The sequence below is a fragment of the Pinus tabuliformis genome, chromosome 3_1 (genome assembly GCF_031772625.1).
Source record: "Pinus tabuliformis cultivar Carrire ecotype Pingquan chromosome 3_1, CPIR1, whole genome shotgun sequence".
NCBI classification, from domain to species: Eukaryota; Viridiplantae; Streptophyta; class Pinopsida; order Pinales; family Pinaceae; genus Pinus; species Pinus tabuliformis.
This window is the reverse complement of record NC_142301.1, coordinates 82,375,881-82,520,059: the sequence shown is the minus strand read 5'-3', so window position 1 is coordinate 82,520,059 and position 144,179 is coordinate 82,375,881.

Here is a 144,179-nt window from a genome sequence, read left to right as displayed (position 1 = left end):
TTTATTCATTTAGATTGTTCATAGTTATATACATGAGGGAGTGACTCTTTTTTTTCACCTCCCGATGACTCTTCCTTTTCCATTATTTATTATTTACATTATTTACAAATGTTCACCTAATCTCCATGATGAGGTGTCAACATCCTGCCCCTAATCTGAAAGGTTGTTGGTGAGTCCAAGCATCATTCTGAATCTTCCAATATTTTCTCTTCCAAGCACTTTGGTGAAGATGTCTGCAATCTGCTCATTAGTGGAACAATGACATAGATGGATTTTCTTGGCCTCAACATGATCTCGAATCATATGGTATTTTGTATTGATGTCCTTTTTTTGATCATGGAACTTTGGGTTTTTGGCCAAATTTATTGCAGAGGTGTTGTCAATCATGAGTGGAATTGAATGTACCTATTTTACTAGAAAATCTTCCAAACTTTTCCTGAGCCACACAATTTATTTTGTTACCTCACCTGATGCCACATATTCTGCCTCTGTTGTGGAATCTGTTGGAACTAATTTTTTGTGCGATCTCTGCGAGATAGCTCCTGATCCAAGAGTCATAGCATAACAAAAAGTAGATACCCCAGTTTCTTTATCTTCACCGAAGTCTGAATCATAGTATCCAATCAAGATAAAGTCACCCGCCTATGTATACTTGATTCCAAAGTCTTGAGTTCCCTTAAAGTACTTTAAAACTCTTTTTTTCAACATGCGAATGTTCCTCACAAGGCTTTTCCATAAACCTACAGAGGATTCCAACAATAAACAAAATGTTTGGTCTGGTAGTAGTCAGGTAGTTGAGACTTCCTACAAGTTTTCTATACTTTGTTGCATCCTCTTTTTTTCCTTCAATCGATGTGAGCTTTAAGTTTTTTTCCATTGGAATAGTTAGAGGATTGCACTCAGCCATGCCAAACCTTTTCAACAGATCTCCAATGTACTTATTTTAAGAAAGCAATATAGATTTCAGATGTTTATTTACTTCAATACCAAGATAGTAATGAACATAGCCAGAATCATTCATTTCAAAATATTTCCTCAATTCCTTCTTTATGGATGCAATGGAGCTCTCATTGTTCCCTATCATCAAAAGATCAACTACATACACCACAAGATATACAACGATTTTGCCAATATTCTTCAAAAACAAAGTTGAATAATCAAGATTATAATGTTTGAAGTTGAGTTTTAGAAGATGCTCAGTTAACTTTTCATACCAGGCTCATGGTGCTTGCTTGAGGCCATACAAGGATTTCACAAGTTTTCATACTTTATGTTCATGTACTTTCACAACAAATTCTTCAAAATGGGACATAAAAACATTCTCTTTTAGATATCAATTCAAGAAAGCAGGTTTTACATCCATTTGATGGACTTTCCAATTTTTTTGAGTTTCTAAGGCAAAGATAATCTGGATGGTAGCCCATTTTTTTGTGGGGGAGAAATTCTCCTCATAATCGACCCCTTCCTTCTGTGAAAAACATTTTTCCACAAGCCCGACTTTGTGTTTGTCAAGTGAGCCATCATATTTATACTTGTTCTTGTAGACCCACTTGCAACCAATTGGTTTGGTTCCTAATGGAGGATCAACCAACTTCCAAGTGCCATTCTTTATCAAGGCATCATACTCCTTCTGCATCGCTTCTTTCCATTGATCATGAGAAGCAACTTCCTTGAAGCAATTTGGTTCAAAATCCGTAGATAAATTTAGTTCACAATCATAAGAAACATCCATATCAACATGTGAATTAGAATCATCTACATCACCTCCATTTTTCCTGGTCGAGTTTTTTGTTGCTATCTTTCCAACTTCATCAGGATGGACACTTTCAAGTGTCTTTGTCAACCACTTTAGGGGACCTTTATGATATGGTCCAGGCTATTGATTTGATTGAGTTGGGACTGAATTAAGATTGAGTCTCCCAATTTTTTCAATCACATCACTCAAAGTATCATCATTGGTTGGAGTTTCATGTTGGGGTGAGAGTGATTCAGAAGAAGATTCCACAGATTGATCTGGTATAGGAATACCCACTTCAAGATGTGGAATCTAATTATCAAATGCTTAAAATGATTATGCATTCATGAATCTATCCAGGTGATTGAGTTGCCACTCAACAACAGTGTCAACTTTGGAAGATTCAATAAAGAATACATCTCTAGATACAACAAACTTTTTATTAACTTCATCATAGAGATGATATGCTTTGGAGGTATTTGAATACCCCAAGAAGATACACTTATGACTCCTTGCACCAAGTTTTTTCTATGTACCTTTGGCATCAAGGCATAATAGTTTGAATCAAAGACCCTGAGATGCTTTACCGAAGGAATGTGTCCATACTACATTTCATAAGGAGCCTTGTTTATAATAGCATTATATGGAGATCTATACTTTACATATACAACACATAGAACTGCATCAGCCCAAAACATCAATTTTACATTCTTGAAAAACATCATGGAACGTACCATATTTAAGATTGTCCTATTCATTCTTTGAGCTACTCCATTCCATTTGGGATTATAAGGCACAATTGTTTGATGTTCGATCCCATGTTGGCGGAGATAGTTTTCAAATTGATTTGCATTGTATTCTTTTCCATTATCAGTGTGGATAGAGCCAATATGATATTGTGCATCATTTTCAATCCATGTATGAAAGTTCTTGAATGTTTGAAAAGAATCAGACTTTTTCTTCAATAAATAAACCCCACACATTCTGGTGTAGTCATCAATAAATGTAACCATATATTTATTTCCATTTGCAGAAGGAACAAGCATTGGACCACATAAATCTGAATGAATAAGTTCAATTTTTCTATGTGCCATGGAATGTGAATCATGAAAAGATTGTTTGCTATGCTTTCCTAGAATGCAAGCATCACATTACTTAAGTTTCCTAGGAATTGTAAGCAAACCAATAACACCATTTTTCTTCAACAAGTGAATGCTTTCATAGTTCAAGTGTCCAAATCTAGCATGCCATAATAGACTTGATGCAAATGTACCTTCATCATAATGAGAATTTTATGAGAAATTTTGTGCATGAGCAGAGGTACCTTGCAGCTTCAAAAGCCTTTCTTCTTCTATCCTCGTCATGACAAGTGAGTGATATTATTCTTTTTTGACCTCAACCTTGCCATCAAACATATGAATGGAGTGTCCTTGCTGGCAGAATTGGACCCAGGATGACAATTTTCTCCTCAGTTGTGGGAGATATAAAACATGATGCAGAAGAAATTCTGGAAGACCAGGTAATTTGAGCCTAATTGTGCTTAGCCCTCATGGCTTGATTTTTTATTTGTTTTCAAAGTATACTACTCCATCAACATTGTTAGTAAATTATTCAAAAAAATATCTTCTAAAAGTCATGTTGCAAGTTTCTCCTGAATCAAGCAACCAATCATTTTTTCAAGAAGCAAGTGAAGCATTAAACAAGTCTTCATTTACTCCAATTTTACAATGTGTTGATGGTTTTGGACTGGCCAACATGTCAAGGGATCTCCCCGGTAAGCAGTCCCAATTATATGTCAGTCTGTTTGGTGTAGGATTCCAAGCAGTGGGTAATACAGTAATGCCTTGACCGCGATTTCACAAAGAGGAAAGTAAGATAACTATGTTGTTAGCAAGGGTGTGACAACTGCAGCGAGCCAAGGAAGGTGCATGAGAGGTTCTAACACACGGGTGTTGAGATGAGTGCACCCCTTAGAAACCTATGATAGCACGCAGTTAAGAAGGGAACAAATGAGCAGAGATGCATCACAACATGGAAGGGAAGTTAGCTAGCAATCCAAATTGATGGTTAAACCAACAACACATTTTAGAAATATTCATACATACATACACAGATAGCTATACATGCATGTGTAAGTAAACAAATACATATATCATTTAGAGTAAACTAGGTAGCATAGAATACAATAAAACATATGCATGAAACGTGTTGGCTCTTATTACATTAAGTAGTGTAAGTTCCAGTAATACAATACACCCATGTCCAACCACTAGTTCTGATAGCGAAACGTTATAGCCACAACTGCCTACTCCTCCAAAGAGATGTACTAGCTTTGCACAATGGAGAAGCCAAGGCTTGTTACAGTACTATCCAAGATATCTCCAAGATAGTCTTATCAGAAGCTTGCCTGACCAAAAGCCTATACAATGAGTTATGAGGGACTATTTATATCAAAGGGTGAGGTGGCCCTTGACATTCCCCTTTGTGACAATTCAACTACCCTCATGACTCTTCATCTACTCTATGAATGTTAAATCCAACTTTCGAAACATGACTTACATTTGACAATACATTATAGTAGAATGTAAATGTACCCATGTGAGAGAAATGGCTTGAGCAAGCCATGCTAGAGAACACTATGACTTAGACAACCATGGAAGTCCAACTCCTCAACATCCTCACACTGAAAAATAGTAACATATTGATGCCAAGATCAATATTCGGCGATGGTGTCCATGTGCTCTAAGGTGACATCTTTCTAGAACTTAATTCTTGCCTCCATAGCATCCGGGTACACTGCTCAGGCTCCTTTTTCCAACTCGTCTATAAGCATGCACATCATTGTCTCCAATGCGGCTAGACCATCAACATACTTGTGCATGATGTCTGCACTGACGGGCAAGTCTAGGCTAGTGGCAATGCACATCAACGCATCGAAGCACGAGTCAAACTCTAGTCTGACCTATGCCTTTGTCTTCGCTTTGGTGAGAGTCCCAATAGATGGGATTACATGTGTGTGCACCACAACATCCATACTCTTGAATACACTTGCATAGGAAGCCTGTACACTAGTGATGAGCTACGAGAGCTCTTCATAGTTCCAGATTTGATTATGGATACGTGCCTTCATCTCGAAGGCATTGGCCTTCATCATATTAGGAAAGTGAAGTGGGGCTCCCTTGTATCTCATCATCCATGTTTGCATGTAATCAAAAAAAGCATGCAAGTTCATCAAGATACATGCTCTTCTAGCACATCAATGCTGCCATCCATTGAGATGGATGACTACCTTATGCACAGTGCCCAAATTGGAGTACAATGCTTGCATAACTATTTCAAGGGAAAATAATTCATCTAGTATTTCCTTCTTTAGTTTAGCTCATGCAGACACTGTCACCAACTCTCCTCCTTTCTTGGATGTTTGTAGTTCCTTAGCCATTCACTCATTATCAGCTATCAGAAGGTGAACACTTGAGCTAGTGGCTTCAGCATACACTCTCATTGCATTGGCCAAGGCCGCCAGATGTTTGCGCACGTCAGACACGATCACTCATTCTTCTACTTGCGCAGGAGATGTATGATAATTAGGAGTCGAAACTCTATGAGACTGCACATCTCTATGTTGAGACTTGTCAAATGAGATGATGTGCATCTCTCCTTCCAGCTGATCTCCAAGGATATCAGTGCCTCCTTGGTCCCTTGAGACTTTCTCATCATCTAGATGTAGTGAAGCGGGTAATTCGACCTCTTAGTGGTGAGGTATGAGGTCGATATCCTGTTCCAATTCTCGCTACTCAATGTCAGGAGCGAAGTCCTGCTCCTGTGATGGTTCACCCTATTTGCCTAATGCTAACTATTATGATGAATCCACTACCTGTATGGGCCTTGTTTCTTCTGTTTGCACATGTTGTGCCCCTTATTGTACTTGTTGTTGCTCCATTCCCTCTCCTATTTGCACAACTCTTGTTCCTTTCGGAGTTGATCCTTTAGCGCATGCAACTCCCTCTTTGTTTCCTCCATTCTTCTCTTCTCCATCTACCTTTGCGCAATTCGCTAGTCACGTTGTTGCCTCTTCGCCTCTATAGCCATAGCTTCTTTCTCTACTAGTGGATTTTCTCAAAATTTGCATCTTTTCTCTTCCTCCATGCAATCGACAATCTTCCTCTTGCCCTTATCCCGCATTGCTACGCTTGCCTCTACTTCTACTGCTGCTAGTTTTGTTGCTCTTTGGGATGTTGCTTCATGTTTCTCCACAACAAAGCCGACCTGTTCATTGGGTTTGGAGTAACTGTAGTAATATCTCCATGGGTCCTCCTCTAGCCAAAGAAATTCCCTATGGATCCAGTTGAACTGTACTCTCATGCGATGATCTTTCACAATACAATGTGGGTCATACGGACTGTAACTTTGGAGGTCAAATGGATACTTCTATATCTGTTTTTCTTTGACATCCGCTTGCTTGAAACTCTAGATCTCATATAACCCAATCTGCAATGGAAGAGCGGGCCAAGGTACCTTCTTCTTCCAATGCAGTCTAGATCTCAATCTTATCGAGATGTGATATGATACTTCCTACATGATGAGTATATACAAGGAAAAATTCAGTAGAACATGCGAAGGATTCTCCGCATAGAAAAATTCATATGAAGGTGTCAGATGGTGAGGCATACCAATCAGAAATGTCTACCAGTGCCTCCATTTCTGCCCTCGACATGCAGGGTGGATCCTATTTGAATATCATCTTGTAAAATGGATTGACAAAATGATCAGATAGCCATGTGATAACTCCTCTAAAGCTACATTAGAACAACAAATTACAATATGTGTTCACAACAGTCTCCGTTGGTTATAATTCCCACTCCAAGCCCGGTAACTCCTTTCGGGCACAAATTGCATCTAAGATGTAGGTATACATGTAGATCCCTGCTTGAATACTTCCAGGTGACTGTCGAGCCTTTGTTACCTATTCCTTCGGCTGATGAGCCAACATGTCAGACCAGTTACATGGTTTTCCTTCTCTGGCCAATTGGTCCAGCGCGATCACCCAACTTTGTGGGAAGGTTTCCATGCTTTCTTGGCCATAAATTCAACATGAAAATATGACCAAGTATTGAACGCCTTCCGCAGTATCTTCGTTTTGTAGATCTGGTTGGGTGTCATCCTAAATCTTGTGGCTCCTTTACCCAATTCTTCACAATGTCTCTGGAGTTGGCACTACTGGTGGGTATGCTGAAAGGAGTCTCCATGATGGTCACGGGCTTCGACATCTGATATATCTCATCATAATCCTATGTCCAAAAGGTTGCAAGCTTCGTCCCGCTAACATTTCTCAAAGTCATCATCTGGGGATCAGTGTGCGAGACGATCTATTGTATCAGGTCCACGCATGGGAACGCAGGGCATCTGCATGAAATTCGGTACAATTTGAATTGTGAATTTTCACATACACCTAGAATTCTTCAAGGTCTTCCCTAAAAGTGCTTGCAAATGCTTCATTGACCTCTTGCCATATAATCATGATGTCCTTATCTAGAAATAGCTTGGTATATTCATAGATTGGTAGACATGTGGACATCTCTTCAACTGCTACTCGAGTTGCACTTCCATCGATGTCCTTTGATACTAATCTCTTGGAGGGCATTGATCCTGTATTGCTAAGAGATGGATGAACACCTGCAGGATCTGGAGACAAAGCCACATGCATGGCAAGAAATCTGTCAGCAAAAACCAAAGAAAATTCATGGAATGACATAACACATACCTAGGTAATGGTAGGCAAAGATTGTGCAGTTTTGTTTGGGAGGTTGGGTGACTGGCTGCTAGAAATATGAAAAAGGTAGTCTTGGATATCTGGGAGGCAAGAATGGCTACTGGATTTGAGAATTGTACAATCCAGGCTGACTGCTGACTGCTGGAATTACGCAATGCGCAATTCCAACTAGCAATGACTGCCGGCTTAGTGACTGCATTGTGCAATTTTCTAGGCCAGAAGTCACTGTCCCTCAGAAATGTGTAAAGTAGTCCTGGAGGAGAGTTCCTGGGCAGAAATGTACATTTCAGGAGAGGAAGACAAAGACTTCCTTCTCTAGATTGCAAAATGTTGTCTTAGTGAGGCAGAGTCTGAGCCAAGGCTGGCCAGACTCGCAGGGGGGAAATTGAAAGAAAATGTGAAAGTGAATGCATGGTGACACTAATTGAAAGCAGAATTTATTGATTGTGCATGAAAAAGTTGAATGGAAGATTCAGAAAATAGAACAACATGCACGCGGGTGAAGCGAGTCGCCGAATCGGCGACCGTTCATTTCAAATAGTTTCATCCATGCGACAGTAGTGAGATGGCAACAAAAATTGAAATTGTGCTAGTACAAGCTAGTATGTATGTAGACAACAACAAGAATTCAAAGAAATCAAGAAAAAAAAAATCACACAAGAGAAAACACAAAAAGCGACAGAAATACTGAAAAAGCCAAGTCGATACCACTTACCTATGAATAGCTGACCCAGATGTGTCAAAGAGTTCTAGATGTGTTGTGGGATGTCAAAGATACAAGATAAATGTGAAAGAATGAGCTTTGATGCATTGAATAAATAAGTTTGAGCTCATGGAGTGCACGCCACAAAATCTACGAAAAAGCGACACTTGGAGGAAGGTTTCTAAAATGAACTTTGTATGTAACCTCCAGCTGCTAAAAATAGCTCCCTGAATCAAGGGATGCTTTTTGCATGTTGTCTCTTGCTATTCCAGGAAAAATAAAACCATCATTGCACGTCAAGTTTCCTTGGTCCTGTTAGCTTTGCTACGGTTTGCAACATTTGATGGATAAAGGTAGGTGTTTAGCAGTGCTAGTTTGGTTGTACAAGGCTAGGAACAGTTTTTCATGCTTTCTGATTCATTTTTTCCCTTTTCTCCTTATAACTCCCTCACCTTTGTTTCCTCCTTCCCCCTAAATTCTCCTCATTCCCCTTTAACCCCTTTTCCCCATCCCCGCACGTTATTTGTTTAAACTTTATAAACCCTGATAACTTTATAAACCCCATATTAACCTATTTTAATAAACCCGTGCGCATATACCATTGGTGTCACATCACCCCGAAACATGTGCGTTAAATCCTGTCCATCCAATCCTCCACCTCGAGATCTGATGTTGTACGCTTCCCTCGCTCCACGAAATCGCTCATCCATTAGCTAGCGGGAAAGTGGTTTCCCCCGCCGACCTACCTGCCACGCATCATCATATTACTGCATTGCACCGCCCTGTAGGAAAACCACCGCAACCCGATAAGAGGTGAGGGGAAACCGCCTACCCGCTATACCACTATCCCCCCGGCGATTATCATCCGCACAACTTTTGCCTGCAATGACAGTTGGATCTGCCCAACGGTGATCCGATGGCCCTCATTAACCCCGATCGTCCATCTCCTGATAGCCCTCTCAGATCAAACCTCTGTCATCCATTTCCCAGATCTAACGGCTCATATTCAATTGTGCCTCTCTGTCTTCTCATCACCTCCTGCCAACAGATCTCGGCCGTCCACCTGAGCCATCCAACGGTTAATATTCATTCGCAGGCCACCGTCCATTTTCCATGCATTTTTAGTGTTTTTGGGCCTGCCCTGTGCACGCGAAGGAGGAAGGAGGCCATGACTCAACAGTCTGCACATTGAATCCTCAGCTACCACATTCAAAGAGTAGCACGACTGAGGAAGCAAAGGACGATCCTCGAGCAATTCAACACCTTCAGTAGTTATGGGCATTTATTCATGAAACATTCCACCTGTTCGAGGAGTACAACAAAGTACCAGAGAATGTCAAATTTGTTAATTAAAACAATCAGAATGTATCAGAGGCCCATAATAGTTTGTAAATGTGGTTGGTGGTCAGTTATGACCCCTCCACGCATAGGTTAGCAGAGATTTTTGTGTTCAACCTCTAGATATACCAAGAAACAAGATGTAATGAAGGTTGATGAGTGTTATTCTGTTGTAAGCTTCAACTTCTGGAGACTGTAACTACTATGAGACCTGCAGCTTCTCGTCTTCATTTCCAACTAATACAAGCTTCTTTTGTTGTCAATTGCTCATTTTTCACTTCTTCTATGTTCCAGGTTGTGCTTGTCATGAAATTATTCATTTGTTGTTGATGTTTAGCATTGGAGGGGCTGTCATTCCACCTCTGTGTTAGAATTTAGCATGTATTATTGAATTTGTATGTAGGTTTCTTTTGTTTTAATGCCAGAGAGTTTTCATCCTGTATATGCATTAGGAAATAGATTTGCAGAACTCTTACTGGTTGCAACTGGCCATCACAGGGTCCTGTGCATCTGCTGGTGTGATTGGTATTATCCATCATCATATTTTCTTAAAGCTGTGAGTAATTGGTGGTATAAAGCCTTGTAGTCTGGGGGTGTTCACCCATGTCTGGGGTTAAGCATAGTAGAAGTGTTTATCTAGCTTGAATGTGTAGCATTTGTTTCATTCATCCACCATTTATCCAACATTTTGTTGAGTTTGTAATGTTCCCAAGCATCTCTGATATACAACCTAGGAGATTTTCTTGGGGTGATAACAGGTTCTGGGCGGAATTAGTTAACCCAACTATTGATGCATGAGGTTGCTCAACTGTTGGGAGAAAATGCACATTTCTAGATGGGAGCTGGGTTGGCTTCCTAGGATATTTGCACAATTTCTTGGCAGAGCAGATGACTGTTGCCCAGGATTGCGCAATTCTTTGGCTAACAAGCCCTACTGGGAAGAAGTGCACAATTTTCTGGGTGAAGACTGGCTGGTAGAATTGCGCAATTCTGGAGCCCAATAGGCTACCAGACACAATTGCGCAATTTCTGGAGGGAAGGCTGGTTTCTCTCTTGAATTGCACAATTTCTTTGGGGAGCTGCTCAACCAGCAGCTGGACCAAATCCGCATGAACATCTTGTGAGGGGAATGCATCAAGCTTTGATCGACAGGTTGTCTTTGTGCAAGAAATGCACTGAAGCTTGTGTACTTGATGAAGCAACACAAGGTGCTCTAAAAGGTTGGTAGGAAGGCTCCAAAATGAAGCTAAGGACAAATTTTGGATGGTGGTTTTAGCCCCTACAACACTTGGTGACACACTGGTAGAACTCAAGCTCTCTAAATGGATCTTGTTCATGAAAAGTAAGTCTAACACCTCTGGAAGTATTTTTCAGTTCTCAGTTCATCTTGGTTTCACACTAGCTTGATTGTAAGATGTAGCATCTTCCAGGATCTTGGTTGATTGACACACATTCCAAGACAAGTAAAGAAAGTTGTTTCGATTAGGGATGAGGGGTATATTTGAGTACAAGAAGTATAGTCGTCAGAGTCTTAGCTTCATCTCTAGTGTTGCTCCACTTCCAACAGGGCTAGACAATACCCTGACGGAGTCACATAGTAACACAAGCATGGCTTCGCTTCCAGCGAGCCTGGTCAGTACGCCGGCAGAGTTACTTGCATCACCTCTTTGCACAGGAAGCCTTTCTATTCTTTGGCCTTATTCATTTTCATCTTTTCAAACTTTTTTCACTTTTTCATTTTTTCATTTTCTTAACTATGCATAGACCTTATTCATTTCAGAGGTGAAAGAGGGATCCTGACTTATTGAGCGAAGAAAAGGTTGTTCCAGCAGAGAAATATTTTATTATGTCTTTGACGTGCCTGTTAAGGCTTTCCCCCTCACCTTACTCTACTTGATTGAGCTGACAAGGGGTAACCCAAAAACAACTGACTAGAGTAGGTGACACTATTTAGCACGCAAGTGTTGTGTTTCACCAAGGTTCACTTCAAATAGTACGTATTTTCCTTCAATGTATCACACACTAAAAATAACAAGTTCTTCACACATAAGAAAGATGCCATATAACCAAGTAGTGATATTTGCACAAGGCCTCTTGTACTTTACCCAACTTGTTTCAAGAGTCATACATGGTTTCATGCAAAAGTAACCTACGAACAAAAAAAGCAAACTAACAAAAAGCAAAGCAGAAGAAAAAGTAGAAGTGAGAGAAAATAAAGTAATGAAACAAGTGAGCAAACAAAAAAACAAACAAAGAAAGTAAGAAAAGAGGCATACAAGAAAACTAACTAAAAGTAAACACTACTCCTACTCTTAAACTAACATTGCATGGGCCTGATCACGTGAAGTGATATTTCCAATGCAACCACTCACACATTGGTTGACCCATGTTGCTGAAGCCTTGGTCCATGAGAAACCCATTTATGCAAACCATCTAGCAAGAAATATATAACAATGAAGACAACCACACTTCGTGTTTGAAAGTGCCTACAGGACATAAGTAAGTGGAAGTGCATGACAAGTAGTCCATGGACTTATCATGGTGTTGTGTGACATTGCATGGATCTTTAAAGCACATTGATTCAAATGGATCCAAGAAACACTCTCTATATCTTCATAAACTCGAAAATCATGCCAAAATCCTTTAAAGGATCGAAAATATCACAAAATGGATGCTTTTAGCACAACAGAGAAAACCTTTAGAATTGAGAAAAACACTATCGAGAGGCCCAAAACCCGTGAAAATAGATTAAATAGGGTCATCGACGCTTTAATACAATAAATCAGAGCCGTCGGATCTATCCGATCAACAACCCAGATCTGATCGGCAGATCACTATCAGCAAAGACCATAGGCAGGATATCGGTGCCTTGTTTACACATATTGCAACAGCGATTGGCAAAGTGAATTGGGACTGTCGATCAAGCCCGTAGATCGACGGCCCATATTAGATCGGTGGATCACTATCAGGGAATTAGAGGAGCGCTTTATAATGGCTCGAGGGTTATTGCGATAGGGATTGCGATATATCGCATTGCTGCATCGAATCAGAACTATGCAGTGGGGCGGGGCTAATACCCATCAGGGCAGTGATATGACGAACCTGATAATCTAATAGGTAGGATTGTATATATGTTGAAGTCTAGAAAACTATGTTTTCCTTTGTAAATCGCATTTCCGCAAACAAACGAAAAACCAAAGGGAAAAGCGCCGATGCGATGTTGCGGACCTGAAAGGGTTTATCAATGATATTAAAAAATATTTCAAGTCTGGAATGCGGCGATTTACGAAATTTTAGTGTAGTTTCGTATTAAACAAAATACATAGAGGCAAAGCCCTTCTGATATGTGATTTCCGATCTATGAACGGACCTGATAGAGAAATGAAACATATTTAAGGACTTTTAAAGTTCGATATATGAGTTTTTGGCGGATTTCTCCATTTCAAATACATTTTCCTGTTTTTCGATAAAGCGCAGCTGTCTTCAAAATTTCAGAGACCCAGGCACTTTGACATTGTGGATAGGCGGCCACCTCCCCTCCATACGTTAAATAATGATTGAGAAACGCTGGCAGGGGGATTCTAAGCATTCAGAATCTGGGGAGACTGAGAGCCGAGGATGTGAAATGAACAGGCAGTGCAGTTGGCTTTAAAAGCCACAGACAGAGAGAAAATAGGCATTCAGTATTAAAAAGAAAATATGAGACATAGTTTAGAGCAGATTGGGAGCTGTGTGGGAGTCTGTGTACTCAGAGGATGCTTGAGGGATTCAAGTGAAGATCTTGTGATTGTAATCTGTTTGTGTTTGAGGCTCAAATTGAGCTCACTGTTGTAAACAAAACTCTGCTTGAAGACATAATAGAGAGGCCACCACTGAAGGCTAGACCAGGAGATGTAGCCCAAGAGAATTGGGTGAACTCCTTATTAAATTTTTTTGTATGTGTTGCCTATTATGTTTTGTTGTACTGCTTCATTGCCTGTGCATTTCGCAATCTTATCGATCCATTACATAAAATTACATAGATAAATCCATGCACATAGGTTTGTAATACCTTATTAATTGTCTTAGATCCCATTTTCAGATCAAGTGGTATTAGAGCTTTAGGTTGCTAAGCTTAGACAAGCTTGTGTTGGACTGTTAGTGAATGATAACTAGATCAAAGCTTAAATTAGGAGAAGGAGAATTGATTGAAACTAACCTAGAAATTGGTAGAGTCTAACCTAAGAGGAAAATGACAGAAGAAAATTCTTTGGAATTAGACTCTTAGTTCATGGACAGTTTCATGGCCATGAGAGCCATAGTAAAGGAAATGTACAGAGAATTTAAGAAAGGTCGGATTGAAGATTCTTCTACTTCCAAACAAGACAAAGGAACAAAACAATCTGTTATAGATGGCTATTCTGAAGGAAAAGGGAAAGGAAAAGAAGTTCCTATGCCACACCTCATGATAGCCCTGAAAATAAAAAGAAGAAAGCATCTTTGATTAAATTAGATGTTAAATTTGATTTTCCAATATATGATGGAGAGTTAAATGCAGAGAAGGTGGATAACTGGATTAGGCAGATTAATGTGTATTGCAGGGTGCAAAGCATTGACTCAGATAGAAGTAAGATCCAACTGGCCAACCTACACCTTGGAGGAATTTCCTTGGTATGGTTGGAAGACATCACACAAGCTGACTTGAAGAAGCATGGAAAAACTCTTTCTATCTGGAGTGAATTTGTTTCTGCAATTAAAAACAATTCTATCCACTAGCTTATATGCAAGAAGCTATCATGAGTTGGAAAACTCTTCGCCAATTAAAAGGGAAAAGTGTAAAAAATTACACCCAAGAGTTTAGAAAGAGAGCCTTGATTCTAGGCATTTCCTTAGACTCACCTGAAACTTTGTTGAAGTATATATGTGGTCTACACAGTTATTTGAGACATACCATTCTCATGTTTAACCCTGCTAGCATAGACGAGGTATCTGTTCAGGCTACACATCAAGAGGCTAGAGGAAAGAATGTGGTTCGAGAGATTGGGGGATCATCAAAACCCACTGCAAGCAAAAACAAGGAAAAGAGGAAGCAGAAATGGAAAGAGAGGAAAGAAAATACTGTATAAAAGGCCAAACTTTCACGCACTCACTGCGAAAAGGATGGACATGATGATGAACATTGTTGGTCTTTGCATCCAGAGCTGAAACCAAAGAAGTTCAATGCCAAGAAGAAGAAGACTGTTGCTGCCATACAAAAAGGTTTGGGGTTAGACTCAGGTGATGAAACAACAATCGCAGCCATAGGTATAAAAGGTAAAAATTCTGAAGCATCTACTAGTAATTCTGCCCAAACTATTGATAGTGAAGGAAATGAGAGAAGAAGACATGAGCTTTTTCATATTATATTTATTTCCAAGAATCAAAAGATTGATACTTTGTTTGATAGTGGCTCACAATTAAATTTAATTTCTGAAGCAATTGTAAAGAAATTGGGACTGCTAACCACACCTCACAAGAAACCATATCCATTAGGTTGGGTATGTGATAAAGCATAACTACAAGTGACTAGACAATATAAAATTAGGTTTTCTTTTGGGTCAGCATTTGTGGATGAGGTTGAGTTAGATATTATTCCCTTGGATATATGTGGAATTGTTTTAGGAAGTCCTTAATTGTATGATAGCAAAGCCATATTCTATAGAGCTGAAAATAAATATCAACTTATTAAAGATGGGATATAATATATTGTAAGAGCTCACAAACTCAAAAATAATTATACTCTCATAAACTCAGGGTAGATGAAAAGGATTGTAAATTCATGCAAGCAATTTTTACAGATGGTTGTAAAGGAAAAGAAACCTAAAAAAACCAATGTATTTCAAGGTTGTGATGCTAAACAACACGCTGATTTAGAAAAGGTTGTTTCAGAATATGATATATAATTTCAAGAACCTAAAGGTCTTCCACCAAAAAGGGAAATTGTACATGATATTAATATGCAGCAAGACACTCCATTATCTAACATGAGAATGTACAGGTTATCCACTTTAGAGAATGCAGAAACCAAGAAGCAGGTATAGGAGCTGCTCGAGAAAGGGTTAATAAGACCAAGCACATCACCATGGAGATCTACAATCATGTTGGTGAGAAAGAAGGACGGTTTGTGGAGGATGTGCATTGATTACCGAGTATTGAATAAAATAATGATCAAAAATCGTTATCCCCTTCCTCCCATTGATGATCTATTGGATCAGCGGAAGGAAGCTGTTTACTTTTCGAAGTTGGAACTACGTAGTGGTTACCATCCGGTCAGAGTAGCAGAGCAAGATGCATGGAAGACTTCTTTCAAAACAAAGCAAGGGTTGTATGAGTGGCTAGTTATGCCTTTTGGCTTAACTAATGCTCCTGCCACTTTCATGAGAGTAATGAATGATGTACTCAGGCCTTTTATTGATGATTTTGTAATTGTATATTTGGATGACATTCTTGTATTCAATAAAACATGGGAAGAACATTTGCAACATGTAAAGTAGACTCTAGATGTTTTAAAAAATGAAAATCTCTATGTTAAATTATCAAAGTGTGAATTTGGTAAAACATCTTTGAATTATTTGGGTCATGTTGTAGGGGATGGTGAACTGAAGATAGATCCCTCTAAGGTTGCAGTCATTGTAAACTGGCCTAAGCCCAAGTTTGCTATTGAAGTTAGAAGCTTCCTAGGGGCAGCACAATATTGGATAAAGTTTATTGCTAACTTTTCCTTAATTGTAGCGCCTTTACATGCTTTGATAGGATTGAACAAGGTGTTTCAGTGGGGAGGCAAACAACAAAAAGCCTTTGACACCTTGAAAGAAAAAATTAGTACAATACCAGTACTAGCATTGCCAAATCTTCAACAACCATTTGAGATCAAAATAGATGCCATTGATTATTCCATGGGAGCAGTGTTGATGCAACATGGTAAACCCATATGCTACCATTCTGAGACTTTTAATTCTACAGTAGTTAATTATCCTACATATGATAAAGAATTATATGCATTATTCCAGAGTGTGAAAAAGTGGAAACATTACTTAATGTGCAAAGAAATAGTGATACACACTGATCATCAACCACTGCAGTACTTACACTCAAACTAAATTGCAACAATCAAGACACTATAGGTGGATGGGTTTCCTACAACAGTTTCACTTAGTCATCAGATATAAATACACAATAAAGTTGTAAATATGTTATCCAGACCAATTATAAATGCATTTACTATGCTTAAGAATAATTCAGTAATATATGAAAGCTACATTGAACAATATGCTCAAGATATAGACTTTAAAGATGTATATGTAGCTTTAATTAATGGAAAAAAGGTAGAGGAAGTGTATTACTATATTAAGGACCAACTCTTGTATCATTTGGGAAAGCTATGCATTCCATAAACAGAAAGAACTAATATAATTAGGGAAGCACATACTTCTCTGATATCGGGTCATTTTGGTGTAATCAAGACAATTGCACACCTACAAAGATACTGCTATTGGCCAAAAATGCATGAAACAGTTTCTAGATATGTAAGAGGGTGTACCATTTGTGCTAAAAGCAAGCCTAGCAATAGAAAAATAGGCTTGTATACTCCACTGCCAGTCCCTTCCCGTCCTTGGGAAAGTGTTTCCGTGGACTTTATTGGAGGACTGCCGAAATCTAGAAATGGTCATGACTATTTATATGTTATTGTGGACAAGTTTAGCAAAATGTGTAATACCTTGTAATAAGTAGATTATAGCTGAGCAAACAACGAAATTGTTCTTTCAGCATGTCTGGGTGCATTTTTGGTTACCCACTTCCATCGTATCTGCTCGAGACTCCCAATTTGTTGGGAAGTTTTGGTCAAGTCTGTGGGAATTAATGGACACCAAACTGAAGAAAAGCACAACCTTTCATCCACAAACAGATGGCCAAATAGAGGTAGTCAACAGGACAGTGATCCAGTTTCTCAGGGGTTATTTCAGCAAGCATCCCAAGCTTTGGGATGAACATTTATGTTATGTGCAACATGCTTACAATCGTGCTAAAAATTATTCTACACAGAGATCTCCTTTTGAGACCTGTTTTGGTTTTATACCAAGGTCTCCCTTGGATTTTGTCTTTGAAAAAGATATAGCAGTTGCTGGATACAGTGATGTGGATAAAGCAACCAGATTTTTTGAATAGATCCAAGAGATTCACGAGGCAATGCAGGAATAGCTAGAAAAGAGCCAAGCTAAATACAAGGCAAGGCATGATAAACACCGAGTGGAGCAGAGCTTCCAAGTTGGCGATCAAGTCTGGCTATATATCAACAAGGATAGAATTTAAGGTGAAGGAAAGAAGATGAAACCAATAAGGTATGAGCCTTTTAAGGTACCTGAGAAAATTGGTGAGAATGCTTTCTAACTTGATCTACCAGCATACATGCACATCTATTCAATAGTAAATGCAGAAAATTTAAGATTGTTTGAACCTTCATTAATTGAAGATCCTGAAGGGAAAAGTCAATTGCCTTCCATTGATTATATGTTGCTTGAATACCTCAATGGGCTACAAGAAGATGCAGTTCTGGACAGGAAGGTGAGAACAATGCACAGAGGAGATGTTGAGTACCTAAGGATTGGACTCAAAGGTTCAAAACGCAATAGAGCAAAATGGATAGAAATTGGAAAAGTGAGGCAGTTGTACCCTAACTTGATTTATGCTTGAAAACCAACATTTGGTGGTCCAAAAGCCTTTTCAGTGGGAAGGCATGATCCAAATGGATCCAAGAAACACTCTCTATATCTTCATAAACTCGAAAATCATGCCAAAATCCTTTAAAGGATCAAAAATATCGCAAAAGGGATGCTTTTAGCATGGCGGAGAAAACCTTCAGAATGGAGAAAAACACTATCGGGAGGCCCAAAACCCATGAAAACAAAGTAAACAGGGCTATCGGTGCTTTAATACAATATTAAATCAGAGCCATCTAATCTGGCCGATCAACATCCCAGATCTGATTAGCAGATCACTATCAGCGGAGACCATATGCAAGATATCATCGCTTTGTATACACATATTGCGATAGCGATTGGCAGAGTGAACCGGTACTGTTGATCAAGCGTGCAGATTGACGACCCGTATTAGATCGGTGAATCGCCATCGGGGGATTATAGGAGCACTTTACAATGGCCCGAGGGTTATTGAGATGAGCGATTTCGATATATCGCATCGTTGGATTGCATCAGAACTATGCAGTGGGGTGAGCCGATACCCATCAGGGCAGTGATATGACAGACTTGATAATCTAATAGGCAGGATTGTATATATGTTGATGTCTGGAAAACTATGTTTTCCTTTGTCAATCACATTTCCACGAACAAACAAAAACCAAAGGGAAAAGCATCGATGCGTTGTTTCAGACCCGAAGGGTTTTATCAACGATATTAAACAATACTTCAAGTCTGGAATGTGGGGATTTACAACATTTTAGTGTAGTCTCGTATTAAATGAAATACACAAAGGTGGAGCCCTTCTGATATGCGAATGTCGATCTATGAATGGACCCGATAGAGAAATGAAATATATTTAAGGACTTTTAAAGTCCAATATATGAATTTTTGGCAGATTTCTCCTTTCCAAATACATTTCCCTATGTTTTAATAGAGCGCGGTTGTCTTAAGAATTTCATAGACCCGAGCACTCTAGCGTTATGGATAGGTGGCCACCTCCTATCCATACATTAAACAATGATTGGAAAATGTTGTTAGGGGGATTCTAAGCGTTCAGAGGCTGGGGAGACTTAGAGCCGAGGATGTGAAATGAACAGGCAGCACAGTTGGCTTTAAAAGGCATAGACAAAGAAAAAACAGGCAGCCAGTATTAGAAAGCAAATGCGAGAAAGAGTTTAGAGTAGATTGAGAGCTGTGTAGGAGTCTATGTACTCAGACGATGCTTGAGGGATTCAAGTGAAGCTCTTGTGATTGTAATATGTTTGTGTGTGTGACTCAAATTGAGCTCACTGTTTTAAACAAAACTCAGCTTGAAGAAATATTAGAGACGCCACCACTGAAGGCTGGACTAGGAGATGTAGCCCAAGATAATTGGGTGAACTCCTTATTAAATTTGATGTGTATGTGTTGCCTATTATGTTTTTTTTATTACTTCATTATCTGTGCATTTCGCAATCTTATCGATCCATTGCATAAAATGACATAGACAAATCCATGCACATAGGTCTGTAATACCTTATTAATTGTCTTAGATCTCATTTTCAGATCACATATGCACACTCTTGACTGTGACATGCAAGCAAATAAAAGAAACAAATATAACTTGCGTCGTGTATTTGTGCTTGCAATGTAATATTCCCCTAATGCATGAGTAATAGGATCGTGCAGTTAGAGTGGAGGAAGCATGATCTGTGTCTGAGATTGATCTTCAATGCATACAGATAAGTGATGAGAAGCCTTGGGTGATTGAACAGTTTCCTGATTGGAAGTGAGACTAATCCCAAGAGAGCGAGGGCCTAACATAACCATCAGCTTGAGTTGAAGTGCCTCAACAGTCTTGGGTGTTTCAACTTCATCGTCAGATAGATCACCATAGACTGGTGGCTTCGGAAAATCAACTGTGATAGGATAATGATCATGATTGAATATAGGAGTAAATGGATCACGATTGTCACAATCAGAAAAATCAATGATTTCATCAGCATCCTCATGATCTGATAAATCAAATAGAGGGGTAGATGAGACACGGACAAATTCATCCTCTGCGTTTCTAGAAAAGGTAGATGAAAGATCAAGTGGATTTTCAATTAATACCTTATCCCCTCCATTGTTATATGGTGGGCTGACATCTGGCGTATCCTGTGAATGATCAACAATGGGTGCATTCGTAGATGAAGATACACATGAAAATCATGGATGGCAGGTTCACCAAAGATGTTAGGAAAGAATGGAGGAGGCTTAGATGAAAGGGAGTTATCCTTTGCTGAGTGTTGATGCTCAAGCTCCCACTCATATTCTTCATTAATGACAGTGCACGTTGGTTGTGCAACACCAACTCCATCAATGGCTTGTTCCACGTTGACAACAAGTGTAGAGTGCGAAATGGAAGAAACAAGACAATATCATCCAGAGGAACAGCTGATTGTGAAGATGAAGGTTATGGAACAAAATGCATATGACAACTCGATAGACTCACAACCAAATCTGTGTGAAAATTAAGCGAAGTGATGTTGGGAGGATGTGACACTTGAACAGGTGTGTGAGCTTGATCCTCAATGTCACTGTGCAATGGTGGAGTTGTTTAACGAGGGGATGGAAGACGGTAACTTGTGATAGTGACCGCATCTGTCTGGGATTGTGCAGCTCTATCACTGAAGAATATGGAGCAAGGCTTGATTTCAAACTTCTTCTTGGGTTGAGCAGATTTCTTAACAAATACTTGAATCGGTCCTAAAGATAGAAAAACTTCATCTAGCTCTTCAGAGCTTGAAACTACAAATCACAGAAGTGATTCCAAAAATCCATAGTTGATTCATGCGGAGCCTTTTGTTTTTGTAACAGTTTTTGGTCAAGATGGTCTAGATCAAAATGATAGAAAGTGTCTTCAATGGGATCACATAAGTGATCAAGTGAGTGCACACTATCAGCTGGTAGGCTACACAACCACCGGTGTGGAGATTTGTTAAGTTTGTATGCAAGCAGTAAGCTGGCCTATTCTTGAGAACATCCATCTTCTTCGTGAAGCATGGAAAGAAAGTCATGCAAGAACTCAGGCCAGGTCACTTCGCCTTCACATCATATGTGTAAGTGGTTACAAGAGATCAAAGAACTCCCTCGTGATGGTGACATCATTGTTGTTAGAAAAACATTGCGGAGGGAGAAGTGTGCAAGAATCCATGAAAGACATGCAAAGGTTCAAAATAGGATGAGAGGACACAACTTGTCATTTTCCCTCCTTCTAACACCAGAAATGTTGACGGTGTTGGACCTACCAACATCTCAGGGGTTCTCCCCTGTAAGAACTCCCAATTAGACCTCAGAAGGTTTGGTGTAGGAGTCTCGGCAATGGGTCATACGGTAATGCGTTGACCACAATTTTGCACAGAGGCAAGTAAGATAACTCTGTTGGTATCAAGGGTGTGACAACTGCAGCGAGACAAGGAAGGTTCGTGAGAGGTTCTAACACATGGTGGTTGAGATGAGTGCACCCCTTGGAAACCTGTGATAACACATAGTTATGAAGGAAACACATGAGCAGAGATGCATCACAACACGGAAGTCAAGTTAGCTAGCAATCCAAAGTGATGGTTAAACCAACAACACATTTTAGAAGTATTCATATATACATACACAGATAGCTACACATGCATGCGTAAGTAAACATATACATATATCATTTAAATTAAACTAAGTAGCATAGAATACAATACAGCATATGCATGAAACGTGTTGGCTCTTGTTATGTTAAAAATTGTAAGTTCCAATCATACAATACATCCATGTCCAACCACTAGCTCCCATAGCGGAACATTACAACCACTACTTCCTGCTCCTTCAAAGAGATGTACTAGCTTCGCATAGTGGAGAAGCCAAGGCTCATTACAATACTATCCAAGCTCTCTCCAAGATAGTCTTATCGGAAGCTTGGCTAACCAAAAGCCTATACAATGAATTATGAGGTATTGTTTATAGCCAAGGGTGGGGTGGCCCTTGACATTCCCCTTTGTGACAGTTCAACTACCCTCATCACTCTTCATCTACTCTATGACTATTACATCCAACTATCGACACTTAACTTACACTTAACAAGACATTACGTTATAATGCACATGTACCCATGTGACAGAAATGGCTTGAGCAAGCCATGCTAGACATCACTATGACTTAGACATCCAGGGAATTCCAACTCCTCAACGTCCTCGCGCGGATCAACAATAACATACTGATGCCAAGATCATTAGTCTGGGATGGTGTCCGTGTGCTCTAAGGTGACATCTTTTTGGAATCTGACTCTTGCCTCCATAACATCCTGGTACATTTCTCGAGCTCCTCTGTCCAACTCATCTATAAGCATGTGCATAATTGTCTTCAATGCATCTGGACCAGCAACATACTTGTGCATGATTTCTGCACTGACGGGAAAGTTTGGGCTGGTGGCAATGCGCATCAACTCGTCGAAGCACGAGTCAAGCTCTAGTCGAACCTATGCCTTTGTCTTCACCTGGGTGAGAGTCCCAATAGATGGGATCACATGTGCATGCACCACAACATCCATACTCTTGAATACGCATTCATGGGAATCCTGTGTATTAGTGATGACGTGCGGGAGCTCTTCATAGTTCTAGATCTGACTGTGGATACGTGCCTTCAACTCGACCGCATTGGCCTTCATCATCTTAGGCAAGTGAAGTGGGGTTCCCTTGTATCTCATCATCCATGTTTTCATGTAATCAATAGTAGCATGCAAGTTCATCGAGATACGTGCTCTTCTAGCACATTGCTATTGCCATCCATTGAGTTGGATGACTACCTTATGCATGGTGCCAAACTTGGAGTACAACGCTTGCATAACTATTTCAAAGGATAATACTTCATCTCGTATTGCCTTCTTCAGTTCAGCTCAGGCAGACCCTATCACCAACTCTCCTCCTTGCTTGGCTGTCTATACTTCCTTAGCCATTCGGTCATTCTCAGCTATCAGAAAGCGAACACTTGAGCTAGTGGCCTTGGTATACACTCTGGTTGCATCTACCAAGGATACTGGATGTTTGTGCACGTCAGATGTGATCACTTTGTTACTCAACTTGCACAAGAGATGTATGATCATCCAGAATCAACACTCTATGAGACTGCACAACTCTATGTTGAGACTCGTCGAATGATATGTTGTGCATCTCTCCTTCCAGCTGATCTCCAAGGATCTTTGTGCCTCCTTGGTCACTTGAGACTTTCTCATCATCTGGATGTGGTGAAGCGGGTAAGTTCACCTCTTGGTGGTGAGGCATGAGGTCGATGTCTTGTTCTAATTCTCGTTGCTCCATATCCATATCCCACTATTGAAATGCTTGCTCTATCTCATGAGAGAATTCTTGCTCCTGCGATGGTTCACCCTATGTGCTTGATGACAGCTGTTCTGATTAATCCACTACCTGTACCTGCCCCTTGCTATACCTGTTGTTTTTATGCTCCCCTCTCCTGTTTGTGTAACTCTTGTTCCTTCCAAAGTTTCTCATTCAGCTCATGCAACTCCCTCTATGTTTCCTCCATTCTTCTCTTCTCCCTTTGCATTTGCATGATTCGCTTGTCGCATTATTTCCTCTTCACCTATATAGCCACAACTACTTTCTCTACCATTGGATCTGCTCGGAACTTGCAGATTTTCTCTTCCTCCATGCAATCGATAATCTTCCTCTTGCCCTTATGGCACACTGGTATGCTTTCCTCTACTGGTGCTAGTACTGGTACTAGTGCTCTCTGGTCCGGGATGTTGCTTCATGTTTCTTCACTAACCACTCCACAACGAAGCCGAACTATTCAATGGGTTTAGATAAACTATAGCAATATCTCCATGGGTCCTCCTCATCCCAATGAAATGCTCCGTGGATCCAGTTGAGCTGTACTCTTGAGCAATGATCTTTCACAATACAATGTGGGTCATATGGATTGTAACTTCAGAGGTCGAATGGATGCTTCTTCATCTATTTTTCTTCGACATCTGCTTGCTTGAAACTCTGAATCTCGTATAACCCAATCCACAATGGAAGAGTGGTCCAAGGTTCCTTCTTCTTCTGATGCAGTCTAGCTATCAATCCTGCTGAGTTGTGATATGCTACTTACTACATGACGAGTATGTCCAAGGAAAACTTAGGTAGAACATGCGGTGGATTGTTCACGCTAAACATTCTTATGAAGGTGTTGAATGGTGAGGCATAACAATCAACAATGTCTATCAGTGCCTCCGTTTCTACCCTTGACATGCATGGTGGATCCTGTTCAAATATCATCTTGTAAACTGGGGTGACAAGATGATTGGATAGTTGTGTGATAACTCCTCTGAAGCTACATTCGGGCAACAACTTACAATATGTGTTCACAGTAGTCTCCATTGGTGACCATGGCCACTCCAAGCCCTAGAACTCCTGTCGGTCATAGATTGCATCTAAGATGTAGGGAGACATGTAGATCCCCACTTGCATACCTCCGGGTGACTGTTGAGCCTTCGTTACCTATTCCTCCAGCTGATGAGCCAACATGCCGGACTAGATACATGGTTTTCCTTCTTTAGCCAGTTGGTCTAGCGCGATCACAGAACTCTTTGGGAAGGTTTCCGTGCTTTCTTGTCCATAAAGTCAACATATAAATATGACCAAGTATTGATACACCTTTTGCAGTATCTTCGTCTTGTAGACCTGGTTGGGTGTCATCCTGAATATAGCCGACTCCTTTACGCAGTTCTTCAGAATGTCTCTGGAATTGGAACAACTGCTCGGTAAGCTGAAAGGAGTCTCCATGACAGTCACAGGCTCTGACATCTGATACATATCATCATAATCCTATGCCTAGAAGGTTGCGAGATTCGTCCCATTGACATTTCTCAAAGTCATTGTCTCGGGATCAGTGTGCGAGATGATCTAATGTACCATGTCCGTGAATGGGAATGCAGGGTATCTGCATGCAATCCGATACAAGCCAAACTTGTGAATGTTCACATACACCTGGCGGTCTTCGAGGTCTTCCCTAAAAGTGCCTGCAAATGCTTCATTGACCTCTTACCATTTCAACTTGATGTCGTCGTCTAGAAATAGCTTGGTATCTTCATAGATCAGTAGACATGCGAACACCTGTTCAACTGCTACTCTAGTTGCACTTCCATTGGTGTCCTTTAATCCTGTTCTCTTGGAGGCCATTGATCTTATACTACTAAGAGGCATGTGAACACCCAAAATATCTGGAGACAAAGTGACATGCATGGCAAGAAATCTATCAGGGAAAACCAAAGAAAATTGAAGGAATAACATAACACATACCTAGGGAATGGCAGGCAAATATTGCATAGTTTCTTCTGGGAGGTTGGGTTATTTGGGAGGCAAGACTGGCTATTGGATTTGCGCATTATGCAATCCATGCTGACTGATGACTATTGGAATTATGCAATGTGCAATTCCAATTGGCAATGATTGCAGGCTCAGTGACCGCATTGCACAATTTTCTGGGCCAGAAGTCATTGTCCCTCAAAATGCACAAGGAAGTCCCAGAGGACATTTCCTAGGTAGAAATGCGCATTTCTGGAGAGGAAGATAGAGCCTTCCTTCGATTGCGCAATGCTGTCTTGGTTAGGCAGAGTCCGGGCCAAGGTTGGTCAGACTCGCTGATGGGCAACTGAAATAAAATGTGAAAGTGAATGAATGGTGACACTCAGTGAAAGTAGAAGTGACTGATCGTGCATGCAAACATTGAATGAAAGATTCAGAAAACATAACAACATTCATGTGGGTGAAGTGAGTCACCAAATTGGTGACCGTTCATACAAAATAGTCTCATGCATGCGACAATAATGAGATAGAAATGAAAAATGAAATGGTGGTAGTACAAGCTAGTATGCATGTAAACAATAGAAAGCATTCAAATAAATCAAGAAAAGAACACTCACACAAGCGAAACCACAGAAAGTGACAGAAATGCTGAAAAAGACAAGTTGAGACCACTTACCCATGAATAGCTAAGTCGGATGTGTTGAAGAGTCTTGAATGTGTTGTGGGATGTCAGAGCTCCAAGATCGATGTGAAATAATGAACTCTAATGCAACGAATAAATAATTTCAAGCTCATGGCGCGCATGCCACAAATCTTGGAAAAAGTGACACTTGGAGGAAGGTTTTTAAAATGAACTTTGCATGTAACATCTAGCTATTAAAAATAGCTCCCTGAATCAAGGGATTCTTTTTGCATGTTGCCTTTTTCTATTCTAGGAAAAATCAAGCCATACATGCAAGTCAAATTTCCTTGATCCCGGGTGGAACTGGTCAACCCAACTACTCATGCATGAGGCTACTCAACTGTTGGGGGAAAATGCACATTTCTGGATGGGAGCTGGGCTGGCTATGCAGGAGATTTGCACAATTTCTAGGCAGAGCATCTAATTGCTGCCGAGGATTGCACAATTCCTGGACTAAGCAGTCTTGCTCAGAAGGATTGCGTACTTTTCTGGGTGAAGCCTCGCTGGAAATTGCAATTTTGGAGACCAACAGGCTGTTAGACATATTTGTAAAATTTCTAGAGGGAAGGTTGGTTTCTCTCTAGAATTGTGAAATTTCTTGGGGGAGTTGCACAGCCTACAGCTAGACCAAATCCGAATGAACAACCTATGAGGGGAATGCATCAAGCTTTGATTGATAGGCTGTCGTTGTGCAAGAAAAACACTGAAGCTTGCGTACTTGAGGAAGCAAGACAAGCTGTTGTGAAAGTATGATTGGGAAGCTCCAAAACGAACCTAAGAAAAAATTTTGGAGGGTGGTTGTAGCCGCTACAACACAATGTAACACAACATCGTGAGTGCATTCAAGTGATTTACCTTTCTCCTTGTCATTATTTTTACCTTTCGGTTGATTTCTTTCCTACTCAATTTTGTCCTAAGGCCACTTACATGTGGATGCATCATGTGATCCATCTATATTGCAACGTATGCAATGCAAATCAGACTTTTCTCCTTGAGAGTGTACGCCCACCCCTGCCCCTGAAATTTATTCTTCCTCTTCCTCTTACACCACCTCTTCCTCTGGAAGAATCTTGAGAAAGATTATTCTCTCCATGTGCAAGACACACAACCTCTTCAAAAGACTAAGGAGCTATCTTCTTCCCAAAATCTTTCCCTCTCTCAGCATATTTATTCACAAGGGAGTCAAGGGTAATTTCTTTGAGGTTTCCATTTGCTTGCAATGACTCAAGATAATTTCAATAAGTGGGATGAAGTGTCTTGACAAAAGCTCTCAGAGGAATGTCTAGTTCAACATTAGTGACTTTCATATCATGCATAATAGATTTTACTTTCGATGCAAGTGCAATAGGATCATCATTTCGTAATTCAAGGCTGAACAATTTAATCATGAGTTCAACAACTTCAAACGCAAAGTGTGAGTCATACAGTTCCCTCAATTTTTGTAAGGCTTCAAAAGCATTTGAAAATGGTGAAATATGGTGACTCACCTCTTCATTTATAGATGTTGCAATCAAGGCATAGGCCTTGCTGTTCCTATTTTCCCAAATGGAGAATTCCTTGTCTGAGGTAGGATTTTATGGTTCTTTGTCTCCTTCTCCAACACAAACTCATTTCCATCGTGCACTAAAAATGAGAGAGTGTTTGATCTTCTGCGACCATTCTGGATAATTCTCCCTCTCAGTGAGAACTATTCCCACAATAGATATCCATGAATATATCATAAAATCTATGGACTATAAAACAAATACTTCTGCTAAAAAATTTTACTCCTAATGGTAAAAAATTTAATTATGATATATGGCAAAGGTATATTTGAGGGAGGTGTTATTTGGGGGAAGGTGTATATGGGGTAGGGGGTTTATGACTGTCACATTGGGAGCGTATGGGGAAGGGTATGGTTAATGCATATGGAGAGCGGTATAGTGGTATAGTTATAGCGGTATAGAGGAGAGAGGATAGAGGTATAGTGGTATAGCTAAGTTCCCAGTGGTATAGCTATAGAGGTATAGAGGAGAGCGAAGAGCAGCATAGTGGTATAGAAATGTTCTCAGTGATATAGTGGTATATGGTGAGCGGTTATGGATTTCGCTGGATGTTACATGCCATTCGCAGTAACGGTCTGTTGAATGACAAATAGTATTGTGGTATGGGGAGAACTGTATGGTGTTATGGAATGGTGGTATACCACAATGATACCACAACTGCAACTCTACCGGTATGGCGCTATATAATGAAATTTCAAAGCTAGAAATGGCATTATGCAGACATCATTATTATGGAGACAATGTTAACATATGAGGTCTACATATGCCATGTTTTGGATAAGGAGGAGGGTCATTATATGGAGGCTAGTGTTGAAAAGTATATGGAGATGAGATGGAAAGCGTTGTATAAAAAATACTATGCAGAAAGAGATATAACAAAACTACGCTTCCGCTTCGGGCTACAAAAACCACATATGGGCTACGAAAACAATGTATGGAGACAAAAAGTGTTGTATAACCACAACGTTCTTACTACCACAATGTTTTGACTAGAATATGAAAAATGGAAAGCTTAGAAGCGTTGTATATGGAGTCCATTAGGAAGAAAATAATACAGAGCATATTCCGTAGTGTATATAAAAATGCTATGACAATTATAAAACATATACCATTTTGTTGTACCTATGGTATGCAGGCCTATTGGAGGGCACTTCTCATGGCTTCAGCTTGAACCAATATTCTTTCGCACTATTATGCACCACACTGCTGAACCACGAGGTTGAACGTAGTCAAAGGAGATTGAAGCTGCACTAGCGAGGGGAAGGCCAAGACTCTCACAGCCTTGATGTGGCCTGTTGCACACAGAGTAACAAGAATTACAAGGTGGTGGTTGCTTGGGTAGGTAAGGGAGCAACTTTGAGAATGTAATAGGGATCGGGAGTATTGCAACATTCAACTAAAATAATATGACAGACTGAAAAAATGGCAGAAGGGAGTTACAAGAGCAGGAGGAAACTAAAAAAGGGCTGGCTCTAATACCATGTCAGTCCAAGAGGTAACTCCTCAAATGAATTGTGTTTATTCATTTTGATTGTTCATAGTTATATACATGAGGAAGTGACTCTTGGGTTTCACCTCCTGATGACTCTTCCTTTTCCATTATTTATTATTTACATTATTTACAAATATTCACCCAATCCCCATGATTAGGTGTCAACATTCTTCATCTATGGTACCATTCAAAAATTCTGTTTTGACATCCATTTGATGTACCTTACATCCATGGATACTGCCATAGATATCAGAAATCAGATCATTGTGTACCTTGTTGTGGGAGAAAAGGTTTCTTCATAATCAATGCCTTCTTCCTTACAGAAGGCCCAGCCACGAATCTCGCCTTTAGTTTGTCAATGCTTCTATTTCCAGTATGCTTAATTTTATATAACCATTTAGAGGTTACCACTAATTTGTTATATGGTCTTGGGAAAATTTCCCAAACTCCATTCTTCATGATAGATTGATACTCCTCATTCATTGCATCTTTCCATTCTTGATGTTTGGATGCTTCTTTAAAGGTAGAAGGTTCTTTTTCAATGAGCTTTGAAATATATGATGCATAGCCTGAGTACCTATTTGGTTTCTTGCTCTCCTTGAAATTTTGATTTTCCATATGACCTTTCTCTTCTTAGAGAGTGGTTGTTAACCAGTTAGGTCTTTTCCTTCCTTCAGGGAGAGTGATTGGTTCACTGGGACCTTCTTCTTCTTGATGAGAGACTTCTCCTTCATTAGTAGATTCTTCCTAAAAAATAGGAAGATCCTCTTCATCTGAATCAGATGGGAGATCCTTGGATTTCTTGAAGGCAATGCTTTCATCAAATATTACATCTCTGCTTACTTCTATTTGATGTCCTTTCTTTATGTATATTTTGTAGGCTTTTGAGGAGTTTCTATATCCAACAAAGATTCATTTCTTGCTTGCAAGATCTAGCTTCTTCCTTTTGTCCTTAGGAATGTGAATGTATACTAGACACAAAAATATTCAAATATGATCAACATTAGGTTTCTTTCCTGTAAAGATACCTTCTGGAGTTACATTGCCAAGTGACATGTGAGGACTCCTATATATATGAGTCAACGATTATGTATGAAGCCGATAGGAGTGCCTTAGTTCTGGCCGACATATCAAGGAGATTTATTGTGTATTGTAGAGCAATTTTGCATGATAATAGTGACACTTCTCTTGGGGCTTAACCTTTGATCTTATGACTTTCATAACACTTACGATGAAACATAAAAAAAACTTAGAGATATCAAGAAGAATTCTTTGACCTATGCTAAACATATCTTGCTCATGAAACCCATGATGCAAGGAATAACAATTTTATTCATAATATTATAGAGACAAGTCATAATGAAAATCGAACCTAGTTAGTTTTCCTTCAACACATAATACCTACATATGAGTTATCTAGATAAAACAAGTTGATGCAACCATTGGACCAATGATAGAAGATGGAAGTGAATGACTCATATCAGGGAAACCCAAGACTATTATATTTTGTAGCTGCATATGTCAAATAATTATATATTGATAAAATATTCACCAAATAAATAGATATTTAAGTATCCTCACCCATGCTATTTGGATAGATCTATCGAGTGATGTAACTGCGAGTAATTTTTCCTCACAGGCTTTAACTCTCTATCATCTATTTCTCCTTAGCACGCTTCATGACATCTAAAATGCTAATTTTTCCTCACACCCTTCAACTCTCTATCATCTATTTCTCCTTAGCACGCTTCATGACATCTAAATGCTTTTCATCAACCCATTCGAACTAATTCCTAATATTTGAAATTACCTTCATCTCTATTATGGGACATATTGGAATGTTAGCTCACTAGATTATCACAGATCCATGCACCTCAAAAATTTCTTTGGTACATTTCTATCCTAATATAGATAGAATGTCAACTCATAGATACTCTTTTATATTAGTTAACATTACCAACTATTAAATTTTGGCATATTAAAATTTTAGAGCTTAAACACATTCATGAAACACATTACAAATTTTCTAATATGAGTTGTCTCAGTAGACACACAATTTCAAATCCTTATAGAAAGAAAATATTTCTTTAACTAAATTTTGTTCTCACGGATACGAGGATATGGAGTGTCCAGAGATCAAGATATTAGTTATCAGCGATTTTTTAATGCAATACTCTTAATAGAGTCTCATCCCCATCTAATATGTGAAACCTTGATAATGGAACCTTGAAATATGGGCGTTTCGAGAGATTGAGATAACTAGTGATGGGGTGTTCAAAGAGCGCTTCAAAGTTTCAAGAGACTAAGAAAAACAACTTTTTAATGAAAATATGTGACGTGTTTCTATCCTGACTCTAGCAAAAACGTTATGCAATACACTATTACTATACTTTGCTTGAGGTTCACCACATGATACAAACCCGATACCCTAAAGAGAAAGTCCTCCCCTGTTCGAAACATTTTTTACTTTTCACCCGACTCGAATATGAAAGGATAGGGAGTTTCTAGGGAGTTTTTCCTGATGGATCTACACCTTTCTGGGAACTGTCGAGGTTGTGGAAGCACGGATTTGCTGTTTTATCAGTTATATCGGATGGGTCGCCATTGTTATGGCCGAAAAAGAAGAGTACTCGTGAAAAATAGGAACGACAGGACCCCAAAGCTCTCCCCTATACAAAATGTCAACACATCTGAACTGGGTACATAATCTACAGGGCTTCTGATTGCACTGTACGTAGGCAAAGGCTGCCATGGCTGCAGACTAGGGTTTCGCTCCTCCCCTTAAATTTCACAATGAACTTTATTACATAAATCAATAGTTATGATTTCTTTTTTTAAATAAGATAATCATGCAAATACTAAATGCAATTTTCCAAGGCTATTTTTTTAAATTAATTATTTTTTGTCTTTTCTATATTTTTTTCTAAATACAATGTTCAGTTCTTTTATTTGACGGAGAAGAATCAATGGGTGGAAATTAACAAAAATAACGGAAGTTTCATCATAGCCATCAATTTAATTAAAATGTTATTGAATTTAATGCAGGCAGTAAACACATCACATATGAGTGAACACATTTCCCACATGCGATACCATAAACCATTTTGGACAATGTGCAGAAAAATAAAACGAAGAACCGTCCTGTCCTCTTGAAATATAATTCAATAACCGGATTTATACCATGTAATGCACTTTACAGATATTAACTAGTCATTATGAGTCACAGGATAAAGATGAATATCATAAACATAAATTCAGATTTCAGATTTCAATGGTTGCCGCACATTCTGCTCACAATATCATAACAATCCAAAATTGAAACAGGCAAAAGAAAATACAATAAGAGGTAACCTGAAAACATCCCTTTATTTACTATATTGCTAAACAAAGAGCAAGGAGTCTGTGTGCCTGATACAAAAACTGTCACTCATCCAGTAGACAAAACTTCCACAAAAACCATACCCAGAGTGTCATACAAAATAGCAATCGCCTGTCCAGGAAGATCCTTCACATCAAACCCAAACAGCGACCGCAGTACATCTCAATAAAATTGAGAGGCCAAGAATGGGACGAATGAGGCGAGAAGGGCAGCGAATAGGGAGGGAAGGAAGGAAATTGAAGCAGCACCTGCTTCCATTCTCGGACTAGGAGATGGTGCCGTCATCTCCGCTGCTTCCGCTCCCACCATTGTCATGATAGCGAGCCAGAGAGCTATAGAAGCGTAGTTCACTGCCCTTGCCGCCATTGTTGTTCAAATTCACAACACGGATACTGAAAATATCAAAACCCAAATGTGAATCTCAGACAAAGCAACCCAAATTCTAAACGAAATGCCCGAGATATGAGAACTATGATTATTATTAATTTTTTTTTTTTTTAACACTAGGACAATCGGTAACTGGTGAGAGTTATCCTGGGCAGGCCTAGGATCAAATCCAACTGGCTGCCACTATAGACCTAGGCTAGGTGCAGCAACCTGCAAGCCACACATAACAAGAACTTATGCCTCAACAAGAGCCGAGACATCCACTCTAGGGTCGCCTACTCTTCTAGCCAAGACACAACAGGCCATGTACTCAACGAGATTTGAACCTCCGTCTCGTGAGTTTCACCCAACAAGATATGACAACTATGATTGACCGTGGTGATTATTAATAGTCTAGGGTGCCTCCCACTAACGACGACCAAATCGCATGAACCCTAAAAAATAATATAAAAAAAAAATGGAGAAATATACGTTATGACCGTTCGGTAATATGTGGGTCTTGTGGTTAGTAATCGCTTGCCCGTCTTTCTTTATTTATTAGCGACCAAATACACCCACGCGACCAGCAAAACAATTTGACCACCGTATGGTAACGCTCTTCCACATCATATAAAGGAAGACCTCTTCCATCACGTCCCTGTGGGCCACGACTAGCCCATTTCATTTTTACTCTCCCCTAGTGTAACTTAAGATAATCTTTAAATAGTTTTAAATTATTTATGTATGAAATTAGTACATAGGGAAAACAAAGTGTATCTTCTAATTTTAAAGAGATGTTAATGTTAATTTTATTTATTCATTCCGATAATTAATATTAAAATCTTAAGAATTTAATATTAAAATACGAAGAGCGGATTCATTGTGTATCTTCTAATTTTAAAGAGATGTTAATGTTAATTTTATTTATTCATTCCGATAATTAATATTAAAATCTTATGAATTTAATATTAAAATACGAAGAGCGGATTCATTGTATTTATATAAAGTAAGAAAATTTGAAGGTTAGTTATATAAAGAAGCAAGTTTAAATACTTTAGAATATTTATAGGAGTACCAAAATTTGAGATTTATTTACCAACTAGTTATTGTGTTTTTTATTTTTTATTTAAATTAATTAACTAAAAAAATGTTGTATGAATTAGTACCATGTAAAATGAATTATAAAATATAGTATGAATTAGTACCATGTGAAACGAATTATAGTTTGGTAAACCATGGTATTTGTCAGTTGTATTAACAAAATTTATTTATATATTTAAAATCTCTATGGTAAAGTAGGGATAAATTTTCATGGTTAAATATTGTTACACACATATAAATTTTAATAATATTAATAATAATAAAAAATTATTGTTCATTAAATTAATTATTTTTAAAAGTAATTTTCTTTTGTGGGTTATGGTTTTATTGGGAGATCTATAGCTCTAAGAGTTTTAGTGGATTCTCTCACTAGATCGCCACATCAGCTCACTCTCCACGTCCACTCCCACCCCATGATCCAGATATCATTGTTTTTATCTCATTAGTCATAAATGGCCTGCAGTACAACAAGGCAAAGCCTTCTTGTTTTGTTAAGAAGCTAGAAGAAATTTGGAAGGTTGAAGTTTTTGTGCCACACTCAAGAGCACAAGCCCTGCAATTGGTTGAATGTGGTTTGGTACACCAATTCATGGAGATATGGCCCTCCTCACATTCTACGAGGTTCTGGGTTGAAAAAATTGTAAAATCATAATCAAGGGTTCTATCACTTCAACTCTATGCGGACAAGGATTTTTTACCTTCTTTTTAAAGAACAAGAATGAATGGGACCTAATATTTCAAAGCAAGCCTTAATTCATGGGACCACAATGGTTATATGTAGATCAATGGAGCCCATATTTTAACCTTGAAAGTGAGGTCCCATCTACCATCCTTATTTGGGTAAAACACTATAATTTTTAAGTATGGGGGATTTACGCAGTGCATTATATTAGATATCATTTTTGGGATTCAACTGCGTTAAGTAAGTCATTCAAACGTATGACCATTTCCATGAGAGGAAGTCGTAACTGGCTAATTTCTCATGATTTTTGAATAGTTCACTTAGCACTCATTGCATCGGGTGATGCTCACAGGGGTGAAGAAGTGGGATTGAAACTAGTGAAATGTGGAGAACGAATCACATAGCATCAATCATCACTTCCGGGGCTTGCACCCGGTAACCAGGACTTCCCAGGAGGTCACCCATCCCAGAACTCCTCTGGCTCAAGCGCGCTTAACTGTGGAGTTTTTCCCCACAATCAAGCCCACTTAGCTTGCTACCCCATTTGCAAAACCTTAGCAACCTCATGAACCATTCAAGAAGAGATCCCTTGACTCTTTTTGAATTTAAGTATGGGGGATTTACGCAGTGCATTATATTAGATATCATTTTTGGGATTCAACTGCGTTAAGTAAGTCATTCAAACGTATGACCATTTCCATGAGAGGAAGTCGTAACTGACTAATTTCTCATGATTTTTGAATAGTTCACTTAGCACTCATTGCATCGGGTGATGCTCACAGGGGTGAAGAAGTGGGATTGAAACTAGTGAAATGTGGAGAACGAATCACATAGCATCAATCATCACTTCCGGGGCTTGCACCCGGTAACCAGGACTTCCCAGGAGGTCACCCATCCCAGAATTCCTCTGGCTCAAGCGCGCTTAACTGGGGAGTTTTTCCCCACAATCAAGCCCACTTAGCTTGCTACCCCATTTGCAAAACCTTAGCAAGTATTGTGCCTCATGAACCATTCAAGAAGAGATCCCTTGACTCTTTTTGAATTTAAGTATGGGGGATTTACGCAGTGCATTATATTAGATATCATTTTTGGGATTCAACTGCGTTAAGTAAGTCATTCAAACGTATGACCATTTCCATGAGAGGAAGTCGTAACTGACTAATTTCTCATGATTTTTGAATAGTTCACTTAGCACTCATTGCATCGGGTGATGCTCACAGGGGTGAAGAAGTGGGATTGAAACTAGTGAAATGTGGAGAACGAATCACATAGCATCAATCATCACTTCCGGGGCTTGCACCCGGTAACCAGGACTTCCCAGGAGGTCACCCATCCCAGAACTCCTCTGGCTCAAGCGCGCTTAACTGCAAGCCCCGGAAGTGATGATTGATGCTATGTGATTCGTTCTCCACATTTCACTAGTTTCAATCCCACTTCTTCACCCCTGTGAGCATCACCCGATGCAATGAGTGCTAAGTGAACTATTCAAAAATCATGAGAAATTAGTCAGTTACGACTTCCTCTCATGGAAATGGTCATACATTTGAATGACTTACTTAACGCAGTTGAATCCCAAAAATGATATCCACTATAATTTTTCCCTACACTATTGGAATGATACAACCTTCAAAAATATCGATAATGCACTCGGGAAATATATTGATCAAGTCGAGCCACTAGAGGAAATCTTCTCTTGTGCAAGGATATGTGTGAAGGTAGATCTCGATCAATGATTCCTAGCAACAATAACCTTAAATATAGGTAGCTAGACACACATTCAAGAGGTTGATTGTGATCAACTTCATTTTAAATGCAAAGTTCACAATGAATATGGCCACTTCGCAAGAATTTGAAAAATGAATTAGGAAGAGCAACAAAAACAAGGGAACAAAGGAGAACAATGGAAACAACCTAAAGAGTAGAAGAGACAAAACTAAACAATAGAGCAATTTGTAAAAGAAGTGATATCAGAATGGGAACAAAGGGAAAGGACCAACTTCCCTTAAGTGATCCACTCTGCGTGGGGGGGAAGGATATAGTAAAGGCCAAAATGAGAAAAAGAACAACTTCAAGGTTCTAAATTCGGTGATTGAAGAATGGGAAATTCTGGAAACCAATGTACAAGAACATGTACAAAATTTCATACTAGTGTGTGAACTAAAGAAAAACGATGAATCCATTCCGACATTAGAAATGATCAAATACCAGAGTAGCAAATAGTGGAATATTCCTTAGAAGAGGAACAAATCCAATCCCCTAAAAGATCCAAATTGGGGCCTTCCTTTTTTAGATCGACCAGTGAGAATTGAGAGGTGGAGAAGGAAAAAGAATTAGAATGGATTCAAAAAAAGGCTAGTCGATGCACTAATAGAGAGGCGAGGAATGGAAAAATAGAGGAGGACAAGAAAATGGGAACACGAGAAATATTAGATCCAAAACTTAGGAGATATAGAAACACACAAAAGGAAGAAAATCGACCCCTCAACAAGAGGCTACTCATATAGTAAGTAAGTAATGAGGGTCCTCTCTTAGAATTGTAGGGGATTGAGGTTATTAAAAAAGATGGAGGAACCGAAATCTTTGATCAAGAAAGAGAGACCATTAATTCTCATGCTCTGAGACACAGAAATGGGGGATTAAGAGGTCCTCCAAAATAAAGACAAGACTTGGAGTTGTATCGGGATTCTTTATGTTAGTGCAAGAGGATTTTCAAGTGGGATATCCACTATGTGGTCTCATTCTTTGCTTAGACTGCAAGTATCTAATTCGACATATTTGGTGTTGATTTCAATCAACACCAAAGGAATCACATATGGAAGCATTGAAAAGAATATTTTGATACTTAAAGGGCATGCTCAATTTTGTGCTTTAAATCCATTAAAAATGTACATAAAGGTTGCTTGGGCAGGTAGCAGTGATGAGAGAAAAATAACTAGTGGGAGTGCATTTTTCCAAGCATACTTCCTTATGTCTTAGTCAAGCAAAAAACAATCATCAATTTATCTCTCTATAGTTGAAGCCGAATATATGGTAGAAGTGAATTGTTGCACAAGTTTGCTGGATGAAATAAGTTTTGCAAGACATCAAAGTGGAATATGACCAACCCACTATTATTTTTTGTGACAATAATAGTATAGTTAATATCTCAAAAAATCATGTCATGCATTAAATACAAGGGATATTCCAATCAAGTATCATTTCCTTAGAGAAAAAGTCATTGAGAAAAATGTTGAGATGGAATATATTGCCACCAAAGAACAAATTGTTGAGATATTTACCAAACCTTTGCCCTGAGAAACCTTTGAATATCTCAGGAAGATGTTATAAGTGATCTCCCATTTATCTTAGTAAAGGAAGCACAAAATCAAGGGTAGTGCCTATTTCTGTTGATTTCAAATGGGGAGAGAATATAGACATAGGGAGAAACTAACAAGTATGGAGAAAATGTTGAAAGAAGGTGTAGTTGTTAGAAGAAGTAGATCTCAAAGTATTTCCATTCACAAAAAAAGGGGAGATTGTTGAAAATGATATTTACTGACATCAAAGGTTGTCTAAATAAAAGAGAAATTTGCATAGTAAAATAGAATATTTTGAGACCTTTCCAATGATATATTGCATGCCTTCTACACATTTGTTTTGGAGTTTTGATGCCACATTTAAATCTTTGAATGCATTTTTACTTCAATTACCTAGATACCATGCGAGCATAATATATGTGGTTGGAAAATTTATTCTAAAACCTTTCCAATGATATATGACACTCTCTCTAACTCCTCATGTTTAGTGATAATGATTTTGTACATTCTTCCAGTTGCATAAGTTAACCCAACTAGTTGTTAAATCAGCCCAACTATTGGATAAATCAGCCCAGCCAGTGGACATATTCGAAAAAATATAGACCCCAAATGTAGTATAAATAAGCATAAGAAGAAGCATTTCTATCCACTCACTTAAGCCAATTAAGGTATTTCTAAGCAAGGGAAGGACTAATTTTTTGGTTCATACCTCATGAATGAGGTGAAGTGAAGTCGAGCTAAAGATATTTTTTGTGGGAAGGAATTTTGAGGGCATTTTGGGATGCGATTTTGGCACTCTTTAGGAAGGATTTTTTTCTTGGTTACAAGGCAAGGTGTAGAACTATTTTATGGGCCAAGTTTCAAGTTTGTTGTAGGCTAGGTTAGCCCTGTTGAAGGATAAAATTGAATCATGTTGAGGTTAAATTTCATGTTTGTCTTGGGGGTCAAATTCTAGTCTTTGCAGGTCAAGTCCTGGAGTTTTGAAGGCCAAGTTTTAGTGGATTGAAGTATGAGTTCATATCTAATTCGAAGATTTCTTTCTAGTGTTTTCAAGGGAAATTTCAAGTCTAGTTTGTGGCTAAATTTGTAGTCCTATTATATGCTAAGTTTTGGTCTAATTTTTGAGGTGTTCGAGCTCTGTTAGAAAACTATTGCAAGGATGGAGGTTGAGTCTGGTTGGCTTGGGTAGTGTTAAGGAAGTTGTTAGATGAAGTAATTGTTATGTTAAGGTGTTAATAGGACTGAACTCTATTATGGACAGATGTGTGGTACGAATTAGTGTAGATCCATATTAATCACAGATCTAGCAAGAACCGAGAGCGATCAAACATATTTTTGAGTGCAAAACCTGAATAAAAATTTGTACATCGATAAATTTTATCCCTTTAAATACTCACACACACACACACACACACACACACACACACACAAATATATATAATATGGATTCAATGTCATCAAAATTTACTTGGGCATAAAATAGTGAGAATGATTAAAATGTTTTAACGCTAAAAAATTATTTGTTTCCAATTTATTTATATAATGTATATATAGTTTTTTTTCAATTACTTTCAACTACTTTATTTCTCTATAAAGTTGATATAAGATTACATTATCGCATATGGAAATAGGAATATTTTATTTATGATTTAGAATGAGAGTGAAATATTTCTACCACTTCAGCTTAGTATGGCCATGACAGTTAGATTATTGATATTTTATAATAGTTTCAATTAAACAAACCAAACACATATATTATTATATTGATTTTTTAAAATAATATTTTGTTTTTATTTAAAAGGAACACGTGTCAACTCCAAGTTGAACATGAATGGAATTACTCATTTCCCTCATACTGAGTTGTAGAATCAACATAGATCCATCTTAAGTATGGATTATGGATCTGACATGAGCCGAGAGGGATCAAATTTCTTCACGTGCAAACCTTTTATAGTGCAAAATATAATGTGTAATTTTTTGTTGTTTAAATTGTATTTTTGAATGCTATATATAGGATATATAGGACTAAACTAAAATATTTTACATAACATGTGCATCAAACATTTTATCAGGGAAAATTAAAATAGTTTTTTATTATTAATATATTTTTAAGTATATGTCAAAACTAATTTGTATTACCCAAATGCGGGTGAATTAACTGTGCATTAATGCAAGGGAGATGGAATGACGGCGCTCGGCCCAGCCAACTGGTGGCCAGTGCACCATCCCAGGCTCGGCCTTGGCACCTGCATACTCAATTCAAGCGAGAGCAGGCTAGCATGCAGAAATTCATAAATTCTCGCTCTAGCCGAGAAATGCAGACAAATCAATTCATTATGGTGCCTATTAACCCCTTTTCTCACCCTCTATCCTACAGTGTTTGCCCGCTCCAAGCAGAAATCCCCTGCAATAGAACTGTTGTAGGAAAACGTTGGGCCCTGCTCTGTTGTCTGGCCTTCGGCAATGAATTCCATTATTCCCATTTCCAGTTCTTCCCTTTGAGCCATTCCCCAACACCCTCTGCTCATTCTCAGATTTCTTCCCAAGCCCTCAATTCTCTAAAGCCTCTCATCCAGCGCAGCGAGATGATTTGACATCATATGCGGAGTTACAAAGGAGGGGACAGTGGGGGCACCTCTCGCTCTCAGGCTGTGCACAATGAGGCTCCGCCTCTACCTCCTGCTTCTCCACCTCCTTCTCAGACCAGCTCTCTCCCTCCCAGTCCACCTAGACATCACTACCCTCACTTTGCTTTCCACTCAAACCATTTCAGGTTCCAGAGCAATCTGAACCCGCCCATTATATCGGCTAATGTCACCATTATCTTTTCTGAAGAAGAAAGCCAGCTTAGTTCTCCTGTGCGCTTCTCTGTGGACCAAACTCAAAACATTCGCAGAATGGAATTTTGTTCGGGCCCTGAGCAACCTCCGATGGATAAAGGCAGAGTTGCCTGCCATGTCTACCTAAATGTTGATGGTGATTCTAGAGGCTACACCCAGCGCCCAGGTGGCAGCGCTCGGGGAGCCACCACTTCGTCTTCCTTCGTGGGTAGCTCGAGCGGCACTCCTTCGGTTATGGGGATCCCAGGTGGCAATGCTCCTGATGCCATTGTTGGCTGCTCAAGCGACTTATCTCTGGTGACTAGTCCTCCAACTAGCAGGCCGGACGGTGATGCAGTGACAAAAGGCATGGTTTGGTATGGAAACAAATGTCCAATTGTCGAGGAGGCTCCAGACCAGGATTTCCCAATGTGATGACACGTGGCCTCCCAAAAGCCACCTCAGAGTTCTCATGCTAAATGGTCAGGTCTTGGTTTCTGTGGTTTTGTATCTAGTTCTATCTGGTCTTTCAACTGTTTCAGAATGGTGAATTCTCATGTCTTCATTCTGGTTTTGTTGTTGTTCTCCTGGTCTTTAATTTGGTTTTTTGAAATTCCAAACTGGTTTCCCCAAATCTGGGGCAGTTATGTTTTCCAGAAGGGACTTAGTTGCTCTATGTTGAGGCTACAGCCACATTGTAAATATTTTTTGCCTTCCTTTTAATAGAATTAGCTTTTACAGAGAAAAAAAAAAAAACTAATTTGTATTAAAATATTCTATTGATAACCCACATTGAATATTTTATTATATACAACATTAAAGTATTTTATTTTAACAATTTTTTTTTATAGATAGATTTATATGAAGTTGTCATCAACATAAATTAGTTAACATAGATCTTCAAATATTTTATTTAAATCTCTTGTTGAAATATTTTTGAAAGGTATAAGGTTTAAACATCTTACTCAAACTTCTAATTACTTTACAACATACTCATATTTATATAGTAGAAAATATTTTTGTACTCAGAACATAATTTATTTATTTTCTGAATGGACGGATCGATATACATAAGCATCCCCTCGTACTAGGTTGTAGAATGAGCCTACGAGCCTCTCGACTCAACAAGGAAATTGTGGACAAGTTTTTGTTTCTTTGGAGGTCGAGTCTGTTTGGCTAAGGAAATGTTAAGGGAATTGTTAGTTGAAGCAGTTGTGATGTTAAGGTGATGATAGGACCAAGCCCTTGTGGATAGAAGTGCGGTGAAGACAAAGTTTTCATAGAGAATTTCAAAATATTAAAAAAAATATATTGTATTTATTTCTTATGTAAATATTTGTGTTTAGTCATTTATGTGCATCCAATGTTTTAAAAGATAAAAATAATTAATAATAATGAGATATTAATTTACCCCTTCTAATATTTCCAAAAAGTTTTCTTTTCCGAAATAAAAATCAATAGATCTTAGTGATGGCAGGGTTCTGTGCGATTAGGGTTCCAGCAAGGTTTTCTGCCGCTATCGACGCTACCACAGTTTTGGTTGCTGCAGGAACGGACTGGGGACTGGCTGCGAGACCCTCTGCGCTTGAAGATTTCCTTAAGACGTGGCTTGGAATCCTTAACGGAAAGAAGCAACAGGTCTCGAACCTTATGAAACAAGTATTTGATTTTTTCTCCCCTTTCTCGGCATGTTTCGTAATCCTCAGGGCGACTCTGGACATCCCCCTTCACTGGCCGGGTTTTTATGCACTACATCTTTCGATCCACACACAGCCATTGGGTGTTTCGGCCTCCTTAACGGGTGATTTACCCTGGTCTTTTTGCCCTGGTCGCGGAAAGGGGAAAAAGAGTCGAATGCCAAATCCTCTGCCCCTTCTTGGATTTCAAGGGCGGCATGGAATGGATCTGCTCCCCCTTTATCACCATGATTGCAGTTCGGGCCTTTATCTAACAGATCTGGCTATCAATAATAAGATGCGCCTTCGTGTGAATATAGATCTTATGCCTCCCATCGCCTCAACGAGGGACGGCATCAAACGACCGATCTGGAAATCAACGATTAGAGGGACAGAGCTCCAAATAGCAGTAGTTTCAGGGGATAAAAAATCTAATCCAGGCCTGCAGGACCCAGAACAGGACCGCATTCAAATTTTCATCAGAATCCTGTCAGGAAAAACTATTTGTAAGAATTTCTGGACAGGAGCTTTGATAAAAAATATAAAGGATGAAATACAAGCAGATACAGGCATCCCATCAAATCTGCTAAGCTTGATACATGCAGGCAAAATCCTGCAGGATAATTTAACAATACAGCATTATGGTATTGGTCGAGACTCAACCATCACTGTAAGCACAAGGCTAAGAGGGGGAAGCTCTGGCCCAGGGCCTAAAGGCATAAATTCCTTTAAAGATGCTGTCAAAGGGAAGTCAAAATCACAGGACCCCACCACGACGCAGCAAAGGGGAAAGAACATGCAGCTGTTAATATACCTCCAGGGCAGTATATCGTGGATGAAGTACCAGAGAGCCCCTCCATTCCGATGGATATCCCAGAGGTAGAATGCATATTCTCAGATCTACAAAAAAAATCCGTTATTTGTAGATTTAACGGCTTCTGGCCTAGAACAGATGCTCTGTATCAATGGATTCATACGGCTTGGACAACAAACTGCCAGATCCACCTATGCTCGAAGGGTTTCTTCATAGTAATTTTTCGCGCTGAAGAAGAAAGGGAAAAATTTTTCACTGAAGGACCATGGTTCTGGGGCAGTGCGGGATTATTTCTCACCCCTTGGTTCCCGGAATTTGATCCAAATACCATGGTGGTATCAAGGATGTCGGTATGGGTAAGGATGCACAACCTTCCGATACATTTATGGCACTTCAAGACCTTATCAGTTATAGGGAATACTCTTGGAAAAATGTTAAAGATCGATACAGAAAGACACTTAAAAGGAATTTTTACCTTTGCTAGAATATGTGTAGAGGTAGATCTTAGCCAAGGGTTACCGGAAAGCATCATCCTGAATTTCAACAACACACAGTGGAAACAATCTCTGGATTATGAGAATACAGCATTCAGATGCAGGGGATGTCAACAAACAAGTCACCTGTTCAATGCATGTAAAAGTCTAAACAAGAGCAAGCCACAACAAAGGAAGCACAAAGGATGGCAGAACATAGACTCTGTCATGAAGAAGAGAACAGCGGGAAAAAAAGCCCCCCCAGTATCAGAAGACGAAGAAACAGAAGCAGAGGAGGAAGACACCACCATTGAGGAGGCTGAAATAGAGAACTAGAAGGAAAATATAACAGTCAACAAGGATTCACAGTCACACTCAAATCAGGCAGAGACCCAGCAAAATCAGGCAGAGATGACAAGCGTGGATCAAGGCATTGGAGGCATCAAACGGCATCATCACTCAGATACTTCAGATTCAGACAAAGAAACAGGACATCTAAATGTATCAACCGAGTTAGTCATTACCTCGACCGAGCCCACTGTGGGAGAGTGGCGCAAGGTTGAAAAGAAAAAGGGGAGGAAAACCTGATGCGTCCCTCCCCCCTCCCTCTTCTTTCTTTTTTTCTTATTCTTTGTGCACGTTAGTCCTAAAACGTTGCGTGGGGTGCGAAATCACTTAAGCCCTTGTGGCAGCTTACGGAATGCATTTATGCTTCTGGAAATGCTCAGCATATGCAATGTAACTTTTTATTTTTTCTTAATAAAAAGTTCGCTTTTTCTTCGGAAAAAAAAAAAAAAAAAAAAAAAAATCAATAGATCTTTAAAAATATATCCATGTGATTGACATGATGGGAAGTTACGTTCATTATAATAATGGCATCTAGATATTTTCTTAAAATCATAATGTATGGAAAAATAAAGATGGTAAAAATCATTAGACTTCAAGTCTATTAACAAATTTACTAATATTTTATGATGAAAATATTCACTTTTGTTTTGTATAAGTTATTAGCAAGCTAATAAATTTGATCAATATAATGAATATTATGTTTAAAAAGTGGCCATGATAGAATATGACTCCGTAATTTCGTTTTGGATTTTCCAAGAAGTTGGTATAATAATTATTAGACATAAACTAATGTCACATACGAAATGATTTGGTGAGGGTTATTGTAACTTTAGGAGAGTTAAAGTTACAATTGGTTGAAAAAGAAGTCAAATCAGGTTGGAACTATATTGAAAAATTTGATATACATCTAATAAATAAAAGATTTATCTTAAAAAAATATGCTTTTGCCATGAAAAAATCACTGACAAAGGACATCAAAAAACCAAGAGAAGCAAAGTTTGCAAGATGGCAGGCCCTATTTTCAAACTTTGATTTTGACATGGAGCACATAAAAGGTGCAATATATTGTATTCGTGATTTCCTTAGTAGAGAAAATCTCCAAGAGAAAACGCATCTTATGGTCATCATCACAGAATGGGATGTTCATCAAAATCATGAAACATTCCACCAAATACCAGACTCTATGAGATGGAAAGGCTATATAGATGTTTTGAAACCAACATGGTAGCTCAAAAGAACCCAAGTACTAAATGCCAATCTCCAAGCTCATAAATATCTACAGCACCTAGTTCCAGAAAATAAGATACATCCCAAGTCTAGTAGATGGATTCCTGACATGGTATTCACACATTACAACAAATTGGGAGAAACAACACAAGAAGCATTAAATCTTCATTTTAAAGATTTAATCGAACTCTAGCAGGAAGAAAATGATAGGCTAAATATATACCACAAATAGTTTTTGATAAAGTAAGCCAAAGATCCATTATTTAATTTATGATTGATGTGGCCCCATCACAACTGAGCCATCTATGATTTATCTGGATACAAAAACCTATGATGACATCTCTTTCGTAGAGATAAGCAAAGGTCAACTTATTACACATTACTCAAATTTGGGTCTATGTTTCTTAGCCAACTTCATCACCGCTCAGACTTGTTAAAAGAATGGTGGAAAATGTTCAGCCTTAACCAAATTGCCATGGGCCCTATTTATTTTGAATCTAGATACCAGATGGAGTGTGAAAAATGCGAAGGAAGACACTGATTTCATCTACCTTATACAGTTGTTTCTGATCTCAAAAAATATTCAGATAATGAAATCCTCCTAGATTTCATTGCCAAACATCATCAATATGAAGTAATGACAAAGATCAAACATCCAATTGTCTTAGGGAAACCCATGATTGTTTGGAGAATAGTTACTAAAGGATGGGAGGCTTGCTTATATCCCAAACAAAGACTCTCTAGTGAAAATATGTTGGGATATTAATCAATGTAATTATATTTGTTCCTCATGGGCCTTGCATGACAAAGGTATCCACTGTGTCAACAGTCTATAATGTCTAGTCATTTGATAATGAGTGTGACCGATATTGTGGGATTCTGATAAAATCTCCATTGTGTACATACTAAACCAGTATCATGGGATTCTGATAAACCTCTCCACTATGTAAATCATGGGATATTTTATGTCCCCACTCTATTCACTTTAAGGACGATTCCTTATCTAGAAAAATATGACCGTACAATTTAATGAGACTCGAAGCACTTCTCCAACTACTGGTGAGGTTTGACCCACATCTCAGCAAATCTAAGGTGAATATATAAGTGAGTTTCAAAGATCCCACTAAAAATGACTTTAGTCTCCTCAATATTCTTATAAATAAGGGAGAAAGAAGTCATTTAAGGCATCGAGAGTTGGATTTTAGGAGTCATTGAGTCAAGAATCATCCCTACTCTGAATCTGTGTCTTAAAGATGATCTTCTTGTATCACATATAAGTTCTTACGCTATGTGGAGTCATAGTTTGTAGTAAGTCTAAGAAGCCTGCGCATAAGGACCCATAATCCTGGTGAGCACCTAAAGTGGCCAAACTTTCATAGGAAAGAATCGAGTCTTGCTTGTTCTGAGTCTTCTGATTCATAAACAAAGCCTGTGAAAGGCCAGGAAGCCTTCAATTTCTAGCTTGTAACAATGTAAACTTTGAAATGGGAACTGATACTGTTACCCGTTTCGTAGAGATAGCAAAAAAGTGACCTGATTTTGAAAAGGGGTGATGCAGAATGAACATGTTTTTCTTAGAGCATAGTTTTTGGCACTTTAATTTTTTATGTACATTATGTTTTAGAATCGTTTTAGAATGGTAGTGATTTTCATGCTGATTTAAAAAAGTGAGTATTCTGCATCACCTCCTTTTTTTAAAAGACCTGTGTTTTGGCTTTAAATTTTCTAATGTATAAAATGTAAATAATTATTTTGTAAATTTGATCATTTTTGAAGTGGCCGTTTTCTTCACATTTTTTTGTTTTTAATTTTAATTTTAACTTTTTTTTTAGTGAGGTTTTTATTGTTTTGCATTTTTAAATTATGAGGTCGATATTTAGAATTTTTGATATTCTACATATTTATACATCCTTAATTAATTTTTCAATCCAGATGAAATAATTGTTTCTAAAAAACAATATTTTTTAACAATGGACATAAAAATAACCATTTTTAACATAAATATAACTAAAAAACTACACGTTTTGATAATTTTTTGGTAGAATTGACATGTCAAAGTCACAATTTTTATATCATAATTTTAACTAAAAATGGTTAAATAATAGCTTTTTTTAATGAATTTCATGTCAAAAAAATAATAATAATCACTTTTTTTTTCAAAAAATAATGATTAACTTAAAAATCAATGCGAAAATCACATATTACAAATATTGAACGTATAACAACCCTAATTGAGTGTTTATTCTTCTCATAAAATGTTAAACTCAAAACATTGCAAAACTTTATTTACAAGCATAACTTAAATTTAATCAACAATGTCACGTAATCCAAGCTCTTCGTCCTCTAGAGTTTCACCATTGTCTTCTTCCACAATATTTTCTGTTTCCTTTTGCTCACTTTCCTCTTCTAATGGGTCTTTGATGTCTGTGAATCTCCCAATGTATGTCTTTCCAAACATTCCATGTAATGGTGGTTGGGGTTCCTTTGCCTTTTTTGCCACACGTGATTCACTAAAGTCCCCTTTATTCAACCCAATTTCTTGCTTTGCATCTGGAAGAAATTGAAGAACATTAATTCTTTGTTGAATGAAATTGCATTGTACTGGATCTTTTTCAATTGCAATGCAATTTCTTCCTTTTTGAAGGCAACATGCTAGCATACCTAATTATCAAGCACAAAAGAAATAATGAACTAAATTACTACAATGACATTTTAATTAAAAAATAACATATTGAAATTCAATTCCATATAATAAAACTTACCTGAGCCAGAAAATAAATCCAGAACCCAATCTCCTTCATCTGAACAAATGTCTATAAGATAGTTAATCAATAATTGTGGTTTTTGATAAATGTTAACTATCTCTCATTTTTCTTTTGATTCCGGGAATCAACTAGCCAACAACCAGGCAGGCGGCTGGTGACTGGGTGATTTCCACCAGCCGGGCGGGCGGCTGGTGGCTGGTTCATTCCTGGAATCACCTAGCCACCAACAGTGTGGGTGGCTGGTGGCTGGGTGATTCCGGAAATCAACTAGCCGCCAGCCGGGCGGGCGGCTGGTGGCTGGTTGATTCCCTGAATCACCCAGCCACCAGCCGGGTGGCCGGCTTGTGGCTGGTTGATTCCGAGAATCAACCAGCCACCAGCCGGCTGCTGGTTGATTCCGGGAATCAACCAGCCACCCGCCCGGCTGGTGGATGGTTGATTCCCGGAATTAACCAGCCACCCGCCCGGCTGATGGTTGGTTGATTCCCGGAATCAACCAGCCACCAGCCACCTGGGAATCAACCACCCACCAGCCGCTCGCCTGGCTAGTGGCTGGCTGATTCCGGGAATCAACGAGCCACCAGCTGCCTACCCAGCTGGTGGCTGGGTGATTCCAAGAATCAACCAGCCACCAGCCGGGCGGCCAGATGGTGGTTGGTTGATTCCCGGAATCAATCGGCCACCAGCCGCCCGGCTGGTGGCTGGATGATTCCGGGAATCAACCAGCCACCAGCCAGGGAATCAACCAGCCACCGGCCGGGCAGCCAGCTGGGGGCTGGTTGATTCTCAAAATCAACCAGCCACCACCACCAGCTAGCCGCCCAACTGCTGGCTGGTTGAATCTCGGAATCAACCAGCCACCAGCCGGCCACCTGGCTAGTGGTTGGGTGATTTCGGGAATCAACCAGCCACCAGCCGGCCGCACCAGCCACCACCCCCCCGCCCGGCTGGTGGCTGGGTGATTCCAGGAATCAACCAGCCACTAGCTGGGTGGGCGGCTGGTGGCTGGTGGCAGGTTGATTCCATGAATCAACCAACCATCAGTCGGGTGGACGGCTGGTGGTTGGTTGATTTCCGAAATCAACCAGCCACCAGCCGGGCTTCCCGGAATCAACCAGCCACCAGTTGGGCAGCCAGCTGGTGGCTGGTTGATTCCCAGAATCAACCAACCACCAGCTGGCCACCCGGTTGGTGGCTGGGTGATTCCCAGAATCACCCGGCCACCAGCCGGGTGGCCGATTGGTGGCTGGTTGATTCCGGGAATCAACCAGCCACCAGCCGCCCGAATAGTTACTGGTTGATTCCTAGAATCACCCAGCCACCAGCCGGGCGAGCGGGTGGTGGAATCAACTAGCCGCCCGCCCGGCTAGTGTCTAGTTGATTCCGGGAATCTTCCAGCCACCAGTCGGGCGTCCGGCTAGTGGCTGGTTGGTTCCGGGAATGAACCAGCCACTAGCTGGCCGCCCGACTTGTGGTTGGTTGATTTCAGGAATTAACCAGCCACCAGCCACCCGGCTGGTGGCTCGTTGATTGGGTGGCTGGTGGCTCGTTGATTCCCGGAATCACCCAGCCACTAGCGGACGGGAATCAACTAGCCACCAGCCGAGCAGAGCCACCAATCGATCGGGCGGCTGGTTGATTCCTGGAATCAACCAGCCACCAGCCGGGCGGGGTGACTGGTTGATTCTGGGAACCAACCAGCCACCAGCCGCCTGCCCGGCTGGTGGCTGGTGATTCCGAGAATCAACCAGCCACCAGCCGCCCGCCCGACTAGTGGCTGAGTGATTCCGGGAATCAACTAGCCACCAGCCGCCCACCTGGCTGGTGGTTGGGTGGTTCTCGGAATCACCCAGCCACCAGCCAGGCGGGCTGCTAGGGTGGGGCAGCCCAGAATCTCCCAACCACCAGCTGGTCAGACGGGCGGGCCACCGGGGTGGTGCCACCCTAGGCTGCGCCACAGCGACGGCCCGCCCGCCCGCCCAGCTGGTGGCTGGGTGATTCTGGGAATCACCCAACCACCAGTCGCCTGCCTGGCTGGTGGTTGGGTGATTCTAGGAATCACCTAGCCACCAGGCAGGCGGGCGGGCGGGCTGCCGGGGTGGCGCAGCCTGGGCTGGTGCCACCCCAGTGGCCCGCTCGTCAGCCCTGCTGGTGGCTGGGTGATTCTGGGAATCGCCCAGCCACCAGTAGGGCAGGTCGCTGGTGGCTAGGTGATTCCCAGAATCACCCTGCCACGAGTCGGGCGGGCGCGGGCGGCTGCTGCCTTGGCGATTCCCGAAATCACCGAGCCACCAACCAGCCGAGTAGGCGGGGTGGCGCGAATCACCCAGCCACCAGCCGGGCGAGTGGGCGGGCCGCTGGGGTGGCCCGGCCTGGGCTGGTGTCACCCCAGTGGCACGCCCACCTGCCCGGCTAGTGGCTGGGAGATTCTGGGAATCACCCAACCGCCAGCTGAGCGGGCGGGCAAGGCGCTAAGGTGGCACAGCTTGGGCTGGTGCCACCCCGACGGCCCGCCTACCCACCCGGCTGGTGGCTTGGCGATTCCGAGAATTGCCCAAGCACCAGCTGCCCGCCTGGCTGGTGGATGGGAGATTCCGGGAATCACCCAGCCACTAGGCGGGCGGGCTGCCGGGGTGGCGTGGCCTGGGCTGGTGCCACACCGGCTGCCCGCCCGCCTGCCCGGCTGGTGGCTGGGCGATTTCGGGAATCACCCAGTCACCAGCCGTGCCACCCCGGCGGCCTGCCCGCCCGCCCAGCTAGTGGCTGGTCGATTCCCGGAATTGCCCAGCCACCAGCCGGGTGGGCAGGCTAGCCGCTGGGGTGGCGCAGTTGGGCTGGCGTCACCCCAGCAACCCGCCCGCCCACCCAGCTGGTGGCTGGGAAATTCCTGGAATCATTTTTCTTTTGTATCTAGCATGTTATGGTTGAAAACATGTTGAATTTATACTTAGGAAAGAAAAATGATATCCTACCAAGAACATTAATGTGTTTTTTTCCTCATAAACAACTTTGTTTGGCACATAAAAATTTGGTTTTACTATCATTTTTTAAAAAGTTTGATAATTGACCTTAAAAAAAAATGTCATTGTTCCAATATCATCACTTTCGTTTTGAAGCTATATTTTGCACGAAAATTTTGTAGTAAATTTCGTAGTCACTGCCATTTTTAAAACATGTTTAAAATTGACCCCTAAAAAATAAAATCATCTTTCCAGTATACACACTTTTCATTTTTAGCACTGTTTTTGATGTTTTTTCGGGGTTTTTTGGATAGAGTTCCCGTTTTGAGTTTATAGTTCCCGTTTCAAAGTTTACATTGTTTTGTATTGAGTTAGTATCACTGATAAATGCCTTAGCAGTCAATCTCTGATAAAATCTGAGACTCTCTGTTTGTAATCATCTGTTTTGAATTAATAAATAAGATGTTTTTAAATTCTGTTGTGTCAAAAATTGTGGTTGTGTGAGGTTCATATGAGATTCAGTGGAGGTTTGTTTAGGATCCTCAAGTTCAATTTTGCTCATATGGGTAGGAGGTCGTCGAAGAGCTCGTTTTGCATTGGATCTGCCTTAAGGTTCATGTACAAGTTTGTGTAAGAGTTCATGTAACAGAGTCATCAATTCTCATTGCAAGCTTCATTCTTCATCGGAGGAAGCCTCTGTGACCTATAGGTCAAATTGTTATCAGACACAGTAATGTCTAGTTTCCTGGGTAATTCTATAAACTCTTCTTTATCAAAAAACGTAAGAAGGAAGAAGATTTGTCTCTTTCTGAGAAATTCAAGAAAAAGAACCAAATACAGATGATATAGATATTCAAAATCTTTTTGATAAATATTCTTCTTCAATTATAGATAATGTTGAGTTAGAAATAATAGAAAACCATCCTTCATCACGCTGGAAGCTCCCTTCAATTAGTACATCCGATGTATATTATGATCTCTCAATGTTTCATCTAAAATCCATTACCCGAGTATCTGTAAAAGAATGTGTTAGCCAAGTACAAGAGAATATTGAGTCAATTCAGACAATCCCATTGTTAGATCCAAAAGAGCTACAAAAAGAGGCCCAAAAACATAATACCTCTTATATCCATCTTGGATGTATAAGAGTTGGGATTTCTACCTTAACCCATAGAGGGTTAAATACTTTTGTTTTGGCCACCATTCGAGATTTAACAGACAATAAATATACTGATTCCATCCTTGGAGGGATTGTTGCTCCTCTTTCAAATGGCCCTGTATGGTTCGATTGCTATCCAAATTTTTCAGTTTATGTTTTTGATGAGCACATCAAAGACATTCTACAGCTGCAGATCAAAATTTCTGGTTTTGACATGAAGAAGAAAAGAACTAATATTTCTATCCATACCAGAGGGTGTTTTCTTCATACCAACACACTCTATCCTACAGTCTTACACTCTCCCAGTCAAGATTCCAAGTCAAGTGTGGTAGTCCTTACAGATGCCCATAACCAAAAATAGAGCATCAAATGATCCAATGGGAAAAATCGAGTTTTCCTAAAAATTGGGTAGTAGATATCCCAAAGACCCCAAAATTTCAGAATATAGAAACTGCACAAATCAAAGAAGATTCTTCATCTACAGTCTTATCTTTTCCTATAAGATATGTTATTCCAAGAAGTCGATTAGAAAAAGTAGTAAAAGAATATAAAAACGTTCATCTCATTTCCTGTGAAGAATCTAAAGTAGAATCCTCTTCTGATTATACAAATATTATTCATATTGAGTTGTTTGAGCTAGCCCAAGTCTTGAATTTTTCTGATTTAGTAGTTAAATGCTCTACTTGTCAATATCTGGTCAATCTGAAATCTCTTGTACATATGACTATCCATCAGAACCATCCAGGTCTTGGGATTCCAAGGTGGGGGGCTCTATCAAATTAGATCTAATGTATGCCACTATTCCCACTTATGGAAGTGAAGAAAGGAGTTTGTGTAGAGAGTCCAAATTTGTAAAAACTGTGACCCCGGCTGAAGGTTCTAAAAATTCTCCAGTCTATGGAAAAGAAAGAGACCTCTCCTGCATGTTCCTAGAAGAAGATGAGACCATCTTAGAACAAATTCAAGTACATCTAATGATGCATTTAGATGACCAGCACACAGATAAAAACAAAGTATGGAATTATACTTTGATGAAGCGAATTCCAAAGAGGGAAATGGAGCAAGAGTACTATTGGTAAGTCCTAAGGGAAACTTGATACCTCTCTAATTCAAGCTAGAGTTCGAGGCAACCAACAATGTTCCAGAGTATGAAGCATTTCTCCTTGGACTAAAAACAACAAGGACTATGAATAGTGAATGCTTAATTGTGCATGGAGACTCCGAGATGATTGTAAAGTATATCCGAAATAAGTCCCAGGCTAAACACCCCAGGTTAAGGACTTACCAGAATAAAGTATGGGATTTAATTGATAACTTCTTCTTGGCCTTTGATAACCAATTTCTACCCACAGAAGGAAACAGAATGGTTGATTCCCTTACTGTAGCAACAAGAAATTTCAAATCTCCTCAAAATCTGCCTCTCAAGTATGAGGTGGAGGTCAGACATAGACCCTCTATACCTGATAATTTCAATCACTGGAAAGTATTTGAGGATGATGAGAAGATCAAACGATTTAAAGAAGTAGTTGGGGAGTTCATTAGCTCAACTATTGATCAAGGAGAGGAAAAAGAGGCAGATCAAGAACCAACTTCGTGGGAGGAAATAGTGGCTGGACAAAAAATTCTACAACTAGAAGGGAATACTATTCCTCGTGGGCTAGTCCCACTAGAAATATTATTTAATAAGAATGATGTAGCCCCCAAACTAATGGTCCCGGAGATGGATGAACAAGTACAAGATTGCAATATCGGCTCAGAAGATGAACCTCAGATGGTCACACTAGCAAAAGGAATCCCCACACAATATAAACACAAGTATTTAAATCTCGGGAAGATTAATCCACTCTTACTCCCCTCTATTGAAAAAGAAGTGTGGAAACTTCTACAGGCTAAAATCATAGTGCCTTTAAGGTACTGAGAGTGGCTGACTAACCTAGTCCCAGTCCGAAAAAAGAATGGAGAAATAAGGTTATGTGTATATTTGCATAACCTTAACAAGGCATATTTCAAAGTCAATTACCCACTGCCCAATATGGATTACATATTACAGAAGGCAGTTGGATCAGTTAGAATGTCCATGATGGACAGGTTCTCTGGTTACAACCAAGTGGCAGTCCACCCTGATGATCATAAGAAGACTGCTTTCACCACCACCTAGGGAACTTTCATGTATGCTCACATGCCTTTTGGTCTTATTAATGCAGGGGCGACCTTACAGAGAGCTATGGATATATATTTTGTAGGATAGAAAGACAAGTTCGTAGTGACATATTTGGATGATCATAGTATTCTCTAAGACCGATGAAGAGCACATCCCCCACTTGAAGCTCACCTTTGAGAAATGCAAGAGATATGGACTATCTTTGAATCCCAAGAAATCTCAGTTTTTCCTGAGTGAGGGGAAGCTACTAGGAAATATTGTATCAAGAGTGAAAATTGATCCAAGTGATTCAAAGTTATTAGTCACATTCTTCTAAATAGAAATAAGAAAGAAGTCCAAGTCTTTTTGGGGAGAATCAATTTCTTGAGAAGGTTCATACCCAACTATGCAGAAATAGTGAAGGGTATTACAGATATGCTTAAAAAGGAAAATGAAGTCAAATGGAGCCCTACCTCTCAAGATTCTTTTACCAGAATTAAAGAAGCTTTTGCTAAAGCATCAGTACTAGTCAACCCTGACTACTCAACACCTTTCTATATATTTTCTTTTGCTTCTCCACATACTATTGTTGCAGTTTTGCTACAGAAGAATAAAGATGGTTATGAGCAGCCCATCGCCTTCTTCAGCCAAGTCCTAAGGGATGTTGAGCTGAAATATAACATCTTGGAGAAACAAACATATGCACTAGTCAAAGCTTTAAAGGCATTTCGAGTGTATGTGATACAGTCAGAAATCACAACATTTGTCCCAATGATAGTGATCAAGAACATCCTTGCGCAAGGATATAATGAAGGAAAAGGGTTAGGTGGATAGAAAAGATACAAGAATATGAGTTAGACATAAAGCCTACTAAGCTCATAAAAGGCCAGGAGTATCAGAATCTAATTGCCAAGGTTTGGGAATAAACCTGATAATAGAGAAAAGTAGAACATAATTTCAGCAAAACGGGCTTAAAACATTAGAGCAAAAGATTTGTGCTAAATATGAGGGGTCACCCTGGAATAAGAATATCATCCATTATCTCTTTTTCCTTGGGAGACCACTAAGGTTGGACAAATCTAAATACAGGAATTTGAGACTACAAGCTCAAAAGTATATGATATCCAATGGTCAACTCTACTGGAAGGACCTGACAAGAGTTTTATTTTTATATTTGGTAGAAGGTGATACTCATAAAGTGGTTGAGGAATTCCACCAAGGAGTTTGTGGAGGTCACTACAACTGGAAGACCACAACTCACAAAATCCTCAAGGTAGGATTCTATTGGCCTACACTATTTGGAAATGTTCATTTACAATTCATGTCATGTCAGAAGTGCCAAGCCTTTACTAAGAGACAAAAACTTTCTCCCGTTCCCCTGATCCCAGTGCTTCTGGAATAACCCTTCAGACAGTGGGAACTAGACTTCATAGGAGAGATAGACCCACCTTCTAGTGGCCAACATAAGTGGATATTAATGACCAAAGATTATTTCACTAAGTGGGTAGAGGCCATCCTAGCCAGAAACGCTACAGATTCAGTGGTAAACAAGTTTATGGAGGAGAACATATTAGCCTGTTTTGGTTGTCCTATCAAAATTATTACTGAAAATGCCCAAGTATTCAAATCCTAGCTTCTCTCAGAAGTTCAATATCATCGTCGGGCACTCCACTACCTATTATCCTCAAGGAAACGGTTTAGTTGAGTCCTCAAACAAAACCGTGGTGAGAGTGTTGAAGAAGATCATCGACAAGAATCAAAGAAACAAGGACACCTAATTGAAGTTTTCCCTCTAGGCCAACTGAGTGACTCGCAAAAATTCCACTAAAAAATCACCTTTCGATCTAGTGTATGGTAAGGCTACAATCTTCCCAATCCAATTATCAATGCCAGTGGCTAAGTTACTACAAGAATCTAATGAGGAGCCAAGTGCTTTGACATGAAGGATAAACCAACTGGTTGAGCTTCATGAAAATGAGGAACAGGTGGGGACTAAATTGGCAAATTACTAACAGAAGATGAAATCCATGTTTGAAAAAATGGCCAAGGATCAACCTCTTCAACCAGGGGATTTAGTTCTCCGATGGGATATCCAGCAGGAGGAAAAGGGTAAACACAAAAAATTTGATTCACTTTGGTTTAGCCCTTTCAAAATTTCAGAAGAAAAATGAAATAATACATACCTACTCAAAAGTCTGGAAGGTGAATCATTGGAGATGCCAGTAAATGGTCAGTTCCTCAAACTCTATTTCCAAAGTTAAAGGTACCCATCTTGCACTCATTGTAAATACCGATGTGTACATTGTAATTATCATATGAAATTTCTAGATTTCTGTTTAAAATTTCACTTCCACAAAATTTTCACATGTTTAAAAAGACCCCATGCCCAAAAAGAGAAGGTCACAAATTGTAAGTTCTCAACACATTGCAATCCAATGCCCCTTCCCCAGGTGGAGCCAATGTTGTCAATCATTGTCAAATGTGTTTTCAGTTGTCCAAAATGAAAAATAGAAGTGAATTTGAAGCCATCTTCAAAGCCACAAAATCTCTGAGACCTAAATCAGTCCCTTTCCATTGGATAGTGCTCGGAATAAGCTTTCCAATGGTATATGGAACTCCTCAAATGGATCCCAGAATTAGAGGATTTGGCCTATTGAAAATGGGGGTTTTGACACCTTTGAAAGGAGGAAAGAATTGCAAATCGATGGTTGGAGGTCCTAGTAGCAACAAGGCAATTGAAGAAGGGGTATAACCAGTGATTAGCAATCACCGATATCATAAATCATAGGTCAGCGGGTCCAGGCAGCGACGAGGAAATTAGAGGTTTGGGGTAAAACTCGCAATCAACAGGTCTAGGCATATCAACGATCAGTGGGTCGAATGGACTACTATTGAGAAGTTTTGGGAGGAATACATTGATGGTGTTAAAACACCGGGAGGGATGAAAGTAATTTAACAAAGGTTTGCATCAAAAAACCAAGGGCAGACAGACCCTTTCTCTCTCCTCCAGGGTCCCACGTGGTAGAGCACTATTGGAGCTGATAAAGGCATGGTGGCCTTGACATCACCATGATGTGGAAATACGGATGACACGTGGCATGTTGATCTGGCATTTTCAGGGTCCTATGGGGGCATATCCGAGTGACATGTGTCACCACTCAAGAAGTGACACGCTGTAGTGATGACATCACCAATTGGCGATCAACAATCAGCTAAACAAGGCATCATTCCATAGTCTAACCTTCGGTTGTGATCATTCAATAAAGGGGTTGGCCCATAATCACATAAAGAACTGAAGAACCAAGGGCTAGGCACAGAAGGTGGTCATCAATCAGAAATCGAAGAAACCTGAGATCACATCACTCCAAGTTACATCCCCATGTGCAAGCCATTGATAAGAAACCTATGATATAAAGGTTGAGCCCGAGGTCATTTCCCTCATTCCTATGATGTGGAAACACTGCAGGCAGTTAAACAATAGGAGGCCAAAGGAGATCGATGGTCATAGTTTATAAAGCTTGTTCAACTTTAAAGACCCATATCTCTAAGCTCTGATATAGTTGTATTAACTATTTCACAGTGCATGTATGGCTGTGATAGTGTTCCACGGGAAGTTAAGGAGATGGTTGAGTTGGAAGCCGTGTTCAGAATCTATTGTGACTGTCATGGGTGATTGCTCCCTCTTCCTGTAAGAGAAGAACAAAAATTCTTAAGACCGAAAGCGATGGGGAATTCGACGAGAGAGAATGACGCCTAATGTAACAAAAGCTCGGTTGGATGAGAGGCCAACAAAGAGAGTGGCGTGGACATATTTCTACAGGATCATCATTTCAGTTCACTTGTTAATTCTATTTTGTTGTTTTTGATTTATATTGTTATTCTGTTTTATTTTCCAAGAAAAGTATCTTTCTGTTATAATAGTTTGAGGTGACAGAGCCAACATGCCGAAACTACTAGTCATGTAGGCAGCTGGAAACTCTAGCTTGAGATATTTTGTAATTTTCATGTTCTCCCTATACTTATAAAAGGAAGAAACACATAGAAAATGTTATGAATCTTAAAGATTAACTACATGGTATTTCTGAGACTGTACAACTTCAAGACCAAACAGTTATATATTGATCAAATATTCACCAAATAATTAGATATTTAAGTATGGTGACCCATGCTATTGGGATATTAGGAGATCGGGCCTCCCGTGTCATGAGATCTATCGAGTGATGTAGCTACCAGTAATTTTTCATCACACGCTTCAGCTCTCTATCATCTATTTCTCCTTAGGACACTTCATGGCAGCTAAAATTTTTTTCATCAACCCACTGGAACTAATTCCTAACATTTGAAATCAACTTCATCTCTATTATTCGACATATTGGAATGTTAGCACACTGGAATATCACGGATCCATGCACCTCAAAAATTTCTCTTGTACATTTCTATCCTAGTATAGATAGAATGTCAACTGATAGATACTCTTTTATATTATTTAACATTACCAACTATTGAATTCTGGAATATTAAAATTTCAGAGCTTAAACAAATTCATGAAACACATTACAAATTTTCTAATATGAGTTGTCTCAGTAGACAGACAATTTCCAATCCTAATAGAAATAAAATATTCCTTTTAACTAAATTTTGTTCCAAGGGATATCGGGATATCGAGTGTGAAGAGATCAATGTATAAGTTATCAAGGATTTCTTATGCACTACTCTTAATAGAGTCTCATCCCGATCTAATATGTGGAACCTTGCTAATGGAACCTTGAAATGTGGGAGTTTCAAGAGATTGAGATAACTGTTGATGGGGTGTTCAAGTATCGATTGATCAGGGCTTCAAAGTTTCAAAAGACTAGGAAAAACAACTTTTAATTAAAATATCTGACATGTTTCTATCCTGACTCTAGCAAAAACGTTATGCAACACACCTTTTACTCGTCAATTAACGTTTTGGGAGTTTAGTGTTGAGTTGTCAAATTTTAAAATTAGAACATAAAACACAATTTAAATGACCCAACCCTAGATTTGTTCTTATCTATAGAGCCTTGCAACACTGGAAACCTTTGTCTAATTAATGGCCTATGCTAGAATGCTCCTTCTACTTAGTTTCTTAAATCGACCTCAATACTACACAATAATGCATAAATTTCTTAGAATTTGATCTAATAAATACACATGTGACCATGAGTTGGGAGATAGTCCAATCTTGTAATATGAAAGCATGTGAAGAACAATGGATCTCACTAAAAATTATACTATGTATTAACTCAAATTAAAACACATCAATCAAAGTTGGGCATACATTGCTCAAAACCATAAATACACTACACCATTACATATGTACGTAGAATTTCTCTGTAACATTTGTCTACTATTAATTCAACATAGTTTGGGCTTGTGTTTTTCCTAGCCACACACTTCAATTCATGCCCAATGTCTTACATAAATAATTAGAATATGAAGCTTCCATATTATAACAAATCTAACAAATCCATAAGCTCTACAACTAATTACTATAATAACTCTTAACTCTAACCTCTTATGGATCAAATTTATCTTCTAAATGTTATTTACTCATACGAGGATCTCATCTTCTTACAAATACTTCACCTTCTACAGTGATCCTAGCTTGCAATCTTAAATATCAAACAAACATTTAAAAAATGCTTACATTATGGTTGTAATAAACAAATTCCTAACCTTCTAATATAAATTAATATAACCTACTCCTTTTGGAAGAGGAAATTTTGGTGGAGACATGAAAACAAGAATGTAACAAATCCATATATTAATAATATCATATATAAAAAGAAAATTATTACCATGTCATCAAAGTACTGCCTTTCGATAATTCTTGGCATTATCATATTCTAAGATTAACCTTATATAACTAATGACAAGGTATATTATTAAAACTTTAAATGAAATGATATTTGAAACTTTAACTTTTATCTATGTATTGGGTTCATGATTTATGGCGCAATCGTTTACATGCATATTGATTTAACTTATGGTTTTCAATCAAACTACATTTATATATTCTGGTGCTACGCTGGATTTGGCACTTAATTTAAATTTAGCATTAGCTTCGAAACCCGCCATTTGGTTCATGTGTATTTAACGAACTTGTTTGTCGTAGCCTAGGTGGTAGTCTGATGTACTCCAAGTTGTCCACATCCTATGTTGCCCTCGGGATCCACCTTCCCCATCGATAGATCTTAGCGACTCATTGGATCGAACAATGCCCGAGGGATCATACCTTCAATTCGTGGTGGTATTTCCTCTATCTATCATTGTGTCATTCTAGAATCCCGACGAACTTTGGTTCTGTTCTAGGTCTTATGATTTTGGTTCTGGTTCTCCTCGTTACTTCTCCCATAGTTGTGGTTTGCTTGCATATCCACTCTGTCCTCTAGCCTCTTGGCTTTACTTTGGCTTATCTATCATACTGCCATAGATTTCTTCAGAGCTCTGGATTCAATCCTCTATGACAGGGTTTTCATACTACTTTTCAATTGTAAGTTTTCAGCATTTTCTGTGTTTTACTCCTTCTTGATAGTTATTACAGTTCCTTGCTGAACATTAATCTCTAACATTGTCTCTTCAACTTTCTTGGTGGGAGTTTTTACAAGTGCAGAGGTTTTTGGACGGTGTTGTGGAGAAAACCCTCTTACCAGCTTCATCTTCGAAGGGGCCGAACCTACCTTAGACTAGGTATTTAACTTCTTTTTGTTCTCTTTTTATGGCAAGGTCTTGCGGCCAGGGAGCCAAGTTTTTCTTAAATTTCAGATATGAAAATTGTGTAGATTTTCTCAGCTATTTGAAGCTATTATCCTATTGAAAATTTGGGCGTTTTTCTCAAGCCGCCATTCTGTACAAGGCATAGTCATTTGAACCTTTAATAAATATATGGTTCTAGCTCATTGTTACAGTCTTTCTCTGTTGAGACATTGTGAACAATAGTTTTATATATATATATATATATATATATAGATACAGGGTTTCAGTAAGGCTTTGAATACTTAATTAAATTGTAAATCCGAAATTCCGGGCTCTCACAGTTCATAAATTTCTCAGTTTATTATATGGAAAATGTGCATAGTATCATTCTACGCAAAGTCTAGTTGTTGCTCAGAATTTTCTTAGTTTTATATATGCATAATATCATTCTGCACAGAGTCTACTTATTGATGTTGTTTTTCTAAAAGTAGCAGTCTGCATGGAACTCTTTAGATGTGATGGTTATTTCAGAATAGCTTTTCTGCTTTTTAACGCTATACATTTCCCTTCTAATCTTATATACAATTTCCAAAACGTGCTAGAATGTATAGTCAACTAGGGTTTTTACGTCTGATATTTCATATATATATGTGATTAGAAATATTAGAGGATTCTGATGTTTTTAATGGTTTCATTTACGCGGACAAATAACTATACCTAGTATGGGTTCTTTCTACTTGTAATGAATCTTTCCTTCTTTACGGTAGTGTGTTTTACTTGAGTCTTTTGTAGTTAATTTCCTATAGAATGATGGTTATTTGGAATTATTTCCAGTTGAATTTATCAATTTGTGTCATATAGCTCTGTTTGAAATTTAACTGTGCTCACTACTGAACTTTTCCCATTATCAATTATGCTTTCCTAGATTTGCTTTTGGGTATTCGTTATTTCTCTTAATATTTGCACTACACTTTCATTTGGAAAAATAAATATGGTTCCTTTTTACTTTCCTTCATTCATGCTACTCGTAACCCATTATTCATGAAATTATTTGAAGAAGAATTCTATCTCTTAAGTAGAGGATAATCCTTCTCATAGCTCTCTTGAATTAACCAGAATAAAGTGATTAAATCATTCAATAAACTCATAATATAGACTTATTTGTCTAAATAACTTCTATGCTTTACCAAGAAGATTTTCACTTATCTAAATATGTTGCTTCCAGAAAGTGGTCTACACTTAGACCTGCACTCTTTTTTTTCCTCCCTACCGTGAGATTTACTATTCCAGCAAATCTCCCCCTATGCTATCCATGATTCCAGGGAAAATTTCTTCTCTCATTAGAGACCAAGTTTTTTTTCCAACTATCTGGTCTTAGCTAGATGTAGCTATCACACTCTGTGTGACCTCTCAGCACAATTTTTTTTCATGTTTCTTCTTTCTGATCTCAGATACCCCTATCCTCTTGATATCTTGAGTAATAATACCCCAAGACTTAGTTTTCTTGGAACAAATAACTGCCTCTCTTAACTAATTAATAAAAATAAATAATATTTACTCATAACTACAAAATGCATCTTTCCATAACTTAATTCAAGAACAAATTATAATTTAAAAAAAAGAAGTAGTAATAGTTTGTTTAGTTGTAGTAAAAATAATATATTTACATTAACGAGGGATATTACATCTTCCCCCCCAAAATGGAACATCGTCCCAATGTTCTTCTTTCGAAAATAGACGCGGAAAGTTTTCTTTCGTAACTTTCTCATCTTCCCAGATGGCCTCTTCCAACCCATAGTGCTGCCACTGCACTTTAACCTAGGTGATAACTCATTTCCACAGTGTTACTTCTCTCCGTTCTAGTATAACCAGAGGTTTGTCCAATAACTCGCCTTCTGATTCAACCTGAACATAGCAACAAAATGCTTTAAGTCATTAACTAGTTCATTTAATACATCCTTAAGGAGAAACTATATCTATATATATATATATATATATATATATATATATATATATATATATCTTACCTGAATGTCCTACCATTTGATTACATGATTAGCATCATAAACATATTTTTTAAGTAGAAAAAAATGAAAGAAATTGTGTACACGAATGTGACTTGGTAAGGCAAGCTGGTAAGCCACCGCTCTGATTCGAGCTAGGATTTGGAAAGGTCCACAAAATCGGGGTGCTAATTTAGGACACTCGGTCCATTGCAAGATGCTTTTCTTGGCTCGTACTCAAATGTAGACATGATCCCCTACTTGGAATTCCCAGAAGCTCCTCTTCCAATCAGCAAATTTCTTTTGTCGGTCCTGAGCATCCTTTAAATTGATTCATACATTTTTCATCATTTCTTCTAACATGTCTGGCCCTAGCAACAGCTTATCCTCTGGTACACTCCAACTCAAAGGTGTCTTGCACTTGCACTCGTATAATACCTCAAAAGGACTCACCTGTAAGGATGCATGGTACCCGTTATTATAGGAAAAGTCCACCAAGTGTAGATAGTTTTCCCATTTAGTGGGTTGTTGCATTACATAAGTTCGCAACATGCCTTCAACAACTTGATTTACTCACTCAATTTTCCCAGCTGTTTGTGGATGGTATGCAGTACTGAAGTGGTATTGTGCACTCAATCCCTCAAAGAGGACTTTCCAGAAGGCTGATGTAAATTTTACATCTTGGTCAAAAATGATCATCTTGGGCATTCCATGTAATTTAAAAATGTTCTGCATAAAAATGTTAGCAATTTGGACTGCTTTATAAGTTGACAGGACAGGTATAAAATGAGCATATTTTCTCAATTTGTCCACCACTACCATGACAGAGTCGTTTTGCTTTCTGGATTTAGGTAGCCCTGTAATGAAATCAATAGCTATTGTTTCCCATTTCCATTGTGGGATAGGCAGAGGCTGAAGTAATCTTGCTGGATTTTGGTGCTCAGCGTTGACTTGTTGGCACTCCAGACACTTGGCTAAGTATTTTGCCACCTCCTTCTTCATACCAGGCCAGAAAAATTCCTTCAGCAGGGCAGAGATCATGTTCTGGTATCTAGGATGGCATGCATAAGGAATCTTATGATATTCATCTAAAATTAAATTTTTAAGATGTTGCTGGTTAGGCACATATATCCTCTTGCTATAAATCAGAAAATTTTCTACAATTATTTCATAACCCAATTGTTCTTCTATGTTCTAAGATTAGAACAGTATGTCATCAATGAATATTAGTACAAATTTATCTAAGAACTAATGGAATATGTTCTTCATGAGACACATGATGGTTTTTGGGGCGTTAGTTAGCCCAAATGGTAAAACCACGAACTCATAATTTCCATAACATGTCCTGAATGCAGTTTTTGCAATGTAGCCTTCCTCCTTTATTATGATTTGATGATACCCAGAGTGAAGATTGATATTTGAGAATATGGTTGCACCTTTCACCTAGTCAAATATCTCATCTATACGGGGAAGGGAGTATTTGTTTTCAATGGTCAGCTTGTTTAGCTGGTAGTAATCCATGCATATCCGTAGGGTACTGTCTTTCTTTTAACAAATAATATCGGATCTCCCCAAGGGGACAAACAGGGACAAATATATTATTTATCAAGCAACTTTTGGAGTTGCATTTTTAATTTTGTTAGCTCTGGTATGCTCATTCGATAAGGTGCTCAAGAAACTGGGGTAGCTCCTTGAATTAACTCAATGGTAAAATCTATGTCTCTCTTTGGGGGTAGGCCTGGTATTTCCTCGGGAAATACATCTGGAAAATTTTCTATCACGGGTATATTCTCTAGTGATACAATTTTATCTTTAGAGTTAGCATACCCTACTTGTATTTCATAAAATTGACAACCTTTTATGATGCATTTGGCCAATTGGGAGGCTATTATAGGCCTTAATTGCAAAGGTTTCTGAACACCTTGAATTTCCTGTCTCTCCTTTACCTCATCTCGGTAGCTAATAGTTTTTGTTTTACAATTTATGAGGGACCAGTGTTTCTCCGACCATTTCATGCCTATAAGAATGTCGTATGACCCCAGGGGTAACATGTACAAATAAGATATGATAGGTTGACTAGCTAATTTTAAAGGGCAGTTGCTTAATTTAGACAAAAATCTCCTTTTTGATCTTGTGTCTAGTTGTACTAACCATGGATTTTTAAATTTAACAGCTTGTAATTCACATCATTCCACTATCTTGGGACTAATGCAACTAAAAGTGGCTCCCGAATCTATTAAAATAGAACAAGTCTGGTAAAAAATAGTGCCTTCAAATTCAACCATGGTTGGCTGAAATTCTGCCTGATGATCTTCAAGGGCCGCGTTAATTTTAGGAATGCTCCTTTCCACTTCTCCCATAGTAGATTCCTCTTGAATTTGTGAGATCTGATCTTCTCCCTTGCGGTGAGGACAATTTTTTACATAATTCGGGCCTTCGGATCCCCAACACTATACAGGTGGTCTCTTAGTCATTTCTGCCAGCTTGCTCATTTGTCCTGGTTTCACCTGGTACTTTAAATATGGGCTTATTCACATTTTAGTTAGTTTGACCTTTATATAATCCTTTGTTGTTGGTGCCATTATTCCCCTTGTGGCTAGAAATAGATTTACTTCCCTTTTTGTCAGCCCACCTCTTGCCCGTATCTCCCTTTGGTTTATTTTTTTGATAGCAGATTCGTGCTTTCCGAATGACTACGTCCATGGTTTTGGGTTGTTGAATTCCAGTCGTTCCTTCATGAACAATGGAAGATTGTTAATAAACTATTGTACTTTGGCTTTTTCTTCTCAAATATAAGGAACACATCGCAATAATGATGTAAGTTTTGTTATAAACTCATCCATGGTCATTTGGCCCAGGCGAAGATCATGAAATTATTTTTCTTTCTCATCAGAAAATATTTCAGTTAGATATTTTTCTTTAAAAAAATTCTGAAATTTCTCCCAAGTTATGTTTTTCTCGTTGACTCCACGGACTGGTTTTACTTCCTCCCACCACAATGTGGCTTTCCCTTGAAGCTGGAAAATGTCTAGACAAGCCTTCAAACTATAATCATACTCGTATAGCTAGAAATACTTGTTGATATTAATTAACCATGCTTCCGTCACCTCTTCTTTCTCGTCATCGAAGAGAGGAGGCTTGATTTTCTGAAATCCCTTCGAGTTCAATTTTTTGCTTCTTCTGAGCCTTGTGATCGGACACATTACCTAATTCTTCTTCTTGGTTTTCTTCACCTCCTTTCGTTTCCACATTTTCAGTTCGGAACTCTTATCCCCCAGTCGTATGGCCATGCTCATTGGGACCTAGTGGCCGATGATTTTGTCTACCCGAAAGGATTTTCAAAATATTTTCTCATTCCTACATCAATATTTCATTGTCTGCCCAAGGTCGGGCCATTTCACCTTTCAATTCTTCTACAATCGCCCAAATATCGGTATTTGGATTTTGTGGCTCATCGCCCAGCTGCACCCAAACCTCAAGATTGCCTTCCTGAAATGATGTTGATCATGTTCCCATACAGAACCATGTGGCAGATTCCCAGTTCACCTCATTTTCGCTGCCTCCTACGTGCACAACACTGAGTTTGTTATTCCTTATTCCAGAGGTCTCAGTTTTGTAAACGTGAGCGCTCTGATACCATATGTAACACATCCATATATTAATAATATCATATATAAAAAAAAATTTACCATGTCACCAAAGTACTGACTTTCGATAATTCTTTGGCATTATCATATTCTAAGATTAACCTTATATAACTAATGACAAGGTCTATTATTAAAACTTTAAATGAAATGACATTTGAAACATTAATTTTTATCTATGTATTAGGTTCATGATTTATGGCGGAGTCGTTTACACACGTATTGATTTAACTTATGGTTTTCAATCAAACTACATTTATATATTCTGGTACTATGCTACCCTCGGGATCTGCCTTCCCCATCGATGTATCTTGGCCACTCGTTGGATCGAACAGTGCTTGAGGGATCAGACCTTCAATTCATGGTGGTATTGCCTTTGTCTGCCATTGTGTCATTCCAGAATCCTGACAAACTTCGCCTCTGTTCCAGGTCTTATGATTTTGGTTCTATTTCTCCTGGTTACTTCGTCTATAGTGGTGGCCTTCTTGCATATCCACTCCGTTGATCTGAAATTGAAAAGGTATTACAGACTTATGTCTAGATTTGTCTATATTACTTAGTGCAATGGATTGATAAGATTGTGAATAACATAGACAATTAGATAATCATATAACACAATAAAAACACATAAACACAGCCAAAATGATAAATAATTTCACCAGACTTCCTGGCTACGTCTCCTGGTCCTAGCTTCCAGTGCTGACCTCTATATTATGTCTTCAAAATAGTTGTTACAGTTGTGAGCTCAAAAACAGAGTCTCAACACAAAAATGGATTTCAACACTAAGTTTTACTCGAATCCTCAAGTTGAAGTGAGCACATAAACGACCGTACTGCTCACCCTAACCGCCAGACCCCCTGGAATGGTTCCAAAATACACTCCCCTGTCAACTTTCTATGTTACAGTGTTTTTATAGCACGTTTTAGTTACAATTTACAATAAACATGGAAACAAGATGTTTATAATAGAAACAGGTGGAAAACGAAAGGACTGGCAGGTGTGGGTGGACCTTGACCATCCGACCTTTCCTTGGCACTGATCTTAAGAAAAACCCATTTTATGGCTATCGCGTCCCACTCCCCAACTGATCTGGAAAACCTACACCATTGGTCTGTCCTCTGCCATCTAACGATTGTCACGTGGTTTCGCGCTCCAACTAGCATGTTCGCTATTTCTTCGAAGGCATGCAATAAAGTGGTTTTCAGGTGGCTATGTGTCACTCGCTGAGTGGAATCGCGTGCTCTCAGTCCAAAACCGCTTCATGCCTTGAGGGCATGTGATAAACTATTTACCACCCTCCTGCTGGAACTCAAAGTGTTTAGCTCTTTTCACATAAATATATTGCATCCATTTTTCCAAATAACATGCTTGCATGTTTCTATGCGATATGCGTCGATCTCCTATGATGGAACGATCTCTGTTCTTGACCACAGTTCCTCATCACCTAAGGTCTGAACCAATCATAGAATGTTACATCATCTGCTGCACTGACATCATCAGGTACCTGCGACTCTAACTTGGGTTGCTACATGTCTTGCTGACATAGGCTTTGACCTTTTGACTTGAATCTTTGATTAGCTCTAGTTTCCTTATCCAAACTTGAATTTGCATATGATTTGCACCATTGGCTTTGTTTTCAAAGGCTCTTCAACCTTATTCCACTTTCACCTGTATTTGAAGACTTTAGATCTGGAGGCTATGCTGGATCCATTTTGGATCACTCCTCCCCACTGGAAGCTTTTGGTCCACCAAAAGTTGGTTTTTAGCTATCGAGTAAGTGAGGATAAAGTTCCTTCACTTGTCCAATTTCTATCCATCGTGCTTTACTTGGATTTGTACCTTTGAGTCCAACTCTCAGGTACTCAACAACCCCTCATCGTGAAGTTCTTATCCTCCTATCAAGAACTATGTCCTCCTCTAACTCATTGAGATACTCAGGCAATAGATCCTCAATGGAAGGAAACTGACCTTGCTCTTCGAGATCTTCAATCAATGGAAGTTCATACAATCTCAAGTTCTCAACATTAAAAACTGAATAGATTTGCATATAAGCTGGTAGATCAAGGCGGAAAGCATTTTCACCAATTTTATCAAGTATTTTGAAAGGACCATATCTAATTGGTTGTAACTTTTTACCTTCCCCTTGCAATCTTTCTTTGTTAATTTACAACCTGACTTGATCACCAACTTGAAAACTATGCTCAACTTGATGCTTGTCATGACGTGCCTTATACTTGGCTTGACTTCTTTCCAGCTGTTCCTGTACTACCTAGTGAATTTCTTGGATTTGTTCAATGAACTTAGTTGCTTTGTCCACATCACTGTGTCCATCAACTGCTATGTCTTTACCAAAGACAAAATCCAAGGGAGACTTTGGTATAAAACCAAAACAAGTCTCAAAAGGATACCTCTAAGTAGAAGAATTCTTGGCACGGTTGTAAGCATACTACACATAACACAAATGCTCATCCCAAAGCTTGGGATGCTTGCTGCAATATCCTCTAAGAAATTGTATCACTGTCCTATTGACCATTTCTGTCTGACCATTTGTTTGTGGATAAAATGTTGTGCTCTTCTTTAACCTTGTGTCCATTAACTCCCATAGACTTGACCAAAATTTCCCAACAAATCGAGAATCTCGATCAGATACAATAGAAGTGGGTAACCCAAAATAAACCCATACATTTTGAAAGAACAACTTTGCAGTTTGTTCAGCTATGACCTGTTTATTACAAGGTATCAAAATACACATCTTACTGAATCTATCCACAACTACATACAAATAATCATGACCTTTTCTAGACTATGGCAATCCGTCAACAAAATCCATGGAAATACTTTCCCAAGGATGGGAAGGAATTGGGAGTGGAGTATAGAAGCCTATTTTTCTAGTACTAGGCTTGCTTGTAGCACACATAGTGCATCCTTTGATATATCTAGAAACTGTCTCATGTATTCATGGCCAATAACAGAACCTTTGCAATTGTGCAGTTATTTTACTTACCCCAAAATGCCCTGATATGACAGAAGTATGCACTTCTCAAATTATGTTAATTCTTTCAGTTTGTGGAATGCATAACTTTCCCAAATGATATAAGAGTTGGTCCTGTTATGCTCCTATACAAATAAGTGTCATATATCATGATTGACTTGATGAGCTATGTAATATGTTCATACCTTTACTTGTTGCAAAGGTTTTCCATATTTGCCAAAAATTCAAAAAATTTAAAAAATGTAAAGAGTGTATACCCAAAAAAAAAAAACAAAAGGTGAAAAGATTAAAAGATGGTCAAAATAATGAAAGAAAATGAACCCCACCAAAAAGAAAAGACCATGAAAGTGTGCAAGTATAAATGCCACTACTTTTTCACTTTTTTGTAATAAAAAATTGTGTGCAACTTGTCATCTATGCCACAATTCATGATTAGTCAAACAGTTAAAACTTGGCTAGTGCATTTTTCAATTTCATGTTGTAGAAATAAAGAATAAAGATCTGACCAAACAATTTAATCTTGGCAGATAAGTAGATAGGTAGAGTGAAAAAAGGAGCTCAACAGTTCAATCTGAGCCCTTGGATGTAATAAGTGTAGATTTAGATAGGCATTGCCATGTAAAAGAAAAGAAAAGTTTGATAAGGGTTTGCCAGTTTAATTGCACCCTAGTAAAGAAGTAAAAATGCGAGGATAATGTAAGTAGGGTAAGTAGATGATGGTTGCAGAAATGTGTGGTGAATGGTTAAGTTTAATGCTTAAATATTTTGCTTTCATCACTTAGACAAAGCACAACTCACATTGGAAACAACACATCAAGGAGACAAAATTAAAATAATTAACTTCCCTACTCATTCCCTTAAATTTTCACTAATTTCCCCTAAGTGCCAAGGCATCTATCAAATTAGAGGGGCTTAGAGCATTTCTCTGACTTTTGGAGGGATCGGACCCTCAGCCCAATGGTTTATAATGCCTAAGTAATTAAGCCCATTCATCAAAAACCACATCCCTTCATGAAACATTCATTCCCTTGATAAAGTTTTTCCTAAGTAAAATCCTATTTTACTTAGGAAAATTATGACATTTTCCATAAAAACCATTTTTTTCACTTTAGTCTAAGTTTTAAATACACACATCAAAATGTTTTAGACTTAGCGCTTTTCATTTCATTATGACATATTTACTATTAACTTGTATTAATTTATAAATCCCTTGTAAGAACTTAACCCACTCCCATATTATTTAAACTATATAAATCCCTGAAATGTTATATATCCCGTCCCCAGTTAAATATAACCATAATTTGTTTTAAAATGGGATTAATTAGTTAGTCAGTAACTAATTAATAGCCCCGATCCTCTGCTTTATTAAACGGGATTAATTAACCCTCATGGTTAATTAATAACCTCATTAGCCAATCTCGTGGCTCCCGATATGATTAAAAAATACTTAATTGTGTTGGGCCCGCCCTCATTAAAACCCCTTCACTTCATACTCCCCGACCACCGTCCAATCACTCCTTCCACATCTGACAGCTATAATTCATATCGCGCGACCCTTTGTGACCACGCGTTAGCGCACGATCACAATGCGGTTTTTGCATAGTGCCTCCACCACGTGTCGAGCAATCAATGGAATCGCTGGCTCGAGGCAAAATACTGCCCCCCCTCCAATAGCGGTGTGATAGAAACTGCTTACTTCCTTCTACTAAACAACAAATTGTCTCGTAATATCAACCATTTACGCATTTAAACAAGAAAACCCCAGTTTTGCTCGTTTTCACCTGATTGTGTCGTAAACCCTATGTAAACCATATGTGCCGCTTGAAGCCTCTGTTAACAGATTCAAGCATGGTTTACCTCCTGAAAATAATTTTGAACTCACTCCACAGACCTCTCAAGCTCAAATGAAACCTTTTCAACCTCCCTTGCAAACCAATGCTTTCTTAACAATTTGTTTTGTTTTATAGGTGATCAGAAGGCCACATCCTTGGATGAGCAGTCTTAATACTAGTCATAAGACCTATTTACTCCAAGATTGTTATCAAATCTATTCAAACAGAGATGGAAAATAAAATATAGAGTAAAAAGAAAAGCAAAGGAAACATGGAATTAAAAAGATTTACTGTTGAAACAGACAATAAAAACCTAAACTACACATTGAAGGCAAAAGGACACAGTAAAGAACAATCAAAGTGTATCAAGCTTAAAGAGTATCAGATTGAAGACCAAGTCAAGTAAATCAGCTAGCATGAAGATAAACAACAGGGAAGACAATTACAAAACAGAGTATACAAATTCATATCAAAGTGAAGACAGATGAAAAAACAGAGCGGTAAAAAGTAAAAAGTAAACATGAAGACATTAAGGGTTAAAAAAAGATGAAAACACTTTCACCGGCTAAAATTAATTTTATCCAAAGTAAAAGTGAAAAACAATTGAAAGGAATTTAAGGTTAAAAGATGAAATCAGAGGAGAAATGGTACATTCTTCAAAAATTTCCTGTTCAAGTCATAGATTTTCATAAACTATTTTGGCCACTCCAAAAAGTATTTCGAGAAATGGGAGGAAATATTTGTTCCTAATATTCTAGAATACAAAAACCTCTCTCACGTTTTACACAAGTATTACCAAAAGGGAGATAGTTGCATGTCTTCACAACCTATTTTTCAATTTGTGCAAATTCCTGTTTTTGACATCGTTTTGCAGAGAATATTGTGAACAACTGGAGATGAATTTTGGGAAACTGAGAGAGGTTTATCTCACAAACATTCCTATCTACAAAAACCTCTTTCACATTTTACATATATATCAATTATTGAGATATAAAAGCGTATCATTGGACCCTAAGTTTGCAGAATTTCTTGGAAAAATGCAGAAAGGAAGGATGCAGCTAGTGACTGGGATGCCTCATCATCAACTAAGAGTTGCTATCAAATTCAAATTTCTGCTCTCTTTCACCATTAATCCATAAAAATAGTTCCAAATATATTCATTAGTTTTGAATGTCCTTTATTTAAGTTATATTAATGTAAACAGTTGGAGATATTTGTGAAACTAATCTTGATATTTTTTTCAAGATATTTCAGTTTACAATTAGTATAAATACTTCTTCGTTTGAATTATTTTGGGTAGATTCTTAGAAATTGTTGTAAAACTGATTACTTTGGAATAAAGTGTTGTTGGACAAATTTTGCATGGCTAGCTGGATGAAGAATTAATGCAAAGGACTTTTCACAGGATTCATGTGTCAAACACCAAATCAATAAGTATTATATATCTCATCTTTTAAAGTTTTTCTTGTTTATTATATCAACTGTGTTTCATATCTGAATGATAAACGAAAGATAATAATTCAGAAAGTGCTTAAGTGCAATCTGTTTTCAATCGTTGTTATTCTTAATGTTTTCCTCTAACCTAGCATAAGCAGTGAATTCTTAATTGCTCCTATTTCCTAGTTTAATCATCTTTGGTTATTTAATAAAGAATTCTTAATTGCTCTTTATTGTTAATAATAGAGGTTCCCTCTATTTAAAACATGATGAAGGATTCTTAATTTCCCTTCATCCCTTTTAAGTCCATCACATCTTTTTAAAGTCTCTATTGCTCCTTGTTTAGCTACCTTTCCCTGTGAAACCATCCCTTGTTAAGAAACCAAATCTAGTTAAGCCATCTTCTTTGACTCCATTAGCCCAATGGCCTAAACTATTCAGTCCTACCCCTATGCTATTGAATTTCACCACCAAACACAATCAAAACCCTTAAACTTCCATAAATAGCCTAATATCTTTCAAAACAAAGCTAAAATTCAAAGAGAGAGCCCTCTCTCGGTACAGATTGGCTAGATTTTGTACCTAAAAGTTGGTTTGTGGTTACCTCGGACCCCTTTCCTCTTCCCAACAACTTCAAGGAAAATCTAAGTGATAACATAGTGGCGACTCCACCGGGGAACGAATAGTTTGTTTGTTTGTTATTAGTGTTTGCTTTATAAACTACAAACGGAGCCTGAAGTCAGCCAAGTAGCCTTTGGACTGCTCTTGCTTTGCAAGTGCATACTAGATGAATGTTGCTTCAGTCTGTCTCCAGTTTAGTTTATGAACTGAACATCTAATTTCCAAACATTCGACCAGTTCCTCATGACAAATAAATCTCTAAGAAAGTTTAAATCTCATATCTAAAGACTCTTAAAATCATAGAAGTTGTTTTCAAAATTTATAAAAAAGCAAATAATCATAAAATACTCAAAATTTGGCTTCCTGGGAACTAACTTTTTCTTCAGAACTGTTTTACAGGTTTAGATCTGATCTATGATGGTGGACAGGGATCAGACACACAAAGGTTAAAATCATCCACCTGGCAACTCCAAATCAATTTCACAATCAAGACTCCACTAGAGAAATGAACCTCAAAGAACTATGTGAAAAGTTCAGGCTTTTAGCTTGGATTTTTATCCAAGACATTATGTTCTTTCTCATTGATAAAATTTTTCAATGTATAATGTATTTTAGAGATGATTTTAGATTAAATTTTTATTATTTTCCTTTGAAAATGTAGATATAAAGTCTCCTTACACATTTGAACATCAGTCTTCTAATTCTTATGAAGATCATTTTCCAATTAAGGAGAATCAAAAAATTAAGACTAATCATACAATCCCTGTACACATTCCAGTACCTCATAAAGTTCCTGATAGATATAAACCACTCATTTTGCCTCCTACACTCCATGCTTTCCCTAACGATTATCCTAAGTATCTCCCTAGGTCTGATGGAGAGAATGGTATCACTGCCCAAAAACATATTCAATATTTTGATGATTATCTCAACTTTTTTGAAGTAGATGAAGAGGATGTCAGTATTAGGATTTTTGCTCTTTCTTTGCAAGACAAAGTCAAGAGTTGGTTCAAAGCCCTACCTGAGGCAAGCATCTCAAATCTCGAGGAGTTTCTAAAAATCTTCCTTGATAGATGGATAATCAAAGTCAATTTTCTCATAATCATAGAAGAATATAATAAGTTAAAAAGACATCCAGATGAAACAATACAACAATTTTCAGACAGATTTAATCAAGCCTATTATTCAATACCATTACATATAAGACCTCCCCCTGATTTAGCTCTTTTTCATTACCCAAGAGCATTTGATTCAGAGATAGAATTTCATCTAAGAGAAAGAAAACCCTCAACAATGGAACATATGCAAAACATGGCAGTAGATGTAGAAGTTAATCTTCAAATTAGAAGAGAAAAGTTGAAAGTAGAAAAAGAGGAAAAACTCGACATTTTGATAAAGAAAACAGAGGAAATGATTCATAAGATCACAATGAAAGTTGAATTTTTTGTTCAAAATAACCATGACACATTTATTTCAAAAAAGGAAAAGGTTGATATTCATGAACAAATTCCTACCAACTCAATCTACCATAGACGAGAAGATAGATTCATAGAGCAATATGTGGAGGAGCAATCTCCTGATCTAATGTGTATGTTTGATGACATTACTTATTTTGATGATCGTCCCAAATATGATCAGTATGATGATAATTATTTTCCTCAAATCCAAACTAACCTTGCAGAGGAATCAGAAGCTACTTTGAGGAATAAGGCAATTCATTTTCAGCAGCTTGAAAATAGTGATCAGCCTGTTCATTTCAGCTATTAGAATGAGGAGGAAAGTGTAGAAAATTTTGAAATCAGTGAAGGAACTTTACCATTTTGTTTTTCTTCATTTCAATTTATCAGAGATAACTATCATGCAATTAGAAATCAAATGTAAACAAGTTTTGATATTAACTATCTAGAGGGCAATAAAATCCTTGTTCAAGACTTCTCATATCTAGATTTGCAGCCCCAAAATGCCATTGAATGTCAGGATGTAGAAGAAGACTTGGAAGCTGGAACATATGATCAAATGATTCAAGATGATTCCATGCCTATTTGTTTTGAATCATTTCAATTTTTAAAGGAAATGTGGTATAAAATTTAAAAAAAAAGGGAGGAGCAGCTTGTAGAAATCTATGAAGTTCCATTTGAACCAATATGTAATAACTTGCAGCAATCCTTCCAAGTTGTTTATGATCCAATAGTTGATAGGTTGAATGATGAATGCAATCATAATTTTTCTCCACTAACAGACTAAGAGAGTCAAAATCAAGATGATAATGGTTTCGCTGGACATACATTATAATCAGTAGAAATATCATCACAAAGAGCAGTTGAAAACATGTAGGGTGATAAAGATAAAAGTGATATTTCAGTTTCATGGCATGTAGGCCATACACAACAGATGTACAGTTGTTTGAATCAGTTCAAGAATAGTGTATATATTTTACAAGATCCTTTTGTATAGTTTCTAGAGTCTACAGAGGAAATCAGGAATTTCCATATCTTCTGAAAGGTTAACAAAGCTATATTTGATTTTAATATCTCAATTTTAACCACCAACAAGCACAAGAAACAAAAGTCACCAATGTATATGATGCTTGATTGGTTGCATTGGTTGTTTCATTTTACCTAACTAGCAGCTAGATAGTTGATTAGAGTAAGTAGGTAGGGTTTCAGTTTGATTTAATTCAGCTTTTAGTAGATTATGAAATAAATATTTAAAGATTTGAATCCAATCAAAAGGCCCTAAGATCTTGACGAGTTACTAATTTGGTTTGAAGGTTGCAACACCTTTTAGTTTCAGGTTAGATCTCAAGTTGTGCAGGAAAAGGATAAGAAGATTTTGATAAAAGGACCAAGGCTAAAAGTTCCTACCTAAGTGATAAGGTTCTCAAGTGGGATTCAAGAAGGAAGAATAAATGTTTAAGTGTTGATTGGATGGTAAAATTGTGAAGTTTAAGCCTGAAGAGAAGGCCCTAAGCTTCAGAAGTATTACTGTCATACATACTATTAGAGTCGGTCTAGTTATCCCTCCATCAGAGATCAAAGCTCTTTTGCATTTCATGGTTAGGTGTCCCACCAGTTTTGATCAGTTGCATTTCGTTAGGCATGCCATAACTCTGATGGAGTGGGTTGTGTCATTCATTCCCCTAGTGTTTGGCACTGCTGGTTAGGCCTGTTTATTAAAATAAGTTTTCAAAGGTCATTTACAATCATGTTTTAAATTTTTAGGTCTTAGATCTAGGGTTGAGTCAATTTTGTCTTGAAAAGTCTTAGAAGACCAACAGGCCAGAGGGATGACTTTGATAGATCATCACTTCAATAATTTTCATCATTGTACAGCTAAATTAGGACTTCTCTTCAAAACTCTGTTTTGAAGATAAGTCGCCATCTCATTTTTGTAAAAATTGTCAAAATTTTCAGTTCTTCAATCATTCAAGTGCAACCTTGGTCTCCTTTGCCAGAGCATATCAGAGCTATCCCTGCAAAAATTATCAGAGAAAATCATTATTTCAACCAATTTTAAAGGGGAAATCAAAAAAGTCAAAGCCTATTAATTTTCAAAAAGTGTCAAGAGCCAAACATAAGAAAATGGGTTTTGGGTTAAGCAAAAATCAACAAGGAGTCTATATGAAGATATTTCTCCTCATTTGCAACCAATTCTACATTCCAAAAGCAAAGAGCATTGTGTTAAGGCGATTTTGTGAATTTGAGGGCAAATCGGGTTGTTTCCAGGGCGCGCTACGCATCAGGTTGGGCGCGCTACGCATCGGTGGCACGCTATGCATCAGGCCGAAATTTTCAGTGTGATTTTGCACGGGCGCTACGCATCAGGGGCGCGCGGCGTGTTGGGTGAGGCGCACTACGCATTGAAGTGTATGCCCAGAACTTGGCCAGAAATCACTAAAACGCCTCTTCTCAAGCATCAAATCACAGGTAGGCTTACATTCACGGCTTGTTCTTGGCTTTTGGATGGATTATGTAAGAGATTATGACATATTCGCCATGGAAAACCAAGTATAAAAACCCTCACTGTCCATTAATTTGCTGTAAGGATTTAAATGCCAAGATTGATGTAGGGTTTAAAAAGTAAATGTTAACCAAGGTTCTCATTTTCCTATTTCCTTTTGATTCCCCATCCCCTATATTTACCAATATTTTCCCCAATAATTCCTCCTAAAACCCTACACTATTCTCCCTCAAATCCTAAACCCCTCCCTTCTACTACAAACATATTTTCATACCCTACCTCATCCCAAACCCTAAAACTTCAAGATTTTCATGTCCCTTCCCTTCCCTAAATTCCTTGTTTTATTTCCATTGTCCCCATTTCCCTAATGTTTCCCCTTTCCTAACATTTCCCTTGTATATTTGTGTCCCCTTGGTCACAACATTTTGAGAGAAAGAAAAATTCTACAGTCAAATTTTGCACACAGTTGTATATAAACATATATAACATGTCAGAGACCGAGTCAGCTTATGAGCAGGATTATGATAGTGATTCTACACCATAGGTAAGTGTGCCAAGGAGGTATCACAAAGGTGGCAAAGGTGGTCAGCATGTCAGGGAGGAGCCTACCTCTTTGGCTCAATTGCAAGCTTGTCCACTTGCTATGGATTGTTTTCGGTAGCTATCATGTTTTGAATACTGTGAGCGGATCTCACAAATCCAGCATCATCGGAAACTAGTCCGTTTATTTGTTCTACATTTGCAGGATGGTCATGTAAACCTTGCCGGAGTGAATTTCACCTTGTCACCCTGTTAGCGCTTGAAATTTCACCTCAGGCTGAGAAAGGTAAACTCCAAGGCAACATCAAACCACTTAGCCTCGTAGCTAGCCCTACGGGGCAGGAGAGGGCTCTCTCCGGTCTATCTCGGTAGAGATCTTCAACGGGCGAGATAACCAATAAAGAACACTGATTTTAGGCTAGTAAACTGATAAAAGGTTTGATTTGATATTTTTAGGATTTTTGGTGGAAAATGAGGAAAAGGCAATTTTGGGTGCGGGGATTGGACACAATTTTTGCAGGGGGTTCTTTGGGGCAAGGTAAGAGACTGTATTGATGCCTTTGAATTAAGTGAATGGATAGGAATTACCAGTGAGGAGCTAAAGAGAGCAAGAAACCTTCAAGAGTTCTCTTTAGACATATGAAAACATAAATATTAAGCAAACTTAAAAGCAGAGCATGACAATCATGAATTCTACTTTAACACTTCATTTGCCTAATTTGCAGAAGGAAAATTAAGAAGATGATTCACATAAAAAACTTACAAGTACAAAGAGAAACACACCATCAATACATGTAACCACAGGAATCCCAAAAAGGACTGCAAAACCCTGGTCTTGCTTCCTTTGCCAAAATTGCAGAGATACAGTGAGTAATACAATAGAGCTTTCTCCCTCAAGAGTCCAACCATGAAAATGACCAATAAAGTACATAATATAGGAAATCTAACATCTTTCCTTGCCACTAGGGGTGTATCTCACTATCCTAGGAGCTGTTTCAACCAATTCTAAACTGAGCACTGAAAACTAGGCAGTCAAAACAACTTGCCTCTATAAGCTAGGAAACCAATTCATTCATTAAATGCTTGCCTATCTCATGAATGAATCTTCTAGAAGAGATAAATAAGTGTCAAAATATCATAAAATTACATAATTTACAACAAGGAAGATCAAAATCTACTCCAAAAAGTCAAATCCAGTCAAAACTGCGTTTTGCTGAGCTGTAGGTGAATTTCTGTGAAAACTACCCAACACGTCGCGTGCCTTTGGAGCTGCTTTTGAGGCACTTCCAGGCGTCCAAATGAGGCAAAAGTGGGCTTGTTGGAAAGTTCTAGATGTCTACTTTCCAACCGAAGTTGCATTTCTGAATTTGGTGTCCATTTTTGCTTCCAAAATTGCAATCTCCCAAGACTGCTTCTTGTGTGTCAAAAACGTGGCAGAAAGTCATTTTTTGCATGTTTTTTTACCTTCTGGAGGCTCAAAACTTGGTGAAATTTCGTGGCAATTGCTAAGAAAGTGTATTTTTGCATGAAAAATAAAAAAAAGCTGATTTTTCCTAAAAAGGAGTTGCCCATCGAAAGGGTCGCGCGCGGCGCGCGACGTGTTGGGGAGGAAAACCTGTGTGTGGCACAAAAAATTCACAATTGACAACATTTTCTCCAAATTTCTCGAAATTTGGGCTGGGAGTCCCCAAGAAAGTACCATGCTCAGTGAAAGAGGCTTTGGCCAAAATTTGGAGTGGATCGGGCCTTTTCCGTCGTTTTAGTGCCTTGGCCAACCTCCTTGGATCTAGCAATTGTATTTTTGACATTTCTCTAAAACCATGACACCTGTGCAAAAAGTGAAGGAGGTTTTTCTTATTTGGCCTATTGTGGACAAAAACCCCTCTCAGTGTTCCCAAATTCATCTTTTATTGCTCTGAAACATCTTTTGAGTGACACTTATCCCGATGTGTGAAACAAGGAATTTCGTGGAAACGAAGCGAAATGAAGGGGATAGGGGGCTTCTAAATTCTTGGGGAAATTTTTGGGAATGGGGAGGGATGTTAGGAAGCAGGGGAAAGTGGAATATTAGAGATTGAGCAAGGGGAAGGGGTCCAAAAGGGCAAAACACAGGCCAAACCTAGAAAATTGCCAGGTTGTAGCTAGAAACTAGGGTTTGTGCAAAAATGAGGAATTTGGGTGATCTCAGTGATGGAAAGTGTTTGATAAGGTACATGAAGGATAGGGGAAGGTGTATGAACATCTGGATACACGTTTTGCTAATGATTTGACCATTCAAGAGAAATTAGCTTTCAAAACCCTAGAAGAGGGAAATGACCTTGCCTAGGTGCAACCGAAGCATGAACAAGGTGTAAAATGACTCATTAGACACTGACATGATAATGAAAACCCTATGAATGATGATAAAATCAGCTGAATGGTGACATGGACCAAAATTTGGACAACTTTGGAAGGAGTGAAAGCAAACCCTAGACCTAATGCCTAGTGACCAAATTTTGCTTGAAAACTCTTTGAAATGACAAAATTTGACCTTGACACTCTGAGACCACTTTGTAAGAGCATATTTCATCACTGGATGAAGGCTGGAAAGACTGACACTAACATTGGCTCCAATGGGGATGGTAGCTCCTTGGAGGTGCCAAGAATGACAGATCTCTGGAAGAGCTAGACAGTGCCTTCATCCATTGGGCAATGGAGTCAAAAACTCAAGTTGAAATGCATGACTGAAAACTGATGACTTGACAACACATATTGACTCTCACTCAACTAAAAACTGACTCAATACTTAAACACAACCGACAAACTAGAAATGATGCTCAAAGGGGAGCTTATTCATCAAAACCTACTCTAACAGTTTCATTCATCACCTGATCAAGTGAAATGAAACAACCAATGCAACCAAGTAAGTATCCTGTCTGCTGTTTGAATTCTCCGCAAGTGCTCACTTATGGACAACAAGAGAGAACTACTGAAAGGCAACTCCCATGACAACTTAAAAATAGATCTGTTGAATGATATGGATTCTCTATCCACCTCCAAAAACACTGCATAAGGATCTTGAAATTCAAGCACACTGGAAATTAGCTCATCTAATGGATTACTTCTCGTTTCCTCATACCATGAAATAAACTTTGATCTGAGCCTTGTGACAAGACCTCTGCTGAAAACGAGAAAGAAACCGGCTGCCGGATCAAATTCATATCAGCACATGTTTCAAGCTCACATGTAATCAATGGAGAAAGACTTTGACTGCAAACTTCATCCAAAACATCAGCTATTGGATCATGAAAAACTTGAAAAGACTGTTGTAATGTATCCATTGAAAATGTATGACATCCTTCTAGCTGTGCATCTTTTTCTTGAGAGATTTTACGAAGATTCTGCCTTATAAACTGAAATGCTTCGAAACAAAAGGGTATAGAATCTTCCTACATCATCAAATCATGTATTTCGTCTTCCACAACTTCATCTGTAATCTGGCCTTCAATTTGATTTGGTGGCTGCAAATCTGATGCTACAGGCTGCTCAAGAATTTTGTTATCTGTCTCATCCTCAACATTAACACTGAAAGATTGCTGATTTGTTATAGGCTGTTCATTTGAAGATTTACTATGCAATCTACCCTTCAAAAACTGAAATGATTCAAAACAGAATGGTACGGAGTCACCCTGAATCATTAAATCCTATGTGTCCACTTCCAAGTCTTCAGCTGCAACTTGACAATCAATGGCTTTCGGGGGTTGCAAATCTGAATATGAGAAGTCTTGAACAAAATTTCATTGCTCTCAAGATGATTCAAATCAAGACTTGTTGAAATTTGATTTCTGATTGCATGGTAGTTATCTCTGATGAACTGAAACGAATCAAAACAAAAAGGCAAAGATCCTTCACTTACTTCAAACTTTGTTGCACTTTCCTCGTCAATGTCATAGCTGATATGCATCGGTTGATCATTGTACTCGAGTTGTTGTAAGTGAACTTCTTCCTCCCACAAACTAGCTACTAATTTGTCTGTAAGATTAGCTTTTGTTTGGAGAACATAATCATCATCATACTGATCAAACTGAGGCAAATCATCGGTATAAAACATATCATCAAGCATACATTTCATATCAACAGATCTCTCTTCTTCACAATGATCTATAAAACAATCACTATGACAACTGGGATCAGAAACAAAATGTTTTGGATCAACAACTTGTTCTTCTTCAATCAGCACGCCATGAGCTTGAACATCATAATCATTCCTTGCGTTGACCTTCTCCATCATCTTTTCTACTGCACTTTCCAAAATGTCAAGCTTTACCTCTAGAGATGTCGATTTTTCCGGATCTATGTTTTTCATCTCTTCTTCCTTCAACCTTGCCCTTCGGATCAGCAGATGAGCCTCTACATTTACTGCACGGTTTTGCATCTCGTGAAGTGTTGCAATATCCCTTTCTCTCAGCTGAAACTCCATCTCCGGATCAAAGGCACTCGGATAGTGCAAGAGAGCCGATCTAGGAGTAGGCCTTATATCAACTGGCATCGAATAATAAACTTTGTTAAATATGGCTGAAAACTGTTGTACTGTCTCCCCTGGCAATCTTTTCAGCTGGTTATACTCTTCTACAATCAAGAGAAGGTTCTGTCCGATCATCCACCTGTCGAGAAAAACTTTGACAAATTGCTAGAAATCTGAAATGCTTGCATCAGGCAGGGCTTTGAACCAACTCTTCACTTTGGCTTGCAAAGAAAGAGCAAAAAGCCTAATACTGACATCTTCTTCATCAACTTCAAAAAGATCTATAAAATTCTCAAAATTCTGCACATGTTGCTCGGCGTTGACATTCTTACTTTCACCATCAAACCTCGGCAGGTATAGATCATAATTTTTGGGAAAGCATGAAGAACAGAAGGTAAAACAAGAGGTTTATACCGATCTGGAATTTTACAAGGTGTAGGGATATGTACAGCAGGTATAGAATCAGTCTTGGTCTCTTGAGATTCATCAATTGGAAGATGGTCATCACAAAATTTGGAAAAAGGATCTTGATCAAGCTCAAAGGCATGCAAATCTTTGGTATTCACGATCTTCAAAGGGAAAGAATCAACTGCAGGCCGGGGATCTTTTCTCAAGCATAGTATACTTTGCAACGCAGTCTTGACATTCTTGGGAAAAGAGAAGAAATAATTTATGACAAAGAACAAAATGTCTTGGATGAAATTCCAACTTGAGTACCTGATCTGTCCATATTGTCCTTTCATGTTTCTGCTGGTCAGGATCATCCTCCAGTGGAGTCTTTGGATCTGATCTCGAAAATGATTTAGAGTCGTCAGGTGAATGATTTTAGCCTTTCAAGTTTCTGATCGTTGTCCACCATCAACCATCAGATCTAAACTTGATACATGTACTGGGGTAATTAACAAGTTAAATGTCACGTTTACAAGCTAGACCGGAGATTGACTAAAGCAGTCTTTATCTACTTTCGCTAATGCAGAGCAAAAGCGTTTCGAAGGCTACCTGGCATAACTTCAGGCTCCGTCTATAGCTTAGGAAACAAATGACATCAACCAGCAAACCATTTGTTCTCCAGTATGGTCGCCAATATGTTAGCGCTTGAAATTTCACCTCAGGCTGAGAAAGGTAAACTCCAAGGCAACATCAAACCACTTAGCCTCGTAGCTAGCCCTATGGGGCAAGAGAGGGCTCTCTCTGGTCTATCTCGGTAGAGATATTCAACGGGCGAGATAACCAATAAAGAACACTGATTTTAGGCTAGTAAACTGATAAAAGGTTTGATTTGAGATTTTTAGGATTTTTGGTGGAAAATCAGGAAAAGGCAATTTTGGGTGCGGGGATTGGACACAGTTTTTGCAGGGGGTTCTTTGGGGCAAGGTAGGAGACTGTATTGATGCCTTTGAATTAAGTGAATGGATAGGAATGACTGGTGAGGAGCTAAAGAGAGCAAGAAACCTTCAAGAGTTCTCTTTAGACAGATGAAAACATAAATATTAAGCAAGCTTAAAAGCAGAGCATGACAATCATGAATTCTACTTTAACACTTCATTTGCCTAATTTGCAGAAGGAAAAGTAAGAAGATGATTCACATAAAAAACTTACAAGTACAAATAGAAACACACCATCAATACATGTAACCACAGGAATCCCAAAAAGGACTGCAAAACCCTGGTCTTTCTTCCTTTGCCAAAATTGCAGAGATACAGTGAGTAATACAATAGAGCTTTCTCCCTCAAGAGTCCAACCATGAAAATGACCAAGAAAGTACATAATATAGGCAATCTAACATCTTTCCTTGCCTCTAGGGGTCGAGCTCACTATCCTAGGAGTTGTTTCAACCAATTCTAAACTAAGCACTGAAAACTAGGCAGTCAAAACAACTTGCCTCTATAAGCTAGGAAACCAATTCATTCATTAAATTTTTGCCTATCTCATGAATGAATCTTCTAGAAGAGATAAATAAGTGTCAAAATATCATAAAATTACATCATTTACAACAAGGAAGATCGAAATCTACTCCAAAAAGTCAAATCCAGTCAAAACTGCGTTTTGCTGAGCTGTAGGTGAATTTCTGTGAAAACTACCCAACACATCGCGCCCTGATCCTGAACACGTCGCGCGCCTTTGGAGCTGCTTTTGAAGCACTTATAGGTGTCAAAATGAGGCAAACGTGGGCGTTTTGGAAAGGTATGGATGTCTACTTTCCAACCCAAGTTGAATTTCAGAATTTGGTGTCCATTTGCCCCTCCAAAATGGCAATCTCCCAAGACTGCTTCCTGTGTGTCAAAAAAGTGGCAGAAAGTCATTTTTTGCATGTGCTTTGACCTTCTGGAGGCTCAAAACTTGGTGAAATTTCTTGGCAATTGCTGAGCAAGTGTATTTTTGCATGAAAAATCCAAAAATGCTGATTTTTCCTGAAAAGGAGTTTCCCATCGAAAGGGTCGCGCGCGGCGCGCGACGTGTTGGGGAGGAAAACCTGTGTGTGGCACAAAAAATTCATAATTGACAAAATTTTCTCCAAATTTCTTGAAATTTGGGCTAGGAGTCCCTAATCAAGTAGCATGCTCATTCAAAGAGGCTTTGGCCAAAATTTGGAGTGGATCGGGCCTTTTCCATCGTTTTAGTGCCTTGGCCAACCTCCTTGGATCTGGCGATTGTATTTTTGACATTTCTCTAAAACCATGACACCTGTGCAAAAAGTGAAGGAGGTTTTTCTTCTTTGGCCGGTTGTGGACAAAAACCCCTCTCAGTTTTCCCAAATTCATCTTTGATTGCTCTGAAACATCTTTTGAGTGACACTTATCCCGATGTGTGAAACAAGGAATTTCGTGGAAACGAAGCGAAATGAAGGGGATAGGGGGCTTCTAAATTCTTGGGGAAATTTTTGGGAATGGGGAGGGATGTTAGGAAGCAGGGGAAAGTGGAATCTCAAAGATTGAGTGAGGGGAAGGGGTCCAAAAGGGCAAAACACAGGCCAAACCTAGAAAATTGCCAGGTTGTAGCTAGAAACTAGGGTTTGTGCAAAAATGAGGAATTTGGGGGATCTCAGTGATGGAAAGTGTTTGATAAAGTACATGAAGGATAGGGGAGGTGTATGAACATCTGGATACAAGTTTTTCTAATGATTTGACCATTCAAGAGAAATTAGCTTTCAAAACCCTAGGAGAGGGAAATGACCTTGCCTAGGTGCAACCGAAGCATGAACAAGGTGTAAAATGACTCATTAGACACTGACATGATAATGACAACCCTATGAATGATGATAAACTCAGATGAATGGTGACATGGACCAACATTTGGAAAACTTTAGAAGGAGTGAAAGCAAACCCTAGACCTAATGCCTAGTGACCAAATTTTGCTTGAAAACTCTTTGAAATGACAAAATTTGACCTTGACACTCTGAGACCACTTTGTAAGAGCATATTTGATCACTAGACGAAGGCTGGAAAGACTGACACTAACACACCCGAGACTATTGCTCAGGCCACTGGGATACCAAATGTAGGGGAGGAATGGAGTAAACGCGAGCAGTTAGACAGATTTCACTATGAGCCATATATTAAGCCCGGATGTGTAAGACACTTGACTGCAGTTTTTCCTTTTAGATTCCTAAGGGATGAGTATGCACCATTGATGAAACTCATCATTCGATATTTCAGTTGCGAGGGCATATTTTCACGTCTCTACATGTACCATGTCCGTTTGTTGATGCATTTTACAAGGGTACGTATGATGAACATTCCATTTTGCATGTGTCGCAACATAGAGAGGATGGTGCCTTTAGTACAAAGGAAGAGCCCAACACATCAACATAAAAGAATCTATCATTATGCATTGATCAAAATCATAGTGATGCATCAGTTGGCACAACAGGGCATTACTTGGGAGGAATTTATTTCTCGTGACCTTTTCACAGCGCCACAGCCACCTCCTGAGATTGTTCATGATGAGCGAGGGCCTTCACATCAGTTTGATATTCTTGAGATAGATCATGTCAGCACTCCAACATGTGTGACATATCAACGAGGACATAGGGCCTTATTTGCATCTACACGACGAGTACTATCTCCACCCGCGGTGGAAGGGGTCTCGTTGACTTCATCAGCACAGCGAGTGTTATCTCCACCTCGTGTGGAAGGGGCCTCGCTTTCGACAGCAGCACTGCAGGTACAGGATAAGGGCAAGAAGCCCAAGCATGATGAGAGGCCTTCAGGTGAGCCATCAGGTTTTGTTACTAGTCATGATGAGACAGCTTCATATATCAGGTATCTAGAGCAGCGCAATAAACAATTAGAGGACGAGCACACACTTATAGAGCTGCAACGAATCCGTGAAGACCGTAGGTTGGCCCGTAAAAGACCAAGTTACTTGACACCTGTGGCACGGCAATTTGTGCTTGAGAAGGTCACCCGACACTTGGAGGGGTTGTTGGCGAAATCCAATCGAGACAAAGACTTGCTTCGTCACATGAAGAATCATTATTGGGCCCGCATGCATGTTTGCAAAGCAAAAATTAAGATCCTTAAGAGGCGATTGAGCAAGGCACTAAAACGGCGGAAAAGGCCTGATCCACTCCAAATTTTGGCCAAAGCCTCTTTGACTGAGCATAGTACTTGATTGGGGACCCCCAGCCCAAATTTCAAGAAATTTGGGGAAAAATTTTTATGTAAAAAACAGGGTTTTGGGCTCAACGCGTAGCGCGCCGCGCGCTACCCTGAAGATTGGGAGGTCCAATTCATGAAAGATTTAAATTTCTAGATTTTTCATGATGAAATACATCTTCTCAACCACTGCCAAGACATTTCATCAAGGTTTGGGTCCCCAAAAGGTCAAAAAAATGCAAAAAATGACCTCACTGCCCCTTTTGGACACACAGGTAGCAGCCTTGCAAGAATGCACTTTTGGAGGGTAAAATGGACATCAAATTGGAAAATTTTACTTGGATTGGAAAGTAGACATCCAGGTTTTTCCAACAAGCCAACCGGAGCTCAATTTGGATGTCGGGAAGTGCCCCAAAAGTAGGTAGAAAGGCGCACTACGCGTAGGGCTCAGGCGCGCTACGCATCAGGATTTTTTGCGCATTTTGCACCTTCCAGCTCAGGAATTCGCCCAGTTTTGACCAGTTTTGACTTGTGATGGGATTTTTCACCCTCCTTGATGTAATTAATGTAATTTTATGTTGACTTGACACTTATTTACCTATTCTAGATGATTCATTCATAAAATAGCAAACATTTAATGAATGAATCAGTTTCCTAGCTTATAGAGGCAAGTTGTTTTGACTGCCTAGATTATAGTGCTTTGTTTGGAATTGGTTGAAACAGCTCCTAGGATGATGAGCTCGACCCCTAGAGGCAAGGGAATGTGTTAGCTTGCCTATATTATGTATTTTCTTAGTCATTTTCAAGGTTGGACTCTTTGGGAAGAGGCTTTGAGACTTTATTGTACATTTTACTTCAGCATTTTAGCAAAGGGAAGACCAGGGATTTGCAGCACTATTTGGAATTCTTGTGGCTTTATGTCTTGATGGTGTGTTTCTTTCAGTACTTGTAAGTTTGTTATGTGTATCATTTTCCCTCTCTCATCTTCTGCACCTGAACAAATGAAGTGTTAAGGTAGAATCCATAAATTTTCTATGCTCTGCCTTTAAATTTGTTTAATTTTCCATGTTTTCTTCAGTTTAAGGAGAACCCTTGTGCTTGCTTGCTCTCCTTAGCTCCTCACCTGTCTGATCTACTCACCTCATCACTTTAAAAGCATCAAAACAATTGCCTACCTTGCTCCAATCAGACCTCTGCAGAAACTGTGTCTCATCCCCGCACCCAAAATTGTTTTTTCCCTTTGATTCAACAAAAATCCCAAAAAATCACCCTTAAACCTCTGTACTTAATACCTAGCCTAAGATCAGTATTCCTTATTGGTCATCTCAGCCCCTTTGAAAACCTTTTGCCGAGATAGACCTGGAGAGAGCCATCTCCTGTCCTTGTAGGGCTAGCTACGAGGCTGAGCATGGTATGATGTTGCCTCGAGTTTTGCCTTCCTCAGCCTGAGGCAGATTTGAGCGCTAACACATACAATAAAGCAACAAGAAAAAATGCATTTAATAGTGCAATCAAAATCATTCAGAGGCCATCTAATCAGTTGTTCTTGACTTTCCACCAGGAAAATCCATCCCCTAGTGGAGCCAGTGTTATGCTCCTATACCAATAGGTGTCATATATCATGATTGAATTTATTAGCTATGTAATATGTTCATACCTTTACTTGTTGCAAAGGTTTTCCATATTTGCCAAAAATTCAAACAAAATTAAAAATGTAAAGAGGGTATAACAAAAAAAAAAATCAAAGGGTGAAAAGAATAAAAGATGGTCAAAAAAATGAAAGAAAATGAACCCCACCAAAAAGAAAAGACCATGAAAGTGTGCAAGTCTAAATGCCACTACTTTTTCACTTTTGTATAATAAAAAAATGTGTGCAGCTTGTCATCTATGCCACAATTCATGATTAGTCAAACAGTTAAAACTTGGCTAGTGCATTTTTCAATTTCATGTTGTAGAAATAGAGAATAAAGATTTGACCAAATAGTTTAATCTTGGCAGATAAGTAGATAGGTAGAATGAAAAAGGAGCTCAACAGTTCAATCTGAGCCCTTGGATGTAATAAGTGTAGACTTAGATAGGCATTGCCATGTAAAAGAAAAGAAAAGTTTGATAAGGGTTTTCCAATTTAAGTGCACCCTAATAAAGAAGTAAAAATGTTAGGATAACGTAGGTAGGGTAAGTAAATGATGGTTGCATAATAAATGCGTGGTGAATGGTTAAGTTTAATGCTTAAATCTTTTTTCTTTCATCACTTGGACAAAGCACAACTCACATTGGAGACAACACATCAAGGAGACAAAGTCAAAATAATTAACTTCCCTACTCATTCCCTTAAATTTTCACTAATTTCCCCTAAGTGCCAAGGCATTTATCAAATTAGAGGGGCTCAGAGCATTTCTCTGACTTTTGGAGGGACCAGACCCTCATACCAATAGTTTATAACGCCTAAGTACTTAAGCCCATTCATAAAAAAACACATCCCTTCATGAAACATTCATTCCCTTGATAAAGTTTTTCCTAAGTAAAATCCTATTTTACTTAGGAAAATTACGACATTTTCCATAAAAACCCTTTTTTTCACTTTAGCCTAAGTTTTAAATACACACATCAAAATTTTTTAGACTTAGCGCCTTTCATTTCATTATGAAATATTAACTATTAACTTGTATTAATTTATAAATCCCTTGTAGAAACATAACCCACTCCCATATTATTTAAACTATATAAATCCCTGAAATGTTATATATCTCGCCCCCAGTTAAATATAACCATAATTTGTTTTAAAATGGGATTAATTAGTTAGTAAGTAACTAATTAATAGCCTCGACCCTCCGCTTTATTAAACAGGATTAATTAACCCTCATGGTTAATTAATAACCTCACTAGCCAATCCTGTTTCTCCCGATATGATTAAAAAATCTTTAATTGTGTTGGACCCACCCTCATTAAAACCCTATCACTTGATACTCCCCGAAAACCGTCCGATCACTCCTTCCACATCCGACGGCTATAATGCATATCGTGCGACCCTTTGTGATCGCGCGTTAGCGCGTGATCACAAAGTGGTTTTTGCACAGTGCCTCCACCACACGTTGAGCAATCAATGGAATCGTTGGCTTCAAGCCAAATACTGCCCCCCCCCCCAATAGCGGTGCGATAGAAACCACTTACCACCTTCTACTAAACAACAAAATGTCTCTTAATTTAGTTGTCTCCAATTGTCATTTTCATTCACCTGCCAATATCAACATTTACCCGTTTAAACACAAAAACCCCAGTTTTGCTTGTTTTCACCTGATTGTGCAGTAAACCCTATGTAACCCATCTGCGCCACCTGAAGCCTCTGTTAAACAACTCAAGCATGATTTACCTCTCGAAAATCATTTTGGACTCACTCCACAGACCTCTCAAGCTCAAATGAAACCTTTTTGACCTCCCCTGCAAACCAATGCTTTCTTAACAATTTTTTTGTTTTATAGGTGATGAGAAGACCACATCCTTGGCTAAGAAGTCTTAATACTAGTCATAAGACTTGTTTACTCTAAGATTGTTATCAAATCTATTCAAGCAGAGATGGAAGATAAAACATACAGTAAAAGCACAAGCAGAGGAAACATGGAATTAAAAATATTTACTGTTGAAACAGACAATAAAAACCTAAACTACACATTGAAGACAAAAGGACACAGTAAAGAACAGTCAAAGTGTATCAGGATTAAAGAGTATCAGATTGAAGACCAAGTCAAGTAAATAATCTAGCATGAAGATAAACAGCAGGGAAGACAATTACAAAATAGAGTATACAAATTCATGTCAAAGTGAAGACAGATGAAAAAACAGAGCGGTAAAAGTAAAAAGTAAACAGTAAATAGTAAAAGTAAACATGAAGACATTAAGGGTTAAAAAAAGATGAAAACACTTTCACCAACTACAATGAAGTTTATCGAAAGTAAAAGTGAAAAACAGTTGAAATGAATTTAAGGTTAAAAGATGAAATCATAGCATAAATGGTACATTCTTCAGAAATTTCTTGTTTAAGTCATAGTTTTGCAGAAAATTTTGTGGCCAATCCAAAATGTATGTCAAGAAACTGGAGGAGGTTTTTTTTCCTACAAAGCTAATCTACAGAAACCTCTCTGATGTTTTACACAGGTATTACCAAAAGGGAAATAAGTGCGTGTCTTCACAACCTATTTTTTAGTTTATGCAAAGTCTTGTTTTCGACTTCTTTTTGTAGAGAATATTGTGAATAACTGGAGATGAATTTTGGGAAACGGAGAGAGGTTTACCCCAAACGAACTCCTATCTACAGAAACCTCTTTCACTTTATACATATATATCACTGATTGAGATATAAAAGTGTATCATTGGACCCTAATTTTGCATAATTTATGGGGTAGAATGCACAAAGGAAGGATGCAGTTAGTGACTGGGATGTCTCATCATCAACTAAGAGTTGCTATCAAGTTCAACTTTCTCTTCCTTTTCACCATTAATCCATAGAAATAGTGCCAAATATATTCATTAGTTTTGAATGTCCTTTATTTAAGTTTTATTAACGTAAACAGTTGGAGATATTTGTGAAACTAATCTTGATATTTTTTCAAGATATTTCAGTTTACAATTAGTATAAATACTTCTTCATTTGAATTATTTTGGGTGGATTCTTAGACATTTCTATAAAAATGATTACTTTGAATAAAGTTTTATTGGAAAAATTTTACATGGCTTGCTGGATGAAGAATTAATGCAAAGGACTTTTCACAGGATTCATGTGTTAGACACCAGATCAATAAGTATTCTATATATCATGTTCTAAAGTTTTTCTTGTTTATTATATCAACTGTGTTTCATATCTTAATTTTAAATGAAAAAGAATAATTCATAAAGTGCTTGAGTGCAATCTATTTTCAATCGTTGTTAGATTAATGTTTTCCTCTAAACTAGCATAATCAGTGAATTCTTAATTGCTCTTGTTTCCTAGTTTAATCATCTTTCATTATTTAATAAAGAATTCTTAATTTCTCTTTTTTGTTACTCATCCAAGTTCCCTCTATTTAAAACATGATGAAGGATTCTTAATTTCCCTTCATCCCTTTTAAGTCCATCACATCTTTTTAAAGTCTCTATTGCTCCATGTTTAGCTATCTTGCCATGTGAAACCATCCTTTGTTAAGAAACCAAATCTAGTTAAGCCATCTTCTCTGACTCCATTAGCCCAATGGCCTAAACTATTCATTACTACCCCTATTTTATTGAATTTCACCACCAAACACAACCAAAACCCCTAAACTTCCATAACTAGCCTAATATCTTTCAAAACAAAGCTAAAACTGAAAGAGAGAGACCTCTCTGGGTACAGATTGGCTAGATTCTGTACCTAAAAGTTTGTTTGTGGTTACCTCAGACCCCTTTCCTCTTCCCAACAAGTTCAAGGAAAATATGAGTGATAACATGTCCTTTATATAATAATCAAATTCTTCTACCTGCTTGCCATGAATTAAAGTTGCATATGCATCCTTAAAATCTGTATCTTGAGCATATTGTTCAATGTAACTTTCATGAATTACTGAATTATGCTTAAGTATAGTGGATGCATTTATGATTGGTCTTGATAACATGTCTGCAACCTTATTATGTATGCCCTTCTTATATCTGATAACAAGGTGAAATTGTTGTAGAAAACCCATCCACTTGTAATGTCTTGATTGTTGCAATTTAGTTTGTGAGTGTAAATATTGAAGTGGTTGATGATCTGTGTGTATGATTGTTTCTTTACCCATTATATAATGTTTCCACTTTTTGACACTCTGTACTAATGCATACAATTCTTTGTCATGTGTAGGATAGTTAACTACTGTAGAAGTAAATGTCTCAGAATGAAAGCATATAGGCTTCCTGTGTTGCATCAACACTGCTCCCATGGCATAGTCACTTACATCAGTCTCAATCTCAAATGGATGTTGAAGATCTGCCAATGCTAGTATTGGCACTGTACTGATCCTTTCTTTCAAGGCGTTGAAGGCTTTTTGTTGTTCGCCTCGCAACTGAAACACATGTTTCACACTTGTCAAAGAATGTAAAGGAGTTGAAATCAACGAAAAGTTAACAATAAACTTTCTCCAATATTATGCTACCCCTAAGAAACTTCTAACTTCTGTAGCAGATTTGGGTTTAGGCCAATTCACAATGACTTCAACCTTAAAGGGATCTATCTTTAATTCACCACCCCCTACAATATAATCCAAATAATTCAAAGATGTCTTACCAAATTCACATTTTGATAGTTTCACATAGAGATTTTCTCTCTTTAAAACATCTAAAACCTACTTTACATGCTTTCCATGTTCATCCTAAGTCTTACTAAAAACAAGAATATCATATAAATATACCATTACAAAAGCATCATTAAATGGTCTAAATACATCATTCATGACTCACATAAAAGTAGCAGGAGAACTAGTTAATCCAAAAGGCACAACCAACCACTCATAAAGTCCTTGCTTTGTCTTAAAATCGTTTTCCATACATCCTGTTCTACAACTCTGATCTGATGGTAGCTGCTTCGCAAGTCTAATTTAGAAAAGTAAACTGCATCTTTTAATTGATTTAATAAATCATCAATACGAGGAAGAGGATAATGATTCTTGATCGTAATTTTATTTAGTGCTCTAAAATCAATGCACATTCTCCATGAACCATCTTTCTTTCACACCAACACAATTGCTGATCCGCACGATGATGTGCTTGGTTGTATAAACCCTTTATCGAGCAACTCCTATACTTGCTTCTTTATCTCTTCATTCTCTAAAGCTGATAACCTGTACATTCCAATGTTAGGTAGTGGAGCATCTTGCTTCAAATAAATATCATGTGTCATCTCCCACTTGGATGGAAGCCCCTGAGGCTCTTTAAACAGATTATCATAATAAGAAACAACTTTAACTAAATCTACTTTCTGTTTAGGGTTATAACCTTGGAATGCATCGGATTTATTGAGATCCTTTGCCTTTACAATCATTACTAAAAAATGCTTACTTGAATTGACTATTCTTTTCATCTGTCCTGAGTTTATGAGAGAGCAATTATCTTTAATTTTATGAGCCCTTACAATATAATCAATTCCATCCTTAGTGAGTTGATACTTATTTTCAGCTCGATAGAAGATAGCCTTTCTGTCGTACAAGTATGGACTTCCTAAAATAATTCCACATATGTCCAATGGGAGTATATCTAACTCAACCTCATCTATAAATGTTGACCCAATAGCAAAACAAATTTTACATTGTCTCGTAACTTGTAGCTTTGTTTTATCACACACCCAACCTAATGGATATGGCTTCTTATGAGGTTTTGTTTCTTGACCCAACTTCTTTACAATTGTTTCAGAAATCAAACTTAGTTGTGACCCACTATAAAATAAAGTATCAATTTTAGTGTGCTTGGAAATGACTCTAATATGAAATAACTCATTTCTTTTCCTCTCATTACTTTCATTATCAACAGAATGTGAATAATTACTTGTAGATGCTTCAGAATCTCTACCTTTTATACTTGTGGCTGTAATTGTTGTTTCATCACTTGAGTCTCACTCCAAGTCCTTCTGAATAGCAGTAGCATTCTTTCGCTCTTTAGCCCCAAACTTCTTAGGCTTCAGTTCTGGATGCAAAAAACAGCAGTGTGCCTCATCATGTCCATCCTTCTTACAATGAGTGCATGAAGGTTTATCCTTGTTTACAGTGTTTGTTTTCCTCTACTTCCATTTTCATTTATTCTTTGCTTTATTCTTGTTCTCAGAAGATTTGGATGATTTCCCAACAACTAGGTTTACATTCTTACCTCTAACCTCTAAATGAGTTGCTTGCACTGATACATCATCTACGCTAGTGGGATTGGACATAAGTATAGTATGCTTCGAATAACTATGAAGACCACCTATATATTTTAACAATGTCTTTGGTGAGTCTAATAAAACACCTAATGTTAAAGCGCTTTTTCAAAATTCCTGAGTATAACTCTGTACACTTTGACCCTTCAATTGACGTAGTGTCTGCCAACTCATCATTTCCTGCTGCGTGTAAGCTAAAGGATAAAATTGATTTTTAATGGCAGAAACAAATGCATTCCAAGTTGAAATGATTTTACCATGTTTATGAAGATCTGTTTGAGTCTTTCCTTCCCACCACACAAGTGCAGTTCCTCCAAGACGAAGGCTAGCCAGCTGAATCTTCTTCCTTTCTGAATTGACTTTCTGCACCCTACAATATACATCAATTTGTCTTATCCAATTATCTAGCTTTTCTGCATTAAGTTCTCCATCATAAATTGGCAAATCAAATTTTACATCTAATTTGATCAAAGAGGTTTTATTTTTCTTCTTGAATTTGTTTTATGAGAAGTAGACGATGATGATGACGATGATGTTGATAATGGAGGAGATGGTGGAGGTTGCAATCCTCCTTTCCTTTTATCTTCCTTCTCTTCTTTCTCTAGAGGGACAAAGAGAAAAGGTTCCTCTACTCCTTTGTCTGGTCTAGGTGATGAAGTGCCTTCACCTCTACCCTTTTTAAACTCATGATACATCTCCTCCACCATGCCACGTATTGTTATGAAGCTATCCAAGAACTCGGATTCTGACCCAATTGGAGCTTCATCTACCACCCTTCCAATCTTTGGATTCGCGTCAACAAGTTCTCCTTCACCTCGTCCGAGCCTTAACCTAGTCAACATTCAAATCTCTACACAAACTTTTCAAACCTTAAAAACCTTAAGCTCTGATACCACTTGATCTAAAATTGAAAAAGTATTACAGAATTATGTGTAGAGTTGTCAATATTACTTAGTGCAATGGATCGATAAGATTGCGAATAACACAGATAATTAAACAATCACAAAACACAATAAAAACACTTCAACATAGCCAAAATAATAAAGGAGTTCACCAGACTTCCTGGCTACATCTCCTAGTACTAGCTTCCTTTGTTGACCTCTATATTATGTCTTCAAAATGATTGTTACAGGTGTGAACTCAAAAACACAAAAATGTATTTCACCACTGAGTTTTGCTCAAATCCTCGAGTCGAAATGAGCATATACATGACTGTACTGGACGCGCTGACCTCTAGACCCCCTGGAATGGTTCCAAAATACACGCCCCCATCAACCTTTTGTGCTACAATGTTTTTATAACACGTTTTAGTTACAATTTCCAATAAATGTGGAAACAATATGTTTATAATATAAACAAGCAAAAAATGAAAGGATCGGTGAGCACGGGTGGACCCCAACCATCCAGCCTTTCCCCGGCACTAATCTCGAGAACAACCCATCTGACGACTGTCGTGTCCGACTCCTCATCTGATCCATAAAACATACATTGTTGATTTTTCCTCTTCCATCCGATGGTTGTCGCGCGGTTTTGCACTCCAACTGATATGTTCGCTATTTTTCAGAAGGCACGCGATAAAGTGGTTTTCAAGAGGCTACATGTCACTCGCTGAGTGGAATCGCGTGCTCCCAGTCCAAAACTGCATCCTACCTTGAAGGCATGCAATAAACCATTTACTGCCCTCCCACTGGAACTTAAAGAGTTTAGCTCTTTTTGCATAAATATATTGCGTCTATTTTTCCAGATAACATGCTTACATGTTTTGGCGTGATATGCGTCGATCTCCTTTGATCAGATGATCTCTGTTCTTGACCATTGTTCCTCATCACCTAAGGTCTGAACCAATCATAGACAAGCACATCATCTATTTGCGCTGACATCATCAGGTATCTGCGACTCTGACCCGGGTTGCCACATGCCCTGCTGACGTAAGCTTTGACCTTTTGACTTGAATCTTTCATTAGATCTATTTTCCTTATCCAAACTCAGATTTGCATGCGGTTTGCACCATTGGCTTTATTTTCACAAGCTCTTCAGCCTTATTCCACTTTCCCATGTATTTGAAGAGTTTAGATATGGAGGCTATGCTGGATCCATTTTGGATCATCCATCCTACGACATCTTGGCTTTACTCTGGCTTATCTGTCATACCGCCATAGATTTCTTCAGAGCTCTGGATTCGATCCTCCACGACAGGGTTTTCATATTGCTTCTCAATGGTAAGTTTTCAACATTTTCCATGTTTTACTCTTTCTTGATAGTTATTACAGTTCCTTGCTAAAGGTTAATCTCTAATGCTGTCTCTTCAACTATCTTGGTGGGAGGTTTTACAGGTGCAAATGTTTTTGGATGGCACTGTGGAGAAAACCCTCTTACCAGCCTCATCTTCCAAGGGGCCGAACCTACCTTGCACTGGGTATTTGAGTTCTTTTTGTTCTCTTTCTATGGCAATATATTGCGGCCACGGAGCCGGGGTCTTCAAAAATTTCATATATTAAAATCATGTAGATTTTTTTGGCTATTTTAATTTATGATCCTACAGCTTATGTTTTTATTAACTATAAGGGACTTTACAGCTTCGGCCCACATATTGAGAATTTGGGCATTTTTCTCAGGTCGTTATTCTGTACGAGGCACAATCATTTAAACCTTTAATAAATATATGGTTCTGGCTCACTGTTATAGTCTTTGTTTGATGAGACCTATGTTGCGGGGGAGCGCTCCCCCCCCGATCCCGCTCTGTTATCGGGAAATCTAGTGTCTATGCAGAGCTGCTAGTCCCACTAAAGCTGGTAGCTACCTTAGAAAAAAACAAACTAAAACTACTTTTGTTTTCCTTTACGAGAAATAGATAAGAGGGGAATAAAGGAGACCAACCTCTGTCTTGCACTTGGTTCCTTGCTTGATTCCTCTCCCTTCTGATAGATCTTTGCCACTCACTTCCTCGTCCACCCAGCTTCAAAGAGCACCTGTAGAATCAAAGCAGCATAACACTATCCAAGAACATAAATCTATTATCATAAACAATATAGGACCATATATATATTGACCACACAAATGAATATATCATCAATCATACAAGAATGTGGAGGAAAACTTGAATAGATTTATTGATAATCAAGAAAGAGCAAAGAGGATTACAACCAATTGTTCTAACCCAGCATCATCCTCTCAGCAAGAAAGCCCTTCTTCAACTCATGAAAAGCTTAGATCACCCAACACTATGATATTGCACCAAGAAACCAGCAACACTTCCTTACAAGATACAAAATTCTAGCCTTTGGATCTCTGGGATGAGGGATCCATATATAGATGTATGCAAGGGGGGTGAGTCAGCTTTTGAGATTTGATTAGTGTCCTCTCTCTAATAGTTCTTGATTCCACTTGGAGATTGATGATCTCTTACTCATCCCTGGGCGAATGCAGAGAGGCAAGTGTCACAGGAGAAGTTTCTAGAAGATTCCATGATCCTCCACCTTGCAGATTGACCCTGCCATTTGTCCACTCTCGCCCATCGCACCCCATAGAAGGGATTTTCAAGATGCATCGCACCTCCTGTGTGTATTTAGGTGGGATGCAGCGCACTTTGACCATGGAGCAAGTGAGATGGTCCAATTTTGACCAGTTCTGAGCAGTTTTTCATGGAGAACTTCTGGGAGAAGATGTAATCAATTGACCTTGTTCTTTTACAGGTTGGAACAACACTTTTAGGGACTTAAGATCCCTTGGTTTATGGACATTTATGATTGGGATTGCAGTGCCCAAAAACGTCTATAACAGTTGCCGCCTAAAGCATGAGTTCGTTAATCTGTTTTGATGTCGGGTGAAATTCTTTATCATGAGGATCTGAAGTTCTTTCAAGCTGGAAAGTGACCTGTAATAAGATACAATACAATACATTATCTTCATCATATTTTCATGATCTAGCTGAGGCGGGCATTCCCATGCTCAACTTTATAAATTCATTTTCATGTACATAAGACAGACAATTGTCTGAGTGTAGACTGATGATTCTGGTAGAGCCATCATCCCTTAGGTTGGATGATTATCTGTGCAGTAATGATGTACATTTGATGTCTTTATTTTCCTGAATATATATCGCAGCTCGGATGGATGAAACTAGATCCGGGGTCTTCAATCTCATTCGATCTTCAATCAAAGTACAAGTCGATCCATGTGAGAGATGTTCTGGAGTCGAACATGGAAACACATCGCCTGATTACCAGCCAATGATGTAAGTTGTTAATAGGCACGAGAGGAATCACCGATAATGATGATGACCCTCAAGGTACTACAGTACAATTCACGTGGTGTGAATAAGGGACTTGGCGTCGAAAACCACGCAAAATCGTTTGGTCGAAGACCATTGATGTAAACCTGTCGCCGGAAGTGAGAAACTTGCCATTGAGGCATGCAAGCTTCAAAGTACTGAAAGGGTTGTTCCTAGATCGACTTCTTGGATAATTAGCTTGTTAAACACACATGGGCAACCAGAAATATGAAAGATAAAACATGCAAGTACAATTTTTATTAACAAGAGATATACATTTATAGTACAATATGTGACAATTGGGTTTCACATTCCAAGGTCTCTTGGACTCCTTTTGTCCATTCGGCTTCCACACTAACCCATTGGGGATTAGGTGTCCAACATTCCCCCCCCTTAATATAAAGGGTTATGTATAAATCCAAGAAGAGAGCTATAATACAAAATGTGCAAAAAATGCATGGCAGCACTAGGCTGAATGTGCTCTCTGAAATGTTGGTATAAAGGGCGGTGGTTTAAGGATGACCACCAACACTGGAACGCTTAGTGCAGTTCCCGAAACTCTTCCAAAACTGGCAAGAAACTGAAGTCTTCTGCTAGACGAAGTGATCCTATTGTTTTAAAGAGGGAAACATTCAACCATGAAAGGGAGGCCTCACCTCGCATAAAAGGGAGAACTTCAACCTGAAAAGGGAAGTCTCAACCTGTGATGGTTTAAGGATGACCAACAACTCTGGAATGCTTAATGCAATTCTTGGAGCTCTTCCAAAACTAGAAAGAAGTTGGAGTCTTCTGCTACAGGAAGTGTCCTCAATTTTGTTCCTGGAATTCTTCTGAAACTGGCAAGAATCTGAAGTCTTCTGCTGGAGGAAGTGTCCCAAATTGCCAACTGAAGGCATGTTTATGGGCATCTTTGTTTCTGGATACAACTCTGAAACTGGTGTGGCAGGTTGTGGCTCAGGCTCGCTTGATGTGGCTTTGAAACTTGTAGATGACCATCATTTCCCCCTTGTCAGATACAAGGTGAGATGATGGAGAAAGGCATGTTCACGGGCATCTTTGTTTCTGTCTACAACTCTGAAACTGCTGTGGCAGGTTGTGGCTCAGGCTCGCTTGATGTGGCTTTGAAGCTTGTAGATGACCATCATTTCCCCCCTTGTCAGATACAAGGTGAGATGATGGAGAAAACTCAACTGCAAGACTGTTCAATACTCTGGAAGAAGTTCTGACATGTGTTTGGAATATCTTCTTGGCTGTTGATGCCCATTTCCAAGAAGCGATCCATCCAAGATGAATTTTTGTTCTTGTAGGACGTTTATTTCTGAAGCATATGTGTGAAGAATGACCGGTTTTATGACAGTGCTTACATGGATGAAGATCAAAATAGTGATCTTTCAAATGGCCAACTCGGTCATAGTGTTTGCATTTCACAATCTGTTGTTGTTGTTGTTATGGAAGAGGGGCATAATCTGGAACAGCTGAAGCTGAACTGTCATGAGGAGTAGGTGAACTGTCATGAATAAATCTAGCACTCTGAAACTGAATGGGCTTGGCGTAGTCTGGAATATGAAAGGACAAGTCCTTGTCATATCCAAGACCAGTTTTGTGCTTGTTGTGGACAAGCTGTTCCCAAGGTCCGATGATGGGCTTGGGAAGTGCAGACTGAGTTTCTGCATCTGCATGTACAATTGCTGCTTTATAGGGTACTAAATCTGAACCAACTGTAACATCATTGACTTGGTTCTAATGGGTTGCAGTCTCAATGTTCTGAATAGAAACATGTTCAGAATGAGTCCTCTATTTTAGTTCTACTTGTTGTAGCTGAGTTTCAAGCACAAAAAATCAATTTTCTCTTGTGCATATTGTAGACATGTCTGAATTTCTGAGAGAGAGCCTTTACTGATTTGGAATGTTTCATGATTAGAGGAATGTATCAGAGTTTTTAAGAACTCTAATATTTCAGTAATTCGAATCATATTCTCCATTGTCAAAATTACACCTTTTTTTTAAAACTGATCACAACTATGACTCAATGAATAAAAGTAACACCCACTCACAGTACAAAGACATAGAAAAATCCTTTGTAAATTTGCACTGAATAGCCAATGTGCAACCAACAAACAAGAATGACTTTCCTCCACAAAAGACTCCTTTGATGATGTTCAAAACGATTTTGTTTCAATTCTATCAGCCTTGGTGTCATCTTATCCCTTAGTATCTCATTTCCAATCATGTGAAATGGAAAATAATAAGAATAAGCGAGGGCACGCCTTGATCCAAGTAGCCTAATAGGATCAGTTACTGAAAAACCTAGATGAAATGCTCTATCGCTTTGTGATCTAATGCTCTAACGCTTTCTCTGCATAAAAAACATGAGTATATTTGAAGGTTGCGCGGAGGATGCAATTCCTGAAACTCTGCTGAGAATCGTGGTAAACGCTGCCTAAATTGAACATTGCGATGGGAGCATGACTGTGTTTGATTAAATGTTGCGGTCCACGTTGTGGCGGTTATGTATTGAAGACATCGGATCCTTACCTCAATTCTGGCTGTAGCTGAGATTCGTCAGAAGTTACATTCCAACGTTGAATACGTTACATTCCTCCAATTCTGAATACGTGTCCAATTCTGAATACGTTGAATCATTACGGGAGCTGGAGACGGTATGTGCAACGGAAGCCTCGTGAACCTGATGTGAAATGAAGAGTCTTTAAATAGAAAAATAACGTGCCTAGTTAATGCTTCACATAACGCTCCTCGTCATGTGCATTGAACGCCATTTCCTCTGCCATTATTCTCTGTCCGACGCTACTGCCGTGAGCATGGAGACCAAGGTGAGCATGGAATAGGTTGAAAAGTGTGGAAGAGCGACTTATTTCTTCACTAGTTCCAAGACTAGGAGGGAGGTGGCACGATTATACTTCTGTGGAGGCCGAGTTCTATACATTATTTTGTTGGGACGGAAACATTGTTCACAGAACCGAGTTTCATTGTTTCTTGAGCTGCGTATATGTGACCGTTGGGTTTCACATCCCAAGGTCTCTTGGACTCCTTTTATCCATTCGGCTTCCACACTAACCCATTGAGGATTAGGTGTCCAACAGAGCTGAAGTCGAGAAGAAGCGATCTGTCATAGGAGGGCCTTAGTGAATCCCACATCAATGACATGGAACAGAGCAAATGATTTTAATGGAGGTGAAAACAATCCGGAGATATAAGGTTCAGGGTGGCGGTCATGAAAGAATGGAGTGTAAATGTATTGCAGTGGGTGAGACATAGGTGAATTCTCTGAGCGACTTCTCCTGAACATATCAGCGACACTGACATGATGGATTGGTAGCATTAACCCCAAATATCGATGGTGTGACGGAACCACGGTGATGTGACTAGTGAATGGAACAACCCAACCCGACTCGGATGCGGAGTGAAAGTGTCATGTTCAAGAGCGACTTGCTACAAATAAAGTTTCTTCAGGTTTTCTTCCCAATTTTACCCAGTCATTGCTGACTAGTACCTCTTTATTTTTGTCAAGCTTAAGGAGGATAACATATGCTTGTTCTATAATTTTCCCTTCGGGCAAACGCATCGCTATGTTTTAACGAGCCTAGCGATAGTGAAACTCGTTCTTGTCTATATGGACAAGTTTGTCGCTATTCAGCTTTAACGAGTTTAACGACAAGGATAACTCAGTCCTTTTCATTTTTAGAGAGTCTGAAAAAGGGACGTAAAGAAAACTCCAATAATCCTTTTTCGTCATATAATCCCTTGAGTCCGAAAAAGTATAAAACAATACAAAAGGGATGAATTTTCGGTACTTTTAACGAGCCGAACAAGACAAGCACTCGATCTTTTTGCGTAATAATCCCTCAAGTCCAAAAAGATTAAAATCTAAAGGAGGGATAGCACTTCCGGTCCCTTTGACGAGCTGGAGAGGCCAATGGCTCGGCAATCTTTTCATATTTTACGAGTTAGTTGAAAAGAGCTTAAAGGAGACTCATTTTTTTAGTAACGAGTGATAAATCGGGTAGCAGCTGATTCAAGGTAAGGTTTGGAATTTTCCAATCACGGCAGTGTCACAAGGATGGCTAACAGGATCACTCTTTGCAGCTATTCCTCAAAAGGGGTAAACAATCAAATGGAGGTGAATGATCGGCCAATACAGAGTGGAGGTGATGATGAGAACATGACCAAGGCTTCAAAGGCTGATGGTAATACATTCACAATGGTTATTTACCGGAAAATGGTTCATTTTTTAATGAGCTTAAACTCTGGGGGAACATTTGCTCATTTCTTATGTTTATTTTTTAACGTGCTTGAATTTTGCGTTAAAACTACTCGATCCAGTTGTATAATAAGGATGTCTCGTATAAAAATGGCATTTTTTCAAAGCTTTGTCCCGCATCCTTTCTTTATGCAAGTTAGGAAACGACCAATCCTACGAGTTTAAAGGATTAGAGGACCTATAAATTTAAAAAAATAAATGGTCCCTCTTCGCTTGCATGCCAAAAGGTTTGTATGCCCCAGGTATACCGAAGTAGAGTTTCCAGGTTACCCCTCAATTTGCAGACAAAACATTTGTTTTATCGGGAAAGGCCTACCTTTTCCAGTTTACCCCTAAATTTGTCAAACAAAACATTTGTTCTATCCGGAAGGCCCTACCTTAACAGAGGTACCTTATTCCGGTCTAATCCCATTTTCCAAAATGGACGGGTGTGTCATCCAGTCATATATCCTCTGCGGAAACCTACCCTATTCCCAAGGTTTTCCTGTCGAAACAGGCCAGGGTGCATGCCCCCTGGGTTTCAGTCATATCGTCTGAATCACTCGTGCTCATGGGGAGCACAGACTGGGGATTGATGAGACATTCCTTGCTTGAAAAGACCATTCAGGGTTGGTATATGACTATTTTCTATGCGTGAACCAGGGAATGAAAGCTGGTCTACGAGCTGGACCACTCTTCCTTCATGCGGAAAACACATTACTCTAAAGAGTGAGGAGACAATGGCTCCCATGCAATAAATATAGTCTCGTCCAAGGAGTAGATTATAATCTAGGGGCCCTTGGACTACCATTACGTTCATGTGAACGGTTTTCCTTCTCAATTTTATCGGCACATTAGGAAGGATCCCTAACGGTCAACTGGTTCCTTTGTCAAAGCCTGTTAGATTTCTCATCTCAGGCAAAATTGATGGGGAACCAAGCGCTTTCAAAGTAGTTGAGGAAAGGATACTCACAGAAGCCACTTCATCTATGATGGTACCGGCCATGACCATTCTATATATTTGAGCAATGATTCGAAATGGTACACTAGCCAGTAAGCGGGGTCTGCCTAGTAGATTCCAATCGAAGGAAACAACTAGGTTGCTTGGAGATGGGACCGAATAGACGGTCGAATACGACTCTGTCGAACTTCCTTCCTGCGGTAAAGGAACGGGTAGACTGCCCCCATGTTCATCAGATTCTGTGCTTACAAAAAGAATTTGGACAGTGTCATCCTTGTTCTCTTCGGTGACTATATCATCTGAAGATGGACCCTCTGAAGGTAAGACCGGGTCAACAGCCGGCTGGACCTTTTGAATTTCGTATGGTGTGGATTCAGATGGTTTATCTTCAATGATAGACGCTTCGGCTGACCACAAGGGCGTGTCAGCCGGATTTGCAACTAGTGACAGACTCGGCAAGAGCTTCTTATATCCAGGAGGAAGCCGTAACGGTGAAACCAGATGGTCATCCAAAACTCTTTTAGCCTCATCTAAGAAGGGAAAATGGTGGACGGCGTGATCGCCTTCACACAGTTTACAAGGAAATCTACCTCTTCCTTTTTGTCCAGGGGCTTCACTTTCACTAGTTGACGGTGTACTTTCAACATGACCATCAGAGGTTGATGACACCGGATTATGCAAACGAGGAGACCAATCCCTTAAGATCCAAGGGATGCAAGGACAATCTCGATGATAGTGGTCTCCTTTGCAAATGACACATGGCGATTTAGGACTGGATGGTGCAGTGTGTGGATTTTCACTAGACGATGCCTGGTCGCCCCTTTTCACCTTTGGCTCCTTCTTCTTCTTCTCTTTCTTCTTCTTCTCCTTCTTCTTCTCAGTTACTTTATTTTTGGCTTTAACAGCGTCATTAAGCGAAGAGGAATGGGGAGAGGAAGAATTGGATGAAGTAGAGGGTTGGGGGGTAACTTTGGTATCGTTTAGTTGCTGACTTGATTGTTCAGGAATCACGGTGTTATGAACGACAGAAGTTGAGAAGAGCCATACGGGCAAGCCAATTGTCAATCCTGGAAGTGATAATGTGGTCATATGGGGTGAACCAACATCTCCCCAAGAGGAGAAAGGACTAGGATTTCCCCCAAGGGGAACTCCTTGGTTGGTGGACTCCATTTTTTCTCAACCTAAGACCAACGTAGGAAAGGTGATATTTATTTCGATTAAAATAAATTTTAGACGCTTTGACACAACTTGTTTTTTCAATTTTTAATAGCCGAGAAAAAACAAAAGATGACTCTAGTCACCTTCGATTTTTAATGAGCCTAAAGTGACAAGTGCTCAGATGGACCTTTTCCTTTAAGGAGTCTGAAAAGGAACGAAAGGCACTGCTCTGGAAATCTAGACAGAGGGTTTACCAAACCAATCGCAAAACTGCAGAATACCTTTTATGGTACGGCAGTCAATCTTCCCGAATGTTGTGTTCAGTGCATTACGATCGATAGGGCGGCAGACACGACTTCCTATGGATAAAGGATAAAGCCTATTGTGGTCTCCCAATATATATTCGACGGTACGTGGGAGCACAAGTCCGTACTGGCACTTATCGTCTCAAAGTGGAGGAATCACCTAACCAACAATGAAAACAACAGTTACCAGGCTTTACGACGTCAGAATACGTCTCTAGCCTAGACTTCTAGATGTTGTGCGTTAGGTTCCAAAGAGTTTTTAGATTCATTAAATTTATTTTACAGTTGATCTTGCTTAAGAAATTTTCCTTTCAGGTTCACCACGCAATGTAGATGTACAATTCCTAAAATGCAATCTAAGATGATAAAAATTCATTTAATCTTCTTTTTGCAATGAAAATCCTAGCTACTAAGGAAAGAGAGATGACGTTCTTTCAACATAGAGCAGAGAGCACACACTATATGCACTGTCCTAAATCACACCAACAAACAGTCTAAATGAAAATGCACGTGCATGCATTTTTTTCAGCCTTCTTAATGTGTGAATGGTAAAAAGAAAGCTAAGTGCAAATCTAAATTATTTTTCAAAGCGACATTACTATCTTTCTGCATAGATTCTAGTTGTTGCTCAGAATTTCTTGAGTTTGATATATGCATAATACCGTTCTGCACAAAGTCTAATTATTGATGTTTTTTTGCTAAAAGTAGCAGTTCTAATTATTGATGTTGTTTTGCTAAAAGTGGCAGTTCGCATGGAACTGTTTAGACGTGACGGTTATTTCATAATAGATTTTCTGCTTTTTAATGTTATACTTTTTAGTTCTCATCTTATATACAATTTCCAGAACATGCTAAAATGTATAGTCAACTAAGGTTTTTACGTTTGATATTTCACATATTGATCCGGATTTAAACAGGAACGCAACAAAATATAGAGATAACCATAAAGACAGATATGCAGCGGAAATAATACTTCATTGCATTACTGTAAAATACTAAAATATGCTTACAAATAGAAATAGAAATAACCCAGCTAGGGCGATGGTAGCTTATCTGTGAGAAGAGATGTGTCGGCTACATGCCTCTGAACTGTCTTACAATGAGGCTCGAAGGCCTATTTATTGTTGAGAAACAATGGAAAACCCTTAACATTCCAAAACCTAACCCTAGAAGATGAAATGCCAAACTATGGGCCCGTTTGGGTAAATTGGTACATCAACTTCTCGGGGTCGTAACTTTGGCATACGATCTCCATTTTACGCGCATGATAGCCCGTTGGAAAGATCTTTATGAGGACTACAACGGAAAAGACGGAGCAAGATTTCCCAAAAAACGTCGTTTAGGGCCTCAAAACGGCTCCGGAAGTTTAGGACCCAAAAAACTGCTAAAAATAGTAAACTGCGCTATAATTAAGGAAACTGAAAATGTTGAGAGGAATAATGGTGGGGGTCCAGGTGGACTTGGCAGGTGGCCACCAATATCCACCTGGATCATTCCTCCCCCTTAGGAAGCAATGGTCCCCATTGCATTGAGTTCCTCCATGAGATGGGGAAACTTTTGCTGAACTTGGTCCCTGGTGAGCCACTTGCCATTGTGAAGGAGTTGGCCTGCTTTGACAACTCGATACAGTTGAATATTCTGTTGGCGAGTATTCTTGATCTGTGTGTCCATGATTCGATCAGTTCCAGCTTGTTCCATGCAATCTGGATTTAATTCTGTGGGTGTAAGCTATTCTGCAATGTCGGATGTATCTAGCAATGGTGGAAAGTATGGCCGCACGCGGTCCACATTGAACACTGGGTGCAAGCCAAGGAATGGGGGAATGCTGAGTTCAAATGCATTGTCTTCCACAGCCTTAGTAATGGTGTAGGGACCATATCAGAGTGGTCTCAGTTTCCGATAGGCTCCAGTAAGGCGTTCCTTTTGCAAATGCAACCAGACTTTGTCGCCCACCTGAAACTTATGTAGCACCCGATGTTGATCATGTCGCTGCTTGTACTTGGCATTTGATTTCTCCAGAATGTCATGGACCTGCTGGCGAATATGTTGGATGTGTTCAATGAAGTTGGTTGCCTTGTCTGTTTCGGACTGGACATGAGTTGAATCTATGTGAGTAGCTGCAAGTGGCATGGCCACATCAATGGGGCATAGTGGCTGGAATCCCAAGCCCACCTGAAAAGGGTTGTGGCCAGTCGAGCTATGAAGAACTCGGTTGTAGCTGTGCTGAACATAGGGGAGGCTCTCATCCCATGTGCGTGGATGCTTTGAGTTGTACATGCGCAGAATGTGTACAATCATCCTATTGACAACCTCTGTCTGGCCATCAGTTTGAGGATGGAAAGCTGTGGATTTAGTGAGTTTGGTGTCTAGCATTGACCAGAGGCTTGACCAAAATGTACTGAGGAACCGACTGTCACGATCTGAGATGATAGACTATGGAATCCCAAAGTGCACCCACACTCGTTCGAAGAAGAGTTTAGCAGTGGCTTCTGCTGTGATATTCTTCTTGCAGGCTGCCATAATGGCCATCTTCGAGAACCTGTCGACGACCACAAAAACACAGTCATTTCCATGCTTAGTGGAAGGAAGGCCTGACATGTAATCCATGGAGATGGATTCCCAAGGTCGACTAGGGGTAGGCAGCGGGTTATAGAGGCCTTGCTTGTTAATGGTCAGTTTGGAAATGGCACAGGCAGTACATGATCTGATATACTTCCCGACATCTTGTCGAAGATTCGGCCAATAGAAATACGTTTGCAGTACTGCCACCGTTTTCTCAACCCCAAAATGCCCAGCAGTTCGACTATAGTGTGCTTCCCAAATCATCTTGGCACACTTGCTTGAAGGAACACAAAGGTGACCCAGGTGGCATAACAGGGCATCCACGAGGTGAAAATCTGGAACATGCCGACCCTCCAAGAGTGTCTGGTATGTGTGGCAAAATTCTGGGTCACTTTTGTAGAGAAGTGGCCAATCAGAAGTCTCGTGCCCACAAGAGTTGAGAACAGTGGTTAACGCCATGATCGGTGGTCGACTGAGGCAATCTGCAGCATTATTGGTGCTACCCTTCTTATATTTGATATTCAAATGGAACTGCTACAGGTATGTAGACCACTTCTGATGGCGATCGTTCTGCAATTTCCCTTGGGTCTGTATGAACTGGAGGGGTCGGTGGTCTGTTTGGATGACCGTTTCCTTCCCCAAAATGTAATGCTTCCATTGTCGGCAAGCCTGCACAATGGAATACATCTCTTTATCATAAGTGGGATACTTCCAGACTGTGTCTGAAAGTGTTTCACTGTGATATGCCACTGGATGCCCATGTTGAGTAAGGACTGCCCCAATAGCATAGTCAGAGGCATCTGTCTCGACCTCAAATGGTTGTTGTAAATCTGGTAATGCAAGCACTGGTGCCATGCAGAGGCGATCTTTCAACTCTATGAATGCCTTCTGTTGAGATTCAGACCAAAAGAACTTTGCTTTCGCTCCTCCCTTGGTGACTTGACTCAAGGGCCAAGTGATATGAGAGAACCCCAACACGAATCTGCGGTAGAAGTTGGCAAGACCTAGAAAGCTGCGGAGCTCTGTCAGAGTGGTTGGAGATGGCCAATCCCGAATGACTTGGATCTTGGCTGGATCCACATGCACCCCCTGTTCATCAATAATGTATCCCAGATACTGAACCTGGGTCATGCCAAAAGTGCATTTCTCCAAATTGGCACATAGCTTGTGTTGCCGCAGTGTTTGGAGAACCTGTCGGATGTGGTGGAGGTGCTCTTCCCAACTCTGGCTGAAGATCAGAATGTCATCCAAGTATACCACTACAAATGAGTTGGTGAATGGCCGCAAGATGTCATCCATTAGCCTCATGAAGGTTGCAGGAGCATTCGTCAATCCAAAAGGCATAACCAACCATTCGAAAAGGCCCTCCTTGGCTTTGAAGGCAGTCTTCCACACATCAGAGGGTTCGATTGGTACCTGGTGATATCCTGACTTTAGATCGATCTTGCTAAAATATTTTGCCCCCTTTAGTTGGTCCAAGAGGTCATCAATCCATGGGATCGGGTACCTATTACGGACAGTGATCTTGTTCAGCGCCCGATAGTCAATACAGAGTCTCCAAGTCCCATCCTTCTTCTGTACCAACACGATCGGGCTCCCACAAGGCGATGAACTCGGACAGATCTGACCTCTCTGCAGCAGCTCCTGAATCTGCCTCTTGATTTCATCGTTCTCCAGAACGGAGCGCCGATAAATTGGTCCATTGGGTAGCGGCGCACCTGGGGTCAGATCGATGGAGTGCTTGACCTGACAGTGCAGAGGGACCCCTGCGGGGGAGGTGAAGATGTCCTCCTATTCCTCCACGACCTTGTCCATCTATAGTTGTCGTGCAGAAGGGCCCTGCCTAGACGCTGTGGCCACCGTCTTCTTCTTTCCTTGAGGGCGTATCATCAGGAAAACAAATTTCCCGGTTTTGGAAATGAGCTTACTGCATTGTTTTGCAGTAATCAAAGAGATGGCGGTAGATGGTGCTACCTCTGGTATCCTGTACAACTTGTTTCCCAATGTGATAATAACAGCACGGGGCCTTGATTCATACACAGCATGTCGCTTCCACAAGTATGGTTGCCCTAATAATACATCACAAACTTCAAGGGGAGCAATGTCACACAATACCTCATCCGTGAAGGGCTTGATGTTGTATGGAAGGCGACACCACTGGCTCACATGAAGATCCCGTCCTTGGTGAAGCCACCCGATGGTGTATGGTTGTGGATGTGTTGTGGTTGGTAAGCCCAACTGCTTCACGACCTCTGCCGAAATGAGGTTCTTTTGGCTCTCGCTATCGACAATGAACTGTAGTGGGGAGCCCTTTACCCACATCTGGGAGTGGAAGAGACGCTCCTCCTCCTCTGGATCTTCGGGTTCATTTTCCTGGACCTTGGCGGTAGCAATAGTGGCATTGGGATCTGCATCAATGATCTGCTTCCCTTTGTCATTCCCCTTGTCGGGTTCTGACTCAGAGTCGGAACATGCATCTGATTCTGAAACCTTTAGCTCAGCCACCAGTGACTGCTTGGCCTGACACTCACTTGTGTTGTGAGTGGAGCTCTTATGGAACTCACACCATTTTCCCATGTCCTTTTTCAGCTTTGCGGCACTTTTCTTTGCTTACAGCTTTGGCGGGTTGTCTTGGGCTGCCCCGTCTTGGCTTTGTCCTTTGTTCTATGGTTTAGGGGCACCTTTCCCTTGCTTCTGATTCGCAGATCCAAAGTCTCGCTTCCTTTGTTTAAACTTCTACTCGATCTTGACAGCATATCGATATGCTGTGCCAAGCGAGGAGATGTTCAGGAATTCTATTTCTTCCTGGATGTACTTATGCAAGCAGCCGCGATATTTGAGTATCAAATGCTGCTCTGTATCCTTGATTCCCAACTTTGTGCGAAGGGTATGGAAAAGATTGGTGAACTCCAGCACGTCTTGGTCCCTTCCCTGCCGCAGCGTGGTCCACTTTATGTATTCATCCTCATAGCTTCCGACAGGGTAGTACTGCTCCTTGATGGCATCTCGAAATGAATTCCAGGTAGGTGCGGCTAAAAATAGTGAGCCGGTATTTTCATCCTTCTGTTCGCAGTAGGTTTCCCACCAGTCTTTGACGTGGGGGGCTGCTTTGAGAAGAGCAAAAACAATCTTTTACCGACTCGAAAATTCATGAACAGAAAAATAACCCTCTAGCAGATTTAACCATTTATCTACGGCATCCGCGTCTATCTCACCCTCGAATATGGGGAATTCAAAATTAACTTGTACCTTAAAGGGCGTGGCGTTTCCAGAGTAGCTGCTGGAAGCTGATGCGTCGCCTCTAGGTAGCCGCTGAAGGATCTGGGCAAAACTATCCATCATCGCGTTCCGTTGTCGCTCGAGGGCTTCTTCGAGCAAGATTTTGATAGGATCTCCTGCCCCCTCGTCTTTCTTCTCATCCGCCATGGGAGGTCATCGGAATTTGCGAGGCTGGTCTCGCAAAGGTTCGACCAGTTCAAGCCCTAACTCTTTATATCCTGACCTCGTTGGGGACATGCAAAGAAAAACCGAGAAAAAACAAACCGCTCTGATACCACTGATCCATATTTAAACAGGAACGCAACAAAATACAGAGATAACCATAAAGACAGACATGCAGCGGAAATAATACTTCATTTCATTACTGTAAAATACTAAAATATGCTTACAAATAGAAATAGAAATAACCCAGCTAGGGCGATGGTAGCTTATCTCTGAGAAGAGATGTGTCGGCTACATGCCTCTGAACTGTCTTACAATGAGGCTCGAAGGCCTATTTATTGTTGAGAAACAATGGAAAACCCTTAACATTCCAAAACCTAACCCTAGAAGATGAAACGCCAAACTATGGGCCCCGTTTGGGTAAATTGGTACATCAACTTCCCGGGGTTGTAACTCTGGCATACGATCTCCGTTTTACGCGCATGATAGCCCGTTGGAAAGATCTTTATGAGGACTACAACAGAAAAGACAGAGCAAGATTTCCCAAAAAACGTCGTTTAGGGCCTCAAAACGTCTCCGGAAGTTTAGGACCCAAAAAACTGCTAAAAATAGTAAACTGCGCTATAATTAAGGAAACTGAAAATGTTGAGAGGAATAATGGTGGGGGTCCAGGTGGACTTGGCAGGTGGCCACCAATATCCACCTGGATCACATATATATATATATATATATATATATATATATATATATATATATATATGATTAGCAATATTAGAGGATTCTTATGTTTTTAATGGTTATTAGTTATGCTTTCCTAGATTTGCATTTGGGTATTCGCTATTTCTCTTAATATTTATAGTGCAATTTCATTTGGAAAAATAAAGATGGTTCCTTTTTACTTTTCTTCCCTGGATTTGCATTTGGGTATTCGCTATTTCTCTTAATATTTGCACTGCGATTTGCATTTGGGTATTCACTATTTCTCTTAATATTTGCACTGCAATTTCATTTGGAAAAATAAAGATGGTTCCTTTTTACTTTCGTTAGTTCATGCTACTCATGGTTCACTTCTCTAAATACGCTGCTTCTAGAAAGTGGTCTACACTTAGACCTTGTTGAAATTATAAGTTCAACTGCAATGCACAGTTGAGCAGGAGCTATTTTACTTTAAAAAAAAAGAGCCACCACCATTACTGTCTTTTCACCCTTTAATTGTTTTTGTGTTCCCGAAGGAGGAAGATCAGATCCACCGGTATGCCATTACTTCTAAACAACCGCATTAAAGAGCAGAATGGCCGAAAGTGAAATGAACCAGCCTCGAGCCGTCGCAGCATTTATCAACCATGGGTTTCAACACCACCGACTCAAGAAATACAACAAAAGATCAGATTTGTTTATCATGAACAGTAGATTGTAGTAGAGACTTCATCAGCAAGTTAAAGCGGTTGATGGATAAGTTATGACCACTTCCCGCACTATTACAGTAGATTGTAGTAGAGACTTCATCAGCAAGTTAAAGCAGTTGATGGATAAGTTATGACCACTTCCCGCACTATAAAACGCAGACACAGCGGTGTAGAAAACATTGATAGAGAGTTTTCTTTGTAATGCATAGCAGTACAGAAGTTTTTTTAATACGCAGCAACACATATGAAAGAATGAAAAATTTACACACAGCAGTGTAAAAATTTTCTAGAAAAAAAAAGAGTGTTACAGCAACATTAATTTCGACCAGAAACAGTGTTTTTTAGATGCACAGGAGTGCAACACACCAGTGCAAAGACAACAGTGAAAAAACAGTGTGTTGATTTCAGAGGAGACGAAATATTTTGCTTTCTTTAATGTACAGACAGAGTAATGTAATTTTTCTTTACAGCGTGAAGTTTTTTGAAGTTTTTGAACTGTCTTTAAAGCAACCTTGTAGTAATCCCTCTGTTAGAGGAAGTATCGTTAATGAATACAAAGTCCCTTTTGTTGTGCGTTGTAAAGTCCCTTTTGTTGTGCGTTGTTGAAACTTTATTTTCAAAAAATATTTTTTTTGTTACGAGACATCGCTGAAACACCGTTGCTGAAACACTGCACTCAGCAATTGACGAAACTGTGTTGCTGAAACACCGTATTCCGCAAACGATTTTTTTCCGCTGTGTTAAAATAGAGTATTGCTCTGTTTTGTTCAGTTTTGTTTGGAATTATCAGAAATTCAATGATTCCGAGAAAAATTTCTTCTATCCTTAGAGACCAAGTGCTTTTCCAGCTATCTTGTCTCACCACAATATTTCTTCTTACTATTTCAAATACCCCTATCCTCTTGATCTCTTGAGTAATAATACCCCAAGATTTAGTTTTCTTGGAAAAGATAATTGTCTCTCTTAACTAATTAATCAAAAGAAACATGTTTACTCTGCAAAATTCATCATTCCATAACTTACTTTAAGAACAATTTATAATTTTAAAAAAAATAGTTTGTTTGGTTGCAGTAAAAACAAAATATTTACATTAACCAGGATATTCCAAAAAAATTTACTGTCTATTACAGATTTACTACTTACTGCACAAAAACCAGAGGGGAAAAATTGAGTAACATCTTAAGTTTTACCATGGATAATGGAGCTGAAGTTTCCTGTTTTTTATTTGTAAATATTTTCCTTGCCTTACTGAAATATAATCTAAACCATATTGCTTGGGGGCTCAACCTGGAATTTTATTTTTATTTTTGACTGTGCATGACTCTGTTTCAGGTTGCGCATTATCTTCTGGAGTTTAACTCTATATTTTACTGTCAGCTGAAAATCTGGTTGTCTTTAACCATGCGCGGTATTGGCTTTTGTCATTTCATCTGCCTTATCAGACACCTGTAACTGCAATAGATCTTGTAGTTGAAGAAGATGTTTTATGTCTACAAGAATTCCCAACATATTCTCTATACTTTGCTTGAGGTTCACCACATGAGAAAGAGAAAGTCCTCTCCTGTTCGAAACACTTTACTTTTCACCCGACTCGAATGTGGAAGGATAGGGAGTTTCTAGTGAGTTTTTCCTGATGGATCTGCAACTTTCTGGGAACTGTCGAGGTTGTGGAATCATGGATTTGGAGTTTTATCTGTTATATCGGCTGAGTAGCCATTGCTATGGCCGAAAAAGAAGAGGACTCATGAAAAATAAGAATGGCAGGACCCCAAAGCTCTCCCGGATACAAAATGTCCACACATGTGATCTGGGTACATAATCTACGGGGCTTCTGATTGCACTAAATAGTAAACGTAGGCAAAGGCAGCCATGGCTGCAGAGTAGGGTTCGTAGGGTTTCGCTCCTCCCCTTGAACTTTATTACATAAATCAATAGTTATGATTTTTTTTTTAAAAATAAGATAATCATGCAAATACTAAATGCAATTTTCCACTGCTATATTTTTAAATTAATTAATTTTTGTCTTTTTTATTTTTTCCTTAAATACAATGTTGAGTTCTTTCATTTGACGGAGAAGAATCAATGGGTGGAAACAGACAAAAATTATGGAAGTTTCATCGGAGCCATTAATTTAATTAAAACGTTATTGAATTTAATACAGGCAATAAACACATCACATATCAGTTATGTTTTGAACACATTTCCCACATACGATACCATAAACCATTTTGGACAATGTGCAGAAAAATAAAACGAAGAACCGTCCTGTCCTGATGAAATATAATTCAATAAACAGATTTATACTATGTAATGCACTTAAATTCACAAACTTAAATTTGGATTTCAGATTTCAATTGTTGCCGCACATTCTGCTCACAATATCATAACAATCCAAAACTGAAACAAGCAAAGAAAATACAATAAGAAGTAATCTGAAAACATCGCTTTATTTACTATATTGCTAAACAAAGAGTAAGGAGTCTGTGTGCCTGATACAATAACTGTCACTCATCGAGTAGACAAAACTTCCACAAAATCCACAACAAGAGTGTCATATAAAATTGAAATCGCCTGTCCAGGAAGATCATTCACATCAAACCCAAACAGCCATTGCAGTACATCTCAATAAAATAAAATTGAGAGGCCAGGAATGGGATGAATGAGGCGAGAAGGACAGCGAATAGGGAGGGAACGAAGGGAATTGAAGCAGCACCTGCTTCCATTGTCGGACTAGGAGATGGTGCCGTCATCTCCGCTGCTTCCGCTCCCACCATTGTCATGATAGCGAGCCAGAGAGCTATAGAAGCGTAGTTAATTGCCCTCACCATTGTTGTTCAAACTCACAACACCTATACTGAAAATATCAAAACCCAAATGTGAATCTCAGACAAAGCAACCCAAATTCTAAACGGCAATCTTCCTCTTCTGAAACTTGAACTCTCAGATTCGAAATGCCCGCGAGAACAGAATTCTGATTGACCGTGATGTTTAATAGTTTATTAATAGTCGAGGATGCCTCCCACTACCCACGACCAAATCGCTTGAACCCTAAAAATAATATAAAAAAATGAAGAAATATACGTTATGACCGCTAGGTTGGCATTTTTTGGCATTTTTTTCAGTAATATGTGGGTCCTGTGATTGGTAATCGCGTGCCCGTCTTTCTTTATTTATTAGCGACCAAATACACCCACACCCCCAGCAAAACAATTTGACCTCTTCCACATTATATAGGTAAAGGAAGACCTTTTCCATCACGTCCATGTGGGGCACGACTAGCGGAATCTAAGATAATCTTTAAATAGTTTTTAATTATTTATGTATGAAATTAGTACATATGGGAAAACAAAATATATCTTCTAATTTTAAAGAGATGTTAATGTTAATTTCATTTATTCATTCGGATAATTAAAATTGAAATTTTATAAATTTAATATTAAAGTACAAAGGGTGCATTCATTGCCTATATAAAGTAAAGAAGTTTAATAATGTAATATATATATATATATATATATATATATATATATATTTATTTATTTATTTACTTAAAATTGTAATGTTTATTATTAAAATTATATTTTTTATTATGTCCATAGGTGTGTTTATTTGGAATAAGATTTTTCAAATTTTAATCTACTTATTAATGATTATTAGATGGATGGTAGGATTTAATTTCTACAAAATGTTTTAGAATATTTTTAAAAGAACGAAAGTTTGAGATTTATTTACCAAGTAGTTATTGTGTTCTTTCCTTTTTATTTAAATTAATGACAGTATGAACTAGTATCATGTGAAATGAATTATAGTTTGGTAAACTATGGTATTAGCACATGGCATTAACAAAACCTATTTATATCTTTAAAATCTCTATGGTAAAGTAGGGGTAAATTTTCATTGTTAAATATTGTTATATATATATATATATATATATATATATATATATATATATATATATATATAAATAACAATAAATTATTGTTCATTAAATTAATTATTTTTATTCCCGATCGGGATGAGAGAGGGTGTCAGAGGTGAAAGACCCTGAGGTGACATGGTTAGTACAACCACGATTATTCGAGTCTCCCTTGACATGCTCAAGGAAGGGCGTGTGGTGTCTTAGCCTTGAATGCATGGGAGGTGGGTTGGCAAGGTAGCAAAGGGAGGAATAAGGAAGGGTGGTGTAAATGGGAAGGGTATTCGACGCGCTGGGTAGGTGAATTGTGCAGTGGAGACAAAAGGCAATGCAGAGCGGAAGAGAGGTGGAGAAACTACGTCTACGAGCTAGCGAAGACTCTCTGGTATGTAGTATGGTCTCTCCCTCCTTTAATTCATATGTTCTGGTCGAGTTCTTATGGTAATTCCATTAGCTAGTGGGGGTTCTGTTGCGGGGGAGGGAGAGGCAAGAAGCCGCCCCAATGGGGCTTAGCTCATCTAGGGAGAAGCTAAGGGAGGCCAGGGGGGCCAATGGCTCGGCTCTATGTCATATTTATATTTCCTTCAAGAAAACGTTTTGGTACTGACATGAACAATACTGGGTTGAGCCGAGATATAGGACCCTACCTGTATGCTCAGACCAAGGGTATTGGGGCTAAACGGAGAGTCACATGGGGGGGGGCGCGAGTGTAGTCGAGCGAGGCAAGAAATTGTCGCAGGCAAGGGGACGGGACACTAGCAGTGTGGGCAATTTTCCGAGCAAACCTTGGCATTTGGATATGCATGGTAGTGAGCTTGCAGTTAGGGACGCCGGGTGGCATGAGTGGCAGAGGAGCGAGCATAACCTGGGCAAGATATTGCTGGCAGAGGGAAGGGCATGCAGGTATGACAACACTTGGAACGCTTGGCTCCAGATGGGTCTCAAGGTCTGGATATGACCGCAAAGGGATGACCAACAACTACACCTTGCTAAGGGGGAGAGGCACGGTGATAGGATGGGTGAACCTCGCTCGAAACCCAACTCCCCCTACCACTTGTGGGCACGGGGATACCTTAACCCGTCGCAGGTCAGACAGGGAAGAGAAGCAAGGCATGAGCAGTCGCGTCAAGCTAAGGTGAATGGGACGATGAAGCTAATGATGTTGGAATGTCTACAGGGCACAAAGGTACAGAGCATGGCTCCAGCAAAACATGGACGTGGTCATGGCAAGGGCCTAAACCCCCAGGCACCTAAAAGACCAAGCAAGACGTAATGCCGCAGGGGCCGTAATCCTGCTGAGCACTTCATAGCAGAGGCAGCCACAACATAGACGGATTAAACAAATGAAGTTATCTGTAAGTTGATTGATGACTAGGAAGATCAGATAAAAAATGAAATGGAACCGGATTATGAGATAGAAGTCTGAGGGATGATGGTTCCTGACCCGAGGAATACACGAGGTAGAATTACGCAATTCAAACACACTGTGTATCTGTATTGCCTCATGAAAAGTCTACTTGGTAAAGCAATGGAGAAAATTTATGTGGGGATGGCAGTTACAATGCAGTGCCTACCCAATTACAAAAAAGACATGGAGAAAATCCTATTTCAGTTGCACCAACAGGTAATCAAGATGGATTGTATTAACCATCACATTCCTTTCATCGTGGAGATATATGGAATTCCAGAGGCAACTGCTGAAGATCCTGACCCTGTAGCCTCAAACTCTAAGGAGCATAATGTCAAGAAAGATTAGTTTCCCTATGCTTAGTTTTTGTTTATGTGAATAACATTTAAATTTCCAGTTGTTAATGTCAGTTGTCATAGGTATATAAAATTTGGAGATTAGACTAAAACTTACCTAGCCTTGCTAGAAAGACTGAATCAATCTTGTTTTTGGATGGCGTATAATGTTGACCGATGGCCCACAAACTCGATTTCCCCTCGGGGCAAGTTGAGGCCACCTCGTAAAAATGTGTGGTGTAAATTTTCCTTATACATATAATAGAAAATGGATGGTCCTGCCAAGCATTACAAAAAAAGAAAAATTAAAATTAGTTCTCTTTTGTGGGTTAGGGTTTTATTGGTAGGTCTATAGCTCTAAGAGTTTGAGTGGATTCTCTCACTAGATCGCCACATCGGGTGGCTCCCCACTTCCACTCCCACCCCATGCTCCAGATATTGTTGCTTTTATCTCATTATTTTTTCCTTCTTGTTTTGTTAAGAATCTAGAAGAAATTCAAAAGGTTGAAGTTTTGCGCCAGAGTCAAGAGCACATGCCCTGCAATTGGTTTAATGTGGCTTGGTAGGAAAATTCATGGAGATATGGCCCTTCTCACATTCTATGAGGTTTTGGGTTGAAAAAAATATGAAAATCATGATCAAGGGTTCTATCACTTAACCTCTATGCGGAAAAGGTTTTTTTACGTTGTTTTTAAAGAACAAGAATGAATGAGACCTAATATTTGAAAGCAAGCCTTAATTAATGGGGCCACAATGGTTATATCTAGATCAATGGAGCCCATATTTTAACCTTGAAAGTGATGTCCCATCTAGCATCCTTATTTGGGTAAAAATATGTCTTTCCCCCCTCCACGATTGGAATGATACAACTTTCAAAAATATTGATAATGCACTTGGCAAATACACTGATCAAGTCGAGCCACTAGAGGAAATATTCTCTTCTGCAAGGATATGTGTGGAGGTAGATCTGGATCAGGGGTTCCTAGCAACAAGAACATTAAATATATATAGCTATACACACATTCAAGAGGTTGATTGTGATCAACGTCATTTTAAATGCAATGTTTTCCATGAATATGGCCACTTTCCAAGAATTTGAAAAATGAATTAGGAGGAGCAACAAAAACAAGGGAACAAAGGATAATAATGGAAACAAAAATAGAGTATAAGAGATGAAACTAAACAACAAAACAATCTGTAAAAGTAGCAATGTCATAATGGGAACAAAGGGAAAGGCACAACTTCCCTTAAGTGATCCACTCCGAGAGGAGGGGAAGGATATATTAAACGCCAAAATGAGAAAAAGAACAAATTCAAGGTTCTTAATTCAGTGATTGAAGAGTGGGGAATTTTGGAAATCAATCTATAAGAACATGTACAAATTTGATACGAGTGTGTGAACCAAAGACAAACGAAGAATCCATGCCGACATTAGAAATGATCCAATACCAGAGTAGCAAACAATGGAATATTCCTTAGAAGAGGAACAAATCCTATCCCCTAAAAGCTCCAAATTGGGGCCTTCCTTTTTGAGCTCAGCTAATGAGAATTGGAAGGATGACAAGGAAAAATAATTAGAATGCATCCAAAAAAAGGATAATTGACACACTAATAGAGAGGCAAGGCATGAAAAATTAGAGAAGGATAAGAAAATGGAAACACAAGAAATATTAGATCCAAAACTCGAGATATATAGAAACACACAAAAGGAAGAAAAGCAACCCCTCAACAAGGGGCTACTCATATAGAAAGTAAGTAATGAGGGTCCTCTCCTAGAATTGTAGGGGATTGAGGTTAGCAAAAAGGATGGAGGAAATGAAATTTTTTATCAAGAAAGAGATACCATTAATTCTCATGCTCTAAGACAGAAAAATGGGGGATTAATAGGTACTCCAAAATAAACACAAGACTTGGAGTTGTATTAGGATTATTTATGTTAGTGAAAGAAGAGTTTCAAGTGGGATATCCACTATGTGGTCTCAAATATTTTCTTAGAATGATAGAATCTAATTCAACATCTTTGGTGTTGATTTCAATCAACACCAAAGGATGCACATATGGAAGCAGTGAAAAGGATATTTTGATACTTAAAGGGCATACTCAATTTTGTGCTTTAATATCCTAAGAGTATAGATTTTACAATAATAATGTACATAGAGGTTGATTGGGCAGGTAGCAATGATGAGAAAAAAAACACAAGTGGGAGTGCATTTTTCCAAGGATATTGCCTTATGTCTTGGTCAAGAAAAAACCAATCATCAATTTATATTTCTATAGCTGAAGCTAAATATGTGGTAACAGTGGACTGTTGCACATAAGTACGTTGGATGAAATAAGTTTTCAAGACATAAAAGTGGAATATGACCAGCCCATTATTATTTTCAGTGACAATAATAGTGTAGTTAATATCTCAAAAAATCATGTTATGCATTAAATACAAAGCATATTCCAATCAAGTATCATTTCCTCAGAGAAAATTTCATTGAGAGAAATGTCAAGATGGAATATATTGGCACCAAAAAACAAATTGTTGACATATTTACCACACCTCTTCCTTGAGAAACCTTTGAATATCTTAGGAAGAAGTGATCTCCCCTTTATCTTATTAAAGGAAGCACAAAATCAATGATAGCACCATTTCTATTGATTTCAAATGGGGAGAGAATGTAGACAGAGGGAGGAACTAACAAGTATGGAGAAAATGTTGAAAGCAGGGGTAGTTGTTAGAAGAAGTAGATCTCAAAGTATTTCCATTGATGAAAAAAAAAAAGGTGAGATTGTTGAAAGTGATTTTTATTGATGTCAAAGGTTTTCCAAATGAAAGAGAAATTTGCATAGTCAAATAGAATATTTTGAGACATTTCCAATTATATATCACCTAGCTTCTACACATTTTTTTTTTTGGATTTTTGATGCCACAATTAAATCTTTGAATGCAATTTTACTCCAATTACCTAGATACCATGGGAGCATAATATATATGGTTGGAAATTTTATTCCAAAACCTTTCCAATGGTATATGACACTCTCTCTAACTCCTCATGGTTGAGGGAAAATGATTTTCTTAATATTCATTGTACATTCTTCTAGATGCATAAGTCAACCCAGCTAGTGGATAAATTAGCCCAACCAGTGGACATATTCGATAACATCTAGACCCAAATGTAGTATAAATAAGCATGAGAAGAAGCATTTCTATCCACTCACTTAAGAGAATTCTGGTATTTCTAAGCAAGGGAAGGATAAATTTTCAGGTTCATACCTCATGAACCAAGTGAAGTAAAGTCAATTTACAGACATTTTTTGTGGGAAGGAATTTTGAGGGCATTTTGGGAAGCGATTTTGGCACTCTTTAGGAAGGCTTTTTTCCTTGGTTACAAGGCAAGGTGTAGAGTTATTGTATAGGCCAAGTTTAGGGTCTATTGGAGGCAAGTTTTAGCCTTGTTGAAGGATGAAATTGAATCATGTTGAGGTTAAGTTTCATGTTTGTTTTGGGGGTCAAATTATAGTCTTTGAAGGTTGAGTCCTAGAGTTTTGAAGGCCAAATTTAGGTCTGGTTTGAGGGCCAAGTTTTTTATGGATTGAATTTTGAGTTTACGTTTGATTTGAAGATTGATTTCTAGTGTTTGAAGGGAAATTTCATGTCTGGTTTGTGGCTGAAGTTGTAGTCCTATTATAGACTAAGTTCTAGTATGATTTTTGAGGTGTTCAAGCTCTGTTAGAAAACTATTGCAAGGATCTTTCGAGGTTGAGTCTAGTTGGCTTAGGTAGTGTCAAGGAAGTTGTTAGATAAAGTAATTGTTATGTTAAGATGATAATATGACCGAGCGCTATTATGGACAGATGTGTGGTACAAATTATTATAGATCCATTTTAATCACAAATCTAGCAAGAACCGAGAGGGATCAAATCTCTTGAGGTGCAAACATCTTTTTGATTGCAAAACTTGAATAAAAGTTTGTACATTGAAAAATTTTATCCCTTCATAGATGTGTAAGATATATATATATATTCTCAATGTCTTCAAAGTTTACTTGGACATTAAATAGTGAGAATGATTAAAATGTTTTAACCCAAAAAACTTGTTTGTTTTCAATTTATTTATATAATGTATATATAGTTTTTTTCAATTACTTTTGACTATTTTATTTCTCTATAAAATTAATATAAGATTATGTTATCTCATATGGACATAGAAATATTTTATTTATGGTTTAGAGTGAGAGTGAAATGTTTTTACCATTTCACCTTAGTATGCCCATGTGAATGAGATTATTGATGTTTTATAATACTTTCAATTAAACAAACCAAACACAAATATTATTGTATTGATTTTTTTTTAGAATATTTTTTTTTTTGTTTTTAAAGGAACACATGTCAACTCCAAGTTAAATATGAATGGAATTACTCATTTCCCTCATACTGATTTGTAAAACCAACATAGATGCATCTTAAGTGTGGATCTAACATGATCTGAGAGGGATCAAATTTCTTCACGTGAAAAGTTTTTATAGAGAAAAATACAATGTGTAATTTTTTGTTTTCTAAATTGTATTTTTGAATGCTATATAGAGTATATATACTACTAAAATAAAATATTTTACATAACATGTACATTTAACATTTTATTAGGGAAAATTAAAATGGTTTTTTATTGCTAATATAATTTTAAGAATATGTCAATACTAATTTGTCTTAAAATATTTTTTTGATAAGCCACATTGAATATTTTATTATATACAACATTAAAATATTTTATTTTAACAATTTTTTTTCTATAGATAGATTGATCCAAGATGGATCTTGATTGAGTATCGTTATATTGGTTATGTAATGTTTGAGACCAAGATAGTAATAGTTATGCTCATGAAATCAGCACCAAGTTGAAGAACTCGTCACGCTGATTTTGGTAGTGTGTTCAGCGTGCAAAATCAACTTCCTATGAAGGAGTTACGCAAAGTCAAAGTCAACAGTCAACGCTCACGATTCCAGCAGGCAGGGTTCCACTTCAAGGTTCTATGGTCAAGGTTCCAGAACCAATGGCAAGATGAAAAGTGTCTCCTTCTGGTTGGTCGAATTTCGCAGGTTTGTGATTGGTTGGTTGATTTCTAAATTTGGCTAATAATAGCACTCCACGTGGGCCAAAGGCCATAATTTTGCAGATTTGTGATTGGTTGATTCATTTTTAAATTTGGCCAATAATAAAACTCCACGTAGACCAATGAATAGATGCCACGTGGCCTCCCATAGCCTATTAGAATTTTGTTTATCAATCTACAAAGCCTCCAAAGATTCAAACCACGAACCTAAGTATCAATACCCAAGCGCTACACCATCATGCCACATAGTGTTCCTTTTTAAGCATTGTGCGCATATGTATATTTATAATGTTAATGTTTGGCATATGTGGGGAAGGGTTGGCGGAGCCCACCGACCTGACGGGCCAGTAAAAACCCAAAGGTTGTTAATACGCTCCAAACATAGCTAGTTGAAGTTCCAAGTTTGGCACGGATTTGGTATGCTTTAAAAATTTGGTTCAATGTATATGTGCCATGGGATCATACACAGGGTCAGAAGTTATATTGTTGCGCCAGCTCCATTAGGGAGACACTCGGCGCAGAGATTGTTACAACAACAAAGTTGGCGAAGTATTATCACGGATCGAGTTGTATGTTCGTCGGTCCTATATAAAACTTTATGCTATAACGAATATGGTATTACCAGTGTTGCATAGTGACCAACTCTAATGTTATATCACAGTTGGTGTGGAGGGAGATTTAATACATCTATGTCAGTGCAACTCATGCCATGGTGTTCTCTAATTGGTGCGCAGTCAACATATATGGTGGAGGTTAACAATAAGTGTAACGGGTTGTGCCACCATCGGAGTTCATTAACCACAAGGTGAGTGTCCACGGGGTTGTCACATGTGAAGCCATCAGAAGTTGGTTATATGTGATGCGGGGTTATTAATAGTACATGCCACGGGGGTCATGTCAGTGCTGATGCAAAGTTGATATGTCACCGAGGTTCATTTATCCGCCGATTTTCAATAGTTGTTACTACCACCGGGCTATGGTTGATAACAATATATTAAATGTGGTGCAAACCACTAAAACTATATTAAAACCTTTGTTCCGATGGTGCGGGGAGTTTGACATTACAAAGTATATGTTTATACTTTGGGCAAAATTAAATATTTCATGTGGCGCAACAATATATGATAATATTCAAACCGCATTTATGGTTGCATTCCATTTAATTTGAATGGCTAAGATTGGTACCATACAGTTACGTCATATTAAAACATATTGTTACTTTTGCAATATTGTTGCACCCGAGCTCTAAATTTATAGTTTCGGAAACATTATAAAAGATTTCAATTGCACCTAAGAAATTAGAGGCAAGTTAAGTGAAGTGAATAAGTGAGTGGCTTTTGAGCAGCAATTGAAGTTGGCATTATGAGGTCACACAGAAGTCAAATTGATCGTTTGAAGAACCAAAATAGGGGTTATAGTGCACTCTGTACACACTAGCAGAGTCTGTCATATGGTTACAGTAGCTAATACTTCAGAATTCAGTACATGGACAATTTCCTCTCGAAGTCAAGTGGAGGCAAGTAGTTGAATTATGTACTTTGTGATGCATGATTGCTCATTTTCAGTTGAGGTATAGAGTCCTGGCAGGAGACTCTTTATGTTGATGTAGTTGACATGGTGATTGCAGGTTGTCATGTTATTTTGTGAGAGTTCTCTGTGGGAGAACATTTCCTTGAAGGGGAAATAACCACATTGTAATCATCATATTGATATACCTCATTTCTAACACTAAAATATTTGCAGCCTAGCCTTTTGAGAGGGACCCAGAGATGTAGTCCAAGAGGTGTGAACTCAGTCATCAAACTTTGTGTTGTTCTTCCTCATGTTTGCATGAATTATATGGGTTATGATCTATATTTAACTTTCACATGAGAACTAATCCATGCTTGATGGTACACCAAACAAACATGTTGTTTTGAAGACCCATTTCAACCTTGTAAAGTGTGAGAACTTGATCTTCAATCCTCTTCTACATTTTCAGATCATTTTTTGATTTCAGATAAGGTTATGACCAGATTGAAAGGATGAGTAGACGCACGATGCAAAGTTGGATGCACTAGCGCCAAGTCGAAGAGCTCATCGTGTTGATTCCGACAATATGTTTGGTTTGCAAAGTGGACTTCATATGAAGGAGTTACGCAAAGTCAAAGTCAATGGTCAACACTCACAGTTCCAGCAGGAAAGGTTCTGCTTTAGGGTTCCGTGGTCAAGGTTCCAAAACCAATGGCAAGACTACAAGTGTGTCCTTCTAGTTTGTCGAATTTCACAGGTTTGTGATTGGTTGGTTGATTTTTAAATTTAGCCAATAATGAAGTGCCACGTGGGCCAATGGATGGATGCCACATGGCCTCCACATAGCCTATTAAAAAAAAATTGTGAGTCTACAGGGCCTCCTGTTACACAGCATTTTGTCACTGTCCCTGTACTCCCCGTTCCTCGATCCTGGAGGACCTCTACAGTGACCATCATATGTTTCCCTGTCATGAAGAACATGTCCCTACATCCCTCTTCATCTACAGAACATTTCCGTCTTATATCATTTCCCAAGAATCTTCCTTCAAGCTCAGTTTTCAAGACAGACGCTACTGCTCAATTCCTTTCCTGTGTTGATTTGCAGAGTTTAAAACTAGGACAAGTGAAAACGACGCAAGTGAGCCATTCATCTCCCGCGCCAACCCTCTTTTGGCAAGTTTTTAAAAATGTAGTCGAAGCTTCCAGGTCTAGAAGCTTCGTGAACGGAAGTCTGGTAAATGGTTGGGCAAGATAGAGTCGAGAGAGACTGTTTTGTCTCCTTTCCCCTATTAAAATGAACCAACCAAAAGGAATAAGGCCTCTCCCACCATAAGAGGATCCATTTCCCCTCAATAAAAGCTATATAAACTCCCCATTTCACACCCTCAGTTAGCTAATGGAAGGGCCGAAATAATCTGCAAATCTTGAGAGCCATATTGAGAACCTTAGCCTTCTAGTTTGTGTGTGAAGGGAGAGTAAGCTTGTAGTGTTTGGTTTGGAGAAAAAGGAAAGATACCTTGAACTTCCATTGTTTTGAGGGTGAATCATGAGATGCTTATAGTGGTGCTAGAACCTGGACATGCCAAAAGGTGTTGAAAATAGCAACAAGAAATGCTATAAATAACATCTGAGGTACCAACGTTGGAAATAGCAACAAGGAATGATAAAATAGAAATGCTAAAAATAACATTGCTATAAATAGTATTTCGGGATAGATTCCATTTTTAATTAGTCCCTGAATGAAAATTCGAATTTAGTCCCACCAGTGGTTTGAAAAATAATTAATTAATTCATCTTGAGTTAATTAGTTGGAGAAAATCAAACATGAAGTCTATGTGAAGACGTGCAACAGATATCCCTTTGATTGAGGAAGTTATCCCTTAATTAAGGAGATAAGGATGATTTGTATTGCAGTTGTAATTGGTTAGCTCAGTTAACTGAGTTAAGTCCAATTAAATTAGTTCGAAACAGTTGGAGGAACTAATTTTGATTTCAGTCAGTTAATGCATGCATGCATGCAACTAGTGTTCTCCAGATAACCGAATATTCTCTCATAAATAACTCATGCATGTTAGTTCAGAGAAAGGCCCAGTTGAGATTAAAGGAAGGGACAATGTACTATCAGTTGGAGGAATTTTCCTATATAGGAAACTCATCCATGCAAAAGGAATTATCTCCTTCAAGATTGCGCAGTTATTCTGAGTTTGGTGAGTTGTGTGAGAGGTGAATTCACACAGGTGGCAGCTTGAGGACCCAGGGAGAACTGCACAAGGAAATAGGAGGCTTGGAGGACTGAAGGAAGGCATATGTGTTGTCTATTCTGTCTATGATCAAAAGTGAGGGATTGTACTGAGAGTTTGATAACTTGTGAGCTAAAGCTTTGTGTAATCCTGAAATATTTCCACTTGTATGATAATACAAATAGGGGGATTTTTAGCTGAGGCTTTCCTCAGAGTATTCTTCTATGTTTCATGTGTTATTGATTTCATCTTCTCCGTTATATGTGTTCCGATTGATCTTGATAAAATTGATTAAGCTTACACAAAGTTTGATAGTAGAAGTAGATCAAGTATTTTGCTTTAGTATATTGCATTATCAGGTGATCTACGGTGAAATTTCTACAAAGAGAACCTGCAACGTCAAGGCTCTAATTGTATTTCTCTTTGAAGTTTTATTAATACAACTAATGGTTTATTTCCTATATCATGTGTAATATTACATTTGATAGCTTAAAACTCCTTGTCATTTCAAGTAAATTGAATTCGATTTTATGCCATCACATTTGTTGTTGTTTCTTGCATATTTGTTTCAGATATTTGAACGAAAAGAACGAAAGGAAGCTAGAGCGAGGAAGCAAGATCATCATCAAGTGGATTAGCGCTATAAGAGGTAGGCCCTCTTATTTGATTCTAATCTAAGGTAATTTACATTACATTGTCTTGTTTGCGGCTAGACCCACTCTTGGATTAGAGGGATCGTCTCTGTCTACAGAGAGGACTTACCTACTCGACAGCTTCAGGAGATTTGAACTGCGAACCTAAGTATCAACACCAAAGCACTCCACCATCATGCCATCATATGTTCCTTGTTAAACATTGAGCACATATGTATATTTAAAATGTTAATGTTTGTCATATGTGTGGATGGATTGGCAGAACCAGCCAACCTGGCGAACCCCGCCAAAACCCAAAGGTTGTTAATGCACTCCAAACATAGTTAACCAAAGTTCTAAGATTGGCGCAGATTTGGTATGGTTTAAAACTTCGGTTAAATATATATGTGCAATGGGATCATACTCACAGGATCCAACGTTATATTGTTGTGCAAACGCCAATAGAAAGACACCACAGAGCCATGTCATATGCCACAAGATCGTGCCAACTCGGCACGAAGACTATTACAACAGCATAGTTGGTGAAGTATTATCATGGGTCAATTTGTATGTTTGTCCGTCCATTATCAAACCTTTTTTCAGCATGAAAAAAAAAACTATATATTTATATTATATTCATGATTTTGGATGATATCAGCATACATGGCTCGATTGATAATGCCATTTACATAGGCTGTTGTGTGGACCTCACCACATCTTGAGATTTGACAAAAATATATGAAAGATGTCCTGTTTAAATACAAAATGATTTGGTGGAGATAGATACATATGATCAACAGATATATAAAACAAAATGATTTCCATGACAACAGAAAATATATATGTGCATACCTTCGCTGTGAGATATGCCAAAGTATGGGCAAGTATAGAAAACATACCAGAATATTTCCATTCATAAAGAGTTATATACCCGGAAGGCAAAAGTCCTGGATCTGGAAGCAGTTGCTGTCCGTTTGGATCTGCATCCTCCAAACGCCTTGGGGAGAAGTTAGGCCCTTTTTGGATAATGCATCTGCTTTTTTGTTTTTTGTCCTATCAATGTGTGAAATAGTATAGTCTCTCTTGATGTTCCATAAAGCTGCAATCCTGTCCAGCCATCCAACAAGATGAATGTTTTTTATGTTGTGTTTTGATAAAACATGATCAGTTATTACCTTCGAGTCTCCATAGATTTGCAAATTCGGAATGTCAAGAAAGATACAAAAGGAAAGAAGACCCGCTAATGCCACCGCCTCAGCTCTGTTGTTGGACCTCGGTCCAACGTTCCAATAAATTTCAAAAACTCGTTCATTTGCTATCCTGATGTATACACCACATGTGCACATCCCATGTTGTGCCACATAGTCGAACTAAGCACATGGAGAAGCCGTGGTCATCAATGCCGTGAGTCTTCTTTCATTCATGTTACTATTCGCTGATGCCATATGACTTCTTCCATTCCTGTTCCTGTTTCGTTCGGACAAATCAAGGGCGCTGTATAGAGATAGGATAGATGTAACTACAGAAGAGTTGGATTCCACTTTTCAACTGAGGATCCTGCCATTTCTCCATTTCCATATGGCCCAAATGGTCAATAATGGGATGGCCCGCCATTCTTTTTTCATGGTGCTCCATCTTTTGAAAGCTTCAGGAATAGATGGGAAGGAGTAATGGGTGAAACCATAATGAGCAGCAAGATTCTGCCAGATAGGCTGCACCTGTGGGCAAGTGAGAAATAGATGTATATTGTTTTCAGAGTTATTTCTACAAAGAAGGCAGATGGTAGGCCCATGCCAATTTATTTTTTGTAAATTTTCTCAAGTGAGATTCCTATTGTGGAATACTAGCCATGCAAAAATTATGATCTTTGTGGGGCATCCCGATTTCCAGAAAGTAGGAGGAAAGATGTCTCCAGAATTACCTGCTACCGAGATTAGAAACTATAGATATATTTGTTTTACCTAGACTGTCAAGGAGCCACCCAGACCCTTCCATATTAGAAAGTCTTTATCCTCAGAGCGATAAATTTCGTGGGCGCGCAGCGAGGATAAAACATCATTCCATTGAACCTCCAAGTCATCCCAGAGCTGTAACTCATTCGATGTTTTCCAAATGGGAATGGCTCCTTCCCATTTTTGAATGGTGCTGGCCCAGAAGAAAATACCCCTATTGTGGAGCGATCTCAATAACCGAGGGGATACATGAATTTTTCCAGCCCCTCCAGCAAATTTGTCCCATCCTATCATGATCTTTGCTCCAGTTCGAAATTTCCAGATTAGATTTTGCCTGAAATATGGTTCCAATTTCCTGAAGCCCCTCCAAATAGTGGATCCAAGTGGGGACCCAATGTGATTTTCCCTGATCCAGTATGACATGTCCCTATTGTCCATGTATTTGGCATGAATGGCCGAGCTCCACAACGAGTCACCCATAATTGCTTTCCACATATATTTGCAAAGAAGTGCCTTCCTAAAATGCGATAAATCTAATATGCCCCATCCTCCCATACGTTTTGGGCGCGCCAACACAGATAGTTTGAATAGGTGGTATTTATATTGGTCTTTATTACATCCCCATATAAAATTGGCAATCATCTTGTTCAAGTTGTTTAATATAGCAGATGGGATATAGAATAGGTGCGCCCAATAGACCATTGTTTGAACAAGAACAACTTGAGTCAGAATCATACGGCCTCCTATAGATAAGCATATATACTTCCATACTACAATTTTCTTATAAAATCGATCTGCTATCTAAGACCAATCCGCCACCTGATATCCTACAGATTTCAGAATAAATCCCAAATATTTGAGCCCATTGCGGAGTGGAATAGCTTTGACGTTGAATAAGTGAGAAAGGAAAGTAATTAGATTCCCATTTATGTCTTCAACATGAAATGATGATTTCCCTTCGTTTACAATCATGCCAGTGGCGCATTGGAATCTTCCCAAGATCTCATGTAAGCAAATTCAGGATGCTCTGCACAAAATTGCAGTTATAAGTATGCCATCGACAAAAAAATTATGGGATATGAATATACCTCTACATATAGGAAGGGGCCGACAGAAATTTTGCTGAATCACCCTCTTGATATGGAGGCTAAGAGAGTACATTACTAGAATGAATAGGAGTAGAGACAAGGAGCATCCTTGCCTAAGCCCCCTGGCGGCTTTAAAAAATGGAGTAGGAAATCCGTTGATCAAGACTGCATAATTTATCTCCTCCACACATGCCATGTTCCACCTGGAACAACTATTATCAAGTCCATTCCTGGCAAGAAGACATCGGATAAAGCCCTAGTCCACACTACCATACGCCTTTTTTAGATCTATTTTTAATATAGCAGCATCCAATTTCCTAGTATGTATAGAATGTAGGGATTCTTGAGTAAGGGCCACCACATCTAAAATGTTCCTATCCTTGAGAAAGTCGTGTTGTTCAGGGGACAGATGCAGAGATAAAACATTCCTCACTCGTATAGCAATGATTTTGGAAATTGTCTTATACAGAACGTTGCATAAAGAAATTGGTCGATAATCTGAAAAGGATGTAGAGAGAGTCTTCTTAGGAATCAGAGCGATATAAGTGGAGGTAATTCGATGATTGATATTACCATTTAATCTTGATTCCTCGACCATATTTAGAATTTCATTCTTAAACAAATCAAAAAAGTGGATAAAGAAGTCAATAGACCAACCGTCCAGCCCCGGGCATTTGTCTTTCTAAAAGGATTTCATCGTCACCAATAATTCATCCTTAGTGACTTCAGAGAAAAGGGCAGCATTTTGATTTTCATCAAACATAGTAGGGTACAGATCAATGCCCCATAGAATATCTTTGATGCCACTACCAATATCTCTGTTGTAGGTCTTTTGGAAGAATTTAACAGCTTCACAGGATATATCCTCCTGGGTGAAAGAAGATTTACCAGCATCATCCTTTATTTCCCAAATCATGTTCACTTGCCTCCACCTGTTTGCAAATCTATGAAAAAAATTGGTATTTTTGTCTCCTTCCCTGAGCCATATGGCACGACTCTTGAGATGCCAAGTGGATTCTTCCTCTGCTAGAATCCTTTGCTTCATGTTTTCAAGGTCCCATATTTGTTTCCGAGTATGTAGGAATATGGAAGCATTTTTGAAGTGTGTAGATAAGAATTGCAATTCATTATCTATGTCTTCTAACTTTCTTCTATTGGATTCTGTTTTCTCCCGTTGCCATTTTTTGACTTTGCTGCGTAGGTTAGACAATCGATTAATAAAATCCTCTGTCTGATTCTGAGCCAGACCTGTATGTTGTTGCCACGTTTCCTTTATAAACTGATTGAAGTGTTCATCAAAGAGCCAAATTCGGTTAAACTTAAAAGGGTAACCGAATCTGCATCCAGAATTATTCCACTCAATAGAAATGGGGTGGTGATCAGATATAAACACAGGAATTATTTTCATCGAAGGGAGACCAAATCTCTCAATGAGCTTTCCATGAAGGATAAATCTGTCTAACCTTTTGGCTATGAAAGAGTCATTTGACCGTCCATTGTCCCATGTGGGCCCTCGACAATCCAACTGAATGTCAATGAAATTGTATTGGATGATGGCATTCTAGATCATAGTATGGCCAATCGGGTCAATTTTCCTGAACCTTGAGCGTTACCGAGTGGAGAGCACCACGGACTGTCCAATATCAAACTTTATGCTATAACGAATATGGTATTACCATTGATGCATAGTGACCAACTCCAATGTTATAACACAACTGATGCACGGGGACATTTAATACATCTGTGTTGGTTCAACCTTCGTTGAAACAAATGCCAAATTTATATTACAACTCATACCACAACATTCTCCAACCAGTGCGCAGTCAACAGATATGGCAGAGGCTAACAACATGTGTAACGGGTTGTGCCACCGTCGAATTTCATTAACCGACATGCGAGTGTTGAAATGCCACAGGGTGGTACATGCGGAACCGTCGGAAGTCTGTTATATGCGATGCAACGTTATTAATAGTACATGACATAAGGGTCAACATATCAGCGCTGGTGCAAAGTTGATATGCCACGTAGGTTCATTTATTCGTCGGTTTTCAATAATTGGTACTAGCATCGGGCTATGGTTCATAACCATATATTAAATATGGTGTGAACCACCAAAACTATAATAAAACCTTTGTTCTGATGGCGTGGGGAGTTTGAAATTACAAAGTCTGTGTCTAGACTTTGGGTAAAACAAAATATTTTGTGTGGCGCAAAACTATATGATAATATCCAAACCAAATTTATGGTTGCATTCGATTTAATTTGAATTGCTAATATTGGTACCACAGAGACACGTCATATTAAAACATGTTATTTTTCCAATACTGTTGCACTCAAACTCTAAAGTTAGAGTTTTGGAAACATTATAAAATATTTCCAATGCACCAAAGCAAGTAGAGGCAAGTGAAGGAAGTGAAGAACTGAGTGTCTTTTGAGCAACCATTGAAGTTGCCATTTTTGGGTCACACGGAATCCAAATTGAATGTTTCAAGAACAAAAACAGGGGTTTTGGTGCTCTCTGGACACACTGGTAGAGTTTGCTCGATAGTTGCAGTAGTCGGTACTTCAGAATGCAATACATGGAAAATTTTCTCTCGAAGTCAAGTGGAGGCAAGTAGTTGAATTATGTACTTGTTGATGCATGATTGCTCATTCTCAGTTGAGATCTAGAGTCCTTGCAGGAGACTTTTTATATTGTTGTAGTTGACATGGTGATTGTGGGTTGTCACGTTATTTTGTGAGAGTTCTCTATAGGAGAACATTTCCTTGAAGGGGAAATAGCCACATTGTAATCAGCATATTGATGTACCTCATTCTTAACACTAAAATATGAGCAACCTAGCCTTTTGAGTAGGGCCCAGAGACGTAGCCTAGGAGGGGTGAACTCCATCATCAAAATTTGTGTTGTTCTTCATCATATTTGCATGAATTCCATGTGTTATGTTTTGTATATTTAACCTGCACATGAGAACTAATTCGAGCATGAAGGAACACCAAACAAACATGTTGTTTTGAAGACCCATCTCAACCTTGTAAAGTGTCAGGGGATGGTCTTCAATCTTCTTCCGCATTTTCAGATCATAGATATATATGAAGTTGTCATCAACATAAATTAGTTAAGATAAATCTTCAAATATTTTATTTAAATCTCTTGTTGAAATATTTTTGAAAAGTATAAGGTTTAAACATCTTACTCAAACTTCTAGTTACTTTACAACATATTCATTTTTTTATAGTAGAAATTATTTTTCTATTTAGAACATAATTTATTTGTATTTTAAATGGATTGACAGATGTACTTACACATCCCCTCATACTGGGTTGTAGAATGAGCCTGTGACCCTCTCAACTCAACAAAGAAACTGTGGACAAGTTTTTTGTATCTTTGGAGGTCATGTCTATTTGGCTAAGGCAATGTTAAGGGAATTTTTAGTTGAAGTAATTGCGATATTAAGGTGATGATAAGACCAAATTCTTGTAGATAGAAGTACAGTGAAAACAAAGCTTTTATAGACAATTTAATAATATTTTTAAAAAATTATTATATGTATTTCTTATATAAATATTTGTGTTTAATAATTTATGGGCATCCAATATTTTAAAAGATAAAAATAATTAATAATAGTGAAATATTAATTTACGCCTTCTAGTATTTCTAACCAGTTTTCTTTTCTGATCTAAAAGTCAATAGATCTTTAAAAATATATCTATGTGATTGACACGATGAGAAGTTACATTCATTCTAATAATGGCATCTAGATATTTTGTTAAAATAATAATGTATGGAAGAATAAAGATGGGAGAAATCATTAGACTCCAAGTCTATTAACATATTTACTAATTTTATGATGAAATTTTTCACTTTCGTTTTGTATAATATATTAGCAAGCGAATAAATTTGATTAACAGAATGAATCTTGTGTTTAAAAAGTGGCCATGATAGAAGATGACTCCGTAATTGCATTTTGGATTTTCCAAGAAGTTGATATCATAATTATTAGATATAAATCAATGTCACATAAGAAACAATTTGGTGGGGGTTATTGTAACTTTAGGAGAGTTAAAGTTACAATTGGTTTATTATCATAAAATGAAGCTTTGCAACAAATTTTGAGGTTGAAATGACCATTAATAAATGAAACACTAAATGGAATTTGTTCTGGATGTTAGCTTTGCCATGTTCTTTAATACTCGATGAATCAAAATAGGTGTTGAGTAGTGCTGGTTTGGTTGTATAAGGCTGGCAGTGGTTTTTGATGCTTTCTCCTTCATTTTCCCTTTTCTCCTTATAACTCCCACACCTCCATTTCCACCTCCTCTTCCATTCTCCTATTTCTCCCCTAACCCATTATTTTCATGTCTCTCTATAGTCTTTTGTAAACCCCGCCTAAACCCTTTTTCGAGCTCCCAGGCTTCTTTTGGTTTAAAACATATAAACCCCCGAAAACCTTTATAAATCTCGATAACCCTTTAAAACCCCACATTAACCTATTTTTATTTTAACCCTAGCTATAAAGTCTTAATCATATAACGTGCGCATATAGTTAAAAACATAACCTATCGGCGGGCCCCTTACCTATCATATCAACCAAAATGCATGTTAATTCTCCGTCGTCCGATCATCCCTCGGAGATTCAACGATTGACACTTCCCTTGCTCTGCGAACTTGCACGACTGATAACCCGCGGGGAAGCAGTTTCCCGCCTACCACATGTCGCATTTTCGTTGGATCGCTCGCCCTCATATGAATACCTCCGAGCGCCAAGAGCGGTGGAGGGAAACCGCTTATTGCCCTTCCAGTACGGTTCCCCGCTCGTTAACCTGTGCGTAGCTCCCACTCCCAATAGCCATCTGATCTTTCCCACTGCGATCTGACGGCCCAAATTTGTCTCCGCCCATCTCCCCCGATAGCACCATTCGATCCAATCTCCACCGTTTATTTGTCAGATCCAATGGTCAGTGTTCATTTGTAGGTCATTGCCCATTTTCATGCATTTTCCATGTTTTGAGCCTGCTTTATGCGCGCGAAGAAGGAAGAGATGATCCAACAAACTGCACATGAATTCCTTAGCTACCACATTTAAAGAACAACACGGTCAAGGACGAGGAGGACGATCCTCGAGCAACTCAATGACTGCAAAAGTTATGGAAATTTATTCAGTTAATATTTCACCTATTCAGGAAGGACACAAAAGTACAGAAAGAGCCATTTTGTTCATTAAAAAAAATCAAACTGTATCAGAGACCCATGTCTGATTGTAAATGCAGTTGGTGGTCAGTTATGACCCCTCCACGCATAGGTTTGCAGAGAAATTTTGTAGTCAACCTCCATATATACCTAGAAAAAAGATGTAATAAAGTGATGAATGTTATTTTGGTGTAAATTTCAACTTCTAAGACTGTAACTACTGTGTAACCTGCAGCTTCTGGTCTTCATTTTCAACTAATACAAGCTTCTTTTGCTGATTGATTGTTGACTTTCCACTTCTTCTTCTTTGTTCCATGCTGTGCCTGTTATGCATTATTTCATGTGCTGTTGATGTTTAGCATTAGAGGGGCTGCCATCCCACCTCTGTGTTAGAATTTAGATGTATCATTGAATTTGTATATAGGTTTCTATTATTTTAATGCCAGAGAGTTGCCATCCTATCTGTGCATTAAGAAATAGATTGACAGGCTTTTTAACTGGTTGCAGTTGGCCATCTCAGTGTCTTGTGCATCTACTGATGTGATCAGTCTTCTCCATCTTCACATTTTCCCTAAAACTGTGAGTAATTGGTGGTCTAAAGCCTTGTAGTTTGGGGGTGTTCACCCATGTCTGGGGTTAAGCATAGTAGAAGTGGTTATCTAGCTTGAATATGCAACATTTATTTTACTCATCCACCATTTATCCAACATTTTTTGAGTTTGTAATGCTCTTGAGCATCTCTGATATACAACCTAGGAGAGTTTCTTGGGGTGATAAAATTAATTGGTGTCGTTGCCGAGGAGAGGAGAATTGAAGCTCGCCTTCCCTGGGAAAAAGAAATAGCTTCAAGCTTTGATGATAGACAAGGTTTAAACACAGTTTCTGGTTGTAATCATCTATATGGCGACTCCACTGGGGAATACCAACCTTTGGTGACTCCACATTGAAGTTCTGGCTCAGTTTGTGAGACATACTCGAAGAAATCCTTAGAAATCACCTGCTGAATTAGTGCGTAAACCTGAGAGGACTGTCAAAGAAAAGAAATCATCACAGAAAGGGGCATCAGGAATAGATAAGCCTAAGAAATCTCATTTATCTCTGAAAGACAAAGTCATAGCTGATGATGTACAGTTTGAAGATTTAGAAATCAGCACTGTTAATAAGGAAATTCATTCAGAGATAAATTCAGCCCCCTGTTCAATTAGTTCCCCTTTGAATCTCAGTCCAAAGAAAACTTCTCATTCATCCCAAAACATCCCTTTGTCTTTGCCATCCATCACATTATTTCCTACCATTCAATCCACTAGTATTCTTCTAAATATCCCAATCATGGCAGGACAACAAGCACCCACAAAGATTGAGAGAACTGTTGTTGCTAGATATGGACCTTTAGTCTTGCCCGTTCCTGTAAATCCTATGCCTGTGGGAGAATATCAGAAATATATGCCTAAATTTACTAGTACCAAGGGAGTGACAGTAGAAGAACACCTTGAAGCTTTTTATAGTTATGCTGATAATTTAGATATAAGTGAAAATGATGTGTGGTTGAGAGTTTTTGTCTAGAGCCTTGATGGAGAGGCTAGGAAGTGGTTTAAAGAATTACCCTAGAGATCAATAACAGATATTGAAGCATTAGATGATGCATTTTTGAAGCAATGGGGAGATAAAAAAGACTTGTTGTATTATCATACTAAGTTTGGTAATCTGAAGAGGGAAAATGGTGAATCTTTGCCTGATTTTAATAAAATATTCAATCGAATGTATAGTAAGATACCATCTGAGGTAAAGCCTACTCCTACCTCTACCAAACTCACTTATGCCAATGCTTTTGAATCTGATTTCTGCCTGTTATTGAGAGAAAGAAGATGTGCTCCTCTAGCTGATATGCAGGATGCAGCACTAGAAGTAGAGTCTAATATTTTGGCTGCTGAAAAGCTTAAAAATTAGTCTGACAAAGGGAGACAGAGAAATTAGGCTTCTATTTCTTTTGTATCATCTTCAAAGCCTAAATTAGACAAGATGATTAAGGTGATAGAGTCATTGGTTGCTTAAATTTCTAAGCTGAAAGTTGAACAAAATTCAGGGAAAACAAGGCAGTAGAACGCATTTGCTCCAAGAAATCCAAATCCTTTCAGAAGAGCAAATGAGTAGTTACAAATAATGCAGAGGAGTGAAGAATCAAAAGAAGATCAGAAAGTTAAAGCTCCTTTCCAAAATGTAGTCATGGAGTAGGAACATTTTGAAGAAGATGAGGATGAAATTCGCTGCATGGAGGATAAAGGCAGCACTGCGTTTTTGACATTGGCTGCGTATTAACAATCATTGTTGTAGGAACAAGGCAGTCAAGAATAGGATAGAGAAGCTTTCCTACAAGCTGAGCAGCAGCAGAGGTATAACCTAAGATCAAACGCAAAAAAAAGTCAAAGAGAATCCTGCCCAAAGAGCTACATTGTCCAAACAGAGTCACAGAATACTAGGCAGAGAAGACCGGCAACTGATCCAGTCATCCTCAAAGCTCCAGTTCAAGAGGTAAAAAGTCTTGATAAGTCATCTTCTTCTTTCATCTTTGAGTCAGAAGTTCAGAAATTGTAAATATTTGTGCCTCTGGTTGAGTTCGTAAAGTGTGAAGTATTTAGGAAGCCTATCCTTGAAGCCCTTGAGCTAGAAACCAAACAAACCTCCACTGACTCTGTTAATTTGCAAGATGACAAGCCTGCCATTGTGCTCAACCCTATGATTGAACCTGCTAATAATAAATCTCCATCTTTTTATGTCTCCTTGACCATTCATGACAAAGTCCTCCATAATTGTCTGCTAGACACAGGGGCCAGCCACAATTTAATGCCTAAAGCTGTCATGGAAGAGTTAGGCCTTGATATCACTAGACCCTATCATGATTTGTTCTCTTTTGATTCAAGGAAAGTGAAATGTCTTGGATTGATTAAAGATCTGGCCATTACCTTAACTCAGCTGCCCATGAAGATTATGATGATGGATATTGTGGTAGCAGATGTCCCTCCTAAGTTTGGCATGCTGCTGTCCAGAGGGTGGATTAAGAGACTAGGCGGGACATTATAGAATGACCTATCTTATGCCATTGTCGCAGTTTTTGGAGGAGAAAGCAAGAGGTTATATAGAGAAGCACAGTTAGCATACATCATTAGTGATGAGAAGAATCCTACAAATCATCCTATATATGCAGTGGACACTGATTTTGGAGAATGTATTCTCCAAATAGAAGAATCTCAGAAGGTCGTAATGCAAATCAGGAAACCAACAGTTCAGGCCGAGAAAGAGCAAGGAAGTCAGATTTGGGAGTTGTTCTTTGATGGAGCATGTTCCAGGGAGACTGCAGGAGCAGGGGTGGTGCTAGTATCTCCACAACAAGAAAGTATTCAACTATCTTTTAAGTTGGTTTTTCAACTCACAAACAACATAGCAGAATATGAGGCACTGATGTTGGGCCTTAATGTAGCAAAAGACAGAGGAATCAAGAATCTGAAAGTGTTTGGAGATGCTGATTTGATCATTCAGCAAGTAAATAAAATATTTCAAGAAAAGCACCCAAGGCTGAAAGCATATAGAGATGAGGTATGGAGAATCAGAGACTCTTTTGATTATTTCTGTATTTCATACATTCCTAGAGCCCAAAATCAGCTTACTGATTCCCTTGTTGTCTCTGTTAGTCTATTTATTCTTCCCATGCCTCCCAGACTAGTTTATGAAGTCCAAATGAAATACAGATTGTCCTTGCCTGATAATGTCTACCATTGGAAAGTTTTTGATGATGATGATGAGATAAATAGGTTCCTTCAAGTCATTGATGAGTTCTCCGAAATGAAAATTGACCAAGAAAATGATGTCTTGTTAGAAAACCCCCAGTCCTAACTTAGAAATAAAATTGGTAAAGATAGCATTGTCCAACTTCCTAGTAATCATATCCCTAAGGGCCTAATTCCTCTTGAAAGACTATTTGACGAGAATGATGTGCCTTACAAAGCTGCCCAAAAGGAAGACCAATATGTAGTCTGTAAGCATGATATAGGAAATTCGAGTCAGCCTAGATATGTGAATTTGTCCACTCATTTGTCTGCTGATCAAAGTGTTGAATACTACAATTTAATGAGGCAATTTGTTGATGTGTTTACCTCGGAGTATAGTGACCTGAAAAATTATGATAAGAATATAATTCAACATAAAATCCCTCTGGAAAAGGACACTATTCCTTTCAAACAAAAGTTGAGACCAATAAATCCTATGCTTCTTCCACTGATTGAAAAAGAAATTAAAAAGTTGCTGGCTGCCAAGATCATAGTACCTCTCAGATATTCAAAATGGGTAGCCAATCTAATCGTGGTGAGGAAGAAAAGTGGTGAAATCAGACTGTGTGTTGATTTCATAAATTTGAACAAATGCTCAAAGAAAGACAACTATCATCTGCCAAAGATGAAGCACTTGTTGCAAAAGGTCTCAGGAGCTAAAGTGATGTCTTTCTTGGATGGTTTTTCAGGCTTCAATCAGATTGTTGTTCACCCAGATGATCAAGAAAAGACTGCATTTACCACTCCTTAGGGCACTTTTATGTATGGTAAAATGCCATTTGGATTGATGAATGCTGGAGCCACCTTTAAGAGAGCTATGGATATAGCATTTGTGGGAGAGAAGGACAAATTTGTGCTTATCTACCTTGATGATATAACAATTTACTCTAGCAACCATCAAAATCATTTACAGCATTTGAGAAAAGTGTTTCTAAAGTGCAGAAGGTTTGTAATTTTAGTCAATCCCAAAAAATCACAATTTGCTTTAAATTAAGGCAAGCTGTTAGGACATATTGTGTCTACTGCAGGTGTTTAGATTGATCCAGAAAGAGTCAAAGAAATTTAGACTTTGTTGGTCCCTAGATCAAAGAAGGATATTCAGTCTTTTTTGGGCAAAATTAATTTTGTCAAGAGGTTTATTCCAAATTTCGTAGAATTGGTTAAGCATGTGACCTCCATGTTGAAGAAAGGATCAGAGGTTAAGTGGACCGATGCAGCAAGGAAATCATTTGATTCCATCAAAAAAGCTATTATGGAGGCTCCCACATTGATAAGTCCAGACTACAGCAAGGAGTTCCACATATTTTCTTCTGCCTCCGAAGACACCATTGCAGCAGTTGTATTGTAGGTAGATGAAGAAGGTTCAGAACATCCGGTGGCATTTTTCAACAAGAATTTAAGGGATGCTAAACTGAGGTATGATATTATTGAAAAACATGCATATGCCCTTATCAAATCCTTGGTAGCTTTCAGAGTTTATATCTTGCATTCAAAGATAATTGGATATGTACCCTTTGTTGCAATAAAAGATGTCTTAACACTACCTGATGCTAATGGAAGAAGGGCAAAATAGATTGCAAAAATGATAGAATTTAATATAGATCTGAAGCCCACAAAGCTAGTCAAAAGTCATGGTCTTGCCAAACTATTAGTTGAAGAAAATTGCAAGTCTTTAGATATTGATTTCCTGTGCTCTATTGCAGAAAATGGTCAAGAAAAAGAAGAGGAAATAACTGAAACAGAGAGAAAGCAGTTAGTGGCCGAAAATCTAGCTTCATGTAGCTAGTATGGTAAAATAATTGATTTCTTGCTGAAGCTAGAGATCCCTTCAGGATTTACTCAAAGTCAGGCCAGAAATTTCGAACTTAGAGTAGCAAATTATTGCATTATGGAAAATATGCTCTACTGGAGGGATCCATCTGGAATATTTTTAAAGTCTTTCGACAAAGAACAATCAAAAGAAGTTATGCAGTAGTTTCATAACAGCATGTGTGGAGGGCACCATTATTGGAAGACAACAATGCATAAAATTCTCAGAGGTGGGTATTATTGGCCCACTTTATTTTCTAATGTGTTTGCTTTTGTTAAATCTTCTGACAGGTGCCAAAGATTTGAAGGAAAACAGCAGTTGAAATCGCTGCCCCTAAAACCAATTCAGGCAAAAGGACCTTTTCAGCAGTGGGGCTTGGATTTTATTGGAGAAATCAATCCACATTCCAGTGGCCAGCACAGGTGGATACTAGTAGCTATTGATTATTTCACTAAGTGGATTGAAGTAGTCCCTACCAGGAAGGATGATCATAATGTGGTCATGAAGTTTTTGACAGAGAATATCTTCAGCAGATTTGGTTGTACACATAAATTAATAACAAATAATGCAGTAGCCTTCAGGGCAAAATAATTGGTGGAAATGTGTGATTCAATGGGTATTAAAATTGTTCATTCCACCTCATATTATCCTCAAGGAAATGGTCTGGCCGAATCCTCTAATAAAATTCTGATTAGGATAATTAAAAAGTTGTTAGAGGACAATAAGAGGAATTGGGATTCAAAGCTCAAGTATGCACTGTGGGCTGACAGAGTGACCTTTAAAAAATCCACAGGGAATTCTCCTTTCAAGCTGGTATATGGCACTGATGCTGTATTTCCAATTCAGCTAACCCTCCCTGTGGCAAAATTCCTTCAAGAAGAGCAGGATGAGGAAGAAGGCATGACAAAGAGGATCATTGATCTAGCAGAAATACATAAGATTAGAGAACAACTGGTTGAAAAGGCTGCAACACATCAGAAAAAAGATTAAGGAAGCCTTTGACAAGAAGGCAAAAATAAATAATTTTCATATTGGTGACTTGGTTTTGAAATGGGATGCACTAAAGGAGAAGAAAGGCAAGCATGGGAAATTTGATTCTTTATGGACAGGGCCTTTCATCATTGCACAAATTCAAGGGAACAACACCTTCATACTAAAAAGTATGGGAGGAGAGACAATTTTTGATGGCCCAGTTAATGGGCGGTTTTTGAAAGTTTATGTTCTTTAAGGTCTTTGGCCTTAAAAGTTGTAAATGTCTTGTTTTTATCAGTTTTTTATAGGCAAAGTAGACTCCATGCCCAATGGAACACTAAGAATTTTGGCTAACTTGTTTTCAACTGAAAAGCATTGATCTGCAGGTTCTTGAGACCTCACAGGGAGGAACTCATCCCAAGAAGGAGCCAGTGTTAGCTCTGCTATGTTCTTTGATACTTGATGGATCAAAATAGGTGTTGAGCAGTGCTGGTTTGGTTGTATAAGGCTGGCAACAGTTTTTCATGCTTTTTCCTTCATTTTCCCTTTTCTCCTTATAACTCCCACACCTCTGTTTCCACCTCCTCCTCCATTCTCCTATTTCTCGCCTAA